This window comes from Patagioenas fasciata, chromosome 21 (assembly GCF_037038585.1).
Source record: "Patagioenas fasciata isolate bPatFas1 chromosome 21, bPatFas1.hap1, whole genome shotgun sequence".
In the NCBI taxonomy this organism is placed as follows: Eukaryota; Metazoa; Chordata; class Aves; order Columbiformes; family Columbidae; genus Patagioenas; species Patagioenas fasciata.
Window position 1 is genome coordinate 2,085,157 of NC_092540.1, and position 109,687 is coordinate 2,194,843.

The following is a 109,687-nucleotide window of genomic DNA, read 5'->3' on the forward strand; positions in this document are numbered from 1 at the left end:
CCCCAATTCAAACCGCTCCCCATGCTGAACCTCCCACCCGCGTCCCCCCGGCCGTGGGGCTGCTCCTTGTGTCCCCGCAGAGGATGAGGCCGGGTGTCGGAGCCGATGTGCTCGGGCACGTTCCTGTGATGCAACCGCGGCCGCGGGACGGGCTGAGTCACGCACAACGTGTTCGCATCCGCGTCTGCAGCGGCGTCCGCTCCCTCCACGTCTGCTTGCTTCGTATTTAGTGTTTTCCTTATTTAAGGAGATTTCTTTAATGTGTTCCTTTTTGCTTCCAGCCGTTAGGATGGGGGTTGCAAGCAAATTATAAGGACGGATTCTCCCAGGTGGGGGTTTGGACACCCCTTGGGTGCTGGGGACAAGGCGGCAGCTCCCGCAGCGGCTGTGAGTAGTGAGAAGGAAACATCCATCCGATCCTGGTCCCCGCGCCTCCGACCTCCTCCTACCACTGCGAGTTGTTGGGGCCGAACATGAGTCACCTTTGGGATTTTTTTTGGGTTCCTGCGCCGCCTTCTGTATTAATCACACTTTTTTTTCCCCTTTTTATTCCTGGTGATGCCGCTGCAGCCTTGACCACGGACTCTCTGACCCAGCCCCCGGCGCCGTTCCGCTCCCCACTTCCCATTTCCAGTAACCCCTGAGGTCTCCCCAGTGCAGCTGGGGCTCCCAGCTTGGGGCACGAGGACGAGGAGCCAGAGCAGAGTTTGCACCAGCCCAAACCTGCCTCCCATTCCCGGGGCGTGGGCACCAAACCCCCACCCCACCAAAAATCACAGAGGTATTTACAGACTTGATTTCCTAAAGGAAAAACAGCAAATATCTACGTGTGATTAATTTTGTGGCTGGTTTTGCCCCGGAACGTGTTCCCCATGAAACCGGGGATGTTCGCACCAGCCGGGCTGGTCGGTATCTCGCATCACTTTGCTTTTTTAATCCTCCTCTTGCATCAGCGGTTTCTGGAGTTCGCCGCGGGTTGCACAAGCGAGGCCACTCCTTCCCCGGCTCTTCGGATGCCCGTTTGAAAAGCTGCCGCTTGGACGTTCCCGTTCCCTTTTGCATATTCGGGGGCTTCTCTGGATTAAAAAATAAAGGCGTATTTGAGCAGCGAGCACGGTAAATGCTGCTCCATGTGAGGGTCCCGCTCGCAGCTGGAGGCTGCGCTGCCCAGGGGTGATGCCCAACCCTTCGGTGCCCACCGCGTCTTCCTCGCATCCCGAGGGAGCGCAGCACCGAACTGCGGCTGGTGCGGAGCCGGCGCTGGCGAGGAGCGGATCCGATGTGCCGCTGCATCCAGCCCTCCGCAGCGCGGCTCCGCGCGCCGCTCTTGGCCACCAGGAGCAAAACTCATTCCTGTTCCAGCCCCTCCGCTCCTCTCCCCGTGTGTTACTGATGGGTGAATTTGGGAGCGTTTGGGTGCAGCCCCCAGCTTTGCCAGGATGGTTTCTCCGCAGTGTTGATGTTAACTCAGGACGCTTTCACGTTTCCCATCCCCTTTCTCCTCTCCTCCCCATCCCACCGTGCCCGTCGAGGCAGCCAAGGGGCTGAGCAGCCACCGCCGACCCAAACACAGCCCCCGTGGCAGGGGGTGGGTGACGGGAACCCCCCCGCAGCGCCGGGCAGCCTCCAGCAAACATGCCCAAACATATTCTCCAGCTGTTCAGCCGCTGGGAAGCTGCTGGTCCAGCCGGGCAACACACGGGTGTTTCGCACACCAAGGGTCCTGCTCAGCACCCACCAGCTCCAGGGCCTTTGGGGGTGCCGGGGTCTCCCAAATGAGCGCTTTAATTTGGCCTTTGTCACTGCGAGCGTGTTGTCACCTTGCTGTGCCCCACAGGAGCACGTGTGTGCATCCTTGCTGCCCAAGTTGTGGTGCCCGCAGCGCCTGGGCAGCTCACGCTGTGCCTGGGGGGTGCTGCAGGATACGGCCCCCCCATGCCCTGGGACGACTCCAAGGGCATCAGCTCTTGTGCTGTGGGGCAGGGACAGACCCACGGACAGGGAACGGGGGGTAGGTGCCCTCTGTCCCATCAGTTTACCCCTGGCAGCAGCTGCCCTGGGTTCAGACCTTTCCCGCCTGTGGATTTGGACGCATTTTCCAGATAAGCCACAGATCCCTCCAAATCCTCCCTGCAGGTTCCTGCAGGACATGCACGGACTTGTTCCTCCTCCTCATCCCTGCCCGAGACCCGGACCAGCAGATCCTTCCCCAAACCATTTTTCCCTGGCCACAGCCGGGTGCTGCGGGTTCGGCTGGTGAAGCAGAGCCAGACCCCGGCGACAAAATCCGGCAGGAGAGGCCAGGGACAGCGTGTGCGGCCCAGGAGGGGCTGAGCAGTGCTCGGGGACCTGGGGAGGCTTCGAGGTTGGTACCCAGAGGGGCTGAGTCTCCCCTTCCTTAATCCATTGTCCCCCTCCCACAGTGACCCGGTGGGGAGGAAAGTTGGGGGGCAGTGAGGACACCCCCCCTCCAGCCAGCTAAGGTGCTGCTCTCCAAGACATCGCCCCATGAGGAGGGTGCACCCCTGTACCCCTGATGGGGGGGTCCCTGTATCCCTGATGGGGGCTCCCTGTACCCCTGATGGGGAGATCCCTCCATCCCCTGCCAGGCGGGTTCCTGATGGGTGGTCCCTGTATCCCATAAAGGGGAGGGGGTCCCTTTAGCCCCGATTGCGAGTGTCACTTTATCTCTGAACATTGGGATCCCTGAACGCCCTAGAACCGGATCCCTGAACCCCGTGATGGGGGGGTCCCCGAATCCCCTACTGGGGGGCGTCCCCGCCCTCGGTGACCGGGGTCCCAGCACGTCCCGGCCGCACACGCTCCGGGGAACGGGGACCGGGATGGGGACGTGCGCGGCGACAAGGACCGAGGCGGCTGCCCCGGGGGCCGGGCCGGGGCGGGAGGGAAATCCCGGGTGACGCGGTGAGCAGCGGAGGCCCCGCCCGCCCCGGTATAAAGCGCGGGGCCGCGCCGGGCACCGGCTGCCGGGAGACGCGACGGTGAGTGCGGCGGCACCGGGGCGGCTCCGCGGGAGCGGCGGTCGGTGGCTCCGGCCTTTCCCTTCCCGTTGACCAGGGGGGTGTCACCGGGAGGGTCGCCGGTGTCCGGCTCGGGGGTGGGGAGCGGGAAAAGCCCCGCAGCGGGAGCGGGCGGCGGATCCGCTCCGGTGGCCGCGGCACCAGCGCGGGGGAGGGAGCAGAGGCGCTCCCGGTGGCGGGGCCGGGGGTGGTTGTGCCCAGGAGGAGGCGATGGGGACCCCCCACCCCAAACCCCGGGCGGTCCGCAGCCGCGGTCCGGGCAGCGCTCGCCCCCCGGCGGTGGCGGGGCGCGGTGCGGGGCTCGGTGCGGGGCGCGGCCGCGCAGCCCCGGCGCGGAGCATCCCTGCGTGGGGGCGGCCGCTCCGCGGTTGGGATGCGGACACCCCCTCCCGAGGGCTCCGGAATAGCCCCCGCGGGCTCATCGCTGTGATGAGCGGGGCGGTCTCTGCCCCTTCCCCCGCGGAAGCCCCTAGCGTGGGGTCCCCTCGGCTGCGGCTCCATCCCCCCCGGTGTGGGTGCTCCCAGCCCCTCCTGCTTCACCAGCTTTGCCCCAACTGGTGTAACTGGTCCCGGGTGTTGCAGGTGCCTGTGGGGCTGGTGAGGGTGTGTGTGTGTCCCCGGGAGCGCCGTCACCTCCCAGCCCGGCTGGGTGAGGTTTTAGTTCAACCGTGCACCTGTGTCACCTCCTTAGGCGGCTCCTGGGGCTCCTCTCCAGCTGGGCTGCAGGAAACCTTGAAGCTCTGGCTTTGGAGAGGCTGCTGAAAGCAACGCCAGCCCCGTGGGAGGGGACGGTGACCTGGCCCTTGTCCTTCCCTCTTTGGTGGCTCTTGGCAATCTGCACCCATGAGTCAGGGCGACACTGTTATCTCCAGCGTGGGGCTCCGGGTGGCACCTGGGCCGTGGCGGTGGCCCGAGGACGGGGCGATGGGTGCCCGATGCTGGCGGGCGGCTGGTCAGGGTGTCACCGCTTGTCCCCCAGCTGCTACCTGCCTGGGCTTGCCTGGACATGCTGGGACTTGCCTGGCGGTGAGGTCACCCTGCTCCCGCGCTGCCAGGAGATAGGAAACTGCAGTTCTATTTTTACTCAGAGATGCTCAGTCTGGGTTGGGGTGGCCCCGGGGATGGGACGTGGCCCCACCAGCACCCCAGATGGAGGATCTCCAGCTGCCCACCCCTATCTTGTGGGGGGGTGTGCCTGGTAATGTGGTTCAGGTGATGCGGAGGGGCTGGGGGTGCTGAGTTTGGGCAGAAATATTTCCTACAAGAGGCTGAACACCCCATCTGTGGGGATGATTGAGGATGGGGGTGCAAGCCTGGGGGTCTGCTGTGATCCTGGCTTTGGGGGTCCCAGGTTGTGTGGGCAATGACAAAGCTGTTTTGCACACAGGGATTTTATTTCTGTGAATATTTTAATTTTAACTTTTAAAGCAGGTTTGGTGAGCACAGTTCTTGAAGCAGGGTCGAGCCTTAGCTCTGAAAACCATCAAATCCCAGAGTGTTGTTTGCTCTGATAAGGAGGTTCCTCGTAACCACGAGCTGTGCAAGGGACCCATCAGCCCCACATATGTGGGGGGGGACTGCTCGAAGGAAAGGCTTTGCCACTTACTGTGAAGGTCAAGGCTTTTGGCACCAATTTGAAACAAAACAAACAAACAGGGTCTTGTCTCCGGTTACCCAACAGCTCCTTGCAGCTGAAGAGCGTGGTTAACAAAGTGGTCAAGCCCGTGGCATGTTCTTGCAATTGCTTAAAAGGCTTCCTTGGGTTCTTGAGATGAAGAAACTGGCCAGAAAAACATCCTGTTGCTTCACTTGCCCGTGTGCCAACTTGCCCTGTGCCTGTGTGGAAGTGGGAGCTTGGCCTCTGCCCAAGGCACCACTAAAATCCCAAATCCGAGCCCAAGATGAGCACGGGCGGGCAGAGGTCCGCTCCAGGCTGCCTTGCGTTAGAGCCCAACCCACCTTGTCCCACCTTGGCCACCGCCTGCTCTGCCGTGGTGGCAAACGTGCCAGCCCTTGGGCTTGCCCGTGGTTTGCCCAACACCTCGTAACGCGCTGTGTTTTCCTCCCAGCCCCACGATGCCCCTGTCTCAGAGCAGGGCCAGGCAGCTGCCGTGCAGCAGCAAGGTGTGCAGGAACCTCTTTGGCCCCGTGGACCATGACCAGCTCCAGAATGACTTTGAGGACCTGTTGAGGCAAAACCTGGAAGAAGCTCAGCAGCGCTGGAACTTCGACTTTGAGACGGAGACTCCCTTGGAAGGACACTTCAAGTGGGAGAGGGTCTTCCTGGATGACCAGCCGCCCCAGGAGGTCCACAGCCTGGTCAAGATCACCGGCGGTGAGAGCAGGAGCTCCTTGGTCCACAAGGTCTCCCCCAAAGGCCGTCTTGGCAGGATTTGCCCCGAGGAGTCTCAGCAGAGCTCGGAGATTCACAGGGCTGGTTCCCCAAAGAGCTTGAAGCGTGGGCAGAGCACCATCAAAGGTGAGGGCTGCAGGCTTGGTGGCACGGCTGGTGTCATGGCTTCCCTGGTAGGGACAGGTGGAGGGGATGTGGGTGCAAGAGGCCCTGCCTGGCTCCTGGGCATGGGGAGGGACCACCCTCCGTGCATTGCTGTCCTGGAGAGCAGAGTCCATTCTCCCAGGGGAAGAGGCTGCAGACTTGGCTGCCTGTTGGTTGCTGGGGGTTAGGCAGGGGCCTCACATCAGGCTTTTGGGTCTTATAGCTGAAGATGCCCCAAAATAGTTCATGACCCTCAGCTCCTGTGGGCTGAGCCCATCTCTGAGGTCAAGGGCTGGGGTGGGAATGCAGGTGAGACCAAGTAGAAGAGAAAGCGGACACCTACAGGCTCTTCTCTCCAGGAACAGGTGGCGGTGGGTGGGTGGCTCTAAAACAGAGTCCACCTGGGCCGGGTTTTGGGTGCTTCTCTGGGGACACCTCCCTGTTCCCCCCACTGCTCCTGGTGGGCTGGGGGCACTTTCCAACCCTCTTTTTCTGCCTTCCAGACTTCTACAGCTCCAAGCGGAGGATCATCCCCGACAAGCCCAAGCCGTGAGCTGGTGGCACTCAGCTCTGCCATGGGGGACAGCTGCTGACACTGTGCCCTGGGGGTGTCCGTGGCTCTTTCCCCCCACCCTGGACTGTGTAATCTGTCTGTACAAATCAATGTAGAGTCTGTAATTCCCTATTTATGAGTAGCTCGGGGGTCCTGAGGGACCTTCACTGTGTGCAATGTAAAGGAGTAGCCCATGTTGAGGGTCGTAGCCCCGTAGAGGGGACAGAGAACTGAAACAGGGCCGGTGGGACTGAGGTGTTTCCCTTCCTGCAGGCAAGAAAGTGTCTTGTGCCCTGTGTTGGGACCAAACAGCATCCTTGTGCTGTCCTGCTGTGGTCCTTCCCCTGCCTGAGAGCTGGTGACAGAGGACACTCGTGTCCCAGCCACCTGGTGGCACCAGATATCTTTAAGAAAGGGTCACCCACATGGATCATAGAGCCCTGGGACAGCCTGGCCCTGAGGCCACCCTGGTTGGTGGCACATGGGGGTGTCCTCTCCCCAGCAGGATGGACCCGGGTTGCAGGTCCATGCGGGGAAGCAGAATAACAATGACATGGGGGCTGCTCCTCCCCACGGCTGCTTGGGGGCGGAAACGCTGTCCCTGGGCAGCCCCTCCCTTTGGGTGACTCACTGGTGCTGTCACCCGTCAGTTGGTGACAAACCCGCTGGAGGTCCCCAGCACTGGGCTCATTGTGGGACCAACACTGCCTGGGAGGCTTCGGGGTTCCCTGGACTCTGCTGACCCAAAATCCCACTTTCTTACCTTGTTCTTGGCTTGTCGAGTGGTGCTGCTTGTCCTGCTGTTCCTGCTCCCTCCGCACTGACTGGGCTGGGGACCTGGCCGGGTTGGACTGCTCGAGGGAGGAAGGAATCCCGCTCACCAGCAAGGATGACATTGAAAGATGAAATTGTAGCTTTTTTCCTGGACTCTTTCTCCTTTGGGGTTGGGGGGAGAGAGAGGACCCTCACCTGGCTCTGTCTTCGATGGCCTCTGGGACCAAGCGATGTCCCGGAGCGAAGGCCGCTCGGTCCCAGCGCTGAAGGATGGGTCCCCGCTCTCGAGGGATTCGACACTGTCAGGTCTCAGCACTTTTGTGGGGTTCATCTCCTGCTCTGGTGGATTTGGGCTCTGGAAACTGGTGCAAGATGGTCCCAGGCAGAAAAGGGACGGGGTCAGCCTCCCGCCTTGCACCGCCATGCACTTTGCTGTCGGAGAAGCTGGTGAGCTCCCAGCACTAAATGTTTATTTATATATATTAAAAAATAATTGCTATTAAGTGTATGTGGGGGGCGAAGGGGAAATCCCTGTTTGTCTGTAAGTTAACTCTGAATAAACACTTGTGTAAGGGAATTGGTGTCTGTGTTAATGGGAATAACTGTGCTGGGTCGGGCTGTGGGACGAGGATGCTCAGGGGGCCTGGGGGTCACTGAGGGGGTGCAGCCCTGAGCTGGGGGCTGTCCCTGGGCTGGGGGGAGCAGAGGTGGCTGCAGCACAAACCTGGCTGTGGGACGGGGCTGTCACAGCACTGGGTGGAACATCAGCACAGCTGGAACATCCGCACAGCTGGACGAGGGGCTGGGGTGGCTGACGGACCCGCTTTGCTCAGGGCAAAGAGGAAACAGCTGAGCCCTGAATTTGCCCACAAATGCCCAAGTGTTGCACCCGAGTTGGCTGCGGCTCCCTTGGGTGAAGCGGTAAGTGAGGGGGAGCTGGGGGTGTGATGGGGCACAGCTGGTTCCTGTGAGAGATTCCAGTGGCTTGATGGGGAGAGACGAGCAGAGCGCCAGCCTGTGAGCCAGTGCGTGGTAATCCTAATCGTAACCTAAAGATAGCACTTAGTGTTCCACCTTGTTGTTATTTTAAGGTTTTGCTTGGGATTTTTTTCCCATTTTGCAGTTGAAGTGGAGCAGAAATGTGTGTGAGCGGCCCGGTTCCTGCCCTTGCACAGCAGAGCGGTTGCAGACTGTGGGCAGCCCATGGGGTTGGTGCTGCCTCTAAAGCTCATTTCATAATTCAGCCAGGAGCCTTGGACAAAAACAACACGAGTGTGAGCAGCACAGCAGAGCAGATCTCCACATTCGGGGCCAAAGAGTGTTTTTTTCACATTTTCTGTCTTTGGTAGGATGTTCTAATCTGTGGCTTTATAGTCTTGTAGTGTGGGTTATTCGAACTCTTAAAAATAACATTTGCTGTTTCTCTGATGCTTTTCCCGTGCACGAAACGCCTTCCAGCCTTGGGCAGACCATTGCAAACAAGGAAACTTCTGGTGCGGTTCCCGGTGACACCAGCAGCACCCTTGCTTTGGGATCTGGGGGACTGGGGGCACGGTGACCCCAGCTGGGTCCTTCCCGCACCCCGCTCGCGAGGCAGCAAACAGGAAGCGTGAGCGCCGGCAGTTGAGCGTAACCCCAAAACGGAAAGTCGCCTTGAGCAAGACACAAGATGAGAGCTCGGGGCAGGTCGGGTGCCCTCGGTGCGGGATCCGCATCCCTCCCGGCCCGGGGAGCCCCGCTGCCCCCCGCACCCCAAAACTGAGGGTCCCTCTCGGCCCACGGGGAAGGTAAGACTGGCTGTTCTGGGGAGAGCTCGTGTATCGCTTTACAAAATAGAAAAGCAAGGGAAATAGGAGGTTTTGCTCACAGTTGGTGAGCCGGGGGGGTTTTCTTGGTGACTGTGGTTGGGGGCTGTTGGAGGGGGGCAGGTTGCTGGGAGCTGGTGATGCTGGGGGGGATGTGGTTCCCATCCCAGCCCCCCCGCCTTGTTCTGTGCCTCTGTTGTGTGGTGGGCAGGTAACTGGGGGGTCCCTGTTGCCTTCAACACCCCCACCTGCCCCCCGGAGCTATTGGGGGGGTTGGAGCTCCCATAGAGGCTGAGACCACTGTAAAGGCACCTGGGTTCTGTCCCTGGTTTGCTGGGTGTCCCGTGGGGCTCCAGGGACTCCTTGAGACCCCCTCATGTCCACATGTTGCTATTGGATAGGGCTTGTGGATGCTTTAAGGGGAAGGGGACGCTTTTGGGGGCAATTCCCACGTTTCCAGTGCACGCTGGGGTTTAGCAGAATTGCTGTTCACTCTGCAAAAGGGGCAGGGGGCTGGAGTGGCCGGGGGGCTGAAAGCTGTGACCATCAGACACGGCCCAGGTTGTTGTGGTTTCCTCTGCTCATTTTTTTGGCTTTGCCACGCAGAGAACAGCCCCTCGTGGGGGTGGCACAGCGGCTGCTGGTGACATTGCCACCCACCCAGGGCAGGGAGAGGGGAGCAGGGGGGTCCCAAGCTCAGAGCCCATAGGCTGGGGTGAGTGCGCAGGCGTTGGTGGAAAATCCTGCCCGTGGTCCCGCTCGGCTCTGCCCGGAGGTGACTCAGCTGTGAAAGCCGGGGGAGGAATTGTAAATGCTGCTGGTGAGCTCTGAGAAAGCAGGTGGAACCAGCACGTTTTGCCCAGAGCTCCAGCATCACCTCAGAATCATAGAATTGGTTTGGTTGGAAAAGACTTTTAAGACCATTAAGTCCACCCACTCCCCCACTTCTGTCCCTGCCCCATGTCCTGAGAACCTCATGTCCGTCTGTCCAGCCCTCCAGGCATGGTGACTCCAGCACTGCCCTGGGCAGCCTGTTCCAATGCCCCACAGCCCTTTGGGGAAGGAATTGTTCCCAGTATCCAGCCTTGGCTGGTCCTTTGCTGGTGTCACCTCCCGGGTGGCCCTCGAGCCCCACTGGTGCCCTGTGTGTTCTCCATTGCAGGGACAGAGCGTGGGGACATCTGGGATGGCCCCCGGTGGCAGGAGAAGCTGCTCACCAGTGGGCGCTGGGCTCGCGCTGTTGCTCGCTGTGGGTCAAGGCTCCGTTTGCCCGGTGCAATCGCAGATAAGCACCTCTCTTCCTATTGCCAAACCCCAGGGCCATTTACACCACCCAAAATTAATTTCCTACTCGGTCTTTCTCTACCATCTCCCATCACGCTGGAGCAAAAGTCTCCAGCAAGGAGAGAGCAGGTTGAGGCTCAGCACCCACCATTTTCACCATCAATAGGATTGAATCAGGAGCCATGGCCGAGCGCCGGGCAGCCGGCAAGAGCCGGCGCTTGGGCTCCAGCCGGCGCAAGCAGCTGTACAACAGCTCCAATGAGACCCCAGCACCAGCCCCCAGCCCCGGCGAGGAGCCACCATGGGCATCCGAAATAGCACAGAGGGTGCAGGAGCTCCTCAGGGAGCGGGACAAGGAGCAGGCGGGGTTCATCACCCGCTCGGACATGCAGGTAAGGGATGGGGATGTCTTCTTGGGTCAAATGCCACCGAGGTGGCTGGATGATGGGGAGGTTTTTCCCTCCTGATTTGTTTTGTTCTTAGAAATTGCAGGAGGAGGATTTCCCGTGCAGCACGGAGGAGCTGGAGCTCATCTTCGATGGGCTGGATGCTGCCGGCACCGGGCGGTTGAGCACCGAGGAGTTCACTGCTGGGCTCCGTAAGTGCTGGTGCAGCACCTCTGAGCAGCCCAGGCTGGTCCTGGCCATGGCCCCCGTGCTTTTCTGGGGAGACCTGAAACGTTGCCCTTCCTGAGTGGCACATGGTGGCCCAGAAGCTGTCCCCATGGCCGGGTCTCAGCCCTAGTGAGGGGTCCTATTGTGCCAAAGTGGCTTGTTGAAGCCCTGGGGTGGGAAGTGTCCGGGTTTGGGCTTCACCGTTGCCCTGGGCGGGCACTGAGGGTTTGGTGTATCTGTCGGCAGGGCAGTTCCTCAGCTCCCAAAAAGCTGCCAGGGACCATCGCCGGCGCAAAACAGCATCCCAGAGGGTCCGCTTGGCCATCCCCAGTGTGATGTTGGAGGGGGCGGACAGCGAGGAGCAGAGACACTTTGCTGCTTTTATGGACCAGCTGGGCACAGACAACGTCTCTGAAGAGTAAGATGCCCTGTTTGGCACCCGTGGGTGTCCTGCAGGACACGGCAGAGCTGCCCAAGGGGGACACACTTGGGGTAGGGAGCCCAGAAAGGGCTTGGAGGTGCCTTTGGCCAAGTGCAGGAGCAGGGGACGGGATCATGGTCACCTCAGTGCTCATCTGTCCCTGAGGACCGTACATCCTGAACGGTGTGAGCTAAATGACCTGGGACCCACAGCCAGCCTGGATTTGGGGGTCCTAGGGGGACAGTCCCCACAAAACACCCTCTACCTGCAGACAGGAGATCTGGCAGCTCTGGGTGAAGCTCCGGCAGGACGAACCCCAGCTCCTGGGAAACCTGGAGGAGTTTCTGGCCAAGATGAGGCACCGCATCCAAGAAGCCAGGAGCAAGAAGGAGGTTTTGGAGAAGACTCTGAACAAGTGAGTCACCCCACGGCTGTGGAGAGGGATGGGAAGGATGGGGACCGGGATGGGGTCCCTGCTCCCCCGGCCATGGCGACGCACACGAGGAGGGAGAAACCTGGGTGCTTTCAGCATCGCTGAGATTTTGCTGGGAGATGATGTTTGGGGTTGGGCTCCCTCTACAGTCACACACGGGATGACAAAAGTGCCTGACTGGGACTGCTGGACACGTCCTTGCTGGGTGAACCCCCCAGGCAAACCGGCTGCAGCCTGCGGGTCCCATGGGCAATGGGGCGTCCCAGGGACCTGCACCCACTGCAGCAGGGTCTGACCCCCAGCCTTGCTGTGCCCCCCAGGCGTGTGGCCGAGCACGAGCAGGAGGTGCAGCAGCTCTGCGAGACCCTGGAGCAGCAGATCCAGGAGAAGCGGCAGCGGCTGCAGCAGGAGGTGGGTCCGCGGCTGCTGCTCGCCCCGGGGGAACCCAGCACCCCAAGCCCCCATGGCAGCTCCCAGCGAGTGCCAATGTCCTTGTTGCCATCCAGAGCATGGCCCGGAGCCACCAGCACAGCGTGGAGCTGCAGCGGGCGCTGGATGCCAGTGAGAGGGAGGTGCAGCGCTTGGTCACGGCGCAGATGGAGGTGAGGTGGCCCCAACCCCTGGTCCTCCATCATGTGTAAGGGGTCTCTGGGCTGGGCATGCAGCAGCAACACTGTGACAGCCGATCCCGGTCTGTCCCCACCAGTCCTTCATGCAGTTTGTCACACGGGACCTTTCTTTAGCCAGGTGTGAATTTGGGGGTTGTCCTGTGCAAGGACATGAGTTGGACTCAATAATCCTTGTGAGTCCCTTCCAACTCGGGATGTTCTGTGATTCTGTGACCTCCATCCCCACGTTCCCCTCCATCCCCAGAGCATCCACGTTGACTTGCCCACCCACCACTCCAGAGGAGATGGTCATCCACCATTCCTTGGCCTGGCTCTCCCGGGGGTTCTGGTGGGGTGCGAGTGTCCTGGTTGCTGTCCTGCAGCTGGAGACGCGGTGTCGCAGCCTCCGCAGCACAGAGCAAGCTACCAGTGCCGAAAACCGGCAGCTGGAGGAGAGTAACCGGGTGCTGGAGGATCGTCTGCGGCTCCTCCACCGGCAGCTCCAGCAGACCCACGAGCGCCTGAGGACCACGAGGGCCACGGTGGCTTTGGAGGACGTGGAGGAGATGGGGTGAGCAGCTGAGTGACCAGCATCTCCCTCCTGAGGGCTGCGGTGGGTGGGGAATGAGTTTGATGGGTCTCAGCCACTGCGGTGGTCTCCACAGTGCAGATTAATCAAGGTTTGGTGTGAAAAGCATCAGAAAAAAAGCCGGGAGTGTGAGCACTGTGCACTGAACGTGTCCTTGCAGGGCAGTGCCAGCGGAGATGGGGACATCCTTCACCCAGAAGGACCCAACCAGGGCTGATCTGTGGGTTTTGCTGTCCTGCTCCAGCCCATCGTTGCCTCTGGGGCTGAGGGCAACCCTGGGGCAGGGATGAACACAGTGAAGAGGATGCAACCGCCTTTGACCCCCTGTGCTCTGTGTTTGCAGGGACAGAGCGGTGGCAGAGCTGCCTGGCGAGGTGCCCCTGTCCCCACAGGTACTTCAGCTGGGTTTGTGGGGATGGGATGGGATGGGATGGGATGGGATGGGATGGGATGGGATGGGATGGGATGGGATGGGGTGTCTGTGCTCCAGGGCCTTGTGCTGTTCCCCTTGGATCTGCCAGGGACTTCAAGAACGCAGTCCTGCAGCAGCAGTGGTGCCTCCCCTAGAATCTTTCTCAAACCGATGCTTGGGGTCGCAGCATGTTAGTTCTGACACCCCGAAGGTCTTGGGTGGGTGTTTCTGGATACCTGCTGGAGAGCTCAGCATCATTGCACGTGGATACATTGCCTTGCCAAGCGCTTTTCTCTCTTTTCTTCCCACTCTGTTCACTGCAGATGGGGCCGGAGAAGAGCGAGAAGCACCGCTCCGAGATGCGGATCAGGCTGGGGTCTCAGAGCATCAAACCCAAGAGCACCCACCAAGTGTAAGGGGTCCTGGGCAACAGCTGCTGCTCCAGCTCATGCCCTCAATATCTGTGAGCTGGTACCGAGCACCCAAACCCTCCACCCTCCCCAAGCAAAACAATATTTATTCCTTTCAAAACAAACTCAGGTTGCACCAGGAGAGGTTGAGGTCAGAAATTAAGGAACAATTCTTCCCCGGTACCTGCCCAGGTGGATGGGAAGGAGCTGCAGCCTGATCCAGGGGCTGGGCTGACCCCCCTGACCCCCATTTTCTGCCCTTTCCAGGGTTTGGGAAAAGCTGCCTGCAGAAATAAGTGTTTTGGGAGCCCCGCGGAGAGCAAGCTCCACGGAAGAGGAGCCCTTCCCAGAATTTCTGAAAGAGGAACGCTTGTCTGACCAAAGCTCTTTGCTAAGAGAGATGAATGAAGCAATAGCAGCTCTGAGCAAACAGCTGAAGCCACCAGCCCTGGGTGCACCCCCTGCACCCGCAGACGCTGCCCGTCACCCCCAGGATGATGCTGAGCCCCAAATGGAGCCGGAGGCAGACACAGCCCATGGCACAACCCCCGGGGGCCTGCGAGAGACCCTCCTGGGCCACATCGGTCATGAGGTGTTTGAAGGAGACTTGAAAAAGGGACCAACCGCAGCTGAGCTTCGCGCTCCAGATGTGATACAGGCTGGTGCGTCCGTGGGAGCCGGGAACCGCAGGGCTGAGGAGCCACGGGCAGAGCAGGGACAGAGCCCGGAGGAGGCACAGAGGATGTTGTTCCTGCAAGGAAAGGGCACCGGGGTGAAGGAGCTGATGCTAGAGGCAGCTGAGCACCTGCAGGGAGCACCGGGAGGGAGCATGGAGGCAGGAGAGCAGTTGGTGGAGGTGGAAGGAGAAGGATGGATGCAGGAAAAAAATGGTTGGGGAAAGGAACAGCTCCCGGGAGGAGCTGAGGAAGCGGCAGTAAATCAGGGAGAAAATCTGCAGGCAGGTGTGGGGGCACCTGAGGCTGGGCAGACGGGTCTAGCAGCGGGATGGCAGCTTGTCAGGGGTGAGCTTGGCCCGGCTGTGGAAGAGTGTGTGCAACCCTCGGGTGAAACTCCGGGAGAAGAGGCTGAACCCCCATCGGGGCTCTCCCAGAAGATTGAAATAGAGCCTGGAGAGCGCCTGGAGCCAAAGCCACCATCCTGGGATGAGATGCAAATGGGAGCAGCCCAGGGGGACAGTGTCCTCCCCAAGGTAACAGTGGCTCCTGACCCTGGGGTGCTGGAGGAAGAGTGTGTCAGTGTGGAGGTGCATCCCTGGGGAGAGACCTCGGATGCTGACGTGCTGGCAGCTCCAGCTCGGCATGGAGGGAGCAGCGGAGCTGGGATGGAGGACGGGGAGCTGGAGGTACCGCAGCCACAGGGTGAGTCTGTGACGGGCGCTGCAGCGCAGGGGGTGAGCGCGGGTGCAGAGGTGCCACCCGCCAATGTGCAGGAAGGCAGAACGGGAACAGATGTGCAACCGCTGGAGGCCCAGGGCAGCCATGCCAGCGTGCAGCTGTGTGCAGAGGTGGAGGCGGCTCCACAGCCCCCGGATGAGGCCGGGTCCTCAGGGACACAGCCTGGGGGCAGCGTGGCTCCAGATGTGCAACCGCTGGAGGAGGGTGATGAAGCAGAGTTAGGGCTGGGGGAGGAAATGGGCGCTGCTGCGGTGCATGGTGAGGGGCCTTCCCCAGCAGAAACACCTGTGCTGACCCCAGAGTTGGGTGGGCTCTTCCCAGTTAAGGCTCAGGCACTGGAACTGGTGGGGGCAGAGGAATCTCAGGCAGACACGCGTGGGGATCCCAGTCCAGAAGACCCCCAGGGTGGCGAGGATGGAGCAGCCATGCAGCTCGGGGATGAGGCTGAGTGTGGGGGACAAGGGCAGGGTGAGCGTGGGCTGCAACAGGAGCCTGTGCTCAACCTGCAGGGAGCAGGAGTTGGGCAGGGAGAGGGGGCTGGGGCAGGTGTGGAACCTCAGGAGCTGGAGAACCAGGGCACTGATGTCAATGGGCAGCTGATTGCAGAGGTGGACGAGCTCAAATCAACCCCAGGAGGGAGCACAGAGACAGATCTGCAGCAGTTGAGTGAGGCCGCCTCCCTGGATACAGAGCAGGGAGGGAACGTGGCGCCAGATGTCCAACCCCTGGATCAGGTTGATAAACCAGAGGCAGTGGAAATGGTGGAGTCAGAGGACTCCTGGGCAGACATGCAGCTGCGTGGGGGTGCCAGCCCAGAAACCCCCCAAGGAGGGGGGATCCATGCAGCTGTACATCTCGTGGAGGAGGCTGAGGATGAGGCACAAGAGCAGGGTGAGCATGGGCTGCAACAGGAGCCTGAGCTTCACCCCCATGGAGTGACCCCCGGGCATGGAGAGGGGGCTCCTGGAGGTGTGCAGCCCCCTGAGGAGGCTGAGAGCCTGGGCAGGCTGGAGGACCAGAGCACTGGGGCAAATGTGCAGCTGCTGACAGAGACAGATGGGCTCAAACCAACCGCAGGAGGGAACATGGAGGCAGATCTGTGGCTCTGGAGTGAGACCAGCTCCTTGGACACAGAGCAGGGAGGGAACGTGGCTCCAGATGTGCAACCCCTGGATCAGGTTGATAAGCCAGAGTTAGTGGAAATGGTGCAGTCAGAGGACTCCTGGGCAGGCACGCAGCTGCATGGGGGGCTCAGCCCAGAAGGCCCAAGGGAAGGGGAGGCTGGAGCAGCCGTGCAGCTGGGGGAGGAGGCTGGGGATGGGGCACTAGGGCAGGGTGAGCGTGAGCTGCCCCACGAGCCTGTGCTCGATCCACAGGCAGAGGGGGCTGGGGCAGGTGTGCAAGCGTGGGAAGAGGTTGTAATGCTGGACACGCTGGAGCACCAGAGCACCGGTGTCAATGTCCAGCTGCTTACGGAGGCAGAAGAGCTCAAATCCACCTCGGGAGGGAGCACAGGGGCAGATGTGGCACCCCTGGGTGCAGCTGAGACGCAGGAAGGGGCACAGAGCCAGAGCCCTGGCTTGGACGCAGGTCTGTGTGCAGCTCACACCGTGGACATGTGTGAGGGGAATGCTGGTGAACGTGTGTCCCCTACAGCTGAGGAGCTGCCACATCCTGAGCGTGCTGCTGCTGCTGAGGGTCCTGTGCTGGGAGCACTCACTGGTCCCAATGGGCAGATCCTGGAGGGTACCCAGACACTGGAAATGCTGCAGGGAGAGAGGGCTGAAGCAGAGGAGAGGCCTTTGGATGGAGCTCAAGGTCTGGAAGGGGTGCAGGGAGAGAGGCTGGAGGCAGGAGCGAGGATTTTGGTTGAAACTCAGAGTTTAGGGATAAAGCAGGGCCATGATGATGGTGAATCTGTGCTGGCAGCCCCAGTCTCCAAGGTGACGTTGCAAACCAGCATGCTAAAGCTGGAAACGATGATGCAGGAGGATGTTCTCATTCCAGATGTGTGGCAGCCAGGTGCTTCGGGACAGGTGGCCCAAAGCGAGCTGCAGGAGCAGGCAGATAACGTGAGTCTTCACACAGTTTCCCAGCAGCCAGTGAAGCTGCCACACATGGTGGAAATGGAGCAGGCAGATGGACCTTCTGAGCATCCAAAACAAGAGGTGCCACCAGCATCAACCCTTCGCATAAGGGGGCAGCAAGAGGGCAACGATCAGCTGGGGATGGTCCTTGGAGACAGCTCTCCGGGGGGTGCAGCCAACAGCAGCACGCAGCCTCACCAGCAGCTCTTGGGAGAACAGAGCGGAGACCTCAACTTTGCTCCGCGGCAGAAGCAGCAAGAGGTTGGGCAGAACACGAGCCAGGAAGGCAAGGCCAGCGCAGGAGAGCCAGGGGCCACGGCTGCAGGTGGGGCAGGAGCTGCTCCACGAGGTTCTCCTGAAGTTTCCCTGGACCCAGACCACCTCTTCAATGTGCTGTTTGTCGGGGACTCCCACGTGGGCAAAACATCCTTCCTGTACCGCTTGCACGCTGACACCTTCAACCCGCACCTCACCGCCACAGTAGGTGGGTCTCCTCCGGCTCCTCCCCAGCTTGGCTCTGCCCATGCTGGTGACCTTCACCATCCCCTTTCCTCCATCCTGTGAGCTGCTCCTGATCACTCCACCCATGCTACAGCTCATGCCAAGCGTCCTACACAACATGTCACTAAGGACCATATCAGGCCACCAGCTTCACACGCCTGGAAGCTCCTGAGCAGGCAATGCTGGTCCTTCTTGCCCTCTCCGGGACACCGATACTAACGGCTCTAGTGCTTTTCTCTCTGCTTTGCCTTTTCACTATATTCTCCTCCCTTAACCAACCTGGTTTTACTCATCATGAGATCAGAGGCCTCTCCAAAATCTGGCCATCAAAGATCTGAAAGCTGGAGGTTCACTCAGAACCAGCCCACTTGAGCTGCAGCCTCAGACCGCACCTGCACCATGTGCCTTCTCCATCCATCCCTCCATCCTCTGTCACAGGGATGACCTCTACAGTACCAAAATATCCCTTTTTGTGTCTCCTAGGACTGGATTATCAGGTCAAAAACCTCATTGTGGACAACAGGCGCTTTGCTCTGCGTCTGTGGGACTCAGCTGGCCAAGAAAGGTGAGGTGCTGGGCTGGCACTTTCGGAGAGTGACCTGTAGTTTCCTTGTTTTCCTGGTAGTTTAGGGGAAATCGATGTTCTTGGCTTTGTTAAGCAAAGGAGGGGTTGTTTAAGAAGGGACTCTGTACAGTGTATGATCTGATAAAGAATAATGAAGGAAGTAATTAAGATAAAAACGAAGCACTCAGGCTGTTTGTACAGCCTCTGTGATCACGACAGGAGCAAAATCTGGGGTTTGCCTTTTTTGCAGACACACATTTCCAGCTTTCCCATTGGGATTTCAGATCATTCCTGGGCGAAACCCCCTCAGACCTCACCCGTGACCATTTGCACTGTCCGCAGGTACCGCAGCATCACCAAGCAGTTCTTCCGCAAGGCGGACGGGGTCGTGCTGATGTACGACATCACCTCGGAATATTCCTTCTCGGACGTGCGGTACTGGCTGAGCTGCATCCAGGTGGGTAGAGCAGGACAAGTGATTTTGATAATGTTTTGAAATCAAGAACAGCCTGCTTTGATTCCTGGGAAATTGGGGGTAACTCGTGTCTTATTAAAAACTTCTTAGAGATTTCCGGTTAAATACAATATCAATCTTTCAAAACACTGGAACAAAATGGGATGTCGCTTTGCTCAGTGCCTGTAAATCCCAGCCAGGCCATCTTCGGAAGGGCTCCCCAAGTTGAACACAAAGTGAGTTCGTTACAAAGGGGGTTTAGAAGGTTTTTGAGCTAGTTTAAGAACCCAGGGCTTTGTTATCAGCCCAAATCCACGGGCACCCTTCACGGTGCTCCAGGATGTGTTGAGACAGCGTGGACGGCCGCGATTCACAGGAGGTTCAGATGCTGTCCTGATCCTCCCCTCTTTAATTGCTCAGGAAGGAGCAGAAGATGGAGTCGCTATTTTGCTTCTCGGGAACAAAACCGACTGTGCTGCAGAGAGACAGGTCCCTGTGGAAGAGGGGGAACGCTTGGCCAAGGTGGGTCCACCCAGGCTGGGCAAGGATGGATGGGTGGGATGGATGGGTGGGTGGATGGATGGGATGGGTGGGTGGATGGATGGATGGATGGATGCCACCAGACTGAGGACCCGCAGAAAGCCCTTAACTTACCTTTTGTGCCTGGCAAAACATCTCCAAACCCATTTTTCACCCTTCCCTGCCTTGCTTTTCCCGTGCCATTTTAGTTTTGACTCAGCACCACCCCAGTAAAACAGTTTATGGAACTGGATCTATAAGTTAAAGTATTTTCCTATTTGCTGTGAAGTGTCATGTACATTCCCAGCATCATATAACTAATAAAATCACCAATCCTGTTTTAAGATACTGAAATCCTTAAAGTACAATTAATCTCTTCAAATGTGAATAGTTAATAAAAATTAAGCGAAGTATCTCACCTTCACCAACTTAATTTTGAAGTTTATGGGCTTTGGACCAGTATCCACTGACCAGTTTTACAAATGGAGGAGGCAGAACAAGGAGTTAGGTGCTGTTTACTCCCATAATATACTATTCCGATGCAAGAATATGATGTTTCTATTCGGGCTCCGTGTCTTCCAGGAGCATCAGCTGATGTTTTACGAATGCAGCGCTGCCTCGGGCCACAACGTCTCCGAGTCCATGGTCAGCTTCATCAGGTGAGGCACGTGCTTGCATTTTGCCACCTGCCCTGGATTTAATAGACTCCCTCCTGCTTTTTGTGTTCTTTTAACTCCAAATTCTGCTGTGTTCCCGTCACCGGAGACTCCACGTGCCCAAATGTCGGGGAATACTCAGAGCAGCATGTGTATGGAGGGGATGAGCCGGAGATGGGTGCTGGGAAATGTCACCTGAAACAGTCAGCATTGCAAGGAGATGAATAAAACCCTTTTCATGGTGCTGATTCTTTGTTCCCCCTACGCTGACTGGAATAAATTCCAGCTGTGATTTTAGGTTGGCATTTTCAGCAAAGTCCTCGGTTCCCAACTCGCGCTGAGCTGGAAGCTCCTTTCAGCTGTGCTGAGCATCCTCTACCGACGCTCGTCAGGGCAAATAGCACCACAATGTAAATTATGGGGGAAATACCTCTCTGATTCGCTTCCTTTTCTCCCAGGTTGCTCAAAGACCATGAAGACAAATTGAAGAATAAGGCAGAAGAGGAACCAAAGCCACCTCAGAAGAAAAAGGGCTGCTGCTGGTGATGGACAGACCCCCCCGTTGTGATCCGAAACTGCAGTGACAGTCAGAAAATCATACATACAGACTAAATAAATAAGAATACAAGTGTTATATGTCAGTATTTTTATATATTTCGTGCGTTGCCTTGTCTCCCAGCAGTTCAACAGCTGTATTTAAAGATAAGAGCAGCACCGTTTCAGTCCGATCAACCCCAAGAGGTTATTTCACCGGGTCTGCAATGGTTCCCGTGCAGAGCTGCGCAGCTGCACGTACGCCAAAGCCGCCCATCAGATCAGCTTTTCGCCTAAATTTGCTGAGATTATGCGCAGAGGATGCTGCTTTGCCAAGTGGCAGCGGGATTGTGCAGGAAAACGTTTTGATTTGCTTGCAAAATCAGGAGTTGAGGTCGCCGAGGCTAAATTCTCCCATTAGATGGCAGCAAATGCAGCAACACCTTCAACTTGCGATGTTTCTGCTGCAAAGACCAGGAGCTTGAACAGGGCCCAGAAAGAGAGATCAAGAAGAGAGATCTGCAAAAGAAAAGGCTTTCCAGAACAGCAAAGAGCAAGAAATACCTGTATTGTTCCTCTAGAAATTGTGTCTAGAAAAAAGGATCAAGTTTGTGCCCAAAGATGTTGCACAAAACAAGCGTTAGTCCCCTCCAAACCTCCCCTCCAAACCTGGAAATGAATGTTTCATTGCTGGGTTGAGGGAAATGCCAGGAAGGCAATAAAGCACATTGGAAAACACAGTCAGGGCGCTGCATTTGAAAGCGCCTTTCACCTTTAATAATTCACAACCCCAGCAAATGTTCCCAGTCCAGAACCAAAGCGAGCGCTCATTTGCAAGCTGTTAAACGCACGCTCAAGTATTCGGAGGAGGATCAAGGCCTGAGATATTAATAGCAACGGGGAAATGCATATTTGTTTGGACCACAGGAATTCTTCTTTAAACCAGGTCGTTTCCCTTTGAGCCCTTTGTAATTCCTCAGGGCACTCCATGAGAATTAGAGGAGCTGCCCCAGCCAAGCCAAGATGACAAAAGATCTCAGACACCAGTCCAAAGTCCACGGGCGTTTGCCACCGTCTCGCTTTGATGTGTCCACCTTGGATGAAAAATAACCTGGATGAGCTCCTGACAAGCTGGAACAAACAGCAGTAAAGCTTTCAGTGCCCCAGCCAGCACATCTCAGGTCTTGCCCAGCACCATCTCCCGCAGTTTCACTGTATTCCCCTCAAAAGGCAGTAAAATCGGGATGCAGGGGCCGTCCCGCTTCCCACGCTGGGATTGACAGGGCAGGAAACTCAAACCTGAGAAGAGGAAGCACTTTTTTTCTTGCAATGTTTAATTAAAATGCAAAATTCGTCACTGCAGGAAGTCATTGAGGTTGAGAACATAAACAAGGCTGAGAAACAGACCGAAGAGATATCAAAAACCCCGCCACAGCCGTGACCAACAGCTGACTCTGAGAATGCATTTAATTACAATTAAGGACTGAACCCCACCTGCGAGAGCTGGGTGAGGCTGGGACCCCTCGCTCCTGCTTTCTTTTGAGCATTTTGTGCTGGGGGTGGCTCTGGGGGGCTCTCCTTGCTCCGTCTCCCAGCCCTTTACTCTTGGAAGCCTTTCCCATGTTTTTTGGGGCTTTCTCCCACTTTTTAGGGGCTTAATATCCCCTGTGTGGTCACTGCTTGTCACTCGAGCTGCAGGAACGGGGATCTGTGTCCCCATGGAGCTGGCAGTAAGTGGGGTTCAGGAGGCACTGGGTGGGTTCTGGGGGGTCTTATGGATAGTGGGGGGTGTCTGAGGGTCCAGGTGATTGTTGGGGGGGGGGTGTGGCTAATTGGGGGGCTCAGGCATGTGCTGGGGGGAGGGTCCTGAATGTGTTTATGGGTTTAGGTGCATGCTGGGATGCTTTAGGGCTAGCAGGGGGTGTCTGAATATGCTGGGGGTGGGGGCAAGAGGGGCAGTGTGAGCATTCCTGGGGGGTCCTGGGGGTTGTCATGGACTCAGGTGGGTGCTGGGGGGTCTCTTAGGGATTGGTAAGTACTGAGATAGTGTACCTATTTTGCAAAGTTATGCCTAAGGTTTTGTTCCATTTTACTTAAAGTGTGTATCACAGTAATGTGCTTAAGCCACCAGAGCCTGTTGTATATTTCCAAGCTGTAGGGAGGAGACTTTAGTAGTGCAGCACACGTTTTTAAAACCTCACTCATATTAGTCCCACACACAGCACACTTGAACTAATGCAGAAACTTGTGTGGGTGTGACCCAAATGATTGGTACTGCCTAAATTTTGACACCAGCGTTGCTCTATGTTGTAGGAATAACAGGCCAACCTCTTACCCACTAACCAGCGCATAGTCCACAATGGGAAAAGAAGATATGCTCGTCAACTCGCTACAGTGCAAAAGTTACGCAGAAAAGCAAAAATTGGAATGAGTTTTCCAGCCCTAGATTCTGCTCCAAGTTAGCAAGGGTGATGTGCATGTGTTTACTTGCCACTCTTCATCTTGTTACCGCTCCCCCTGCTGTGTGCTAATGACTTTCTCCTGTAGGAATTTCATTTATCACATAAGCCAAGAGGTAATAAGAAAGAAAAAACAAGAAAGGATGCCTACGTGGTCTATAGCCTCTTCAGCAAGAATTCAAGCGGGGTGTTGTGTTCTAGATTCGAATGAGCGCTGGGGTGTCTCAGGGCAACTCTGGGCTCCAGTGTAGAAGGCAAGTGTAGGGTCTTGTATCTGGGTAGGAACAACTGCAGGTTCCAGTATAAGTTGGGGAATGACCCAACAGTGCAGGGAAAAGGGACCTGGGGGTCCTGGGGACAGCAGGGTGACCATGAGCCAGCACTGGGCCCTTGTGGCCAGGAAGGCCAATGGTACCTGGGGTGGGTTAGAAGGGGGTGGTCAGTAGGTCAGAGAGGTTCTCCTGCCCCTCTGCTCTGCCTTGGGGAGACCACACCTGGAATATTGTGTCCAGTTGTGGCTCCTCAGTTCCAGAAGGACAGGGAACTGCTGGAGAGAGTCCAGCGCAGCCACCAAGATGCTGAAGGGAGTGGAGCATCTCCCGTGTGAGGAAAGGCTGAGGGAGCTGGGGCTCTGGAGCTGGAGAAGAGGAGACTGAGGGGGGACTCATTCCTGGGGATCAATATGGAAAGGGGCAGTGTCAGGAGGATGGAGCCAGGCTCTTCTGGGTGACAACCAGTGATAGGACAAGGGGTAATGGGTTCAAACTGGAACACAGGAGGTTCCACTTAAATTTGAGAAGAAACTTCTTCATGGCGAGAATGGCAGAGCCGGCCCAGGCTGCCCAGGGAGGCTGTGGAGTCTCCTTCTCTGCAGACATTCAAACCCGCCTGGACACCTTCCTGTGGAACCTCAGCTGGGTGTTCCTGCTCCATGGGGCGATTGCACTGGATGAGCTTTCCAGGTCCCTTCAACCCCTGACACTCTGTGACTCCGGTGGTTGTTGAGGGGGGGGTCTTAGCGCCACAGGGGCTGTGGGGAACGCGGATGTGGGGGTGCCTCAGGGCCCCCGGCGGTTCGTTGGGTGCCGGGGGTCGCAGGGCCGGGCCATGGCGGAAGCAGGAAGCGCCGGCCCGTCCCCGGTCCCGCCTCCATCGCGGGCGGGAGGAGCCCGGAGCCGGGCGGCGGAGCGGGGCAGCCGCCGGGCGGTGCCGGGGTGAGCCCGGGGGACACGGGGCAGGGGTGGCGAGGGGGTCTGGAGCACCGGGCTGGGCCTCGGCCCTTACGCTAGGGGGGCTCCCTGGGCCTCAGCGGGCCCTCACCAGGCCCTCACCGGGCGCCTAGCTGCGGGGGTGGGGGGCTGGTTTTTCTGCTTGAATTTATTGATTTTTATATTAAAAAAGAAAAAAAAATCCTAGTTGGAGATGAATCCGGGAGATGCCCTGAGGCTGTGGTGGGTTCAGGCCCCTCTCGGGGCGGGGGGTTTAACCCAAGTCGGACCCAACGCCCCGGGCAGGGCCGGGGGAGGCGGCGCAAACCGGGTTAAAGCAGATGAGGATGTATTTTTATTTATATCGCTGTTTTAGCTTCACTGGCACGGCGAGTAAGCTTCCCCTTTTAAAGGCTTCTCTGCCAGCACTTCTCTCTAAATAATTACAGTATCTTAATATTATAGCACCTCGGCTTTCTAGAGCCCGGGTCCAAACCGCGTCGGGTTCGGGGTCGGTCGGGGCGCTGGGCTGGGAGCCCTTCAGACCAAGAACCGTCGCTATTTCCATTTGCAGAGAGAGCCGCTTATTGCTGGAGTTCATAAAAAGCAGCAATACCGTTTGGTTTTCTCATTTTAAAAGGCCCGTCTCCGAGGGGCCGCCGGGCACAAGGGCCGAGGCTCATTCAGTACGTGCGCGGCGGCAAAGCGGGAACAGCAGCCTGTTGTTGCTAATTTGTCGGTTGTATTGTGGCGATAGGAAGGGAAATAATGGGTTGTTGTTTGTTTTTTAAGGCCTCATCTGTTCTCAGAACAAAGCGGGAGTGTGATGCCTGGTTTCCCAGCTGAGGACACGGGTGGTTGTTGAGTTTGTCAAGGAGCTGACTTGGGATTTTAGTGTGTGTGGCTTGCAGGGGTTGTCTACAAAGGTATTGAATCAAACGTAGATTGGGGGAGAACTGGGATGTGTCGCAGTGTTTTCTCATAGCAGGGTGCTTCTTCTGCTGTTTGGAAAGGGGGAAATCGCCGTGTTTGACAGCGTTTCTGTAGGGATAATTGTTTTACGTGGTTCCAGGCGCGTTCTGTGAGCAGAAGCTTGCTGACCCTGCTGGAGCTGGGCACGGGAGAGCGTCACAGGCGAGAGCTTTGGCACGCAGGAAGCCAGATAACCTTTCAGGGCACCAGTCGCAGTGTCAGGGCAACTAAAGTAATCAGAAAAATTGGGAGAAAAAAGCATTTAATATCCTGCAGATGTGCTGGCTCTTGCTCGTTATGTGAATCAGGGTATTACATAAATGAAAGAGTTAGTAAAGCGGTGTGTTGTTTTTATAGAGCCGAATGCGTGCCAGGTGCTTTACAGATGAGAAGAAAAGGTCCCTGCCTTGGAGAGCTGACGATCCGTAATGAGCTATTATTGATCAAACCTGCTTTGGGACAGCTCTGCGAGCCCATGGGGCTGCTCAGGTCATAAGATCTGGGACAAATATTTGCACGGAATGGTGGTAGAACAGGGCCAGGAGCTAATTAACCTGCCAATGTAGTGCAGCGTGCTCTCGTTGCGTGCTTGGGGTCAGGTTTTAATTCGGCATTTTACTCCTTTGGTTTTTCTAGGGCTGTGGCTAGATATTTCACGCTGATGTTAATATAACATCTGACATTAACTGCTTGGGTTGGATGCTTAGGCAGCTGCTGACCAAACAAATCAGGGTTATTTTTCAGCCAGATAGTTTTCCTGATCTGATTCACCGTGTGACCACGTAAATTAATGCGCAAGAGCAGAGCAGGGAGCTGGTCCTGGGGCAGAGAGGCGATGGCTGGAGCCGGTAGTGCTGTTGAAAAGTTTTGGCTTGGTTTTTTTTTCCTCTGAAATGACATGCAGGAAAAATAAAATATATTAAGAATGCCCTTTCTTGAGTTCTGGCTTCTTGTAGAAACTCGAGTGAGCACAACAGATCTGTGATTTAAAAGGGGGCTGTGTGCAGAGGAGATCTATGTAAATAGTTATCTGGTTCTTGTAGCAGAGCGAGGAGGTGACCGGGGTGAAGCAGCTGGATTCATGAGCTGGTTCCCTGTGTCAGGCACTTAAAGGAAAAAGGGACCAGGGGCCTGATTTCCATTTCCACTGATTATGCTTTGTGTGTTTTTTCCCTGATGCCCCTCAGTCTGTGTTTTCAGGGCAATGCGTTGCTGAACGCCAGCTCCCCAGAAAGTTTCGGACCAAGGTTGGAGTTCTCCCAGCTCAGAAACGAGGAGCAGCTCCAGGCCTCACAGATGCTCCCTCTCCCCCAGCAGCGTTTTTCCAAGGCCTAATGTCTCTCTAACAATGGGATTCTCACGTTGGCAGCTATTAGCTTATCCGGCAATTTCTTCGCATCTTTTCTTCAGCCCATCTGCTGCTCTGGGTATCATGAGGCTCTGCTTTTGTGGCAGACAGGGGGAGTGGTAGAGGAACACGTTTCATTCATGTTGGTTGCTCGTAGGTACGTTCTTACAAGTTTCCCCGTTGAAATTTCACGGTGGGAAATAATTTGCTGTCAAATGCCGTGTTTTTTCTGGCATTCACAGCACAACTCTTGCTGCGGTGTTTAGTTCTGTGGCATTTCTGCAGGTGAATGACCTGCAGGCAAACTTAGCAAGGAACGCGGGAGCTTTTGCTGCCTGCAGAGCTCGCTGCTATCGCCTCACTGTTACTCAATAATCGGTTGGCCTGGACTTTAGGTTGCGAAAATTTAAACAAATTGTAGACTGTTGAACTTTGCCCTGCACATACTGCTTATTTCTCTGTCCTGTTCTTATTGCTGACGGGGGATTTAATGAAAACAAATCTACGTTAAAATAAGCGACTGAAATTATAGCGCGGGAGAGCTTAGCTTGGCTACCGTGTGTGCTGATCAGCTTTGTATTGCTGGCTCTTGTACATGGTGAGCAGTCGCTTTATGGGACGGATTCGTTTGGAATAGATGAATAAACGGAGTTTCATTGATTTCTGGGAAGCTTTGTTCATTTACATAAGCTGTGAATCTCAGCCGGTTCTTCTCTTGTCAGGAGATTTCACGGCTTCTTTCAGTCCCCGTGGGATACTGAACCAGCAGAGACTATTAGGGCTGCAGCTAAACCTTGTCCTGCCAAGAGGTTTGTTCCAGATAATCCTTCCTTCTTGCCTGAACATCGCGGTGTTCCTGTGATCCCTCTGCACACGCTGATCTTGAGCTGGATGGCTGGAGTTTGTCTTGTGTTAACGTACAGAATCTCTCCATAGGTGTTTTTCATCGGAGGCCATGGAGCTTTCGGCTAATGAGCTCAGCATTTACGACAAACTGTCAGAGACGATTGATCTGGTGAGGCAAACTGGCCACCAGTGTGGGATGTCAGAAAAAGCCATCGAGAAATTCATCAAGCAGCTCTTGGAAAGGAACGAGCCCCAAAGGGGGCCGCCGCGGTACCCCATCTTAGTGCCTCTCTACAAGGTAAGACGTCTCGTGTTTGCGCAGCCCATTTGAGGGTCGAAAGTTCTCCTTTTGCACCTGAACCTTTTATTTTCCGTTGCATATGAAAGTTTAATGTGTCAACACCTTCCTTGCCTTAAATTGTTAAAGAATGATGCTTTCAGATTGATTCTTCAGGTAAAGATTCCCAGTGTCAGCGCCCTCGGTGGAAATGTGAGGGAAGGAGGAGATTCTTAAAAGTTCAGGGTTGAATAACAAAGAGATCCAGGTTCTGTTTCTGACCCTATCATGAGTATCTGCCTGGTTTTTTTCTCATTCTAGTCTATAAAATAAACCTGAAGCCTTCATGCTTGATTCTAGAAACATATTTTGAGACCCTAAACTAAAAGACGCTGTAAAAGGTTTTGCAAAGTGGGTGAAAGAATGCTGTTGTTAAATAGGTTCAAGATGTTTGCTACGAGGATGAAAAACTTCCCACCGCTATAATATGCAGTAATATTTTAGTGTCGTCTTTACAAAATCATCATGATGGTTTCTATTTAGGAAAAAATTCAAGCTGTCTTCCTCTATAAGAAACTGTAAAATGAGGCAGGAGAACAGAAAACTGGGAGTTTGAACTTTCAGCTTCTGTTCTTGTTTTTGCTGTTGATTCACGTTGGCTTTGGCCGGGGGGAGAAATGCATCATGTCATCTCTTCAAGGCTTATTTGGGATTCTGGTATGGAGGAGGGAGCTGGTGCCAGCTCTGCGTTTGGAGGCTTGACGAATGTTTGCAAAAAGCCTTGAAAACCCTTGTGTAAGAGGCATGGCAGGAGTGCAAGCTTTTGTTTGATTAGGTGGGAGGAATTGGGACTATCTGTAGATAATCCTCGCTGCATTTGCAGTGCTCAAATATGTGAACGGTTGTGTGGCTTGGGTTTGAAAGCTGCTTGATGTCATCCTTGGACAGCCCTAATGTGTACACGGAGTTGTCACTCGGTTTTATTGCATAGGATTGCAGTTGAAACGAGGAGTCACAGAAAACTGAGCGTTCACCCTTTGATACCAGCCACAAGGTGTGTCCTGTTCTGGAGACACATCAGCTCAGTGCGGTCTCATTAATTCCGAGCCTGTTTTCTCTCGCAGGGGCTGCTCACGCTGGGCTTGGTCTTGCTGACCGTGTACTTCGTGGTCCAGCCGTACAACCCGCTGCCACCCGAAGCTCCGCTCTCCAGAGCCCAGGCCTGGGGCTCCCTCGTCGGTCACATCCGCCTGCTCTCTCTGCCCATCGCCAAGAAGTACATGCTCGAGAGTAAGGAAATTATTTCTCTGCTGTAACACAAGCCTAGCAAGAAATACCAAGTTAAATACCAGCCGTGAGGATTGTTTGACTGTCTCCTTGGGCACCAAATAACAAACGTGTTTCTGGCATGGCACCATGGTTTTCTCTTTTCCTACCGCTCTACTTAAAAATAACATCCTGAATTCTAGCTAGGGTGCTTTCCCTTCATTCATTTGGGCTGCAAAATCTTTTATCTCTAACTTCATCATTTTCTTCTTGCACATTCTCTTTTCCTTGCTTTTAACACCTCAGGTTTTTTCGTCTACAAGAGTTCCCTTCCTCTAAAAAACCCTTTGCCGTTCTGAGAATCGTACTGAGATAGCTATGCTGGGTAAATGTCACTTTTTCTCAGTAAGCAGGAGAAACAGCTTGCCAACCAAATCTGGATATCGGCGAGCAAAGTGTAGAAACCTCAACACGTGACCCGAGTTGAAGGAAAAGTGGTTTTGCCAAGTGGTGCATTGGGAAAGAACTGTGGGCTTGAGAGCTATGGCGTTTATAGCCGTTAACGCACCATAAGGGGAACGTGTGTGTGGGGAAGCTGGATAAGTGGCTCCCTAATGAGGCAGCCCCAGCACGAGAGGGGAATAGAATAGATTTTTCCTAGACTGGCATAATAGAAGTGGAAAAGTTTTATTATTTCTCATTCTCAGAGAATAATTTCCACTGACTTAGGCTGGCAAATGAGTGTAAACATGGGCTTTGCCTCTTTGATAAAATACAAAGACTGTCAGTAATGATAAATCTGTGAGTTATTTTGAGCAGGGCTGTGGCACAATGTTGGTTGTCTGTCGGCACACTGTAAAAACAAACTTCTGTCTCCGTGCCCTCCGCGGGTTTATATTTAGCCTGGGCAGCTCATTGTGTTGGAGTTGTCTGTTCTGGCTCTGACCTTCCTGCCGCAACTAAAAAGGGCACCCTGAAATGCCAGCGCCGTTCTGCGTTTGCTCCGTGTGTCTCCCTCTCTTCCACTGACACGTGGGATTTCTGTTAACTCGAGTCTGTGCGGGTGGGACGGGGTATCCCACGTTGTTCGTCTCCTTCCTTACGCACTGGGATCTCTCCCAGGGAGGCAAAAACAAAGGCGAGGAGATGGCTGGAATAGCCCCTTGACTGCTTATCTACTGCATTTCAGCGTTGACGCGAGTGAACACCCTTCTGCTTCTGCGCGGGGAAGAAAGCCAAGAGTTTCTTCTTCCTCTCTCTGTGTCGATCTTGGTAGATGAAAATTTCGAGGGGGCTGAGGACAGAACTTGGAGTTTTCTGTGCTCGGGCACCAGTTCAAATCCAGCTGGGGCTGTTGTTGCTGGAAGCCACCTGTGAGCAGTTTGGAGGCTGCCTGGCCCTCCGGCAGCGCTGGCAGCGTTTCCGCGGCCCCAACGCGGTGCGGACAGAGCCCGGCCGTGGGCGTGCGGGTGGTCTGGGATCGCTTCCTCCAGGCCTAAAGCTGCCCAGGGAGGTCTGGGGCTCTGCTACCCCTCCTGAGCCTGCTCGGGGACTTGTGGGCTTGGGACAGCTTTCCTGTCTCCGGGCTTGCAGTTCGGAGCCCGGTCCCTGGTAGGTGTGGGCTGAGCAGCCAGGTTTGCATTGCAGAACAAGGGGAGCTCGATCCCTGGTTTCGCTCAAGAGCCGGAGCCCCACGTTAGGGTGGTGGTGAAGCTTTGGGGTGCAAGATGCTGCTCCCCGCTCCCTCCAGCTCAGGGTGACCTGCCTTGGCTCTCACCTTCATCCTCAGCCCTCCCACCCCACGAGCCGTGGCTGACAAGGGCTGTCTGTCCGCCCCTGGCTGTGGGTGGACCTTTGAGCGGCCGAGGTGAGGAGCAGTGTCCGCCAGGCTCTCTCTTGTGTGAAGTTTGTATGATTAGGTCCAAAGTAAATTTCCTTTTTGCCTGTCTCTCTGCTCTGTTGCTTACTTTCTCCCCCGGATCAATTCCCATATCAAAACTAATGTTCCCACCCTTTGTTTCTTCTAAGCTGACTCTTAGACCCTTGGATTTGGCATCCGTGCCTCTTCTTCAGCTGTTTTCCCAGGGCTAGGAACAGAAGTCCCTTCGGTTGGGGAAAAATTCTGCGGCAATGTGGTTTGCATTTGCTCTTCCTGAGCTGGTGTTTACGCAGAGCTCGTGAAAGCCCCAGTGCTGGGTCAGGCTGCCTGCTCGGGGCCGGGAAGACGCCTCTCGCCACCGCAGCCCGCGGCGCTGGGCCGGGTACATCGCTCCACGTCACCCCAGGGAGGCGATGGGTTTGCAAACCTCCGGGCTCTACCTGCTGGGAGGAACACAGCGGACTTTGAGTGGGCACATGAGGTAACTCAAGGCTTCCTAGTGCTGTTCCAAGAGTAAGTAGGGTCCGTGTTCCCTGGATTTGTTGCTCTTTTCTGACACAGGCTGAGATGGACAAGTTATTCCCTCTGTTTCAGTTCTGTGGTGCAAAGTTTGAGCACTTTCCTTTCCCCTGCAAGTGTTAGGAAGCTTGGAGAAGATTCCTTTTGTCAAATGCCACTTTTAGCCTAGACCAGCAGGGTTAAAATCATATTTGTGGGTTTTACACGCAATCTGTTTTAGAGCAAGGAATGCTGCTGGAGGAGCTGTGTTTAAGCAACACCTTGTGAGTGGCCTGTCCCTGTCATGTCCCAAGGCCTGCGGGGTGCCAGGGCTGTCTGTGGGGACAGGGGACAGCAGGCTGGGTGGCTGGGAGAGGACAACGGGCTCTGCCTCTTGGCTGGCCACCTTTCATTTAGCTGGAGCTTTGCCTTGGCCCCTGGCCAGGTCCCTTCTTCTTTCTGATCTTAACCCTTTGCAGGCAGCCTGGCCGTGGGCTGAGCACCCAGGTATTCAGCCTTTCCCCACGGATTCTGACCTGGTGGGTTCGGATCTGCACAATCCCGAGGAATAAGACCCTGCTCTGAATGCAAGGGTTGCACAAGAAAGCTGCTTGCGAGGTAGAGCCGTGTCCAATTTCTGACTTCTCGCTGCCCTCTCCTTGTGCTCACAAAGGATCTTTCTTATATTTTTCCCTAAGTGAAGTCAAGCTGGTTTGCTCTTGTGTTCGTGCACGTTCTTGTGAACGCTCTCTGGGGGCTGGAGGATTTTGAGGTGTATGTGAGCACGATGTGGGTTGCAGCGCTGCGCAGAGTTCCCTCCCGTCCCCATGCAGCTGCCAGTTTATCTCATCCTTTTGTGTGTGTAAACAGCCATTTTATAATATCACCTGAGGGTGACTAACAGACGTGAGCGTTGGCTCCTTCAAAGAGGACAGGAACGGCTGACTCTGCAGTGCCGGGCGGTGCCAACCTGGTTTCATACGCTGCTTTACTTTGGCCTCTCTTCAACTGGTGCACTGTTTATTTGGATTTGCTGACAGCAAACGAAGTCCAAATCATTGCGGCGATCCCGACCATGAAAAAAAACTCTTCCTTTTGCTTCTCTGTTTTGATGTGTCTGGAATTTCTTGTTTCCCCGTTTGCAGAGCGAGTCCTTGCTTTGGGGTCGCTTCCCTGGAAAGAGCGAGCGTGCCGTCCGTGCCTGTTGCAGGGGCGCTCAGCAGCCTGGCTGACCCCTGTTTGCTCCAGTGACACGGGGACATCAGACCTTGTACAGACTGAAGCCACCGTTGGGCAAGTGGCAGCGACTGAGAGGATCTGGTTGCAAACGTGCTGTTCTCCAGCCGCATTGCTCATGCAGACGCTGCCAGAGCAACGCGAGCTGCTTTCTAGGGCACACAACCAGAGGTACCAACCAGAGGAGTGGACTCTGGAGGTTTTCCTGGTGGTTTGGTCCCTGCCCTTTGTTTTCTGGATTGGTAGGTGCAGATTTCTCCTGGAAATAATGCTCTTTCACCCCGGTGAACTGTGAGGTCCTCTGGGGCTAGGCTGAGCAGACTTGATTTCACAATGTCTCGTTGGATCAAGATCATTTTTGTGCTTTGCTAGAGACTGACTAATCATCCTTGGGTTGTTTGACCAGCCGTTACCCATTAGTGAAATGAATGAGTAGTTCTTCGAGCTGTTGACTTTTTACCCAGAACAAAAATAAGGCTTTCTTGATGGGTTTATTTGTAGCTGTTATTTTGTTGCTAGCTTTTCCTAAAAATGCTATGAACCCAACTGAGAGGTACTTTCTTCTGACATAAATATATTCAGTGTACTCAGAACTACAACGAAGTTCAATTTGAGGAAGAGGTGAGGATCTGGTGCTGAACAAGGACCCTCTTTGTAGCATGTATTTAAAACCCCACTGTCATGCATTCCTTAATCAGGGCTTCCACACTGTAATTAATAAGGACTCCTTATGATTCCTGTCTGACTTGCTCAGGAACCCATCAGTTTAGCCTGACTTTGACATGACATAAATGATCAAGTTAATTTTTAGCCTTGTGAAAAATTGCAGCAAGGTGGAGCTTGGGAAATGTTGCTTTTGCAACAAAGTGCTCTGAATGTCTGCTCTGAGCTGCACCACACAGTAACTACAGAGCTCTTAATTCCTATATGTGTGAAGTAAGAAGGGTGAGATTTACCCATGTCATAGACTGTGATTGCGAATTGATGTCTGTAAATGGCTTTGAGTTTTGAAAATACTGTTTTATCTTTCTGTAGGGTCTGAGAAAGGCGATGTGGTGATATGCATGTAGTATATGCTGCAGCGATGGCATAGCACAAGCAAGGAGCTGTTGTACTCGAGTAGTACAGTATCTATAAGTCTGCAGAGGTCCCAATGTGGCAAGCGGCTTGTCCTGTCTTAGGAGCAAGAGCAACCTGGCCTGCGTTCCTTTGGCTGTCAAAGCAGTAACAGTAGGTTATGAGCTGCAGCTTCACTTTGAGGTTAAGGACTAGACCTCGCAAATCCCTGTCCTTAAAATAATGGAAAACAGCGCTGTCAGATCCAGCATCTGGAAGTTGGATGTTTCCAACTGGAGGGAGAGCTGCAGCCCTTCTGTGGTGATGGGACATCAGAGCACTGAGGATCTTACAGGTGGGATCAAGTGTATCGAAGAAAGGGCCAATAAGAAAGATGGGGACAGACTTTTCAGCAGGGCCTGTTGCGATAGGACAAGGGGTGATGGTTTAAACTAAAGAAGGAGATTGAGGCTGGACATGAGGAAGAAATTGTTGGCCCTGAGGGTGGTGAGAGCCTGGCCCAGGTTCCCAGAGAGGTGGTGGATGAACCATCCCTGGAGACATCCCAGGCCAGGCTGGACGGGGCTCTGAGCAACCTGAGCTGGTTGGCAGGGGTGGCTCTGGGTGAAGGTCCCCTCCACCCAAACCATTCTCTGAGCACCTGGGGGGACTGCAAAGTCCCTTCCCTGGACCAGACTTTTCCGTGCAGACCTCACTGTCACTCACCTGCTGGAGACTCTTTCAGCCTCGTGGTCCCGAGTGCCTGGGAGCAAACCAGCCTGGCTGGAGCCAGCGAGCTGCCTGAGGTGCTGCGTGCAGGAGGTTTTATGTTTTCAACACTTCATTAGGGTCAGGAGCAGCCCTTGGCTCCGGGTGTCTGGCTGGAGCAGCAGGTCCCCTTGCTGCAGAGCTTCTCTTTGAACCTGCTGCAGTGGCAAACTGATATTTGACCCTCCATATGGTCCCTAAAGAGAGCAGGGCTGTTGTTGGGATCCTGCTCTCAGATCTATACGGGCAAGTTTCCATAAGTTTTATTGTTTTGCTGCCAAGGGGCAGAACCAGGGCCAGGTCTCCTCAGTAACCTCTTCGCTTCCAATCTGGTTGTCCACACCCAGCATCTCTGGGGTTGTGCGCACACACCCCTCCGTGCTGCCAAAAAACTTGGGAGATCCTCTGAAAATGGCCAAGAAGGGTGGCGTACTCATTTCAAATTGGTTGTAAATTGAAAATTATTTTTCTGCATAGTGGAAAGTAGAGTCATAAACTCCTTCTAGCATTAATCATAGACGTGTTGTAAGGGAAGTTGTTATCTCTTCATCTGTGCTGGAAGTCCCCAGCCCTGGCTCTGCTAGGAGTTATCCTGACATGAGGGAGGAGACGGCTCTTGTTCTGGAGAGCTAATGTAGCATAAAAGCAAATATTAGGTGGGTATGACCGCTGGGGAACCGAGGTTCTGCTTAACAAACCAAAGGCTGCTCCTCAAAGAGGGGTGAGAAAGCCCAAGTGTGGAGGAGAGGTTAGTGGGGCCTGGTGCTGGCTTCTGGCGAGTAATGGATCGTGGTACGTGTCAATGCTACAGCTGCTTTCCTGCTCTCAAACCCCGCGGGGGTAATCGCACACGCCCAGCGCTTCAGCATCTGAAGGCGAGTGGACGGGACCATCGTGTGACGGCTGCACGTGACGGTCGCGCTGGGATGAAGAGCCCGTCTTGCTTTTCAATCCCCGAGCAGACACTGCGTGCGCGCAGACGCTGCACTCGACTTCGACCAGAAGAATCCCCCAGGGCGTCTGGGCAGGGCGATAATGTGAAAGGAATGCAGGGAGGGTAACCGAAAGAAAATAAGCATCCTCGGTAATGCACATGGTCTGCGCTCCCTCCTCCCTGGGAAGGGCAGGAGCTCCTCGCTGCCCGTACTTGTCATGCCGGTCACACGCGTGCTGGTGCGCAGGCTAACACCCTCCACAATAAATCTCAAAGATTAATTACACACCAAAAAAAAATCCCACAACCTCACTCGCAGCATTTGAAATGCGTCTCAACCATGCTCCGCTCGGGTTATTCATGGGGAAAAGAAATAACCTCCTGAACAGAGCAATTGAGAATGCAAATGTCCCAGCCTGGCTCAAAAGAGGAATGGAGCTCTGTGCTGCCAAGCTGATTAGCATCCCGGTACGGGGGTGCCGCCAGAGAGACAATTTGGGGACAACTGGGCTTAATGCTCCGGGATGAGGTTTTTAAGTTTTGCCCAGAAAGAAATTATAGTGTTGCTGCTCCTTATATGATGAGAGACCGTAAGATACGTTTCCTTGTTCTCCTCGTGGCGACTGCCCTTCCTCTGGTGAGATCCTTCAGCCCTTTGTTTCCTGTCACTGACCAGCTGGGTTTTGTGAGTTGAGGTTTTTTGTTGTTGTAAAATTGAAGCTTTCTCCAGGCAGCGGAACAAAGATTTTCTTTTTGCTCTTGTGAGCAGGGAGGGAAAGTCGGTTGGAGCAGTTTCTCATGGGAGTGGGACTTGTGCTTGCAATAAGGATTTTACACTCTGTTCTGCCTTCTCACCCCTTTCTGTGAGAGCAGCGTGGACACGTGAAGCTTGTTCTTTTTGTGTAACTACAGCCGTCGGAAGCTATAAGGAATCTCAGTGTTCCATGTTAGAGATAATGAGTTTATCCTCGAGTCTGTCTCCTTCCCGTTTAATTTTTGGTTTAATGAAACACGTTTCTCTTGTCTCTTCCCAAGGATGCCAGGACTGGTGGGCAGCAGGTTGCAGACAGAACGTTTCTGCGCTTCCTGCAAACTGCACGTTCTGTTCTGCTGTGAAAAGCCTCCAAGTAGCGACAGACTTTGCAGAACTGCCAGAGAAGCTCCAGAGGTCTCAGCCTTTTCTCATCAAGGTAACGCATGGATTTGTAAGGCTGGATTAGTCCAAACTCTTGAATAGCACCAGCTATGGTATTTTCAACCACAAACTCAAACTGCTGATTGAGGTAGAACACATATCTGAGAAGACATTTAGCCCTGGTTTAAAGATGTTGGGGGTGAGGAGCTCCTTAACAAGTTGTTCCTCTGACTCATTATCATTATGGTTGGAACCTTAGCAATCTAGATGGCAGTTACTTTTGAATATTTTTTGGCGGGATGGAAATAGGAGAGGGGCAGAACCCCAGGCGCACGGCTTTTATCCTTGTTGTGTGTCGTTTAAGACAGGGCAGCATCTCTCCTACGAAGAACTGAAGCATTTTCAGTCCCGGGATCCAGGCCTGGCGGAGGTTATAATAGAAGAAAATTCAGCTGAATTGTGGAGCTGCCCGTTTTTCGTTCCCTGGTGAGTCAAAGCTCAAACCCATGAGGGGTGCGTACGTCCCTTCTGCAGGGCGGCCCAGGCTTTCTGCCGATGTGAATTACCGAGAGCTTGCAAAGTGTGCTGAACTGCAGGGAAGGGGAACAGGAGTGGCTCTGTGTGCCTCCTGGCACTGATCTGATCCAAGCAGAAGACTTGTGCACTAAAAGTGGGATGTTGCGGCTCACCTTACAAGACAAAAATATCCCAGTGATTGCTCAGTCCTGTTCTTCAGGCCCTACGTTAATCATCTGGGCTGTGGTCTCATCACCCAGAGCAACTGGTTTACATTTCTAACCCTGTTTGTCTGTCTACTCACTGGAAACCCTCCACTATTAGTGCCGTGACTGTTGCAAAACACAGAGAATTAACAGAAAGCTGAAGGGATCCCGCACTTTGTGTCTGGTCCCATGCAGGAAAATGACCCACCCCTAATCCTGGCCCTCTGGGAACTGTGCTAAAGCCTTTAGCTTAACTACATTGGAACAATTCAGAGCTCCCTAAGGCTGCAGAGCAACCCAGTGTATTAGCCAGGTCTTTTTGTGCGGAGAAGAGCGACAAGTAATGTGGGAAGGTGCCTCCTGCTGTGGAGCAGCTCCCTGGCACAGCCATATGAGCAAAGGACTTGGAGAAGGCCCCGTTGGAGTCTGTGCTTTGGCTGATGCTTGAATGGGATCTTCTTGCTGCTCTTCTCGACCGTAGCGCTGCTAGATGGATGATCAGGGCACAGAAGTATTAATCATGTCAAAATGTAAAAGATGTAAAAATAAGAAGCCCCACCCTGCCTTTTCCAGTTACATTCCCTGGCCTGGAGAACAGACTTGGATTCCCCGCGCCTTGCCATGTGGTTTTGGTTATGGTTGCTTACAATGCCACCTCTCTGCATCTTTTGTAATTAATGGATCTGATTAATGACTCAGATTATTTTAAGAGAAGAGGGGAGGAAAATTAAGTGTAGGCATCCGTGATGAGCTGGTTGTTTCCTGTTCACCTGGTCCGTCTGCAGGTACTAACAGGAAGATATGAAGGAGGTTTAGAAGGAGAGAGGTCGAATTCTGCTCCTAGAGGCTAGTCTGTCAGCAGGCTCTTTATCAAGCATGAATATCTGTGAAGAATTTTGATCTTGGAAGTAGCCTTTTAAATACAAGCATTATCATTGTGTGATATTTCTTTAATATGGGTTGTTTCATTTTGTTTAGGAACAAATCTGTGAATAAAACTCGGATTCTGCAGGAATTTTTCCCCACTGCCTCTCTGCCGTCCTTCCCCAGGACAGCGTCCCTGGAGAGCTGCTTCCTCATCCGCCATCCGCATCTGGGCAATAAGGTGAGAAATTCAAGCCGGAGACATTATTTGATCAGACAGACCCAAGAAAAGCTCGCGAGGCTTTTGAACTGTTGTCCTCTCCTCCCAGAGCTACAGCCTGCACAGCCTGTTTGCTGTCGGGAGCGGACAGGTCACCCTGACTGTCGTACCCCTGGACAAGTGCAGAGGACACTGTGAGATGTTCAAGGTGGAGCTGGAAGCTGGAGATTTGGGTGAGTACTGGTGCTGTAGGGTCTGGGGGATCCCTGGGACTCGGGGGGCTGCTTCCAGTTGGTATCTTCTGTCTGACACCTGAGAAAGGTTCTGTCAGACACCATTACCACCTCCAAACTGGTGAGTGTCTGCTTGGAGCAGCACAGATCATTCTGGACTGGGAGTTTGTGGCCTGGAACACAAACCACAGGATACCATGAGATGCTCGGTGTGAGCAGTGTGAGCTACACAAGACAATGCTCTGTGGGTGTTACTGAGGGCAGCATCTTTCCCTAGAGCTTCTGCACACAGCCCTCACGTTACGGGAGATGTGCAGTTTTTAGGCATGGATTCATCTAACACGGCCTCCTCGTTGCATCTTCCAAAGGTTACGCCAGCGCAGATCACTGGACGATGAGCTTCACGGCCAAAGGAACGGAGCCCGTGGTGCTTTGTGACGGAGCCGCCAGCTAAGGACGGTGCGGTGGGAACGGAGCTGTGTCCAGGACAAAACGACTTTCAGCTTGGAGGCTGAGGCAACGTCTTGAGAGCGATAGAGCTGGGGCAACCGGGGCAGGCAGCTTTGCCGCCCTGCGTGTTTACAGGGTTTTAAAATGACTGTTTTCCCGACCCTTGAGGTAACTCTTTGCCTTTCCTCAAATGTATTTTGGGAGAAGTGCAAGCTATTTCTGACCTTCCCTGTCCCCTCAGGTAAGCCCTGGGTTTGCAGCAAAGGGTTTTTTTTTTTGCCAGGAGCAACAGAGGGATTTCTCAGGATGAGATTCACCTTGTGTCCTTTGTGGATCATGGCACTTCTGACACTTCCCTGGGGATTTTGGGAGTGGAGGGGTTGTGTGTGACATTTCTGGGTACGTTCCTCCTGAGGAGGAGGCGGCTTTGCGCCTGTCTTGTCAGGCCAGCTCTGTGAAGGGAATGAATTGGTGGTGTGTCCCAGCTCCACCCCGTCTCTCCACCACGTTCGCGGCTCCGTGCCTCTGTCGTGTGCCTCGCAAAGCCAAGCTCAGCTCCGTGCTCCAGCGCTGAGATCAGCCCTGCACGCCCTCGCCCGCTGCATCCCTTTTGTACCCAAAGAACCTGTTCAGGACTCTTCTTTGTGTCTTGCGGTCACTATTCTGTGGTTCTCTATCAGCAGGTTGTGAGTCAAATGGTAACTGTGGGGCTTTTTCTCTCCCACTCCTTTCCTGCAAAAATATTGGTGGAAGTTTTAGCGGTGCTGAGAGAGCCGTGGTTCTGGATGGAGACGGGGCTGGGTGCAGAGCAGCTCTCTACGAGTCAGATGTTCTCATTTTGGACCTAAATCACTAGGGCTGCGCGACCGTTCTCATTCACTCCTTGCTTTTTGAGGTGCTGCCTGCGTTCCCAGCCCAGGGCACCCACGGAAGCACCTGAAAGCTTCCTCAGCCCTGGCATTTTTTGCGTCGACTCCTTCCAGACCTGGAACTCTGTCCTCAAAATGAACGTTGGTTTTTCCCGAGTCCTTTCCAAGCTGCCTTCGCATGCTTCCTTTTGCTTCATCCCTGAGAGAGGCTCGGTTTCAGTGTTTGCAGGCTGCGGACGCTGCCGTCCCGTCCAAGTCTGATCCTCTGGGCCTGATCTTGCTGTTGAAGATCATTTACAGATGTGTTAGGCTGAACTCATAGGCCAGGGCTGTGGTTCAGGACATACTCTCACACTTGTTAATATGGAATTGGGAGGGGTTTTGTTTGAAAGCGAGTTAACTCTGTTCTCAGGAGCGAGAACCTTTCCCTCCGTACGTATTTTAGGTACATGTAAAATGACAGATTGGAAGAATGTCTGGCCAGCTTTTGTTTTCGAGCAAGACCAGGAGGATGGGAGCAAACATCGTGCTCATCTTATTAGGGTCTGACAGAAGCTGCCAAGTGGGGTGACCATGTCTGGCTCCTGCACAAGGATGAGGCAGAGGACAGTGCCTGCTCCAAAGAATTTGGTCCGAGGCCTTGACACTACGAATATTTCTATGCATAACCCGTATTTTCCCCTGTAAAGCGGTAAGAACAACCCCAGCACCCGGGCAGTCTGTGCGCCTGGCCCTCGACACGACCAACACACCAGGTCGGGCAGAACCAAAGCGGGAGAACCTCTCTCAGGACAGAAAAGGACTAATTTAATTCTAGCAAAATATTAAAGGGAATTGGATTAATAAGACCTCCGTTAGTATTTTTAATGCTTGGGGTATGTTTTACACTTGTGACGCTACGTGCGATCCCGTACATGCCAAGACACACACAGCACCCCTCTCCCTCCGCTTAGTTCATGGAAATCGGGGAGTTTGGTGATGGCAGAATTAGGGCCTCATTAGTGACTGTTGCTATTTACACTTTGGCAGCTTCTCGAGCCAAATTCAAGGGCTGAGAAGGTGATTTCACCTCTTAGTTTTGTACCTGACCCGTTTCTGTACAGCGTCTGGTCGGAGATGCAGGGGAGAACCTGCCGGGCCCGTTATCGCTGAGGTTGTGGGTGGTTTGGTGATGCTGTTATTTCTAAGTGTCCTTGAATGTAACTTGTAAAAGAGCTGCAGAGACAACTCTCGAGTGTCTGTGAAATGCCTGAATTTTGTGAGCTGTTGTGGCTGTCTCGCTCCTTTGGGGAGAAACAGAGAAACTGGATCTGTTCACGGTTGCTGTTTAGATTGGGGGGACGGGGTGGCTCTGGGGCAGGTTTGTGCTTATTTAGCAGAAGAGCTCTGGTTTGTTGCCTCTCCCCTCCTCAAAGAGTTGCAGCTGGTTGGATGGAAGATGCTGAATCTGGACCGTTAGCCGATCAGCTTTCCAAGTGCACTTTATGGTCTTTGCATAAGTTTCCAGGTCTGTGTCTAGGCGATACATTGCATATGTCCCAACCTCGCTCCCTTTGGAGTTTACGTCATTTGTTTTTAAACTTCCAGTATATTTTCTCTTCCTCTTCCAAAAGCTGTAAGGAATTAGCTGCTAAACCGAAACAGGAGGGCAGTTCTCCTGCTGATAAAGAGCTGATTTTGGCCTCGCCGCTGCTGAGCGCGGAGCTGTAGGACGGCTTCTAGAGCAGCTCCTGCTCCAGCTGCCAGACAAGTAGTGCGAACGCCTTCTGCGCTGAGCAGCCGCGGTGGAAACCTTGAGGTGAGCCCAGAGTGGCAAAACGAGGATGACCAAAAGGAGGTTTTGGCACCTTGGCCGAAGGCTGCAGGTGAGCCCTTCATCATCTGCGGCTTCAGCTTCGCCAAGGCTGTGAGTTCCCTGGAGGGCCGGGCAGCTCCTGGTGATCTGCCCATGCTGAACTGGGGGGACTGTGGCCGTTTCCTCAGCAACATTGAGGCATCGTGGCCACAGCCGTGATGGGACGAGTCGCAGAGGGTGGTGTGTGTCCCATCCTGGTCTCCATCACCTCCAGCGTCACTTGGCACATGTGCTGGTTTGGCCAATCCCGCTGCCCACCCCCAGCTCAGCGCGTGGGTCTCAGCTTTTGGAAATCGCTGCTGTGCTCCAGAGCGCTTTGCCTGTGAGCTGGAGATGGAATCCTGCTCACCCGCCGTCCCACGGCCCCGGCAAGGCGCAGAGATCTGGGCCACGCAGGAGCATCACGGGTTAACGCTGGTTTCCAAGAGCAGAGGCCGTTGACTGTTGCTCTCAGGGTGACTGAAAGGAGAAGAAAGGAGTATATTATTTACTTCAGTACCGGGAAATCAGCATCCCCTGCGGGAGCCAAGCTGCCAGTTTCTATTGATTCTCCTTATTTCTTCTTCTCTTTCCCCTCCCCTCCCGCTGGCGTTGCACACCGAGTCTCCCCAGGGCAGCTCTGCACATCCCAGCCTCAAACCCCCTTTGCAACACCCCGGAGATCCCTCTAGGGTCAGGTTTCCTGGGATTCTTGGGCCCTTTAGCGTCTCCCGCTGATCCTCTCGCTGGAACGCTCTGGTGGAGGAGCTGGTTTTACTGGGCTGGATCACAGCTTTCCTGGCTTTAGCAGCAAACCTTGCACGGCCTGTGCAGCGGGTCCCGCTCGGAATCGAGGAGCCGGACAGGATCCTGTTTCTAGAGGTGCCAGCTTTGCAAACTCCAGCTTATCGGAGAATCGTTCCTCCTGCGTTTGAACATCCAAACTCGCATCAGGGCGAGGAAGCTTGATCTGCTCCATCCTGGCCTCAGTGCTTCGTGTTCAGTCCCATAGTCAAGATAACCAAACACTTTCCAGGGTGAGGCCGTTTCTTTGGGTGCACAGAGATCTTTTGCTTCCTGCAAACCAAACTTTCTCCTCTTGGTAGATTTGATACGTAGGACTATACATTCTCCTCTTCAGGAAACTCCTCGTAAGGGACAGATTCACTGTCCTGCTGCGGTGACCAGGGGCGATGCTGGGCTTCCCCTTTGCTTCGGAGACTCAAACAGATGACAGGTGATTTATTTGTAGCATTATCTCTTTGTCTATGGGGAGGGGAGGCACCTTACAAAGGCTCAGGGGTGCTGGGTAGTAAAGCTATAGATACATAGAGACTGTTTCAATGCTGAACACTATCAATTCAGTGGTGGATTAAAACAAAAAAGAATGTAAATATGCACTTAATGCAGAATTTTATGGATGGTCGTAATTTAATATATTGCAAACTTTGTAAATACTTGGAAAAAGCCTGTAAAGTGTGTAAATAAATGAGATTTGTATGTAAGGAGAATTAAAAAGAAAAAAAGTTTTTACTTTTTGCAATTAAATCCAAGCGTTAATGAACCTTTTCCCCTTTCCTGATTCGCTTTCTTGTCACGCCGCGTGTCAGCTGTTGAGGGGTTACTCAGCCCTTTTCTGGGCACTTTTTCTAAGTGGAAATGTCACTTTGGGACGCTTTTGTTGGAAAAACTGTCCAAAGAAGCGCTGTGGGTGATGTTTGGTCTGGTTTAGCCTGGTTCCCGGTCTCTCTTCCCGGTAACAATCGCTGTCCCTCCTTCCCAACTCAGCTTATTTCAGCCAGGCTTCGAGGGCAGGAGGTGGGAAGCTCCTCTGGAGTTCAGAAGTAAGGCAAGGAGAGAAAGATCCTGCAGCCACTAAGCCAACGCATCAGCCTTGTTAAACCCCGGTAAAGCCAGGCTCAAGACCCTCAGATGTGAGTCAATAAAAACCAGCTACAGACTCTCAACTCCTCTTTTTGGGGGAATTTCAGCTCTATCTCCTGTTCTTCCTCTCCTGATGGCCCTTGGGGCACCACCCTTTGCTTACCCCATTTCCAGCAGCTGGGGGGACCCCGGGGGGGCCTTTTCTGCGCTGTTGCCCCCCGGCACAGCCAGTGCACACACATGGGGTGGGCTCTGTCACTGCAAACTGCTCTCAGCCGTTGCATCGTGTTGTCTCTGTTTCCAGATGCAGCTGCGTTCCAGGAACAAGGGAGGACCCTCATATAAACCAGGGCTTGTTGCTTAGGGATTATTATTATAGCTTAGGAGAAAAGAGACAGAGGTAGAAAAGAGGACCCATAAGGGGATGTCTGAGGTTTGGAGTAGCGGAGGTTTGGGTGAAAAAGGCCAAACCGGGGGTTACGGCTCAAGCGCAGGGTCTGTTTTGGGCTGTCGACCCCGTGCTTGTTGGCACTGACTGCGCTGCTGCGTCTCCATCAAGGCCGATATGTGAGCTGGGTGTGTACCCCGTGGCTCCGAAACGCTGCTCTAATAAAGAAATACATTTCCTCCCCAATCTGGGAGCTGTTGGGTGTTCCTTGCTTTTGGGAGGTGCTTTAAATGTGAGTGCCAGAGCCGTGGGCTGCGAGAGCAGCAGCTGCGGCGTGATGCTGAGCTCGGGGCTCCCTCCCGTCCTCCTGTTCCTCACAGGGCTGGAGCTGAGCTGCTCTCTGAGCGATGAAGAGAAGAAGATCATCCTGGATGGGCACAATAAATACCGCTCCCAGGTCTCTCCTCCTGCCATGGATATGCTCAAGATGGTGAGTGGCTTTTATTGCAGGGGAATATTACATGTTAGAGGGTGTTTGTGGTCGAAGCCTCAGTTTCAAGATGGACCGGGGTTTTCTTTAGGGGAGGCAGAGCAATGCTTGTGTAGGGCTGCAACGAGGTATCAACAGGGGAGTTCCTTCAATTGCCTCTAAAGAGATGAGTTTCCTTTCGCCTATGGAGTTGGTTTGGGTTGTTTCTGGAACCTCTGAACTGTGCTGTGATGCTCGGTGCTCCCGTGTGTGCCCGCTGGAGCTCCCGGGGATGGGGAGGAGAGCCAGGTGAGATGTGGCCATGGGCAGGTGAGATGTGGCCATGGGCAGGTGCCCTGGGCTGGAGCAGGAATCCTGCTCTGCAGGGTCACCTGGGCCACTTTATTTGCCTTTGCAGCTGAATGGGTGAATATCTAAGAAGGGAACATCAACCTCAAACATTCAGTCATTCAGTTATTTGTGCTTCCCATCCTGCTCCTGATCCCCACCACAGCCTGGGGGTGAGGGATCCCCCATTTCTCTTGGGGAAACTGAGTCGGGTCCCCACTGCTTTGCAGGGTTGCAGCAGCAGCCAGAACAAGCTCTTGAGCTGGTGCTGCTTTTTGTCTCATTTGGACCCTTGATTTGATTAAAATTTGGTTATTGTGGTTTATCTTGCACCACATGTGATTTTTCTCACTGTTTGCACTGCGCACAGAGATCTGTTTATCACAGGGAGCTGGAGATCTCCGCTCTTTCATTCTCAGAGTGCTGGGAGATCTCTCTGTCTGGCCCCACAAGTTGCCCAGGCTGCATTAAACCTTTGTGGGCTGATAAATGGGAAGAAAAAGCCACATTCAGGCATCGGAGGTCTGGCTGGTGACTCCAGACTCAAAGGGGACAGAAGCAGAACCCTGAGCACCGTGATCCCACGGACACCCCCAGAGCAAAGCACGGAAAACGGGGAGAAGAAGGGATTCGGAGCCAAAGTCTCGGGGAAACAGTCTCTCAAGGCCCTTAAGGCAGCGGCAATTCTGCTGAAGCTTTGGTTGCCATTCGTGGGCTTTGAGACGCTCCCCTCCTTTTATTTCTGCTTAAACACGAATGTTCAGCTTACAGCAGCCCTGTGGTTTCCCATGGAAGCGCCGGCCTCGCCTCCTCCGGCCGCTTTCGGGTTGTCCTGTGCTCCTGGCTCACCTGCTGCGGTGGCGCTGAGCCCGGCCCAGCTCCCCGCGGCTGTTTGGGACGCGGGGCTGGTTGCTGTGGAAATAGGTGGGCGGCGGGGGGGGGACACAGAGCCTAAAGTCATTTTGTAATGAGGCAAATCCTGCAGGTGCGGGTCTCTGTTTACGGAGCCAGAGGGAGAGGGACGAGCGCCCCCCGAATGGGGTTTGCAGCCGTCGCTCTCAGCCGGGCTCGTAGCCACGGGGGGAGGTCAAACAATGTCCTGTGCCCCCAGCCAGGGCCTGTCCCAACCCCTCAACACCCTGATGGTGACATGTCCTGCATCACGGCCGCGTTCTGTCCCCCCCCGCAACTCAGCCCCGGCTCCATCTGGGAAGGTCCCCCCGCTTGGGACCCATTGGTCGCTGGGCTGCCATCCAGCCCACTGCAAAGGATGGTCCAGACAGCTGCGGCGTGGGGTTCCCTGTGTCCCCCCCTGCAAGAAATCCTCCTCTCCTCCTCCTGCATTTCGGTGTGGCCGGTGGGCTCAGCTGGCGGTGGGGCCGCGCTGGAGGGGGCTCTTGGCAGCCGGTCGCGTCTCAGATCCACCAAACAGATGATGTTTCCCCGGAGCGTGTGCACACAGGGGCTGCGCAGCTCGGGGACGTGCGTCCCACTCTGCTCCCTTCCCCACCCTGGTCACAGAGGGATGTCCCCAGGTCCCTCCTGCATGACCCAGGGTGAGTTCCCTTACTTTCTCCATCTGACTTCATGGTTTATCCACACTGAGTTTGATAGGATGAGAGGAAATGGCCCCAAGTTGCACCAGGGGAGGTTGAGGTTGGATTTAGGAACAATTTCTTCCCCAAAGGGCTGTGGGGCATTGGAACAGGCTGCCCAGGGCAGCGCTGGAGTCACCATCCCTGGAGGGTTGGACACACGGACAGGAGGTTCTCAGGACATGGGGCAGTGCCGGGGTGGGGGAACGGGTGGACTCGATGGTCTTGAGGGTCTCTTCCATAATGATGGAGGGGTCTGCTCCATGATGATGATAGAGATGCTTCAGGCAAGGCTGAGGGTCGTGCTGATGCGCTGACCTTCTCCTGTTTAACTCATAAGCTCAGGTTTGGTTTGTGCTGGGACTGACCATGGCGCTCCCCTCTCCTGAGGTCTGCGTTGGGTAGGGACTTGAATTTTACTCCTGAATGGGGAAAGTGTGTCCATAGACCCCAGGAGTCCTTGGTACGTGTCCTTGCATACATAGAGAGCCCCGTGTCCCTCTCTGGGTGCTGACACCGAGCTCCTTTCAGAGCTGGGATGCGGAGCTGGAGGCCTTTGCTCAAGCCTACGCAGAGAAGTGCATCTGGGACCACAACAAGGAGAGGGGGCGGCGGGGGGAAAACCTCTTCGCCATGGCCCCAGTCCTGGACCTAGAGTTCGCCGTGGAAGACTGGAACGCGGAGAAGCAGTACTACAACTTGACAACTTCCACGTGTGTCCCCGGGCAGATGTGCGGCCACTACACGCAGGTACGGGATGGAGGGACAGAGCTGTTGGGAAAGGAGGCTTTGTGCTTTGTCCAGAGTCTTTGCAAAGGGATGAGGAACCAGGTGGGAATCAGTGATCCAGGGGGACCTGGGTACGGTGCCAGCCATGACCAGCCTTTTGGAGAAGACCTTTTTTAACCAACTCTGCAGCCCTTTGTTGGCTGCTCAGCAGACCTGGGTGCTGGATTGTTTTAGGCAGAGATTCAAGGCCTGAGTGGTTCTTCACAGCTTGGGTGGAGGAGCAGAGATGATGGTAAATATGAGGATGGAGGTGTGGATGGTTCCAGGACCAGAAATGGTGATGCTCGACCTGGATGGTCCATGCGGGAGGAAAGCTGTGGCTCTCAGATATATGGGAAGGTGGCCCAGATGGGCCCAGGGGTGGGATCCTGAGTGCCAAATGTGGGGTGTGTGACCTGGGCACTCACTACAAGATGAAGGGGACATCGGTGTGTCAAGGCCAGGGGACAGGTTGCCAACGGGCCATCTGCCTTCCCCCCGTCACCTCCACCCCTGCTCTTTGCCATAGGTGGTCTGGGCAAGCACGCACCAGATCGGCTGTGGGGCAAAGTTTTGCGAGAAGATCGAAGGAATCGACACGGAGGACATGTACCTGCTTGTCTGCAACTATTACCCGCCGTAAGTCTCGTCTCTGGTGCGTCTTGATGGGGTTTCTGTGCTGGAAATGCCCTTCCCTTGGTGCCTACAGCAGGGCAGGATCTGGCCTTGGTCAGAAATAACAGCAAAGTGATCCTGAGAAAGGGCCTCGTTATCTTGGGCTGGTCTCAGAGGAAGGAAGGGGTGTCTGGTGGTCCCTGCCTGTGATTGCAATGCTGAGGTCTGGTTCAGCTCCTGGCACAGACCCGGGGAGGGACCTTCCCCCCGAGACCTGCCCAAGGCTGACAGCCGAGGGTACAAACAGCAGCTCCCTGCTCTGTGCCTCATCCTTCCCCACCAGCCACAATGGTCGCCTGGGGTGGAGACGACCATTCGGACCAGCAGGAAGGGTTGGACATGGGAGGAGAGGTGGGCGTCCGCTTGCAAAGCCCCAGGACTGGCCTTGGGGACCCTTTGATCGGAGCTGGTGGGACCAACAAGAGTGTCCGATCACTGCAGAACTTTCTGGGGGTCTGGAGCAGAAGGGAGACCAAGTCACACATCCAAACCCCATCGACTGCTCCGTTCTGCGGGGCGGTGAAGGATCTGGTCCATGGAGCTGTGTCCCCGGGTCAGGCTGTTGAGTAAACGGCCCTGACAGTCTGTGGCAGGAGACCAAGACCTGTTTTTCACATTAATCCCGAGTTTTGCCTTGGCCGGGATACTCCCGTTGAATCAGAGCCCCTCTCTGGGACGGGTGTTCCCCCTCTCCTCACGCCGCCTCTTTCTTGGCCTCTTCTTCCAGGGGCAACATGAAAGGCCGAAAGCCCTACAGGGAAGGACCCTCGTGCTCGCAGTGTCCCGAGGGCAGAGCCTGTGTCGACTCCTTGTGCGGTAAGCGGTGCAAAACAACGCGTGTCCCTGGACAGGCTGGTGGGACCCAGACCCAGACCCAGACCCCTGGGGTGAGCTCCAAGCTCTGAACCCTCCTGGAGATATCAGGAAGCCCTTGGGCCAGCAGTTCCAGGGCTGGACCATGAGACATCAGGTGCCCCTAAGACAGGTCAGCTGCCTCAAGATGAGGATGGACAAGGTCCTCATGCCCCCTCAGCCAGTGATTTTTGGCCCTTGAGGGGCAAGAGGTTGTGTGAGGGAGATGAGGTGTCCCCAGATGGGGGATGCCCCACAGTGACCCGAGAGGACTCGGCTGCTGTTTCACCCCCCGCTGATTTCTGGTGGCCCCGCTCGGCACGGGGGACCCGCTGAGGACAGCGAGCCCAACCCTAACCCGCGGCACTTTTCATCTCTTACCAGAACCAATTGTAGAAGAGACCACTCCAGCCCCTGTGACAACAAAGGCAAGGCCATCCACCCCACCCACAGCCCAGCCAGAACCCACAGCCCAGCCAGAACCCACAGCCCAGCCAGAACCCACAGCCACAGCCCAGCCAGAACCCACAGTCACAGACAAACCAGAACCCACAGCCACAGCCCAGCCAGAACCCACAGTCACAGACAAACCAGAACCCACCACACCAGTGCCCACCACAGCCAAACCAGTGCCCACCACAGCCAAACCAGTGCCCACCACAACCAAACCAGTGCCCACCACAGCCAAACCAGTGCTCACCACAGCCAAACCAGTGCCCACCACAGCCAAACCAGTGCCCACCACAGCCAAACCAGTGCTCACCACACCAGTGCCCACCACAGCCAAACCAGTGCCCACCACAGCCAAACCAGTGCCCACCACAACCACACCAGTGCCCACCACAACCAAACCAGTGCCCTCCACAGCCAAACCAGAACCCACCACAGCCAAACCAGTGCCCACCACAACCACACCAGTGCCCACCACAACCAAACCAGTGCCCTCCACAGCCAAACCAGAACCCACCACAGCCAAACCAGAACCCACCACAGCCAAACCAGAACCCACCACACCAGTGCCCACCACAGCCAAACCAGAACCCACCACACCAGTACCCACCACAACCCAGCCACGGCCCGCAAGCACAGCCAAGCCACCACCCAAAACCACACTTCCAAGCACAACCACAGCCAAGCCATCAACCACAACCACGCTCCCCACCACAGCCAAGCCAAAACCCACCACACTAGCACCCATCACAACCACAGCCACGCCAAAACCTGCCACCGCGCTCCCGACAACAATCCCAGCCAAGCTAAAACCCACACCAGCGGCCACCACAGCCGTGGTCAAACCAAAACCCACCACGCCAGCACCCACTACCACTACTGCCAAGCCAAAGCCCACTGTGCTAACAACCACCACGCCAAAACCCACCACAACCACCACTACCACTAAGCCAACACCCACCACACCAAAAACCACCACAACTACTGCCAAGCCAACACCCACCACAACCACCACAACTACAGCCAAGCCAACACCAACCACACCAAAACCCACCTCAACAGCCAAGCCAGCACCAACCACACCAAACCCCACCACAACAGCCAAGCCAGCACCTACCACACCAAACCCCACCACAACAGCCAAGCCAGCACCTACCACACCAAAACCCACCACAACAGCCAAGCCAGCACCTACCACACCAAAACCCATCACAACATCAGCAAAACCAACACCCACCACACCAAAACCCACCACAACAGCCAAGCCAGCACCTACCACACCAAAACCCACCACAACATCAGCAAAACCAACACCCACCACACCAAAACCCACCTCAACAGCCAAGCCAGCACCCACCACACCAAAACCCACCACAACTACAGCCAAACCAACACCCACCACACCAAAACCCATCACAACAGCCAAGCCAGCACCCACCACACCAAAACCCACCACAACTACAGCCAAACCAACACCCACCACACCACCTACCACCAGTACAGCCAAGCCAACACCTGCTGCTACAACATCAGCAAAGCCAAAACCCACCACTACAACCCCAGCCCCTACCACAGCAGCAAAGACGCCACCAAAACTGACCACAACCACAAAGCCAGAACCCACCGAACCAGAAACACCAAATCCTACCGAGGCAACTGGGCTAACTCTTTCCTTTGAGCCTGCACTAGATCTGGATTATAAAGTATCTCCAGAGGCAGACACTGGAGAGCCTGTTAGCCCCTTAACCACAGAGGTTCCGGCATTATTAGACAGCACGGGCACAGCCTTCAGCCCCAAATCAGTCCCAGAAACAAACAGAGGTGTCAAAGAGGACTGGAAAGAGGGATCAGCCTTCTCCAGTCCACCTCCACCCCTCAGCCAAAGCGTTCCAGACATCAAGTTAGCTTTCAATAAAGCTGAGCTCATAACCCCCTCAAAGTCAGTGGTCTTCAGCCCTGAGGAGCCCACCTTCTTGCGCTTAACGTCATCTTCCAAAGAGAAAAAGGGGCAGAGCCCTTTCCAGACCTCCCTCTCAGGTAAGGTGACTGTGGAGCCTGTCCTGGCATGGACGCTCGATGTTCTGTGATCCCCAAGCAGCATGGAGAACGCTTGGGAGGAACCAGCGTCAGCCTGGTCCTCTGGATCCTCCTCTCGTTATGTGGCACCAGCCCTTGTCCTCCCTCTTTCCCTAACCCCGCAGGGCTGGTTGGTGTCTTGTCCGTGACGCGTGGGTTTGTTCCCAGCCTGCTCCCCCTAACCCACCAGTTGCATCCCACCTTGGCTGCCTCGCCATGTCCTGCTGCACGTCACTGACGGACCTGCATGAGTGGGAGTTTCTCTTCTGTCCAGATTTTCCCCTCTCATTCCATGTTCTCTTCTGCCAGCAGGTGCCTTGGATGCTGAAGAACCAGAGACAAACTCAGACCAGACAAGCGCGGACCAGCCCACAGCTGGAGCCCCTGGTACCTGCTTGGGGCTTTCACTCTTCCTCCTACCCAGCATCATCCTGGTGGGCCTTCTGCTTTGAACAGTCTTTCTCAGCTGTCCCTGCACCAGTCAGCAAGGCTTTCTTCAGCACTGGTTGTTCCACAACCCTGGTAGGCTTGGGAGACACCACAGACAATCCAGGTTGACGCGTTCTCTTCTTAATCTGCTCCAGCCCCAACGAGCCAAGGGCAGCTGGTGGTCCCATGAGAACCTGGTCCCCTTCCTGAGGAGACCCAAGGGCAGGAGGGTGTTTGCCGTGATGCTGGTGACCTTGGACGCTTCTCCTTTCTTCCCAGCCAGCCTGGGCTTCTGGTCCGTTTCCCATCTGGAAGCGATGAGCTGTCCCACCGGCCCGTGTGGCTGGCAGGCCCCGCCACACCGCGTCCCCGGGGGAAGCGCAATGACTTGGAAACCACGAGACGTGGTCACGGGTTTTGGTGTTTGTCGGTGGATGAGACGTGGTGGTTGGGTTTGGTGGTTGGGTTTGGCGTTTGTCAGGAGGAGTTTCCAACAAAAATGCTTTTTTCCTCTCCTGATGTGTCTGTTTGTCTCAATTTTGGAGGAATTTCACCTCTTTCTTTTTGATGGGCTCCCTTCTCCTCCTCACATCTCTGCAACTCTTCCCCCTCTCCTGCTCCCTGCCCCACGTCCCTGCTCCCCAGTTAAGCCATTGCCACAACTTCATTTTACGCGTGTGCCTGCAGCCGTGTGCAAGCACAGAAGAAAAACCTTCGGCTTTCTTCTGCATGGCTTCCTTCTTTGCGTAACTTAAGTGTATTTGAGTTAGATACAGATCCCAGTTGCCATATATTTTGCGTGTGGTGGAGCCTGGGCCAGGAGAAACAAGTCGTGGTGTGTGCTGGTACAATTTGAGCTCAACAGAGCCAAGTGGATGATGCTAGAGGGTACCGGTGGTTCCAGGGCTTGTTGCAGGACCACTTGTTGCCTGGGACACTGTGTGTTTTATTCCCCCGGGTCTTTTCTCCCTTCACCTGAGGATTCCCAGCCAGGTGTGTTAAATACGTGATGAGCTTTGCAGACCGGTGGAAAGAAGGCACAGTCCCTTCCCTGGTTGTTGCATCCTTTGGTTTCTTAAATAGAAGAGGTGGAGAATGACCAGAAGGCCAATTTCTGTGTCATCCCCCGTGATGCTGTGTCCTGTGCATCCCCAGAGCATGCACTGAATAAACCCTGTTGTAAAAGGCTGTTTGTGGGGCGTGCAGTGTCTCCCTGGGGGGGTCTGGCACCTGGGGGCTCCTTGTTATAGCTGTAAAATGCTCTTGATTATGTGTTTAGGTGGAATTGCTAAAAGCCAGTGTGGCTCCTGGGTCCTTTTTCTTTCCAAAAGCATCCAGGTGCCGGTTTCTGCAAGGTTGAAACTTCATGTTTTTAAGGTTGTGTAAAAGCAGCAGCAGGAGGAGATTGAGGATGACATGGGGAACATAAGCGCCCAGCTGGGTACAAAGCAAAAATGTGTCCCCACCAGGAATTTTTGGGCAAGGGAAGCAAGAGGACGTGAGCTCAGAGCAGCAAAAGAGATCAAAAATGGGGCTGGAGTGCTGCGGGTTCCCTGTTTGGAGCGGCCCAGCAGCTGCACACACACATCTTCTCATCTTTGCAGCAAAGGAAGGAGTTCAATGAAAGGGGATGGGGGTGCGTGTCCCCAGGCGCCGTGTCCCTGCAATCTTCTTGTCACCCAGCTCGGAGCAGCACATGGGGAAAGGGCTTTGCGATGCATACACTCGCAGCCCGGGCGCGACGCTGCGACCAGCCCTTTGCTTTTTGCTTTTCCCCATCGTTCTCGCCCCGCTTTGCTCTGCCTTTCCCTGAAATCCCGCGGCAGGAGCGGCAGCCCCAGCTCTTCTGCAGGAAAGCAGCTGCCCGCGGGGTCTTTTGAGGTCACGGTCATTGCCAGCCCTGCGGGACGGTGACCGGCAGATGGCGGCGGGAGGGACGGCGCAGAGAACCACGCGGCTCCCAGCTCGCCGCACGGAGCCCGGCGGGGAGCTCAGTGCTTTATTTAATCACAGATGTAGTTCAGAACCGGATTAAACGTAACCTGCTGCCCAGGTGCCGTGGTTTGCTGCACGCTCTCATTGCAGGTGGAGCTCCTGCTGCCGAGCTGCTTTTGGGGGGAAAACGTTCAGCTTTGGTTCAGAGACAGATGGCAGACGTACAGGCAGAGCGGCTGCTGTTCGCCGGTTTTAAGGGGCGAGGGTCCAGGCAGGGATGGAGCTGGGAGAGCATTGCAAGACCGTGACTGTTTTCCTATTTGGGTGAAGGAGACTGTAGCATTAATTCCCTAGAAAGGGTAAGAAGAGCAGAAAAGCATTTCCTCTCCCAGCAGAATCAGGGCATTTAGTCAGCACCAGATTCTTTGCAGTGCTGGATCCCCCACCTGCTGAGAGCAACAGTGCTGCTGATTAACAGCATTAGCAGAACCCATCAAAACCATTCTGGGATTTAAACGTTTTGTCATGATTTGGGGCTAGCTGTTCTTGTAAAAACTGTTGGGGTTTGTCTTCCTTAGGGTTTTGACTTCTGGGGTCACACAGTTGTGCGAGGACGTATTTACAGGGTTCCTTGCAACATAAAATTCAAAATGAGAAGGCAAATCCCCTTCTCTCTCCCCATTGCACCCCAGGACTGTGGGGCTGGGCCCTGCCAGAATGGGGGTTTGGGGGTTTGGTTTAATCCCAAATGAAGGAGTTTTAGGGAAGGGCAGGGGATGGTGTGGTGCACAGGGGAGGACACAAAACGTTCCAAGGAGACTCTCACAGCATTTTCACTCCACTTCGGGGGTTCACACAAAGGATGCTCTGGCATCAGGGTGACCCGGTGGGCAAGTCCACAGAGCAGAAAGGAGTCAAGAGCCTATTAAAGATGCTGCCAGGTCCTGGCAGCCCTGTAGCCACGTGTGGAAGGAGGAGGCATTTAATTGTGGTCAGCTGGGTTAAAAGAAGAGGATTTGTGGTGTTTATAAGGCCTGGCTGCTACATCAACCCCACCTGCGTGGTTCCTCCCCAGCCCTGGGGTTGTTTCCCCACAGGGACAGGGACGTGCCCGCTGCAAGAGGAGGTCACTTGGCTTTGGTTCCTGAGCTCCCCTGGATCCGGTGAGTTGGAAGGGTTGGGACAAGCACACGCACCTTCCCGGGGACCTGCGGTGGGGATGTGATGCTGGTAGGGCCTGCCAGCTGCAAAACATTCCCTCTGAGCATTTGGGTTGCAGGTACTCTCATCCTGCAGTGTCCCCGGGGTGCTGGTGGGGACCCACCTTTCTCCCTCTTGTTTTCTGGTTACTTTTTGCTGAAAGAAGGCACCTGCTTCTCCCTGAGGTTGAAGGCAGGGGTGGTATTGCTGCCAGAGCCTGGCTACCCTGCAGAGATGTGCTGTGGGGTCCTGGCCAGCGAGTTAGCTGAGTGTCCCCAAAATCCGTAGTTATAAGTTCAGACATCCTGCTAACCCTCCTCCTAGGCAGACACTGCCCTTCCTATATATATTAGAAGCATTCAAGACAGTAAATATTGCTTTGGCAGGTTTCTGAGCCCTGGTTGTGATTTATCAGAGACAAGACGATGGGTCGGCGGAGCGTGGTAGTGCCTGTAATCTCCTGTTGCTGGTATAAAGATGTTAATAGCGAGGACTGTGCGAGGCAGAGAGCAGCCCAGGCGCAGCCCTCGCGCTGACCGAGGGCGAGGGGGCAGGTTAGGGCTTCGGGGTGGGGTTTGGGCTGACCCAGGAAAGCAAAAGCAGGTGGTCTGAGCTGCTTGGCCAACCAGTGTGCCCCGCATCCTCATCGTGTGCCGGCTGTGGCTTCCCCTCAACGCTCAGGATTTGGGTCACAGGGAGAATTCGGTCAGTGACGCCCAGGAACACCCCTCTAAAGGCCCCAATTCACCAGCCAAGCTTGCTTCAAGGCAGTAAAAAGACACTGTTTAAAACAAAAAAAAAAGTTAAAACAAATTTATTTGCACAAGAGAATATCTCCAGTAATATTTTATTCATGGATTCCAGCTCACGCAGTTTCACTGCTCGAGATTCTCCGTGTTAACATCAGTGCAATGGAGGGGGACAGCGCTGATTCCACTCGGGGCACGCAGGATTAGTTCTTTTCTAGGGGATACCTCTTAAACACCAAGTGGATCCACCGCTCTGTTCCCATGCTTGTGGCGCTATTTTGGTACCTTCCAAGCAATTTGCGGGTAGGAGCCCTGCCCCTTCGCGAGCAGCTCGAGGATAATAATGCATCTCGGAGCACCAAGCTGTAGTTTTGCACAGCAAGTCGCCAGGGCTGCTGAAGAGCCAGATTTACGGGGAGAGGACTGCATTCCTTCACCACTAGACACGGCCGCATCCCCACCCACCAGCGGTCGCCCGGCCTGGGGAAGTCATGGCCCAGCTGCTCCCCATCCTAAAAAGAAGAGAAGCCTTGAATTGTTTCATTCTGGGGAGTCTCGCGGTCCACACAGTCAGGTCTGGGCCTCCCTGTGCATTGCTCCGGGTGAAATTTGGGGTCTCCAATTCCTTTCTGCAGCTCTGAGAAGGTGTCCCCTGCATGCCCCCCGATGTCTCAGATCTCATGCGTTTCCCTGGCAGTGACAATGGCCTGAGATGGCTTTGAAGAATCGACGCGGCCCTGATCATGCTACAGGTCCACTCGGTCTTGACCCTACTTTGGAATACAGCAGAGGGAAAGTCCCATCTGCTCCTACAAAAGAGAAGAAATAACGATTCCCTGTCCCTTGTCACTTCCCAGAGCTCTGAAGCGCTGCCTGCTCCTGTGGCTGTTGTCAGATCGTGGTGCCACCTGCCTGGGGAACCCAGAAGGATTAGGACTTGCCTTTGGCTCACGTCTCCTCCTTACCTGTCTCTGCTCTAGGACAGGGTGTTAGTCTGAATTGCTGGCTTATTCTGTGTGAATGCACAGGAGCCCTAATCTCCTCACCAGGGTTTGCCCAGAAGTGAGTTAGGTTGGTACTGATTATCAAATCACAAAGAACCACCCTCTAACTCTAAGCATGGGAGAGCTGGGAGCTTGTCCAAACCAGAATGTACTTCCTGATCAGGGGCCAAACAGCCACGTCTGACCAGCAACCAGGGCTTGGAGGGCACAGTCTGAGCTTCCTCTTGGATCTGGTTCTTAACCCAGGCTTCAGAACTGGGTGCCACAAACTTCAATCACAAGCTCAGATCTGTCCTCTTTGTACCAAAGTATCCTCTCCCTTCTAGAATGGAGGATAGAACAGAAAAGAACCACTTGCTTAAACCCTTTACAACTTGAAGGAAAAAACACACAAAAAAATAGAACTGAATACCAGGAGCTGATGCACCGGCTCATTTCATTGTTTCTCTTGCACCCATGAAACAGAGAGAGAGATTTTCCGTGAGTAGGTGGCTCATATGACTGAGTCACGGAGCAATCCTGGAGGCTACAACACAAGACTCACTGAGCTGTTCAACAACGCCGTGCTGTGTCTTGGGCTCCTTAGTCCTCTGGTGGGTTTGCTGCTCTTTAAGGAAGGCAATAGACTGTATAGTTATCACCTGAAATGGGATCAAATCCCTCCCACCAAACTATACAACCTACTACCTCACCTCCACAGAGCAGTACAGGGGTCTCGCCCGATTCCCCGCCACGGCACTGGCTTGGCATTGCTGGCTTGGCATTGCTGGCTTGGCATTGCTGGCTTGGCATTGCTGGCACCGCCTGCCTCTGTGCCCGGTGCAGGAGGAGACGATGCGAACTGAAGACCTGACTGTCTCCTTAGGAAAGACAGTAGATTGTATAGTTTGCTCAAAGGGAGGATCGGACTCCACAACTATTCAATCTACTACCTCAGCCTCAAGGACAGCTTGAGATCGCGGCAGCCCGAGGCGATGAGACGATCCTCTTCCAGGCATCGGCCGTTCCGCGGCTGCTGTGAAGAGAAATGCACGGAAATCCATCAGATTTGCGATGTTAGGGAAACGGAGCCTCATCCCCAACCTTGTCCTGGAGATCCCTTTCCTCGTTTAAACCTCCTCCAGCCCACCTGAGCTGCACTTTATCCTTGCCAGTCACGCTGGCTGCAAACTTTCTGCACCCAAAAGCTTACGGAAGCAGCAGCCGTTCCCTTTGAGCCCAGGGCCGTATGCGCAGACACCGCGGTTCTCCTGAAACCGCAATAACGCCAAGGCACACACAGCCAGGCTGACCTCACCTCTCCAACACACAGCCTATCTAGAACAAACCCGCCAGTCCAGATAAGAGAATCCATCCATTTAGCTGCGGGGCACTCCGGGGAATTGAGCAGATTAGAAATAACCGAGTACAAGGAAGCTTTTAGGCTGCAAATGTAATGGTATCGAGTACATCAAGGCAGATCTCGTTTCCTAAACAAATGAGTGCAACACGCAGGCTCGGTGCCCCTTTAATGCTGCGGCACAGCCAGGCACTATTAGAGTAGATCTGAGACGGCCTGGCTGCCCCCCCAGCCCTTGGCTCACCTCCTGAGGCTTTTTTGTTCTCTCTACACCCAAATACAGACGCAAGGTATTGAGGTGGCAGCTTAAAAGAAAGGTGTGAGGGGTTTTTTTTGCAGTGAGAAAGAATTCCCCTTGAAGATTAAATAAAGACGTAAGGAAAAGGGAGCCGCCGGTAGCACGTGAAGCTCACGTGCAGCTCAGCAGAGACTGAGGACTCCCCGTGGGACGTGTCCCCAGCCACCAAAACATCTGCTGAGCGCTGTGGTGGGCTAAGAAACGAGTCCCCAAGGGGATAAAGGCCGCCTAACGCCTTGTGCTTCCACAGCTAATGGGCAACACTCTAAGAAAGTGAGATTCCCAAAGGTTTGGTGAATATTGTAGCAGGGATCCTCGAGAAGGGAGGTTAGGATGGGCTGGGGTGCATGGGTCTCTTAGCAGCGAGGTTTGGAAAGTGTCCCTGTTCCTACGCAGAGCTGTCCAGAATACATTTAATATCAAAAAATCAGTGTTGCAGGACTGATCCCTACAGCACTTAAGCACCCAGCCCATCCACAGAGCCTGGTACCTTGCATCCCAAACAGCCTTCTGATGGGGAAATATTATTTGTCCTGTTTTAAATGGCACGGAAAGTGATGCACAGAGGTTGTGCGTCCCTCCTCAGCACGTGCAACATCAGCCAGAGCTTCTCCGATGTTCCAACTGGGCTCAAAGGACCGTTAGGGGCCACTCGGCCTCCTCAAGGACAGAAATGTTAGCTTGGACTTCAGTGTTTCAGCTTCTCAAACATGAAGATGCTGCCATGGATGTCGACCAGGAGGGATCGTGGTGGCAAGAAAGCCAGCGGTTGCTGCAATGGTAGAGGACTTGATGTAGCAGAGGATGCTCATCTTCTCTGAAGAGGCTCTTGTTCCCAATCTGTGGCTTGTATTATTTAAGTGCATAAGCAAGATGTGTAAGCCAGGCGCCTAAAAGGTCACTCGTGATGCTATTGCAGAGAACAGGTGTTTGGGCTACTCTCAAATTGTGGGTGGGAAATTATGTTTAATAACTCCTAGTTCACGTAGATCTAATTATACACAGAGAGAAAAAAAAAATCCCTTCTGACTTCTATAAGTAATCTTGAAAACAGGAGACTTAATTACAATAATTGCCTTAATGAGTGTAGGTTTCAGGAATACCCAGCTGCTGACTCTGCAGTCCTGATCTGGGAAGAAAGGAGACAAATGGGAGGGTTTAGAAATACAGTTCCTAGTAAGGATCACCACGGCCATCCCACCCATTTGTTGGCGTTGGTGCTATAGGAATTGCAATGACAAATCGCCCCTCTCCTGGATGGTTTGTGGTCTAAACCATGGCGACGAAAAATGAGGAAAGAAGCAGCACAGAGGTTGACCCAATTTGTAAAAGATCAGATGGCAAGTCCATGGTAAAGCTGAGGCTGGAACCAGCCTTGGGAAGTCTTGCTCCACTCTCTGGTTGCAAGGGTTTTTCTAGGCCAGCCTAACGAGGTTAGGACAGGACGATATCCACCTCTTCCGGCCGTGTTTGCCAGAGAAAAGTGACGTTCTGGTTTAATATCTGCAGGAGAATCGTAGATCTGGGAGAGGGAAGATCACAGGCACGCTGGTAACAGCTCAGTGGTGAAACCTTGCTGGGGTCGCAGAAAGGGCCGTTATGAGTTACTCAGGATTTGTGCAAACTCCCCATTTACCAACATTCTCAGCAAAAACCCCACAGCAAGTGGGCTGCATCCCAGCTCTGCCCTTCCAGACACAAAACGACCCCTTCCAGCACATCAATGCTGAAGCATTAGGTTTAAAAGTGCCTGAATATGATGTAGCTATGCGAAATAATGGATAAAATAGCCAACAGGGTCTGTAGGAGTCAGAAGCTTGCACCCCAAAGCCTTTCCCAGGTTATTTAAGCCCAGCTTTTGAAGATTTTTGGATACTTGACTGCTAAGAACTGGACCTCTTTGAAAACCACCATTTGCTATGCGGGGAGAAATTGGTAGGTAAAGAATTCATGTGTTTCTTCACAGCAAGATCCTCCAAGCTGGCAAAACCAGAAATATAGCATTTGCAGTGCAGCTTTCAGACTCATTTTGGGGAGGGAGAGGTGACCTACAGCTGGTTTGCAGTTAGCAGGGCTCAGGGGGGCTCATGACGAGCAGAACCCGAGCCGATGCGCCCCCAAATTTCAAAGCATTTGCAGACTAAAGACGCCCAAGCACGGCCAAGTTTCTGCCTTTAAAACAGGGAGGCATGGAGCCCACTGGAAAGGCTCCGAAGCTTTGAGGAGCTGCTCTGGTTTATTAAGGAGCACTGAATGAAATGGAGGAGGAGGCGGGGGGAGGAGGAAACAGTCAAACAACAAAGTCGCTCCTTTAAAAGCAGACACTGCTTTCAGCCTTTGTATAACCGCAGTCCCGCGTGTCGGTGCCAAAACGTGCTGGGGACAGGCAGGGTTTCTCAGTGGGAAATGAGGGCCCGGCGTCTCCGAGAGGCTTTTCAGGCTCCCAGAGCCCGGTTTGGGCTGGGGCAGAGCCCTGTGTGCTGGGGCTCAAAATGGCTGACTGGCGGCCATTTTGTTTCCTCAGCTTTGCCCATAGGGAAGGCAGCAGTGCCTTCACGTCCTCGCCTTGCCGCATTGCCGAGCGGCAAAATAACAAGCAAACAGACCAAAAAAACCCCCAAAAAAGCTGAAAATAAGTAAAAACAAAGGGAGGTGGGAAGATTTTTGATAGCTCCCCGATGTTGTCAGGGCGTACATCCGCACACAGCGCCGCTCAGAGCCGCGCGGCTCCGCCGGGGAACCCGCTGACAGGAAAAGCAGCAAACAGCCCAAAAAAAGCACATCTTGGACGCAACCCGTGCGACTGGAAAGCGAAAAATGACATTTGCCAAACTAGCCACAAGGACAACTTGCTTTTAACTCTCTCACAGGCCAGGCGAACCGCTCGGAAAAGCGAAGCCGAACGTCTTCCTGGTCCTGGAGTCGATATTAAAATATCACGCTTCAAAAGAGTTAATCAAAGGTGCTACGAATAGGGGAAGGGAAGCAAATACATGTGAAGTTCATTCCTGTGTGTCTCAGCAATGCTTTTCCTCCATGCTCTTTTAATGACGTAGGTAGTATTTCATATCAACGTTATCAGAGCGTTTGTTTGTTATTAGACAATTAGCAGGTATCTTAATAAATAGCTACTCATCTGTGATGTGTTGGAGTCCTGTTTATAAACATCTGGGTCGTTGTTAATGAATCTGGTATTGTTATCTGTAATACAAGCACCTGTAACCTGCTTGTTACGTGATTTATCTTTTATTAACCCTTCATCAATCCATTATTGAAGGTGGCCACAAAGGTAATGGTTTTTCTAAATGTTCACCTATTTTACTTGTGAATTAGCATAAAATTTACGCTCTCCTGAAGGCAAAAAAATATCCAGGAATTTTTGTCATAAAGCTAAAAAGAGACGCTATTGATATTTCATAGAGTAAGTTCTCTAAAATACTAAAAATCAAGATATGTAAGAGGAAAAAATACCTTTTTTGTTTATTTTTACCTGCTCCGTGATCAATTCTATACGTTAACTCAAAAATCTAAAGGAGGACGATCCTCCCCTGTTATATTCTGCAAAACTCTTCCCTTAATACAGTTTCCTTCTCAACGTTCGGTTCAAAAGCTGCTCACGAAAGGTCCGCGGGTAACGTCCACCCCTAATGTAGATTTAAACCTAAATATTCAATTTGCCGTGCGAACCGCCCGCCCAGCGCCCACACGTGCAGCCCCAGCACCACCATTGCCCATGCAACCATCTATATTGTCCGTTTGTACCGAGCCGAGCAGATATGGAGGCAAATACCTTTCTGTGCAAGAAAAGTGATGTTCCCCTCTTTCTTTTCTCCTTCCCAGCTCCTCTCTGGATGTGGCTGCTTCTCTCCAGATGTCCGGGCAGCCCCTCAAGGAAAGGTAGGACGATCACCCCAAAAGCGATGCCTTATCAAAGCCCGATCCCCCCACGCCACGGCACAAAGATCTGTTCCTCCGAGCGCCCGTGCACGAAGAGACGTGGCTCCGGACTCCAAGACATCCAGGCTACCGAAGGAAATGCAGAATCACTTTAAAGAAAAAAAAAAAGGCTTTTATTTCGGCGCATGTTCTGGTGTTTTGGCCACGCTCCTGCGCAAAATTGTGCGGTAACGCCACCAAGTTCCCTTAAACTTTCAAGGCGTGTTGGTGTCGATGGCGTCTCCGCCGTGTATCGCACCTATACGTGTGCGGGATACACACGCCGGTGCGGTAAACAGCTCGTTGGCACGGCACGGCTCCAGCCCCGCGAGAAAGGCAAGGGCTTAAAAAAGCCAACGACGGCTATTTCTTTTAATATTTAAATTAAGATTTTTGTATTCCCGACGTGGAAACTTTCAAGGCAAGGCGGCGATAGACAAAAATCTCTCTAGAAAAAATAATTAAAAATCAAAAAATACAGTCCTTCAGGTCACATCGGCTCAATGCAGGCGCTGCCGGATCGGTGGGAAGGTCGGATCTTGTATGCACCAAAAACAAGAGGACACACAACAGGTTAAAATGCTACCGTCCGGCAATGGCCGGCTCTAATCATACCAAGGCGATGTGTAAAACCATCCGCCTGTCCAAAAACAAATTAGACAACAGTGCTCTCTGGTACTTTATAAATACAGAAGAAAGGAGGGCTGTTTTATTGAATATAGCGAACAAACCTTTCCGTCCGGCTACGTCGTGCAGCCCCGCGACTCTGTGTGCACCGAGTAGCCTTACGCTGCTAATACAAAAGCTCAGTTTGGCAATTCCAGGCATTTTCAGTGCTCAACATACGCCAAAACTACCCACTCTCTGTCTCTGACTTTGGGCTCGTTCCAGAAGGTCCTTTTTTTTTTCCTCTCTCGCTACAGCCGGTGCCACGTAGAGACGGGAGACTTGGGCTCGAACATGGCCGCAGCCTCCAAAAAAGAGCCAAGTCCCAGCGTCCTGGCTTCCCCCTTCCAGGCAGAAAACAAAATGGCCATGCAGCAGCCATTTTGTTTGCTGCGGGATGGGAGGGAGAAGGGAAGGGAGGGGAGACGCAGGCCAGAGGGAGCGTGTGGGAAGGATGAGGAGGGGAGGGAGGGAGAGGGGAGGGCGTCGATTCGGCAGGAACCCAAAAAGCTCCGCAGCGATGCCCGGGCACGTCCTCCCTTCCTCCCGCCGGGGCTGAGCGACCCCGTCCAGCCCCACGGCAGGACCGATGTGGAGGGGTGGACACGGGGGTCGGATTTTCCAGCCATCCTGGGCTGGTTGAGCTCGAGTTGTGCGTCCGGACGGGGGTTACGTTCCCTTCCCCGGGCCTGGCTGGCACCTCTGTCCTGCCCCCGGCCGCCATCACTGCGGGTCTGGGCTCCCCAGGAGCTCCCAATGGGAGCCGGGCAGGAGAGCGGAAACCAACCCGGTAACGTCAAACTCTTCAACTTCCCTGGGCAGGAAACGGTGTAAATAACACGGTGGGGAGGGGGAGAGGAACCCAGCGCGGGCGAGGAGGCCTTGGGGACGGCAACATGGCCTCTGCGACCTGGTTCCTATTGGCACCCGTGGTGAGGAGGGACAGCGCGGGCAGCTGCCCACGACCTGCGGCGCGGGGCTGTCCCCGTCCCTCTGAGCACACCGGGACGGACAAAAAGCGCCAGGGGAGGTTGAGGTTGGATTTAGGAACAATTTCTTCCCCAAAGGGCTGTGGGGCATTGGAACAGGCTGCCCAGGGCAGTGCTGGAGTCACCATCCCTGGAGGGTTGGACAGACGGACATGAGGTTCTCAGGACATGGGGTGGGGAATGGGTGGACTCAATGGTCTCACAGGTCTCTTCTAACCAAAATGATTCTTCGATTTTGTGATATTCATAAGTCCCTTCAAGTGCTGACCAAAACCAAACAAGATTTTTAGAGCAACACAAGCACCGTGCGACCTCATATGACGGCACCCAACACGGGAAGACCCTTAGGAGCACCCAAATCAAACCACCCCTGGGCTTTCTGCTTCCGTAGGAGAGACACGCAGTGATAATTAGGACTATTCCCGCGATTTAGGATGGTTTAGTTCCCAGTTATAAGCCCTAAGGGTGCAGGGAACTGGAAATGCCAAACTTAGCACAGTTTTGAAGCTGTTACAGATCTTGTAGGAAAATCCTATAAGGAAGGTTGTTAATTGGACAGGTGCTTTGTGGGATAAATTTAAGCACTGGAGGCTGGACCTGCTAAGCTTTATCTCGCCAGTGGGGAGGCTATTTCTCTGCAGAGTAATTCAGAGCAGAAATACAATGCCAACATCTTGAATTATCCTGTAAAGAAACCTAAAATCTTAAGCTATTTTAATAACCACTCTTCCTCACCATCTGATCCTCACCAACTTCTCTGTAAGTAACCTGAGACAGCCAGGTGAAAACTGTTATGGATTTATTGCTTCGCAATGTGCTGTGATTGATTACTCTAATTAAAACAGCCCTGAAAATAAGCATCACCTGTAATAAACTATTAAGTGCTTTCCCCTCCTAACTTCTCATGCAGGCTTGGTGGGGAGCCACGTGAACCTCGGACGTGGGTTTGTACCCTTGAATTAACCTGTAGTTTGGGAATTTTGAAGGTGTTTGAGGGGTCCAAGTCGGGTTTATTTTTAATAAGATTGGGGAAGACAAGGCTCACTTGAAACCCCCAGCCATCGCACTGAAAAAATATTGTACTTCTTGTGCAATTCTCTTCCAAGAAAAACATCAAGGCAGCTTGTAGAATGAAGACCAAAGGGCTCTTGGTGCCCACAGCAATAGATCAAGAAATGGCCACGTGTGGCACATCAGCTTGAAGCTGGGAATGAGAAACAATTTCAACTGCTCTGGCACCAATACTGTCTTCCAGAAAAACCCTGACAAAGTGAGGAACTCTATTTTAATCCTTATTCTAAGCGAAAACTTGTTGTGAACAAGGCAGGACAAGATACATTTGCCAGACAGGGTGTTTTGCCTTTCCCAGTATCCTGAGATGGAGCAATAGGGGGTGAGGGACACATGTGGGGCTGGGATTGCTGAAGGTATTAATAGCCCCCCAAAACTGCATCTAGCCCCTCAGCACTAGTTGCTTGTTCAATATATCTCTGTCAAATGGGAGGGCTGCATGGGATGAAAGGTGGCAATAAGGATTTAAGAATAACCAAGAGGATTCTTGTGCTTGGGAGGCTCGTTAGCATGGAGGGGAAGGTATCTGAGCAAGGAAAGGAGATCATTAATGCCCAGGTTTTGTGGACCTGGGTCACTGAGAGAGCTGTTTATGTGAGGAGAGAGAAGTGTGAGTGCTATTAAAACACTGGAGCGTCACGAAGAACAAGGGAGGAGCTGCTGAGCAGGGGGATGTTTCTGTAGCCTCCAGTCTGGGCTGCTGTGGGTTTAGTGGACTGGTCAGGTCAGGTCGTGGTCACGTATCGTCCTTTCTGCTCTGTCCTCATGATTTAGCCCTGTTTTTTTCCCACCACGTTGTAAAGCTGTCGGAATCAGCTGCTCATCGTCGTGTGTTTGAGCCTGTGGACCTTCCTCAGCATCAAAGCGGCTGTTTGCTGGAGTCTCTTTGGGTCTTCTCCTTCTGCTCTGTTCACACCCCGGTTCAAACGCAGCCCCAGCGTCATCGTGTTCTCCCTGCACCGGCCATTTTGCTTCTGGCTCATAAATGCAGAGTGGGTGAAAAGGCAAGCGAGAAGCAAAGGGATTTTATTAATTTACTGATGAGAGGAGCTTTCTTTGTGAATGGGGAGAAGTGGCATTAGCTCTTTGTCCTTGGCTGGTGTGAGCACGTGTCTGAGGTGCGTGTCGTGTTGGACTTCAGAGGGCTGAGTTTTGAGAGCTGCGTGTTCAGAATGAACTGCTGCTGAAAGCAGGCCCCTAAAATAAGCAAGATTAGCAAATGTTCCACCTGCAGCACTTCTGACGATGACACCAACAGACAGATTTTCATCACCCTTTTGGCTGAGCCCTTCTGGACATATTTTCCACAGGCAGAGCTCCTTACAAAACTCCCCTTTTCCAACACAGCAACTGCACACATTCCTATTTGCAGCCAAGTTTGACCACAGATACCATAACACAGATCCATCTCTCTTCCCTCTTTGTTGATGCAAAAATGCCTTGGAGAAATAATATCAATATATCTTTGCTAATTGATGGTGCTGTGCTGGCTTTAACCCATCAGTTTAACCCATCCTCAACTGCCATCTGCTAAACCCACTATTTTCCTGCTTGTCTGTTTTCCCTGGCCTGGTTTGCACACAGCCACCACCCAAACCCCTCTTTCTGTTGAGGGAGTGGGATTTATCGCCTCTGTTTCAGCAGCAGCAGCAGCACACAGAACAATGTAGGGCCTATGCAAACAAGTTCTGCTGTTTTCTTTTGCTTTTCATCTATTCCTTAGTGGTAAATCAGTGCATTCCAAAACAAACAAGAATCAGAAGGTTTAGGACCCAAAGAACAGTCCAGAGCAATAGAACAGGGGCTGAGGACAGGTTGCATATAGAAGTTAAGCAACAAATAGCCCTTGAAAGCAAATGAAATGTCTAATCTGTGATGCATCCCTCAAAGTGTTTCTGGCCAGGAGTGACATTTTGGCGCTGGGCTGCAAATGGCAGAAGCTCGGGTGCCTGGATCACTTAACAGTACACACAGGAGAGATCTTCCCAGAGCAGGGCTCATCTTCATCTTCCGCATGTGGACAGCACAAAGTACAACAGATCCCTCAAGACACTCCAACAACCAAATGCGACACAAGAGCAAATATAACTGTAAGTTCACACAGTTTCAGTTGATAACAGGACTGGGAATTGTACCACTTAGCTATTGTCCTGCCTCTGGCACCACGCTTGACCTTTCAGAAGACGCTAAAGGACCATTGTAAGCTTGAGCCACTGCGTTATGGAAAAGCATCGATCCGCACATCAGCTCCTCCTCTGACTGCATTTCAGCCCGAGCCGACACGTTGGCCTGGCATTTGCAAACCAATGCAGGGCTGCCAAGCGCTTTTTGCACAGTTGGCCAAGATTGCCAAGGAAAAGAAGGTGGAACAAACCCTCAGGATCCTGTACCAGCACCGTCAGCTTTACCCAGTGTTCCGACAGAGCAGGACCAAAAGCCCGGTCCCTTCCGCAGCACGTGGGGGCTGTGCAACCCACACTCAGGATCCCTTGTGATGAACGAGACTGTACAAGCCTGGCAGCCAAACGTAATCCACCTTTACCTGCTTGCGGTAAAGCTGAGCTCAGATGACCAGGCAGCATCTGGTAAGCTGAGCTTATCAGTGTGTTACAAAGATCGCTTGGAACTTTTGTTCAAAGCTCTTTGGAGGAGATTCCTGCCTTCCCATCAGTGAAGAGGCTTTCATAGAATTACAGAACAGTTTGGGTTGGAGGGACCTTCCTGGCTCCCCCATCCCACCCCTGCCATGACAGGGACATCTTCACCAGCTCAGGTTGCTCAGAGCCCCGTCCAGCCTGGCCTGGGATGTCTCCAGGGATGGTTCATCCACCACCTCTCTGCCCAACCTGGGCCAGGCTCTCACCACCCTCAGGGCCAACAATTCCTTCCTCATGCCCAGCCTGAATCTCTGCTCTTCTAGTTTAAAACCATCACCTCTTGTCCTGTCACAACAGCCCCTGCTAAGTCTGTCCCCATCTTTCTTATCGGCCCCTTAAAGCCACAATAATTTCCCTGGGCTTGCTCCTGCTGTTTGCAGCAATCGCAGTGCGTTGCCACAGGGCTCCCTCTGGCCTGACCTGAGCCGGGAGAGGGAGCGGCCACCGTCACAGCATCCAGGGCTCAGAGCTTTAGTTCTGATCCTGCCTGGAGTGGCCATGGCAGACAGGGATCAACACAGCGCCTGGGAGGCATCTGCCTGCGACGGGGCGTGCGCCGTTGGTGCGCAAGGATGAACAGATGGGTTGATTACACAGGGAGAAACGGACACTAATCGTATCCAGATTCACCAGCTGCAGGATTTCCTCCTGAGCCCTAAAGGACAGGAAGCCCTTACCTGCTTCATTATCCTGTCTCTGTTCATTAGCCCCTTCCCGGGAACCGCAGCTCAGCTAATCCCCTGAGCCGGGGAGGGCCCAGACTAGCAAAGCTGGGATGCAGGTGAGACCTCCCAGGCGTGGCTGGATGCAGCCCCAGGTCACCCTTGGCCTGGCCAGCAGCTCCAGCACCACCAGCTCCACCACCTCAGGTTTCCCAACTTTGGGAGCTCGTTCCCAGACTCTTTTGCTGCTGCATCTCCAAAAAGCCGGGAAGATTTCAGGACTAATGAGAGCAAGTCATGTACCAAGGACTGTGTTGGGGATGGGCACTTCGGGTGTCTCTGCTGAGATGCAGTTGGTTCTGGGGTGTAATCCAGTGTGTGTTGAGCAGTGTGTGGTTGATGGAGCCAGGGAGTGAAGGAGCTTTTGCAGATTTAAAACCACAGAGGCATCCCAGCAGGGTGTAGAGGCCGCACCAAACTGGGAGGTGATGCCGGACACTTGATCTGTGCTCTTATTCCTGGGAGACTGAGACACCCTGAGCGGTCAGGTTTCATCACCTGCTCAGGTTCTCCGCAGTGCCAGCTTGGAGGAAGGAGCAAAACCCTCCTAGATACCTTCATCTCTACCCCTCTGTGTCCATCCCAGCTCTCATCAGCCGCAATGACACGCTTGCAAAACTGTCCCTCCCAGCCTATGGACCTCCCAAAACCACAGGGTGATTTTTGGTTGTTGTTGCCACAATAACACAATACCTACCTTTGAGCCCCCACAGGCTTTGCTTTATACAACGTTTGTCGTGCCCTTTGCCGGGCTACTTCTCCTCTTACATTTTCTGTGTTCAGGACTATCTGATGAGCAACCTCAACGCAGCAAACCCAGCGTGCACCAGCCCTGCATCTCACCGGCTTTCCAAATGCAAATCCAGACAGCACAGCTCAGTGCCCATGAGCAACCCTACAATAACAGCCCGGCCGCCTCGCTTTGTCCTCCCAGACCTCACCTTTTGCAGCAGCCAAGTAACAGGAAAATCAACAGTAGCCATGAGTGACTCCGCAATAACAAACCAGCGCGACAGGAGAAAGAGGAGGGGAATTAGGGAATAAAGAGGTGCAGAGAGAAAAAAACTGCAGGAAGGAAAATAAATGATATTGATTCTTCTGTGGGGCGGTACAGAGGGTGAATTGGACCTGGGTACTGTACGTTCCCCGTGGTGCATGAAGCTGGTAGCATCAGCTCGCCCTTGGATGTGTTTCTATGAGGACGCCGTTAAACTTGTACCCCCAAATTCGCTGGAAATTAGTGGGAAGGCTGAGGATGGAGCCCATAAAGGCCTTTTTACCTCCTCTTTCCCTACAAGAGGTGGTCACTAGCGGGGTGAAGCTCATCCCCATGGGCCTGGCCTGTGGAGACACTGAGCACAGCGCCGGCTGCAACTGCAAACCAGGCGATTTTCCCCGATGCAAGCTTTGCTCGAGGTTTTCTTTTTAAAAAAAAAATATAAAAAAGAAAAAAGGAAATCACAATCCCAACTCTGCCTTGGCCAAACCTGGCCCTTTTAAGCAAAGGAAATTTCCCAGAGCCACCCTCGACAAACCTGGAGGCCCGATCCTGCTCGCAGGAGCGTCGGTGCACATCCCCGGTGGCTGTGCTGGCTGCGGGGGGGTTAACGCAGCGAGGCCCAAACCTCGGAGGAACCTCCTGCTCTCCCGTCTGGAAATGGAGCAGAGCTTGCACCACAGCAAACTTGTGATTCAACGGCAATAAACGGCAGAAAGATCCAACTCGTTTCAAGAATTCATCCTTTTTGCTGAGCCACGTTCTGGAAGCATGAGCCCTATTTTGCTGCGAGCTGCGTGGAATAAAACAGCTGCGTCCCTTGGCTGGACGGCTCTCCCAGGGCTGCCAGATGTTTTGCTTAGGACACGTCAGAAGTGTCTTGCTCGAGTTCAGACTTCCTCTCCTCTCGGGCTGCCCGTTGCAGAACCCACCGGAGCCATCGGTTTGGGTGGGTTTTTTATGTTTGCCCTCCACCAGTTTTTCTGAGGGAAGAAATAGGGACTGGGGACAAACTGGGGAAGGTCTGGTTCCACCTGTTGGTGTAAATAATCCGCAAGGGGAAAGCTGGGCTGGCGAGCAAAACACGAGCGCTGCTTTCTCACCCGCATTAAGGGTCCGGGTGTAAACCGCCGTGTAAACGTGCTCCGCTGAACAGAGCATCCCGATATATTTTGGGGACCACGAACAACCAACAGCCCCCAGCTCCTGCAACAGGGGAGTTCCAGCTTCCAAATCAACTTTGGGATATCAAAAACCTGTTTGCGGCTGTGCTGAGCATCGAGGTTCAGAGCCGGACCCCAGCGTCCCGGCTGCCAAATCTGGGTGCACAAGGCACAACAGCATCTCCGGGAGACAGGGGACAGCAAGGACAGTTTTGGAGATGTCCCCATAGCACTGCACAGGTCACAGACGCAAAGTGGGGCCGGGCCGTTCGGGTGCTTTGTGGCCAGTTTGAAGGCTTTACTGTAGGGTTACGCATCAGTCGCTGAAATAGGGATGTTTTTGGAGAAGGGAGGAGGAGGGGGAAGCCAGGCGGGGGAAAAGGAGGGTGAAAAATTTGGTGAAGGAGGAGGGGAGGCATCCATGGCTCCCCAGTGCCTGCAAAGTGCACGGCGGCCGGGAAGGAGGACCCTGCCCTGCGAACAAGCTGCTTTTGTTGCATCCCAAAGGGGCCTAAATTAAGTTTGACAGAAAGAGAGCAGATTCACACAGGCTGGGGCCAAGCCCTGGGGCTCGGTTACAGCCGGGCAGACCTGGAGAGCTTTGGCACGCCGGTGCCAAATCTCGCCCGGGTGCGAGGGGAGAGGCGCGAACCTCCACGAGGTGGGAGGCACCGGGCGGCCCCGGCCATCGTCCCGATGCCTTCACAAAGCTGCTTCCTCGCTGCTCGGTCCGTCTCCAAAGCCTAAAGGCCTCCATCGCTCTGAGAAAACCGCCCCTCGGCCGCTTCGCCTCCCGCCACGCTCGCGGGCATCCCCGGCCCCGCGGCACGCCGTGCCAGCGCACACAACCAACCAGCTTCTAAACAGTTAATGCTGACAAACCCACACCGCCTGAGTTCCCTCCTTCCCGAACTGCTCCTGGTGTAACTCACCCCCCCAAAAGATGAAATGAAATTACCCTCATTCTCTGCCCCGGGCTCCGCGCCGTCCCGCCGCCCTCCCTGTCCCCCGTGCGCCCTGCGGGTGCCGTGGGCCGCGCGTGCCCGCCGTCCTGCCCGGTGCCGGCAGCTCCCGCCGCCTCAGCTGCGGCTGCCATGTTGAATTGCAAATCCAACATGATTCGACAGATTTTCATGTTCACCCCCTCGGTGTCACCCGGTGGGGAACCCGAGGAGCACCCGCGCAACACACGACAACCCGGGTGGCTCTCAGGGACGTCCCGGGCGAGGGAAGGGAGAGAAATCCCCGTCCGGTCCCGCTCCTAACACTGCATGTCGGGACCAGCCTACCTCCTATACATCCCTTTCTATAGGAGACTGATTCTACAGCCGGGTGTTTTAGCACCGAGGGTCAGAGGGCTCAATGGGAAGGGGTTTTGGGGAGAAGGCAGGTTACAGCAACAACAAAGCGACAGAGCAAGTGGAGGAACACAACGTTATTTCAGAGCAAAGGCAAAAAAAACCACCCAACCGCGTGAACGGAAAGGAAAAACAAAAAAGAGCCCAAAATTAAGAGCGAGGTTCGATTTCGTACCAAGGCAGCAAGAGAGACGCACCGTGGAAGAGAGCGGCGGTGGCGTGGAGTGGTGGCTGGATTTAGCTCCGCTTATCCGGACGGTCACCGGGGACGGATCCTTTGCCGAGAAAGGCCAGTTGGAGTGAGACGGCTTATTTATTTCTTTTTTCCCTTCTCTCGCTCGCTCTCTCCCCTTTTCCTTCTCCTCGCAGCTCAGCGCCAAGAAATGGGCGGTGCCTGGATGCCAGGCTCCATCCCAACCAGACACCCAAGGCCAACGCAGGCTGGCACAAAGGCGAGCTGGCACCCGCTGCTGCGCTGGGGGCCGCGGGACGTGCCCCCCGCCGCCTCCCGAAACATCGACTGCCCGCTCCGCAAAGTTGCCCCGTTGGGCTCCGAAATCGTCCCACCAGGGTGGGAAAAATCAAAAAGGACGAGGGGAGGGGAAAAAAAATAAAGCCAAGACCTTCCTTTGCATCGACGCAGGTTAAACAAAAGGCCTAGGGAGGTGGGTTGTGTGTTTTCCCGCCCCCCCCGGGCTCTTTTCCCGCCTGCCCGTCCTCTTCCTCCCTCCTCGCGCCCTCCATCGCCCGCTGTCCCGGCAGAAACCGGCCCTGGGCTCCCTCCTTCCTGGTTTTAGCACGACGGGAGGTGGCGGGTCCTTGAATAGGAACACACACGCTCAACGCGAGGGATCCGATGGGGGGGAAGAGAAAAAAAGGACCGAAAAAGATATATACAAACAACGATCCGCTCGCCATGGCGGAAGGTTGGGAGCGGTCACCGCCATGGGGGGCGGATTGAGGGTGGTTTGGGTGCCAGAGGGTATTTTCGGCCTTTTTTTATTTGGCTGCCCGAGCACCTGGGTTGTGGCGATTGTAAAGGGAGTCGCGGCGCGTTGGGGAAGGGACCGGGGAGAGGAAGGGGGGGGAAGGCAGGCAGGGTTGGTAGCGCTGCTGGGGAGATGCCAAAAAAACAAAACAAAACACGTTTTCATTTTGTCTGCACCAGCCTGGGCGCAGGAGAGAGGGAGGGAGAGGGGGGCGCGCACGCCGCCAGCAAAGCCGCCCAGCTCAGCCGCGGGCCTGCGGCCACGTCCCCGCGCGGCCGCCCCGGCAGCCGCTCTCCCTGCCCGCCCCGGCTTCGCCTGCCAAGCCCGAGTTGGCACGGCTCCCCCGGCTGCGCCGAACAAAGCCGTCACCCATCCCCGAGCCGGCGCTGACAGTAAGCAAAGTGACAGGCGCATCTTCCGCATGTTAATCCAAATGGCGAGAAGGCGAACGAGCCACAAAGACACCCCCCCCTTTCCTTTCGCCATGCGCCCACCCCCCGACCCGCGCACCCCACCCTTGGCACCCGCCGGCCTCGTGCGGGGATGGCGAAGCCCCCGCCGGCGGGAGAGCCGAAGCTTCTCCACGCCAAACCCAGCCGAAGCCGCGCTCGGCGGGCAAACGAGGCCGCTCGGCATCTGCTGTACCTGTTCCCGCTGCCTTCATCTCGCCTTGGAACCGTGACAAGAGCGCGCTCGCCTCGGGTGGGCTCGGAGCCGCGGGGCTGTAACCCTTTGCAGGAAGTTGGCACCGATCCCAGGTAGGACTTTACTCCCCGGCTCTCGCTCTCTCCCCCCACCGCCGCCTCCCGCTCCCTCCCCTCCGCTCCCCCACCCATCCTGTCCCTTGGGCCCCTCTCGCGTCCCCCCCAAAAAAAAACCCACCACCCGGCCCCCCGCTCCTCCTCCGGCGCCGTCAAGCGGGGGGCGGCCGAGCGGTGCCGGGGCACACGTACCCGTCATGGATGACCTGGGCAAGACCAAGAACAACAACTTCCTGCTCCGGCTCCCTAAAACGCCTGTTTCCACGCAGGGGTTAGGCAGCGCGGCGAGACGGGGGGAGCGGGGAGGAGGTTTGGGGGTTTGTCGTCATTGAACCACGCTTTTTTTTTTCCTTCTTTTCTTTTGCATTTTTTCTTTTTTTTTTGCCTTTCCCCCTTTATTCCACCCTTTTCCCCTCTTTATTTTATTTTTTCCTCTTTTTTTCCCCCCCTTTTCCCTTCTTTTTTTATCTCATAACGCCCTTTTTTATCATTTTTTTTACAACATACATGTTCGCCCGGCAGCCCAAACCCAACGCGAAGGGAGAGGAAGGGAAGAGGAATCAAATGGGCAGAGAGAACAGCTCCGAGTTGGCAGCACAATGCACGGGAAGCGGGGAGATTAACGTAGCTCTCCAAACCCATCGCGCCCACCCCGTTTCCGAACCGCTCGCCCCCGCGTCCTCGTCTCTTTTAATACTCCCGGCTCCTGATTTATTCCAGTCGACGAGCGGGAGGGGAACGCGAGGTCCGGAGTCCACGAGCAGAGAGGGAGAGCCCGGCAGAGCCCTCACAATCGAGCAGTGAGAAGAGCAAGGAAAAATTAACATCCAATTAGCGCCGTGTTTAACGAGGGAGACAGAGGCGGCTGTTGTTTTATTGCCCTGTTCTTTTCAGGCGCATCTGACAGGCAGCGGGGAAGGCACCCCGGCTCCAACTGACGTCATATTTTATTTCTTTAATTATTTCCCCCCCTCTCTTTTCCCCCCTACCCGGTTCCTCCTCCAAGTTTCACGGAGACGATCTCGGCAACTCGGCCAGGGAAATTCAGGACCTTCTTGCGTTCGAGCCGCCGGCTCCCCCCTCCCCATCCACCAACACCAACCCCAGACAAACGAACGCGCCAACCCACCCCAAAGTCTTTGTTCTTCCGAAAAATAATAATAAACGTTGGGATCGGAGCGGGAGGGACGCGGAGGAGGTTTCTCCGTGTCCGAGTGCATGCGTCCGTCTGTCCCCTCTCCCGTCCCTCTCCCCAGACGCTCGCTCGTCTCGTAAAACTTTGCGGCATGTGACGCTGCTCCGGCCTCCTCTGGCAGCCTGACAAGAGCCGCGCCGCCGCTTTTAAGGGAGAAACTCCGTTGCTAAAGATGAGAGAATTAACACGTTCTCAGCGAGGGCCGGCACCTCGCACAACGGCCGCCATGGCGGCGGAGCGGACCCTCACCGCGCCGGGGGGAGAGGAGCCGAACCGAAAGCTGGGGATGCTTTTCCCCCTCCCCGCTCGCTGGGCCTCCTGCTTCTCCCCCGGGACGGGGGCCCAGCGCCGTGCAGGCGTCAAGGGAGACGTGTGGGAGCCATGGAAGGGGACGTCCCGGCCGGCCTGTGCCGGCACCGCTGTCCCCCAAGGCCCAGGGTCTCCTCAGGGTGGGATAAAACACCGCTGGCTCCCCCGGAGAGCGCTGCCATCCCAGGAGGGGATGGGACAGCTTGGTTTGGGGGGATTTGAGGGAGTTCTCCACCAAAAAAGGGCCCGCAGCAGGCGAGGGGGAGCGTGGAAAGTGGTGTCCCCAGGCTCTGCCCCTGCTCTGCCAAACCACCAGCGATGGCTGGAGCCGGTGCGGCAGGTCAGGCCGCGGCGCCGAGCTCTCCTGCTGTGCCCCCGAGGGCCTTTTCTCCATGAGGATTTTCTCCCCAAGGATTTCCCTTGTCCATGGGGAGGAATCCAGCAGGACGTGGCTGCTCCATCGCCTCCCGCTTCAGGTGAAGCCCATCCCGGGGGACGGGGCTGAGCGATGACAAGGGGACCCATCTGGGGCCAGCACCAAGTCCCTACCCTGAGCATTTCCCAGCACGACCCCAGACTCCCTACCAGACTTACTAGTTTATCTTTTTATTTGAATTACGTGCCTACGTGGAGCTCGGCGCTGCGGGGGAACAGGGCAAACAGCCTTATCGAGGGCAGCTGTGCCGCGGGGGCACGTCCTGGAGCACGGCAGTGACACGGGGCCCGTCCATCGCTGGGGGGGCCCTCCAGGCAGGCCCTGGCCCTCCCGCTGACCAGACACCAGGGTGACGGGCACCGTGCAGGGGTTTGCTGGGCTGCCCTCCTCCCAAAAGCCAGGGTGGGGGGTGTTTTAACATCAGGATTTTCAGCAGGACGGTTCTGCAGGGGGAAAGCGAAGGACGATGCGCTCGGTCCCAGCTCAGCTGCACTTCCCCCGGGATAAAAGGGCTTTCACCAGCACCTCATTGCTCCCCAAGTCCTGCCGGAGCCTGCGGAGTCGCCGGGCAGCCTTGACCCGAGTTTCCCTCTCCCGGCGGCGGTCGCTGCCGCTTCTCCCCCCGGCAGCTGAGAGCACACGAGGCCAAAGTCCCGGCAATCTCTGTTTGCCACCGAAGGCTGATAAACCACGCGGAACAGCCGCCATCTCCACCCAGCCCGGGCTTGTGCAGGAGAGAGTCAATATTTAAACCCAGGTTTGTTTCCTGGGCAGATAGGGCAGCGCTGGGGGTGTATTTGGAGAAATCCCTGGGTGTGCTCCAGGCGCCAGGCCCAAACTTCCCCCTACACCCCTTCATTTGTTATCCTGAGGGTGGATTTCACCCCGAATGTCCCCTCCTGTGGGAGGGAGGCCCTGTCCCCACCAGCTGTGGGGCTGAGCACCTGCTAACGAGGCAGCAATTTAAGGGCAGGGGGCACTCAGCCAGGGTTTGGGTTCTCTCCTTGTCTGCTCGTGGTGCAGACGCTGTCCCCATGGCGGGGATATCTCCAGGAAAGCACAGGACAAGAAGAACCACGGTTAGAAACAGGGGAGATGGCAGCTCCTGCTTCAAGCTGAGGCTGCGAGCTGGAAGCTTTGAAACCTGGGTTTCATTTAAGTTGACCAAAAGCTATATTCAAGTGTTGTGTTCCCAGCGAAGTTTGTGTCCCCTAGTGATACTGGGCAGAAATAGGAGGCAGAATGCTGGCTCTGGTGCAGGTAAATTCCTCAGGTAAATTCCTCAAAGGAAACAGCACGTTTCACTGCAGAGGCTGCAGCGGGGCTGTGCACGGGGTCTAGGAGGTTTTACGGGCATGGGGTGGCCTTAATTTTGAGTGTAAAAACATGTTTCTGAGCATGAAAACTTTAAAAACAGTCAAGAGTTGTTGTTTTACACCTGTATTTTGGAGCATAGTTAAATCCTCTTTGAAATAATCTCTGGTGTTAGGGAGCAGGGTCATGCGTTATTTAACTTCTGTTAATTTAACACGAACCGGAAGGGGAGGACAGACGGGACCGACTCCACGACACCGACGGGACTGGGTGGGAACCAGTGCTGCCCCGCAGACCCCGCTGGGAGGTGCGGATCAAACCCATCTGATGGTGAAAACCCCTGTGCGATGGCAGGTCGGGGTCCCTAGGGGACCAGGACGGGATGCGACCGCAGTTCCTGCTGCAGCAGCTGGGGGAACCTGCTCCAGGACCCCAAAACCTCTTCCTGGGGAGTGCAGCAACACCTCTCTGTGCAAAACACTGCTTGTTGGGGGAACCAAAGTGTCGGAAAACATCCGCCTGGCTGCTGCCACAGTACAGACTGGTGTGAAAATCTTCATCTGGGGAGCTGAGGATAAATCTTGCGCTGCTGAGCTCTGCTACACAAGGGCTGGCCAAGCTCCCCTGTGCATGAGGAGCCCTCAACCCCTCACAAGCCTTTGGCCAGCTTGAGGTTTATCCCTTTTTTCCAGGCAATCAGCCCCGTGAGGGTAACCCTCCTGTCCATAGCTATCAGCAGGATGCTGCCGGGCCCCGGGAGCCGAGCCGTGCCCGTCTCCTTGGGACTGCGCTGCTCTTTGTGGTGGGACTCAGCTTCCCTTTGCTGTTTGATCCTGTGATTTCCCTTTCAGGCCTGTGGGACATGGGGTGCTCCCCAGTGTTCAGGAACCCTCAACACCTTCAATACGGGTCGCAGGGTTGAGGTTGGTCAGCTGGCGGTGCCACCCCAGCGAGGTCACCTCAGATCTGCTGCTTCTGAGCTCTGGCAGAACAAAACCACCTTCTGTCCCCATATCTCGTGGCTGGACATCATCTTCTGGTTTTCTGGACCTCCCCAGTGATTCCAGAGCTACAACCTGGATCAAAGAGACAAGACAACATCCTTCTGCTCTGATACACATCCCAGTCGAGACAGTCATGAAGATGGAGCTTTGGTCCAGCTGGAGCCTGAAGCCAGATCTCCAGAAGGCAATCTGTCACTGGCCTTGCTGGAGAGGGGGTGTCTTGCTCTGGCACCATGGATTTTCGTATCGAAAAAGAAAAAAATTATATATCAAAACAAGCTTGGGGTTTCTAGAGGAGCCCAAGTCCACCAGCTGTCCCTGCCGAGGAGTCAGTCGATGGGGAAGCAGGCGGCGGGCACGGGCGCTCTGCGGAAGAGGAGGCTGGAGCCACGGAACAGCTGCCCCTGAGGAGGAGAGAAGGGAGCGCAGCGTCAGCGCAGCCGTCCCGCGTCACCGTGACACCAAAACCCAGCCGGGGACCTGCAGCTGGCTTAGCAGAGACCAACCTGTGCCCACTGCAAGGCCCCAGCGCCCCGGAGGAGAAAGGAGGGGTTCAGCCCTGCGAGTGCTGGGGTTGGGCACTTCCCCAGGGTGACTGATGGAGAGGGCAGAGCCACCTCGCTTTGCTCTGGGAAATACACTGGCCAAAAGTTCACAGACTTGGGGTATGTAATGGGGTGACCAGTGCCTGGCACTGGTGCCAGAACCAGAGGGATGGAGCAGAGGGAGCCCGGAGCTCCGTGCGTGCCCCGTGCTCACCTGAGCACTGAGAAACCTCCAGCAGTGGATCCAGGATGCGAACGCGGGAGCGTAGGGGGGGAGGCCGGCGCGTAACCTGCACGGCAACAAGAGCGAGCTGAGCTGAGCGGCCTGTCCGATGTCACGTTATCCAGACAGGTAACACAAGAGCAGCGCTAAGTGTAAACCAGGACACAAAAGCCGTGTCCGCACTGGGCTGAAGGCCAAATGACCAGCTCGTTATTTACAATGCAACAGATCATGTAATTTAATTACCCCTGGAGTGTACAAACTAGGAGCGTTACCTGGATATGTTACGAGCCCAGGACTCTATGCTGTAACTACACCTTTGAGAGCCAGCAAATATCGAGACATTACACCATCCCACAAGCACAAATGCAGGCTGCTGGCAGCAGTGGGACTGGGAAAGCCAGCTCAGTCCTGCCCCACAGCCACCACGGTCCCCGTCATCCCTTCTGCCGCCCATCTAGTTCGGATCCAACCGCACCACCACAACTCTCCCGATTTCTCTCCACTTGAGCTTTTACGCCGCTCCTGTCTGTGCCCCCTGATCTAGAATTATGAGCAACCTGGGACAGGAAATGAGCCAACTCTGCGAGGTGCCACCTAGTTTATGGTTCTGTATGAAAGCTTTACGATCCTTAGCAGAGGACTCAGACAAGGGGCTGGAAGAAAGGAAGGGAAAGCCTTAGATCTCCGTGTGACAGACATACCCACAGTTGTTCACTGCCATGAGATCTCCCACGAGAAGGAATGGGTACGTCAGCATGCTCACAGCGATCTGGAAGCACAGAAAAACGGTGTTCATTGCATCAAAAAGCTAGTTCCAGCCTTTGTATGTTAGCAAAGTTGTATTTGATTATAAAGTACAGACCAGCTTTTGTCTCCAGACCACGAGCTCTCACCCCACAGCAGCAGGAAGAGGAGAAATCACGTTTTTCTACGTACCCCCATGACAAATTTAGTGTAGCTCCGGATCACCGATGCCTGGCTGAACTGGAAAGAGAAACCAAAGCCATTGTGGAGCAGGTGGGTGACACCAGCCTGTCACTGTCACTACACGACATCCCTCTGAGCCCGAGACGATGGGTGTGGGGCAGGAAGCAATGGTAACCATGCTGCATCCCAGCTGAGAATCGAGGAGAACATTTGCCACCAAACCTGATCCCCTACACCGCAGCTGAAACGCAGCCCTGAGCAGACGCGGCATCTTTAGCGCTTTTACAACGTTTTATCCCAGTGTCCCTTTGTATTAAATCAGTCACCAGCTTCCCATTAACTCCTTCTAGCTGCAGGTGATCAGTACAAGCCCCCCAAACCCCGCACTGGGTGCTTCCACTCACGTTGTCGTCCACCGCATAGGTGTTGATGAAGTGAGCCAGGAGATTGCAGCACCAGAGGAAGAGGACGTCCCCCAGGACATGAGGGACCAAACCGCTGCAATGGCAAAGATTGGGGTGAGGTGTAAAAGGGTCACTGTGCTGCGTTCCGAGGTGTCCGGCCCACCCTCACCCCCCAAAAATGCATCTTTACTTTGTGAAGAACTGAAGGGAAAAGGGGAGATTTTGGGGAAGAGCTCTCCTGGCCTTCAAACATGGTCCTGCATGTGCTGCCAGCAACTCTGGATCAGGGATGCTCTGGAGTAGGAAGTTTGGGACTTGTTGTTTGGGCACAACTCAGCCACATCCCCTTGTTCTACCCCAAATCTTGGCCCTGCTTGACTGCTGCAGATACGAGGGGCAGCGAGATAAGTGCAGCCCCTGAGAATCTTTATCTCCAGGCAGACGTGCACGCAGAGCGAGCGTGTGCCACCGTTATTGCCGCGTAGAGCAAAACAAGCGCAGTGCAATGATTTTTAGGGAGTGGATGTGTTTGGGTGCATTAGAACTGCTGCGGTTTGGTCCTACAGACGCAGTTTACGTTCCCCTCACAGACGTGTGATTTCCTAGTGGGGTTGTAGAGCACGTATAACTTCAGAGCCCTCCTGAGATGCTTTGGGTTGTGTTAAAGCCTTTCCTGTGAACTATTAAGTTTAATTAGGCCACTAAGGGTGTTTATTTTACATGGAGGAAGGGAATGCAGTGGCTCCTTTCACATTATTTCCTTGGGAGGTGGAGAAAAGGGAGGGATGCCGGGTGCCGCACACAGGGAACATCCCGGAGGAACCTGTATTTAATGGAGGAGATTTGGGGCTGCAGAGAAGCTGTGGGTTGCAAAAGGAAGATGTGGTGACACTCAACTGATGGGGTCTCTGCAGACCCCTGGCCCTTTCCCCTCGGGGAAGGACAGGGTGACACCTCCTGTGACTCTTGGTCACCTCTTGATGAGCTCACGTTTCACCTGGAGGTCCAAATCTTGTGACTGCAGAGCTGAAAGCATCCGGCCTCATAATCCCTCCTGAAATTTTGGAGCTGCCTTTACTATTATTTACTATTCGGAAGGGTAAGCTCAAAGCGACTCTGAGGCCGGCAGAGCGATCAGCGCCTTCGGATGACCGGAGAAAGTATCGAAACAACAACTCACGTACACAAAGAACCCCAGGATCCCTTCTTCCTTAAATATCCTGCCGATGGCACTGAACACGCCGCTGCAAGAAAGCACAGGAGCTGTATGCGTGCAGGGGTCGCTCCATCTCCATCCCACCACGACACGTAAAAAGGTTTGATTAGGCTGATTCTCAGCCCAAGGACCCTGTCCCGGCTCTGAGAACTCGCCAAACTCTTCCAAGCTGCAGCCACTCACCTGTATTTGACTTCCCGGCCCACAAACTGGACCATACAGCGCATGGAGATCACTAGGAGGAAAGAAACACAGGGCTGGCAAAGAAACAAATCCAGTTTGGGTTGTAATGGAGGTGAAGGAAAACGCAACCTGTCCATTCTGCCCTCCCTCCCCTCGACTGGCTTCATCTCCAGCTCCTCTCCATGGTCCTTATACTGCAAGACTTGTTAGGAAACGGTGCCCTCCCCTAGTTTGTATGGGATGGGAAGGACTTCTGGCCCTAATCCCAGTGGGATCTCTAGGACAAGCTCGGCTGGGTTGGTCCCCAAGGCCACCCCAAACATCAGTCCCTCCAAGCAACCCCGCAGCCCCGTGTCTGCTCTGCAGCTTTGTGCAAAGCTGTTTCTGACAAGAGAAGCGCATCGAGTAAATTGGGGGTTTTGGGGTGATCCTCAGTCCGGAGGGAGCTGCGGGACAGGACTCACCGTGCAGCGGGTGCGAGACAAGCCGGGACACGCACTGCATCATCATCTCGTGAGAGGTCTGGGGAGAGGAAAACCGCAGCTGGATGAAAACCTGCGTTTCTCGACCCACGCAGGTCAGGCCCCTTCCCTCCGCGCAGCGACACCCATCACAGGTCCCTCTTTTGAAATCTGTTGCTCATGGTAAACCTCTATTCCTACAAAATATTTCATAGCTGGGCACAGAGTGGCTACTAAATACGCGGCCTTTTCACCCAGAGCTTCTCTACGAGTAATTTCACCTACAGTTTAAGCTTCCTTTGCTCCGCAGGCACATCCCCAATGTGATCTCCCTGATTTGCAATATCCACTTCTCACCTCTTTCACCACTTTCCTAAGGGAGGTCTTCACATCATCCTTGTTAGAAACGTGCTCCATGTCTTCCAGTGGAAAGGCCTGAGTGGAGAGAGAAGAAACACGGTCAAAAGCGATGGAGACGCCGACCCACAAACCCCCAGTGTCTGAGGACAGGAGGAAACCACGAGCAGTTGCATTTGAGATAGGAGAAGAAAAACAGGCAAGAAGGAACACAGGAGAAGGAAGGATGGTGAGTAAAACGGGGGAAGAGATGGGTTATGAAACCGCTTACAGAAGATAAAAGTGACTGTTCAAATTAAATTAAAATTGTTTAAAAAATAAGTTCTAGGGATATGGGCACTGTTCTCCTCCTGTCCTGGAGGAGAATTCAAAGCCCTCAGGAGACGGAGAGAGATGACGGGCAAATTATTCCTCCACGTGCAGCCACAGCTCCTGGGCTCTGCTGCGGTAGCACTGGCTGACCCAGCAAACTGATTTATGGAGAGAGAAGTCGACCTTTACCTTCTTCACGCTCCCCCTGGTGATGGTTGATAAAGTGCTTGAGATGAGGCGAGGAGTAAGGCCGCGGAAGAGGCCTCTTTTCCCATCCACCTCCACGATGTGTCTGGCTGGGGAAGAAAAAACCAGGCTGCTGTCAGTGGGGAACCGGCCGAGCACCCCAAATGCCTCCGGTGTTCAGCCAAAACCGTGCCGGAGCTCAGCGCTCTGCAGTCCCACCGTAAGTGATTTATTAGAACAATCCTAAACAAATTTCATATAGGATGCAAAGAATCCTTAAGTATTCCCTGTCATATCTAATCTGGAAGGATAGATGAGAGTAAATGGTCTCTCCAACACACGCAAAACCCCCCACCAACAAACCCACAGCACCCAAACCCACCCCGGCCCCTCTGCTGTGGGGCAAACGCAGAGCAACCAGTGCCGGGGCCACCACCTCGTTGTCCCCAACAACAGGTAGGTAAATCTGATAGTTTCACAACTGGTTGTAGTGGTTTATGTCTCGTGGGATGAGCGCAGGAGCGCTGCTGGAGGTTGGCTTGGCTGGGCTGGAGGCTCCCGGCCCCGTTTTTGGGCTGGGATGGTCGCTCACCGTAGGTGAAGAAGCCGGGCAGGTACAGGACTTTCCTTCCCAGCACGTTTCTGCCGACGGTTGGAGGCAGCGGCTCATGTCCGACCTGCAAGAGAAACCTGGTAAGCAAGGCCCTGCCCACATCCCCATGTCCCTGTCACAGAGGGGTTCTCAGGATGCTCGTTCTATAGGGGTTTCTCATCCCTCATCATATAGAGTCCCTATGGCACAGGGTATCCCCACCTCCCCCATTCTGTGGGGGACCCCACTCTATAGGGTGTCCCTGTCCACTGTCACATGCCCCTGTAGCAAAGGAGTCCCCGTTGTACAAGGGTGCTCATCCCTCCATTACATAGGGTTTCCTATTCTATAGGGGGTCTGTGTTGTAGGGGGTAACCTCATCCTCTTATAGATTTCCCCATTTACAGCTGCCCTCGCCCTCCCAGTTATACCATTATACAGAGTGACCTCATCCCCTGTTATACATGGGGGTTCTTGCAGGGGGTCTCCATTGTCTCATTATATAGGGGTGTCCCCTCATCATATAGGGGTGTCCCCCCATTATATAAGTGACCCCATTGCATCCCATTATAAACAGGTGGGGCTGTACATACAGCAGTCCCCGTCTCAGAAAGGCCTTCATGGGGGCACTATATAGCTGTCCCCCTCCCTTCATGGTATCGAGGCCCCGATCCCCCGTTATACACGGGGTTCCCGTTCCTCCCGGTGACCCCCTCTCCGCCTCCCCGACCCCTCGGACCTGGATGAGCAGCTTGACGTAGAGCAGCGGGTGGCTGGCGGCGGTGAGCCCGGCTCCCAGCACCACGAACAGCCCCTCGGTGCCCTCGGCCCGGGCCGCCCCCCCGCCCGGGGCCGCCGTCGCCTCCCGCCCCGCGGCACCGCCAGGGGGCGCCCGCGCCGCCGGGGGCAGCGGCGCCTCCGCCGCCATGGCCCCGCCGCCACTGCGCATGCGCTGCCCGCAGGCGCCTTGCGCCACCGCGCTGGGCGGAACCATTGCGTGAAGGGCGGGGAGGGGGGAATGCGGGCGGAACCATTGCGGGAGGGGGCTGGAGGCACGGTGTGAGGGAGGGGACGCGGCGGCCATGGCCGAGGACGGGGCGGGGAGGACGGCGAGCAGCGGTGTGGGGCCGGGCGCTGCGCTCTGCTTGCCCGAGGGCTCTCCTCGGAGGGTGGGCTGGGGCAGCATGAACCCGAGGGCCGGGCTGTGGAGCCTGCAGGGCCGGTGAGCCCCTGGCCCGGCCCTCCTGCCATCACTGCAGGGCCCTCCTGGCCCAGTCATGGCCCTCAGGGACCCCGGGCCAGCGCAGCCCGTGTCCGGGCTCCCTCACACCCCTGCTGCCCCACGCACCCTTGGTTGTGCTGCTGCTTGGAGCACATGGCGAATTCCCCATGTGTAGGGACGGGTCTTCACTGGAGTGGCTGCTTGAGCATCTGGGAGGATCCAAGCTCCAGGCACCAGCCACGGGCTATCAAGTTGTTTGCAGCGATGTGGCTCCTAGGAAAGGGAAGAGAAAGAATGGCATTCCTTGGACTGCGTCGCACCTCCGTAAAGCAGCACCTTCACTTGGAGCTGGGACCCGCAGACAACACGATCGCTCTGATCTGCCTTGGCCCTGGTGTAGAAGTAATTCTGAGCTTTGGGGTGAGTCCTGGCGGTTGGGCAGATGAGTTTTGCAGCGCTTCCTAAAGAGGCACAAGGTTTCCCTCTGCCCTGGGAGCTTCTCCTGCACCTCCACTGCACACTTTGCCCCAGGGCGTTGTGCTCTGGGTGACTCCAGAGCAGATTAATTGCCCCCATGGTCCCACAGTTGAAATTTGGCCTGTGATGTTGTTGCCTTGGAACCATTTACAGCATTTGATCTGCTTCCATTTCCCCACCGTGATGTGTCTGTTGTTTATTGTGAAGTGAGAGTTTGATTTAGAGGAAATAAAAGTGACTTAATGACTTTTGGAGGAAGCTGAGGAACCTGGAAATGAGTTTTCTGGAAAAGAAAACAGTTTAGCTCAGGTCAGCACGTATAGAAAGAGAGAAGCTCCCTGTCAGATCTCAGCAGTGGGTTTAAGCTGGTGGTGAATGTCTTCCCAGTTTCTACCCAGAGCCATTTACCCCAGGGACCAGCTCTTGGGTGACAACTCGCTGTCACCTTCCTGGCCTGCGCCCTGTGGGCTTCTCTCCTGTGCCTGCTCTGGACCCATTTTCCTTGTCTTTGCCAGAAAAGGGAAGAGAGAAAACCACCAAAAAGTCCTATTCCTCTGCAAAACCACCTACATAAACCCTCTCCTTGGCTGACACTTCTGGGCTGTTTGGCTTTTAAAGCCTCGTGCCCGAGGCCGCTGGCTCCCTGCTTTGGCTCCGTGGTGACCACAGGCGGAAAGCCAGAGCTGTGCCACCGCCACAGAGGGAAATAAACACCTGTGGGTGGGATAAGCGGCAGAGCCATTCTTTTCTAGAGCGGGACAGGGAGGCACTGCATCAACAGGAGGCACTAGGGGAGAGGGGCTGGATCCTGCCCCCCTGGGAGGACGTGCAGGCTCTCAGCGCCCAGGCTGGAGCGGAGCAGAGCAGTATCAGTGCTGGTGAACGGATGAGTGATCGCGCTGATTGCCCCATGGCAGGGCTGGGAAATTTCCTGGGAGGCACAAGCAGGATCTGCATGGCCAGACTGCTCCTGCAACCAGGCAGCCCCAGCAGCCTCCAGTATCCCCCAGCAGCCTCTCCCAGATGGCTGCCAGGCACCAAGCGGAGCACGAGAAGGAGGAACAGCAGGCTCAGTGGGGGCTCAGCTTCAAATGCTTCCATTCTTTCAAATGCCTCCCTTCCAGGAGCTCATTGCTGACACCCAGATCAGGGTGGGGGACCGGAGCAGCACTCCCCAAAATCTCCCTGCGAGGGGGAAGCAGTGAGAGCTGCCATGGTCACTGTTTCTCCCTCTGTCTCTTTCCCCAGAAGAGGAAGGTCTGTGCTAACCTGACACTGCAGCACCACGTGCTGGAACCTGTGCAGAGGATCCTGCTCTACGAACTCCTCCTGAAAGATTATGTCTGTAAACTGCCTCCTGAGTCCCCGGACCAGGACGATGCACAGAGTAAGAGCTCTGACTGGTTGTGGAGACTGGGGGATGGGTTTGAGGGGGAAATTTCAGCCCCTGATATTGTACACATGCATCAGGATACCTGGGTTCTCTCACCAGCTGCCCTGTGCCCTTGGATAAATCTCTTGGGTTGACCCTTTTCCAGCAAGGAGAGGGATTAATCTGCCCTTGCAGGGTCTCTGGAGGTCAGTGGGGAGGGGGGAGGTGGTTCAGGATAAGGGTGGTCCCTCCAGAGCATCCCCAGGGAGACCTGCAGTGACCAGGGGAGCTGTCAGATCCCCACGGGTCCCAGCAGCTCCCAATCCCGTTGTCGTGGAGCAATAAAGGAGTCGGCTGGCTGTCCCTTTGTCCCCCCAAGGGCCCGGCCATGTCACAGGCACTTGTGCAGCATTCGGGGCCATTCGGGTTGTGTCCAGGGGAGGGCAGCAGCCACGGCACAAGTGGCTTCCCCGTGGGTGACAGACCCAGGGGTTTTCTCTCACAGCTCCCCAGCAAGTCTTTAACTCTCCACCATTTCTCTTCTCGTTTTAGAGGCTCTGGAGGTGATTTTTCTGGTGTCAAACCTCCCCTGGCCCATCCTGCTCACAGCAGATCCCAACTTCTCTACATTTTGGTTTTTCATCACAAAAAGGGTGAGGAAGGGGCACATTTGCCACCACACGGACAAGCCTGGCCCCACCTTCCCCTCCCTCCCTGCTCTCTGCACTGGATGGAGATGATGGGGGTACCCGAGCGGGAGGGCCGGGAGGTTTTGGGGAGCCCGCACCCCGCCGTGCCCTGCCGCCGGCTGCCACCCGAGGGCAGCAACACCTCAGCCTTCCCGAGCCTGGCTGGGCGGTGGATGGTGCAGAGGGGTGCTCAGTGTTGTGAAAACATTTGAGGAATTGGATTTGCAGTGATAAATCCTCCTTGAAACCCCCGTGTGCTGTCCAAGGAGCATTTTTGGGGGGTGTATTTTCCGGAGCGTGCTGCGGGATTGTCACCGGGACCCCACATCCCCTAATCTGACACCCCACAGGGATCCAGCTTCTCAGTCACGCAGCTCAAGAACACTAGTCCTGGGTATAGGGTGTCCCTGTCCCAACCTGTCGCTGGTCCTGGCCTCACGCTGCTGCAGTCCCATGGTGTGGGGGTACCGTGACCCACAAACACCCCCAGCCTGCACTCTCGCCCACCCTGACCTTCCCTGCACCCTATCCTGTCCACAAGCACCTTCCACCCTTGTACCTCTCTCAGTCACACATTTCCTGGGGAGGGGACACTTGGGGACAAGGCTGGGTCCCCACCTGGTGTTAGTGCAGGGCAGTGATGCTGGGAGATGCTGCAGCCCCACATTTTTCTCTCCACATCCTGTAACTCCTCAAAAATGTTGCCCAGGCAGAAGATGCCACTTCAGAGCCTGCCAGGGGCTAAATGGGCTGGGGGAGCCATGTGTGGGGGGCCCGGAAGGCACGGAGGGCTCCAGCCCAGCAGCCTCAGGCTGAGCCTGGGGGTGTCATGGGGCTAAATGAGCAGGAAGGGAAGTGAGTTGGGGCCAAATACTGCAAATGGGGAAGGGATGGGGAGTAAAGATGAGCCACAGCCTTTGTCACTTCGTGACGCCAGGAGAAACCCGTGAGCATCATCCTTCTGACCTACCCAGCTCAGCCCAGGGAAGGAGAAACCCTGGTGGCTTTACCTCCTGCAACATAAGAAAATCATCAAGGAGCGGGGAGAGGAGCTGAGTGTGGGGGGCAGAGCTTTGCCAAAGCAACGGCCCCTCGGGGCATCACCAGCGTGGGGCTGAGCCCGCAGGCAAACAGCATCACCCCAAAACTGCCCTCACCTCCCACCACCCCCTTCTGCGCAGGGGAAACCCCAGCGCTCCTGGGAAGAGGTGCTGGAGGGAAGGAGTGAGCCGGGGAAGCCCGTGGGGCTGGCAGGTTGTGCGCAGTGGCCTCCTCGGCGTCACCCTGTGTCACCGAGGAACAAAACACGCCCGGAGCGGGAGCTGCCGTCAGCTCATGAATGGGCCTAAGAATAGATTTCCTGTTTACTGAACGAAAAATCGCTCCTGGGGCAGAGGGCACCTGGGTGCTATTTTTACCAGCTCCTGCCCACCCCCCTCAGGGACCACCATCCTGCTACAGCACCCGTGTGTGTGATGGGGATGGAGGGGACATGGGACACCAGGGCTGCACTGAGCATCCCCAAAACAAGTTGGTGTGAGACCCAACTCATGGGGTTTTGAGATTTCCCCCTAGGAAAAAAAAAAAAGAAAAAAGGGATTTTTGCACCCAAAACTTGCAGCAAACGAATGCACTGATGGATTTTTCCCTTCCTGTGCTTTTTCAGTCCCCTGACCGCGCCGCAGCGATGGTCAAGCTGAGCAGTTTGGCCGCTCGCCCCCCCACGCAGAAAGCGAAACCCTGTGGAGAAGTCGCGCAGTTTCCTATTCTCAAGAATGAGGAAGGCTCGGAGGCCACTTACCGGAATCCCCCCCGGCCACAGACCCCCCCGCTGCCTCTTCTTGTAAGCACTGACCAAAAAACCTCGCGCAAGGCGCTCGCCGCAGCTCCACCAGCTGGGCCACCTCTCGGTGACAAAAGCCAGCGGGGAGGGGGAGCGGACACCGGTGCAGCCGCCGCTTTGCCGAGGCTTCAATGTCCCCTGGTCACCCCCTGCTCCCCGGGAACGTCCCTCACGTGCCCCACAAGCATGGGGCCCATGTGGGCCCTATAGAACCCCCTGACATGCAGGGCTGCTCTGGGAGCTGCTCTGTGCACTGGGGGCTCTTGGTCTCTAGAGACAGGCTCTATAGGGGTTTCTCTATAGGGCAGGCATTCCTTCTCTATAGGGATGGTTCTACTGGGTATATTCTCTCGCTTGCTGATTGCAGGTGCCTATGGGGGCTGCGCTCTGCTGTGGGATGGGATTTCCTGCTCTATAGGGGCTGGTTTCCAGGGACTGCATCACTGGGGCAAGGGCTCATGCTCTGTAATGCCCATGATGGGGTTCTATAGGAGCTGGGCTGCATAGGGGGGGTCTATAGGAGCTGGGCTGGCAGAACCATCGCCGGAGCATCCTCCCTCTGCCATGCCCAGGGCTGTGGGGGGCACCAGGGACCCCCATCTCCCCCAAGGCTGGGGCCAAACCCTGGGTGGGGGATTTAAGGATGGGATATTAAATGATGCAAAATAGCTGTAATGATCCCCCCTCAAAACAAACAAAGAAAAACAAAAAACAGCACAGTGAGGATTGTGGAAGCTCAGGGCTGGGGTACCCCCATCCTGCTCTGCATCCCCCTCAAACCCCCCAGGAGCAATAAAAGCAGGAGGGGGACCCCAGGCTCCAGACAGCTGCACCCCCTTTGCACCACACTGGCAAAACATCATGGCCAGGGTGTCCCCAGGCTGGGGGGAGCTTTTGGGGGTGCAGCTCCCCCTCCTTTTCAGGGTCTCCGCAGGCTGCTGGCAAAGGGCGTTTCGTGCAGTTGAGAACCAGGTCGTGCATCTCGGTGTCTGCCGAGGCGGGAGGTGTTTCCCGGTGGCGCAGGAATTCGCTGTTTGTGCCTGTGTTGCAGGAGGCTGGAGGAAGGAAAAGCTGGGGGGAGAGCTGGGGAGGGCTGAGCTGGCGGTTGTTATTATTTAATTTCATTTTCCTGCCTCCATCCAGGAATCTCTGCAATGTGCCGGCTGCACCCGGGAGGCTGGGGCGGCCGTGAGTCACCGCTGCCGCTGGAACGTGACTCAGTCCTGCTGCTCTCGCCGGCAGGACATGACCAGACTGCCAAACCTCGCGGCAGCCCCAGCGCCACGGCTGCCCACGCGAAATCCCCCCCGAGCGCAGCCCCCCGCTTCCCACAGGGGCATCGAGCCATTGCCGTGGGGTGGAGCTCAGGCTGGGGGGGCAGAATGGGCTCTTTTAGTTATTTTTTTGTTCCTTTTATTTTTGTTTTATTTTTATTTATTTATTCATTTATTTTAATCTTCTTTTCTTTTTCCCCAGGAAAACCCTCTCCACCCACTCTCCCTGCATCACCATCACGCTGTAGGCGCCTCCTCAGTGGTTTTTGCTGCCCAAGCCCTACGGGGCAGCAGGAAAAGCTCCTGGTGCCGCTCCTGCCCCAGTTCCCGTGCCTCAGTTTCCCCGTCCAGTGGGGAGCGGAGATTTCCCCATCGGGACATGGGTTACTTCAGGTTGTGCTTTGAGGTCAGTGAGTAGCAGCTACGGGGGCTAATTATTAATATTAATAGGCAGGCTGAGGCGGGGCTCAGGCGGTGGGGAGGGACGGGGGGATGTGGAGCAGCCCTGAGTCACAGGGCAGGAGTGCTCACTGCACCCCATGTCTGTGACAGCCTAGTGCTGAGCCCACCAGGGTGGGATGGTGCTGAGCACGACCGTCCTCATCCTCAGGCCTCTGCTGTGCAGAGAAACAGGCTGCTGGGGGGGCAGAGCTGAGCACGGGGACACTCGTGACACCGCGGGGCTCGGTGGCCGCAGCTGCCTCTGTCAGCCGTGATTGAGAGCCAAGCCGGGCTGGCAGCCCTTCTCTGTGATCTTGTTAATTAAGAAATACATTTAATTAGCAGCACCCCAGCTGTGACTCAGCTCATCAGCATGATCGAAACAAGAGCCGGACTTCAGCACCGGGGCCACGGCAGCGCCAAACCGACCCCCCGAACACCAGCTGCGACCCCCCCGGCTCTGCCATAGGACCCCATTGCCCACCAGGCACAGCCCGATGCCCCCTGGGGTTTTGGGGTGAGTTTTCCCCCTGATTGGCGACAGGTTGGGGCTCAGACCATCCCCTTCTCACACACAGCGTGTCACCCCCACCCAGGGCAATTACCCATTGCCACGCTGCAAATAATTATATTAATAACCCATTTACCGTGCTATAAATAGCCCCGATAATGACAGCCTGGGCTTTCCAGGAATAGATCGCCAAAAAATGCGGGGAAAGCCATTCCCACCCTGGCCTGGGTTGCAGACGGGGAAACTGAGGCACGGCTGGTTTCGGGCACGACTCCCGCCCGCTGCACCGCGCCGTCTGCCAGGCAGCTGTGGAATTTGCTCCCGAATAAACTGGCATGTAAATGAGCCCTTATGTATATTTATAGGCACCTCCTGCCAGCTGGAATCTAATCGGGGAGAAAATAAACCGGGAAACTGGTTGGAACAGGAGGGCGGCGCTTCACACCTCGGCCCCACGCGCCGCTGCTGGGGATGGGTGTCTGTCCCTGGGGTGTCTGTCCCTGGTCTGGGGCGCACAGCTCTGCTCCTGGGTGCCCATCTCCGGGTGCCTGAGGCCTGGGGTGACACCGAATGCTCTGCAGTGGCCTTTGGGGGCTGCAAAATTTGGGGTTTTGCCAGTGCTGGCTGTAGGGGGGGTCGCAGTGGCGTGTTTGGTATCCCTGTGCATGGGGGGGGTGGCACAAAGGGTCCCTCGGCAGGACCTGGGTGGCACCTCTGTCCCCTGAGCTGGTGAGGGGTGCCCTGTCCTTGCTGCGCCGGTGATGCACGTGTGTGTGTGCACATGTGTGTGTGCACATGTGTGTGTGTGCACGTGTGCATGTGGCTGCACAGGTGCTGCAAAGCACCCTTTTGGGGCGGGGGGCAGGGGTGGCGCTGGGGTGAGCAGCAGCACCCGTGTCGGGGAGCAGAGCTGCACCCCGGGGTGCTCTCGCCCGGGTCCCCGCAGCGGCGCTGGGGGTTGACGTGGCGGCGGCAGCGAGGCCATTATGGATGCAGACAGCGCCGCTCGCCTCGTGTCTTCCCGTCTGGCACCGCCAGCGCAGCCCCCGCGGCCCCCCCGCCGCCAGCCCACCCTCCGCACCCCCGGGGTGCCCATGCCGGGGCGCAGCCCCCCTGCCTCTGATGGCTTTTGCAGCGGGTGCTGCGGGGACACGCGGTCCCTCGGGGGCCAGGAGCCGTTAAGGGATGCGGCGGTGCCAAGGCCAAGCGTGACCCTGCAGCCATCCCGGGGGGGGTTTCCTCCCCGAAAAGGGAGGGTGCTGCAGGCAGGGGCTTTCAGAGCAGGGATGCTGGCAGGGCTCCGTGCTGCGGCACCTCTCCATCGCTCCCTCCCGCTGCTCCACCGCCGTGATTCCCTGCAGCGAGCTAAAAATATCCCCGGGAGCTGCCGCCGCACACCGGCACTTGGAGGTGGTTATAAATAACCCAGGGGGGCGGCTCACGCTGGCCCCACATCACTCCGGCTGCTGTGGGAGGAGGTCAGAGCCCCCGTCCTCGCCGAGATGCCGGAGGGTGGATGGACAGATGGAATCGTACAGGGAAATGGGGATGGAGCAGCCTCTGCCCCCGGGCTGCACAGGGAAACTGAGGCACAGGTGGGGCTCTGCTGGGGGGGCGATGGGCCCATTTGCCTGCGATGCTGGGGGAGAGGGGATCAGGCCCGTGCTGATGGTAGGGCTGGGGGAGGACAAGCCCCTGTGCTCGTGTCATTGTGAGTCACATCCATCTGTCTCAGATCCATCCCTTTGCAGCAGCTCCATCCCCTGCGGCAGAACCAGCCTCCCGCAGCCGACCCGGCCCTCTGCGCTGGATCCGGCCCTTCGCACCAGCTCCGTCCTTCTTTGGCTCCTTCCCTTGGCACCAGATCCATCCCACTGCCTCGAATCCGTTCTGCTGCCTGGATCCATCCTGCCTTGGATCCATCCTGCCCTGGATCCGTCCCTGTTCCTCGATCCAGCCCCAGCCCAGTGCTGTGCCTCTTCCCACACCCCCCTCCCTGGTGGGGACAAGGATTTGTCACCTTCCCTCCCACCTCCACACCCCACGGTCCCCACTCCCGCCTCTCATCCACGCACCGAGCTGGGGCAGTTCTCATGCACCTCGGGCAGCTCCACATTGTGGCCGGATTCCCCAAGGCCATGGGGAGTGGGACGCTGCAGGGGGGTCCCTTGCTGGAGGGGGGTCCCAGTTCAGTCCCATCGCCCCATTGATGCTGAGCACCCCGGGGGAGCCCCCTCCTTCCCCGCTCCCTCCCCATTCTCGCCGCATCGCAGCCCGTGCTGGCGGAGCTGCCAAAGCTCAGGGCAAACGGGGACAAGCCAGGAGAGAGCGAGTGAATTTTTTGCAAGCGTTTATTTTCCTCCATCAAAATCCACCAGCCGGAGAAAGCGGCGGGGGGAGGCGGCTGGGGAAACCCATCGGGTTTCACGGGGGATGCTGCCGTCCCCCGCGCCGCCGCTGGATTTATTTCCCCTCCTCCCTGCACCACATTTCATGTCGGCCCCGTAGCGAAGCTGGGTCATAAATATCAAACGTGCTGGTAAGCGGTGAATCACCGCCCGCTCCCGGCGCTGACACGCCACCGCCACCGCGGCACACGGCGGCCGTGTCCCCGGCCCGGCTCCCCGGCCCCACGCCGCAGCCAGGACACCGGCCAGTTTCGGCCATGGCACAAACGTGTTTGGCCACATTCCCCTGGCTCCCACCCCGGGCGGGTGCTGGGAATCAGCTCCAAAAACCATGTTTTGTGGGAAGGCACCCGCTAGGTTGTAACATTTCACAGATGCTCCTCCTGCCCCCCAAACGCCAGGGTGGCCCCGCACTGGGTGCCATGGTCACCCCATCCCTGCGTTGTCCCGGTGTGCACCGGTCCCAGTGTGCTGATGCAGCGCTGGGGCAGATGTCCCATTTTCCAGCACCACGTCCCCCCCAGACACCCCTGGCACCCCCAGTCTTGGATCCTGCCCCCTCCCTGCACCCACACTGCACCCCCAGCCTCAGTCCCTGGGGACAGAGGGTGACTCTGTGGGACAGGGGTGACCCTGACCCGGCTGCGCTTTCCGTCCCCGCCAGGTCAGCGTGTCCCCAGTTGAAAAGCCGAAGGGACACATGTGAAGTGCAACCGCTGTCGGGATGCCCTGGGCACCAAACATCCCCAGGGACCCCAAACCCAGCCCAGGTCCCACTGCTGCAATGGGGCTGGGACATCTGGGGCCGTGCATCACCCCAGCTCTGTGTCGCCCTCAGTGGCGAGTGACACAGCCCATCCCAAGCGCCACCAAAGTCTCGTAGCCCCTGGAGCTGGAGTTCAAATTCCCCCCAAGTGGCTGAGCCCCTCCACAAGTTACAGAAGGTCCTTGGGCCTCGTGAGCAGCTGGTGTGAAGCTGTAATTACCTTAATTAGCTCTGGGATTGCATTCCCTCCCTGTACTAATTTCGTTTCTACAGTAACCAGCCCGAGAGGTGTGTGTGCGCGCTCGGAGCGAGACGAGGCAGGAGCCCCAGCAGCCAAACCAGGCACCCCAAAACCGCCCCGAAACTGGGGCCACCCCTGAATCCCCACATCTTGGGGGCTCAGGCAGCCGCTCACTCCCATGCAAGGGTCCAGGAGGGTCCTGGGTGTTTCGCACCATCCCAAGCGGGTCATTTGCTGCTGGCAGCGTCTGTTTGGCTCTGGGGAAGGGACCGGTCGGGGGAGAGCGGGACCAGAGGTGCCCAAATGCACCGGTGGGATCAGCAGCGGGTGGAGCTCGGGCTGGTTCCTCGCTGCGGGTATTTGCTGTAACCCAATATCCCCCTGATGGAAGAGCCATTTGGGAGGAAACCATAAAAGCATCAGGAAATGGGTATTAATTCACATCATGGCAATAAAAGGGATGGAGGACGCTGGGGCAGTGAGGGTGAGTGGGGCTGGGGAGCACAACCTTTAGGAATGGACACCCCCCAGTAGTAACTGGGAATTAAACCCCCTTTGGGTCTTTTTGGGCTGAAAGGGGGAGGCTGCAAGGTGGGAGCGCCAAGGTCCTACCCGATGGGGGGTGAAGGGAGCAGGCGATGCTTTGGGGAGCTCGGGGGGGATGCATGGGGGACCCCCATCTCCACCACAGCGGGAGCCCTGGGCTCACCGCACACACGGCGCTGGAAACAGCGCTGGGGAGCAGGTTGTGGCCCATCCCAAAACACCAGCAGAGCCCGGGGAGGGCGCCGGGAGGGTGCGGGGCAGGGACCGCGCTCCTGCCCCTCATTTCGGGCATCCAGGAGGCGCGTTTGCAGGGCTGGGTTTCTCCCGGCGGGCAGCGGCACCAGGACAGGCGGCGGAGGCGAATTTTGCTGAGTGGCTGCTTTTTAAAAATAACTCTGCCTTTGTCAGCAGGTCAGGGTTGCTCCAGATTGAATAATCGCAGCCGCCCGGCCCTCCCCTGCTCCCGGGCGCTCGCCGGCAGCCCCAGCCCGGGATGCTGGACCACAGCCCCTTCACCAGCATCACTGTCCCCAGGGGTTGGACACGATGCTCTGCATCCCCCAAACCACACATCCCTAGGATTTGGGGGGTACAGGAGGAATTGGGGTGCACAGGGATGGAGCCATTGGGTGTTTGCTCAAGGGGCTGACTCACGCGGTAATTACGCTTTAAATGTGAGCACGTTTGTGCTGGGATGAAAGACGCTCACGGAGGGCAGGGAGCTCGCCTGCTCTCCCCCACCAAAGGCTCCAGCGCAGCCACCGCCGCAGGAACCGGCTGCTCAGGGCAGTGCTGGAGTCACCATCCCTGGAGGGTTGGACAGACGGACATGAGGTTCTCAGGACATGGGGCAGTGCCAGGGGTGGGTTATGGTTGGACTCCACGATCTTGAGGGTCTTTTCCAACCAAAATGATTCTACAATTCTGGGATCAGTTGGTCCTTCCCTTGTTGCAAAATGCCTCCCTGAGCCCTTCCCGTTCAAATCAACCCCTTCCGCACGTTTGGCTTTGGGGTGAAACACCAGGGAAGGGTCAAGGGGGGAGGATTTGTCCTCCCATCCCTCCTCCTCACGCTCCACGCTATTTCAGAGGTGAGAAAGGTAAACGTAGCCTTGGTTTTCCTCTTTTTTTTTGTTAAATAATAAAAGCAGGGAGCAATTTGGGATGGTGCTGCTCGTGGTTTGCTGGCGCTCTCCGGGCTGGCGGGGAAAAACGGGGAAGGGGGGTATAAAAGGTTTCATGCGGTGAGCCGGGCACTCGGGGAAGAGGCTGAAAGGGGCGGTGAGTGCTTTGTATTTCATGCTTGAAGGCACTGAGGCTTTTACCAGCCTTCCCGCGATGATTTAAGACCGGCTTTGCAGTTCATGAGGGGATCAGAGTCACGGCTGGCGGCTCGGCGGGACCCCCCGGGTTTGCCCAGGGTGCAGCCTGGTCTTGGCTTGGAAATGCCTCACGTGGGCAAGTACCAGCCATGGGGTGGCTACGGGAAGGAATTGTTGGCCCTGAGGGTGGTGAGAGCCTGGCCCAGGTTGGCCAGAGAGGTGGTGGATGAACTGGAGACATCCCAGGCCAGGCTGGATGGGGCTCTGATCTGGGTGACGATGGCTCCACCAAGGTGGTCCATGCACCTCGAACCCCCAAATACCCCACAGAGCGAGGACATCTCCCCTGGGCCCCCCATCTCCACACCCCCATCCCAGCTGTGGGTCTCAGCCCTACCCCATCCCAGCTGTTCTGGATCCACCCCATTCCCCCCACCCCGGGGCTATTTAACCCTGAGCATTCCCAGCTGATTGTCCTTCTCTGGGCTTTGTTTTTTCCATTGTAATTCTACCTCAAACCAGGCCTGTAGCTGCTCATCTCCTGTGCCACCGGCTCCTCTGCTTCATCCTGGGTGAGATGCAGATGGAAAAAGGGGCCGGAAGGACCAGGGATGCTGCGGGGGTTCAGATCGCTGTGAGTGACCGGTGTGAGCAGTGGTGGGGGCTCTTGCTGTGCGTTGTGAGGTTTGTCTGCAGCTTGTGGGGGGGAAATGCAAAGGAGAAGTGAGGGTGTGAGCAATGGTCGTGCAGGACCTGAGGCTCCTGGGGAAAGGAGGTGGGGGCTGTGAGCCCTGAGTCCAGGTTTGGGGGTGAGAGCGGCCAAGAATGGGGATGTTTTGGGGTTGGTGAGGCTGAGCTTGTGGGGGGAGCATTGAGGGAACCGGTGGGTTTGGGATGCACTAGGATGGGGAGTGGGAACAGCTCAACATCATGGGGAAAGCAGCCCCTCCGGGACCCCCCGGCAGTCAGGAAAAGGGCACAGGAGCTGTGGTCCCCCTGGGGGTGACACCAGCCAAGGAAGGAGCCCCCACATTTGCCCCAGCCGTGCCGAGGGCTTTGCTGCAGAAGTCCCAGAGGAATTCAATGTCAGGTTGCTCCGGGCCAGCAGCGCAGCGGGTGGGGAGCCAGGGGTGCTCCCCCAGCCCAGACCCCCGTGTGGCTCCGCAGGGTGGGGACACAGGGACCCCCCACCGGGTGGATGGGCAGAGCCGATAACCCCCCTGGCTGCCCTTCCTGAGCAGAGGGAGCCGCAGATAAAAGCGCTGTGGGCAGAGCGGGGCTCAGCTCCAGGCCTGGCTTAGCCTGATACCAGCCCCAAAGAGTGACCTCTCCCTTAGGCTTGGCTCAGCCCAAATTTCTCCCCCACCCTGGATAAGGAGCTTCCATCGCTCTGATTGACCCGGGTGATACCCCAGCTACGTCCTTCCCCTGCTCTCAGTCAGGTTTAACCACGCTTTGGGAGGAAAAAAATCTTGTTTATTATAAAGCAGAGACCTGCAGCGATGCCCAGATCTGCCTGCAAACCCCCGTAAAAGCCTCCGGCATCGCAGGTTGAGCTGGCGAGGGGGGGAAGCAGCTGCTTTGGGGATTATTAATGAGCAACGAGTGATGGGAAAGGCGAGGATCAATTGAAACAAAGGAGTTCAATGGTAAAAAGAAACATTTGCGGAGTAATGGGAGTCCATTTCTCCAGCCGACTGTCGGAAACGCATCCTGTTAAACATCCATCAATTATCCCAGCTTGCAAATGCATTAAGGTAATGAGGAATTATCCATCACATACACTTAAAGCCGGTGCCCCCCCTCTGCCAGCCGCCCTGCAAAGAGCCACTTCAGGAAGGGAAAATGACCTGAAGGTGGATGGAAATGGAAGGGGAAGTGAAGAGGCCCCGGGGCTGCGTCCCCCGAGCCCGGTCCAGCCCAGAGGATGCTTTCCCAGCTCCTGGGCTTGCCTGGCTCCTCCAGCGCCCGTGGTTCCTTCCGAGAGCTGTGGTGACGCTGGCCGGCGTCCCCCCGGGCAGCTCACGTACCTGCTCCGTGCCTCAGTTTCCCCATCCCTCCTGCAGCCACCCATGGGCGCTGCTCACATCTGCGCCGTGTCACCCGCCGCCTTTTTTCCCAGGAACAGAAGTAGTGGTGAGCGTGGTTTGTTGTCTGGCCAAAACCTGCCCTGTGCTGCCATCTCCCCCTTCCCCTGCCCGTGGCAGGGATGGAAGCGCGAAGTTGGGGTTTCTCCTGTCGCTGAACCCGCCTGGTTCTGCTCAGAACCACCTCACGTGGGTTAGCGGTTGGATTCGATGATCTTGAGGGTCTGTTCCAACCCAAACGATTCCCAGCTCTCCGCACCCCTCGCTTTGTGACCGGCAGGTTCCGCAGTCCCGGGGAGGAGGTGAGTGAACAACCAGCACAGTCGCAGCCGCGTTTCTGTAAGTAATGGGGTACAGATAAACAGCTCTTGGGCTCGTCTGTCCCAGGGCTGGTACCTCCATCTCCCAAACGCCTCTGGCAGCCCCATCCGGGCTCAGCGGGGCCACCCGGGCTGGGTCCCAGAGTGTCCCTCCAGCTGTGGCTCCAGGGAAAGCTGAGCCTCCCTGGGACAGCGCTGGCTCTGATAACAGCAACTGCCATTAGGTGTCACAAGAGCATCAGGTCTCTGCTCTTCCCGGGAATGGTGCCCTGGGATAGGAGAGACGGGATGATGAAGAGGCCCTGGGAGCTGAAGATGCCCCAGCAGCAAAGATGAGCTGCGTAGACTTCGTGATGCCATGGAGGTCACCATCCTTTGGCGACCCAGCTGTCCCCTTCCCCGTCACCTCCAGTGTCTCCTGCCCTGGCACTGGGGACATGTGGGAGGTGGCCACACATTCCTGCTGTCCCCCGCTTGTCCCTTGGCTAACCTGCTGTGTTTATTGCACAAAAGCAGTGGCTGCTCTTGAGGAAGGGGCTGGTGCTGGTGCCTCGCTCAGCACCGCGGCTCCTCCCAGTGTCCTCCAGAAGCCCAAGGGTGACATATCTGTTCCTCCCCATGCAGGACGTGTCTGGCTGTGAGGATGGAGCTGGGGGGCTCTGGGTGGTCACCCATGGGGGATGCTCCCGTTTGTCCCCTCCTGGGATTCCTCGGTCCTGGCCACGCGTCCCCTCCCACCGCCCTGTGCTGGGGGCAGCTGTTCTGCTCAGATAATCTTCCAGGAATTTGCAATTCTTCCCCCAAAAGCCATTTCCCTCTTTGAATTTTGCAACACGACCTGAAACAAAGCAGCATCCAGGGCTCAGCGCCTCGATAAGGCACCGCTGGGAAAAGCCTGGCTCTCCTCTCCAGCACCGAGCACGAAGCTGTAGTGAGCTGATAAAGCCAAAAACAGCAATTTCCCTGGAGCGGGAGCATCTCGGGGAGCATCTGCGCCCCTTCCCTCCCACTGGCTGCAGGGGATGGAGCTGTCCGAGCGGGAGAGCCCTGGACACTGGGCTGGGGCGGCTTCCCGGCCCCGGGTGACCTCCCGGCATCACGTCATCTCTCTCCGCTCGGAGAGGCTGAGTTCATGTCTGGCCTCCCCAGGGCTGGGGATGGAGCCTGGTCTGCCCGCCCAGCCCGTGCCCAGGAGCGGGGGTGATGGCCACCTCTGCAGCACCAGCACCTCGGCTGGATGTGGGCTCAGCATCTGCTCTGGGGGATGGAACCGGGATGTCCCGAGGCACCGCGCACCACTGGCTCACCCCAAAACCCCGGGTGCGGGGCTCACAGCCTCGAGTCGCCGTCCCGCAGCTGCCGGTCGGGAGGCACGGTGAGGGGCTGGCGGCCCGGGGATGCTTTCCCCGTGACTCACAGCATTCCTCGCAGGGCAGCGGCGGCCGCGGGACACCCTGACAGCCCTCGCGCCCCTGCCCTCCGCTTGAACTCCCCTGGCAAAGCGAAGTTCCCCCCACACCAGCTGTGCTGGGCAGGGGGAGGCAGTGGGGTCCCCCCGATGGGGACGGGTGATGGAGCCCGTGGGGCTATTTGTGCCTCTTTGTGATTTGCAGGTTTCCTCCTCTTCTGCTGCTGGTTCTGCAGAATCCTGAAGAGGAAAGGGGTCCCCAATGCAGCCGCGCATGCTCCCTGAGCCCAGCTTGGCTCTGTGCCTCAGTTTCCCTGTGCGATGGAGAGGAGAATGTCACCACCCCTCTGATGCCACGGATGGAGGTGAGAGGGTTCCTGCTCCTTCTTCCACCTCAATTTGTGCACATCCCACCCCACCTGATTTCCCCCCACCTGAGCTATTTCCCTCTGTCTTTTCAACTTGAGCCCTTTGCACTCCTGGGGACCCTCGGGCTGCTCCCCCTGGCACAATCCTGCACCAGCCCAGCTCGTTGTTGCCATCCAGCTGACACGTCACGAGTGGGTCAGTTCATTGCTGTGATATCCCTTCCCAGCCAGGACCGGGGCAGGAGGAGCAGAGCTGGTGACAGCAAAGTGTCCCCGCAGCCCATGAGCAGCCATCGCGGCCGTGTCCCGCCAGCTGCCCCCGCGCTCAGCTCGCAGGAATGCCGTGAGTTTGCAAAGTGGTTTCAGCGAGACGTTATCTAATGGAGGAGGAGGAGGAGGAAGGTGGATTAAGCCAAACCCACAGCACCGGCTTTCAATTAAACCAAGCGAATTTATGGCTTCTCCATGTGACACAGTAAACACACGCTCCGAGCGGCCGATAGGGTCCCGACCCAGCGTTTCCCCCCCGTGCCCTGGCAGGCGACAGGAGCAGCATCCCATGGGTGGGAGCAACAAACCCTCTGGGCTTTGCATTATTTAGCACCGTGTGAAGTGCAGGGAAATGCAGGTGATGCCGCAGCGGGCAGCGTGCTGGAGCCATCCCCAGGGACCCAGGCTGTGGATACAGGGAAGGGATGGAGCAGAGGTGGGGAGCTGGAAGAAGAAACACCCCAGCAGCATCTGGGGTGCAGAGAGCCCCGGGCTTTGAGAAACGCAGGAGCGCCCTGGATGGAGGGTGCTGCGGTCTGATGGGTGGTGATGCTTGGTGCAGGCAGCCCCGGTGCCAGGCCCAGCCCTCCCTGGCTGTCCCTCCATGTCCCTGCTCTGGTCCTGCACAGCCCGGTGCCTCAGTCTCCCCCTCAGAGCAGGGAAGGGCGCAGGCTTTCCGGGGGTGGCAGGAGCAGGGCGAGCCGGGCGAGTCGGATGAGCCAAGAGATGATCTCGCAACCAAAGCCAGGAGCATCCTGCTGGCACCGTGGCCAGGGCTGGGGGTGAGGTGCAGCCGCACGTGTGCTGGGGCACGTCTGGCACCCGCTGCCAGCAGCCCGGTCCTGCCCAGCTGCCTCCTCTACCTGCGACGGGGGGATGGCAGCAGCCCCCTCCCCTCATTCTGCACCAATGGGTCCGGTGGGATGAGAGCGGTGCATCCTGACACACCAACCCCAGCTCTGCCAGGCACCCAAGGCTCCCCAAGCTCTTGAGGCCACAGTGGAGGTGCCCTGGGCATCGTGTTGGTCCCTGGCTATGGGAGATGGGGCTGTGGTAGCCAGGTTGGTGGCACAGATGGCTCCCCAGCCGTGCCGTGCCGCAGCAGCACCCGCACCCCGGATGCAGGCACCTGGCCAGGAGGGTGACGGAGGAGCCCAGCGAGGCTGCTGGGGTGACGTCCCGGCACTGCTGCTGACGTCCATGAAGGGGAAATCCCTCCCTAGAGCAAATAAGTGGCTGTGCTGTGCAAACCTGGCTCAGCTAGTGTCTCCTGGCAGGTATCTGGTCCCATCTGGCCGCTGTTTACCTGCCCGCTGGAATCCACCCCGCAAACTTCCTCCTGGAACAGCCCTGATAAGATGAAGGAGCCGCGCAGGGAGGACCCCGGTATCACCGCTGACCCCGAGACAGTGAGTCAGGGGGTGGTGGTTCCTGGGGGACACCTCAGTCACTGCGCAGGGTAACTGAGTGGATCCCAACAGCGTTTTGGGGGACGTGAGCACCCAGTTCCCACCAGGTCCCCAAGGCCGGGGCTGAACCCTGTTAACACCATCCCAGCACTGAGCACCCCAGAAGCTGCAAATGGGTGTTTAGGGCATGCAGAGCTGCTGAGCCCCTTCCAGGAGGGTGTGGGCAGGTCACAGCATCCCCAGTGCTGCCTCAGTTTCTCTTTGGGCCGGGTTCACCTGCCCCGCACGTCCCTCCCTGGCCCACGGCACTGGCTGCTGCGGCGTGCAGGGACCTGCGCCACACAGGGAGGGGACCGAGCAGGGATGTGCCCGGCCATGGCGCTGCCTGGCGCAGGCAGGACCCTGCCTGCCAGTGCCACTGCTGGTGGCTTCAAAGGCAGCCAGGACTGCTCCGTCCCCTGGAGAGACCTGACGCACCTCACCGCACCTTGCAGTGAAACGCATCCGCACTCCTGCAAACACCTGGGGTTTGCAGCACTCGGAGATGTGTTCGCATCGCTACCGAGAGGGGAGACTGAGGCAGGGCAATGCAAGCCAGGTGGGAAGGATGGTGGCACAGCAGAGAGCAGCCCTGGCCTCGCGCTCGTTGTGAAAGCAGCCGGTTATCGGAGCGCCAGCGTCACACTCAGAGCGAGCGGCTTCCAGGAAAGGAAGGAAGCGTGGGGTCACCCAGCCCCGCTGCCGCCCTGTTCCAGCAAACAGCCCGGGCCTGCTGATAACAGGGCCATGTCACCGGCCGCCCAGCAATCCAGAGCCGCCGGCCGCACACGCTGCCCGAAACGTGAGATTTCCCCGTTTCCTCACCCATCGACGCCGGCCGCGGTGCTGGGGTAGCGGCAGTGAGTGCTGATGCCGTGCGGCTCTTGCGCAGGGTGAGGAGCAGCATCACGCATCGGCAATGCCCCAGTTCCACCCCAGTGCTTCTTGCTGGTGGGAACTGGGAGGCACTGGGCTGGGTTTGCTGCACTGGGGGGTGGGAGGGTGCTCGGGACACGTTTCCCGCTGGGCTGTCCCCAAGGTGGGTAACCCCGGGTGCGAGGTTGAACTGGGATGCATGAGGGTAAAAGGGGGTACGATTGCAGGTGCTGCTCCCGCACGCCTGGGTCCTCTCCCACCACCTCCTGCCAGACACGGTCCCAGAGGCCAGCAAACCAGCATGCACTGGGCATCCCACCAAAATAACGGGGGTGACCCCCCTGTGCCACCCTACCACGCAAAGTGCCCCAGGAGGGAGCAGGGACTGGAGCCTGGAGCCTGCTCCACCCCGATACTGAGAATAATTACATGATTATGCGATTTGGAAGCAAAGTGCAGATTAATCTCTGATCTCGTTAGTCCGTGTTTTACCATCTGCTTCGCACAGGCAGGAGAAGCCCTCGCCCCACGGCGCAGCCCGGGAGAGGTGATGGGGAGAGCTGGAGTCCCACGGCGCAGCGGGACCTGGGTGCTTTAGGAAAGGTGAGCACGGGGACCTGAGCAGCTCATTAGAAGCGGATGCCACCCGAGGCACCAGCTGTCACCCACGGCCGCTTGTCCCAGCCCCGATTCCTGGAAGCCAGGCTGGATCCGGCTCGGCCGGGGCAGGGCAGCGCTGCGGCTCCTCCTTTGACCAACACAGGCAGGCGGCGGCAGCGGCGCCCCGGTGGTCCTGGAGCTGCTGGGAGGGAGATGCTGGGTTCAAACCGTGGGGAGGGATTTATCACAGTCCAGGTGGGATAAAGAGATGCAGGGATGGGACCAAGGGCACGCAGGAGGTCTGTGGCAGAGAAAGGGGTGGCCCTACATCTCCTGTGCTTCTCAGGGGCTTCCCTCCACCTCCTCCATTTGGGATTTTTTCCCCAAAGAGGCATGGGGGGTGAGGTCTGCCTTTTATTATGCTCTTCCCAAGAAACTGGGTCGGAAACAGCATCTGGCCTCCCCAGAGCCTCCCCGGATCCTTCCCTTGTCCAGCCCCAGACAAAACCCCTCTCCCGCTCCCGGGCCGCGTGTCAGAGAAAGGCCCAGGACAAGATGAAAGGGATTTCCCGGCTGACCTCCTCACCCCGCACTATTTGCACCTCCTTTCCCGCACACAGACAGACATTTTTCCCATGCTCAGAGGGTCAGAGCCCTCCCTGCGCTCCAGGAGCAATGCCAGGAATGCACCTGGGGACAGGCAAGGGCTTTGCAGGCGGGGGGGGAACAGGAGACCTGGGCACCCCCTGGTCTGCCATCAGCCGCCAAAATATGATTTATAACCCAAAGGTTCTTTTCACGCGCAAAGACTCTGCAGAAAGACACCTGCTCTGCCGGGGCAGGCTGGGGCTGTGCAGCCACCCCGAGCCTTGGCTGTCACTGTATTTTGTGTCGCTCCCTCCCTGCCCCTTTCCCAGGCACCGGGTGGGTGGCACAAACCCTCTTGCAATAGCGAATTTGTTCCTGCCTGTGCACAGGGATGATCCGGGTGCTTGTAATTCAGCGGGATGGGAAAGCTCCGGGGGCCATGGGAGGACACGGCCCGGGAGCCACCCCAGGACACGCCACGTGTGCAGGGGACCAGCCATGGGGACGTCGCTGCGGAGGGGCCATCGGGGAGGGATCCGCACAGGGGCCGGGGCCGCCGCTCCGCTGTGCTCGCCGGGGATGGGCTGTGGGCAGCGTGGGCTGGGGTCCCCGTCATCGCCCCAGTGCACCCCTCTTTCCCCTCTTGCTCTGCAAAAGGGTTTGCTTGTAAACAGCAGCCCCCAGGTAGCACTTTTAATCCCTCGCCTCTTGGCTATTATTCATCCCCAGCTAACCTGAAAGCCTCCCCCTTTTTCTGTGCGAGGCACCCCCAGAGCAGAGGAAATTCCTCAGCCCTGACGTGATGTGAAACACGAGCGGCTCGGCCCCAGCCGCCCCCTTCTCTGCCCCAACCTCGCCGGGGCCATTTCCCAACCCAGGTTTCCCTGTAGCATCCACTCCCCCCTCCTCTTTTTCCCCAACCACCCTTTTCTGCTTTAGACATTGTAACCCGAGAGGCTGGAAATGCAGCTCCTTTCATCTTCCATTTCCCACATCCTGAGAGTCTGGGGAGAAGGAGCCCACCCAGATGATGGAATCCCAAATATGTGGCTCCCTCCACCTCCCCGATCCCCTCGGCTGCCCCCCGTGCGGCTCCATTCACAAAGCAGATTAGCCATGCTGCCGCCTCCGTGCACACCTCGCCCAAAAAGCCCGCGCTAAAAGCCAGCACACATGCAGAAAAAGAAAGAAAACTAAAATGAAGAAGCAATGCCCATGTCTGCTCCTCCTGGGGTGCGGGATGCATCCGTGCATCTCCTGTCCCACTCACAGTTCCCATCACCTTGATAAGCTGGAGGGTTTTGGCACCCAAAAGAAAACAACAAAAAGAAAACAAGGTGCTGGTTTAGAGGGATTTTGGGGTGCTCCAGCCCAGCAGCGAGCACTTTCCCCCTCCCTGTCCTGCGGTCACTCCAGCCCCAGGGTGGGACATGCGGTTCCCAAGCTGTCACTGCTGCGTTGGGGTCTCTGTTGGCTCTGGGGGTTCCAGGGGACATGGAGGGGACGGGAAGCAGCACGCTGGGGCTGCGCTGGCTCCTGGCATCCATGGTCCCAACGCACACCTGGGGGAGCCCAGCACCTCCACAGCCCCCGGAGCCTCCACGCACGCCGGGATCGGCCGCGTCCTGCTGGGCGATGCCCATCGCTTGCACCACGATGGTGCTGTGCAACGCACACACGTTTTACTGCTTTTCCAAAGTCACCGGTGAAACACTTTTCACTGCTGTAGAGGCGACGTGAAGCAGGTGAGGGCACATCGGGGGTGTCCCCACCGCGGCACCCACTGCCTGGCCCAGGGCAGCGCCGCTTCCTCGCCGACGCGGCCGGGGATTGCAGGGATTGCTCACCGCGCATGGGTGGGAGCATCTTCGCTGGCCCGGCTGGGGAAGGTTTCGCACTTTCCCCGAGCACCGGCAGGTCCGTGCTGCCGCTTCGCCCCACGCCCTGGGCCAGCCGGTTCTGCGGCGACCGAGCCCGAGCGGAGGGAGCCGCGGGGAGCCGCTGCCAAGGTCACGCAATGACTCAAAGCTCACGTTAGGAAAACCACAGCTTTTCTGTGTCACGGCCTTAATGGCCCCGCAAAGCTCCCCTCCTTCTTCCAGGGATGCTGCCCATCCAGAGAGGGATGCTGATACGGGGCTGTGCTCCTGGCTTGGCATTGACCTTGCTGTTTTGTCTGCAGGACACTGGTGGAAACCTCAGTTTTAACACTCTGTGGGCAGCAAATCTGCGCCCCCTCCACCCCAGGAAATCCTGGGCAACAAATTGCCCCTCTCCTCTCCTTGGGTCCCATCTTGGCCCTCCCCCTTTTCACCTATTTACTAATTGTGCTGGCAGGAAAGGCGACAGGGAAGAAATACAAAGTAAACTGCGAAAGCAACGCTGCAGCTCCAAGGGCCCAGCACAGCAATCAAGCGATAAAGCAGTAATTAAGCCTGATTATCATGCAAGGCAGCCCCGGTTAGACTGGAATGCTGCTGAAGAGCCCCAAAGCTGCCGGGATTGTTTGCAGGGCTGAGAACTGATTTTTTGATGTCTGCTGGGAGCTCGTCTCCCACAGATCTGCCATCAGCACCGTGTGCCACCCTGGGGTCCTGCGAGAAGCAGGGAAGGTCCCGCTTGGGTTTTTCCTCCATGCAACCTCTTCTGAGTTGCAAAATGCTCCTTGGGGGCTCACGCCAAGCGTTGAGGTGGAAAGAGACAGGCTTGGCTCAGGGATGCTGCTGCCTGGCTAGGGCAGGGCCTGCAGTTCTGCTTGGACATCCGTGTGTCCATGCAAGTGCAGATGCGCTAAAGGATGCTAAAGGGATGCTCTCCTGCACCCGCTGTCCTCAGCAGCTTTCATTAGGAGGAAGAGGATTGGGGAAAGAGGTGATTCCTCCGGATGAGGGCAATGTTTGTTTCATGTTAGCTTGAATGTCTGACACATCCCAATGGCCTCACCCCGGCTGCCAAGGGGAAAGGTGAGTATGTGGGATGGGCTTGGGGGGAAAAGGCGGCTCCCAGCCCTGGTTTGGGTCATTTAGGGAACAGGGATGTGCCTGGGTGGGTTATTCTGGAAAGAGATGGATACAGCTGGGAAACAGGGCTGCATCCCCGCTCTGCACATGGAGAAACGTCTCCCCGTCACCTCCAAGACCGGGGTTTCCCCAACCCAGAGGGGATGCAACCCCTTCACACTGTGCCGGCAGGAAGAGGCGGCCACTGACTCAGTCCCCTGGGGAAATTAGCAGTTGTGCAGGTTTACGCACAAGGATGATTTGGCCCCACATCATCCAGGTTGCAAGACACACGCTGCTCCCTTCGACCTTAATTAGCAGGTGTGGGCAGAGCGAGGAAGGAGGCTGCACCTCCCCAGGAGGTGGGGAAGGCAGCCCCCAGGAAAGCCCTGCTGCTCCGGGATGAGCTTTGTTTGTCAATACAGAGTCTGGGTTTCCAGGGCAGCCCCTTCGGTACCTTTCATCATCTCGGCAAAGAATTTGATAATGAGTTTGGGGCCAGATGCTGAGTCACTTCATCCCATGGCTGAGCAGCGACTGGCAGAACCAGTTGTCCCAAATATGCCCAGGCGTCGGGTGGGAATAATGCAGGAGAAAGGTGCTGCCCGCCCCCCTCCGCTTGCGTCACCCCAAATAATAACAATAATATATTAAAAAAAAAAAAAAGGAAGGTAGGAAGGCTGCTGCGTCAGATTCTCCACATTTTTCCCCAAATAAAAATGTCACCTTCTGGGTAAAAACCAATGTAGGTTTTTGGTTGCCTCAGCTTCTGAAAGAGGATGTGCAGAGTTCTCGGTAAGTCTAAAAGAGGCAACGGCAGCAGCGAGCCCTTCCCGGCCGGCGCGAGGGCTGCGCCACAGCCCCGTCAATGGCTTGGGGCTTTGCGTTTTGGTTGTGTTTTATTATTTTTTAAAAGAGAAGTACGAAAGGAGTCGGGAGCTCACCAGCATTTCCAGTAAAACCCATTCGATTTCAAGCAATTCATCCCACAAGTATGTGTGGGATGCTGGGAACTCCTCGGTCTCGCTCGGGCGCGGGAGCCCAGATGGGCTTCGTCTGGAATAATTCAGCTCCTGGTGGCTGGAGCTCTTTGCTCTAAATGCTAATAGAGTGAGTAATCAGAGACCAACATCCAGTAAATAATTTATCTTATCTCTGGAACTCGGGAAAGCATCTCAGCCAGTGACTTTTGAGGAAAAGAAAAAAAAAGGGAAAGAAATTTTAAAGAGTCACCAACTGGGATCGCCACTTTTACTAGAAAAGGGAAAAGGTCAGACACCGGTTTGCCCGCGATGAAGTAACAGCGGCGTGGGATGAGCCGCTGGGATGGGGTCCAGGGGACACTGAGCACCACTGGGAAGTTGTGAGGTTGCAGGAAAAAGTAATAAAGTGAAGAAGCCAAAAACTTTGGGGATTTTGATGTGGACATGGGGAGGAAGAGGAGCTCCGTGACTCCCACCCGCTGGGCTCTGTCAAGGATGCCGTAGCCAGCCGGGGAGAGCCCGATCCCGGGCCGGGCCGATCCCCCCGTGTCCTCGCCGCTCGGGTGGGTGTCCCCTTCATCCCCCCCACCCACCCCACCTGCTTGCGCGCGTTTAGCGAACAATGCGCAAGGTTCAGCCTTGGCAACCGCGGAACGCGGGGGCACTCCCGTTGCGAACGGGGCTGCGGACGGACGGACGGAGAGCAGCAGCGGTTCTCCTTGCTCCGATCTCACTTTCTCTCCCACCCCACACCCCCCAAAAACCCCCCGCCATGGAGCCCCGCACCCCCCACCCGCCTTTGGCGCCTTTTCCTTCCCGCCACGTCGTGGCCCGTCGCGGTCGCTCCTGTGCCCGAGTCTCTCCCTATTGGCTGTGGCGGCGCCGCATGAGTCACCGTGGTTGGTCCTGGCGCGGCAGCCCCGCCCTCCGGCGGTCCCCGGCCCGCCCCCGGCCCCCGCTACTCCCGGAGCCGGCTGGCGGCCGCCGCGCCACACCGGAGCGCGGCAGTGCGGGGAGCAGCCCCGCCGCGCCCGCTGCTTCCCCGCCCCGCTGCCGCCAGGCTACAGCCTCCACCTGCCCGGGCTCCCCCGCCCGACCTCAGCCGCTCGGCAGCCCGACCGCCGGAACCGAGGCACCGCTGCCCGGTCCGGTTCGGGAGGTGCCGGGACCGGCTACGAAATTGGGCGAGGGGAGCGGGATGCTGCTCTCGAAAATTAACTCGTTGGCCCACCTACGTTCCGGGACCGGTGGGGAGTTACACAGCGCTAAACTACAGCCAGGTACGAGAAATACGGCCCGGTTTTGCTCGGTCCGGTTCGGTTGGGGCCCCCGGCGGAGCGTTAACGGCCGCGTCTCGCCTGCAGGGAAAGAGAAGGAGCCGCTGGAGAAGCTCTACCAGGTGGGCCCGCTGCTGGGGAGCGGCGGCTTCGGCACGGTTTATTCGGGTATTCGCCTCTCCGACAGCACGCCGGTAAGCGGGGCCGGCGGCGGGGCGGAGGAGGAGCGGGGGGCGGCGGGGCGGGCGGCGTGTGCTCAGCCCGCCGCTCCCCTCGGTTGCAGGTGGCCATCAAACACGTAGCGCGGGACCGCATCTCCGAGTGGGGCGAGCTGGTGAGTGACCGCGGCCACCGGGACAAACCGGGGCGTCACGGGGGGGGCGATAAGAGAAGGTGCCGGGAGGGTGGAAACAGGGACACGGCGCGGGGAGCGGGCGTGAGGTCACCGGGGGACGCGGAGCATCCCGGGTTGGGGGGATGCCCAGGCACCGGTGAGACCAGGCAGGGGGGCACCGGAGCATCCCGAGTTGGGGGGATGCCCAGGCACCAGTGAAACCAGGCAGGGGGGCACTGAAGCATCCCCTGGGTGGGGGGATGCCCAGGCACCAGTGAAACCAGGCAGGGGGGCACTGAAGTATCCCCTGGGTGGGGGGATGCCCAGGCACCAGTG

At 56.1% G+C, this 109,687-nt stretch overlaps 7 protein-coding genes and 3 long non-coding RNA genes across 20 annotated transcripts in view; 8 read left to right on the forward strand and 2 right to left on the reverse strand.

Annotated features, from left to right (window-relative positions):
• Positions 1-2,257: 2,257 nt before the first annotated feature.
• CDKN1A (cyclin dependent kinase inhibitor 1A) lies at positions 2,258-7,442 on the forward strand. Of its 2 annotated transcripts, none has more exons than XM_071817821.1 (3): positions 2,258-2,365; positions 5,111-5,520; positions 6,042-7,442. In XM_071817821.1, the coding sequence occupies exons 2-3, from the start codon at positions 5,118-5,120 to the stop codon at positions 6,089-6,091; spliced, it is 453 nt and encodes a 150-aa protein (XP_071673922.1). In that variant the 5' UTR covers positions 2,258-2,365; positions 5,111-5,117; the 3' UTR covers positions 6,092-7,442. The 2 variants fall into 2 exon arrangements, with proteins under 2 accessions (XP_071673922.1, XP_065710674.1); XM_065854602.2 differs by lacking the exon at positions 2,258-2,365 and adding an exon at positions 2,758-3,002.
• Positions 7,443-8,523: 1,081 nt separating this feature from the next.
• Positions 8,524-20,261, forward strand: RAB44 (RAB44, member RAS oncogene family). Its single transcript, XM_065854493.2, has 16 exons — positions 8,524-8,652; positions 10,121-10,346; positions 10,438-10,552; positions 10,815-10,986; positions 11,261-11,404; positions 11,743-11,833; positions 11,929-12,024; positions 12,414-12,601; positions 12,963-13,011; positions 13,355-13,443; positions 13,709-17,427; positions 17,928-18,009; positions 18,352-18,466; positions 18,884-18,985; positions 19,565-19,641; positions 20,097-20,261. Exons 2-16 carry the CDS (start codon positions 10,137-10,139, stop codon positions 20,182-20,184), a joined length of 5,337 nt encoding a protein of 1,778 aa, XP_065710565.1. The 5' UTR covers positions 8,524-8,652; positions 10,121-10,136; the 3' UTR covers positions 20,185-20,261.
• Positions 20,262-23,722: 3,461 nt separating this feature from the next.
• On the forward strand, positions 23,723-42,815 carry C21H6orf89 (chromosome 21 C6orf89 homolog). 4 transcript variants are annotated; one of them, XM_065854734.2, is made up of 9 exons: positions 23,727-23,845; positions 26,882-26,968; positions 27,096-27,303; positions 28,407-28,572; positions 35,955-36,109; positions 36,419-36,540; positions 37,755-37,881; positions 37,970-38,093; positions 38,462-42,815. In XM_065854734.2, exons 1-9 carry the CDS (start codon positions 23,739-23,741, stop codon positions 38,545-38,547), a joined length of 1,182 nt encoding a protein of 393 aa, XP_065710806.2. In that variant the 5' UTR covers positions 23,727-23,738; the 3' UTR covers positions 38,548-42,815. The 4 variants fall into 4 exon arrangements, with proteins under 4 accessions (XP_065710804.1, XP_065710806.2, XP_065710805.1 ...); XM_065854733.2 differs by lacking the exon at positions 23,727-23,845 and adding an exon at positions 23,955-26,316; XM_065854735.2 differs by lacking the exon at positions 23,727-23,845 and adding an exon at positions 26,324-26,757.
• Positions 42,816-43,068: 253 nt separating this feature from the next.
• On the forward strand, positions 43,069-52,368 carry PI16 (peptidase inhibitor 16). Of its 4 annotated transcripts, none has more exons than XM_071817897.1 (7): positions 43,069-43,180; positions 43,899-44,008; positions 46,462-46,680; positions 47,228-47,337; positions 48,101-48,189; positions 48,610-50,712; positions 51,061-52,368. In XM_071817897.1, exons 2-7 carry the CDS (start codon positions 43,991-43,993, stop codon positions 51,201-51,203), a joined length of 2,682 nt encoding a protein of 893 aa, XP_071673998.1. In that variant the 5' UTR covers positions 43,069-43,180; positions 43,899-43,990; the 3' UTR covers positions 51,204-52,368. The 4 variants fall into 4 exon arrangements, with proteins under 4 accessions (XP_071673998.1, XP_065710801.1, XP_071673996.1 ...); XM_065854729.2 differs by lacking the exon at positions 43,069-43,180 and having other exon boundaries at positions 43,704-44,008; positions 48,610-48,670; positions 48,707-50,712; XM_071817895.1 differs by lacking the exon at positions 43,069-43,180 and having other exon boundaries at positions 43,757-44,008.
• A 4,643-nt stretch (positions 52,369-57,011) lies between these two features.
• Positions 57,012-73,064, reverse strand: LOC139829606 (uncharacterized). The gene is made up of 3 exons (XR_011742179.1): positions 72,899-73,064; positions 61,496-61,751; positions 57,012-57,083 (listed from the first exon to the last, which is right to left on the reverse strand). It is a non-coding gene; the product is annotated as an uncharacterized lncRNA (long non-coding RNA).
• LOC139829605 (uncharacterized) lies at positions 72,355-74,271 on the forward strand. Its single transcript, XR_011742178.1, has 2 exons — positions 72,355-73,011; positions 73,537-74,271. It is a non-coding gene; the product is annotated as an uncharacterized lncRNA (long non-coding RNA).
• A 2,107-nt stretch (positions 74,272-76,378) lies between these two features.
• On the reverse strand, positions 76,379-83,675 carry MTCH1 (mitochondrial carrier 1). Its single transcript, XM_065854670.2, has 12 exons — positions 83,421-83,675; positions 82,682-82,766; positions 82,093-82,199; positions 81,592-81,669; positions 81,238-81,295; positions 80,774-80,825; positions 80,559-80,618; positions 79,375-79,468; positions 78,980-79,027; positions 78,745-78,812; positions 78,032-78,107; positions 76,379-77,676 (listed from the first exon to the last, which is right to left on the reverse strand). Exons 1-12 carry the CDS (start codon positions 83,673-83,675, stop codon positions 77,602-77,604), a joined length of 1,056 nt encoding a protein of 351 aa, XP_065710742.1. The 3' UTR covers positions 76,379-77,601.
• A 75-nt stretch (positions 83,676-83,750) lies between these two features.
• On the forward strand, positions 83,751-90,855 carry FGD2 (FYVE, RhoGEF and PH domain containing 2). 2 transcript variants are annotated; one of them, XM_071817817.1, is made up of 6 exons: positions 83,751-84,323; positions 85,629-85,767; positions 86,305-86,405; positions 88,108-88,284; positions 89,761-89,964; positions 90,342-90,855. In XM_071817817.1, the coding sequence occupies exons 1-6, from the start codon at positions 84,057-84,059 to the stop codon at positions 90,531-90,533; spliced, it is 1,080 nt and encodes a 359-aa protein (XP_071673918.1). In that variant the 5' UTR covers positions 83,751-84,056; the 3' UTR covers positions 90,534-90,855. The 2 variants fall into 2 exon arrangements, with proteins under 2 accessions (XP_071673918.1, XP_065710741.2); XM_065854669.2 differs by having other exon boundaries at positions 90,345-90,855.
• A 7,150-nt stretch (positions 90,856-98,005) lies between these two features.
• LOC139829583 (uncharacterized) lies at positions 98,006-100,381 on the forward strand. Of its 2 annotated transcripts, none has more exons than XR_011742113.1 (3): positions 98,006-98,182; positions 99,814-99,973; positions 100,204-100,381. It is a non-coding gene; the product is annotated as an uncharacterized lncRNA (long non-coding RNA). The 2 variants fall into 2 exon arrangements; XR_011742114.1 differs by lacking the exon at positions 98,006-98,182 and adding an exon at positions 99,010-99,575.
• An 8,245-nt stretch (positions 100,382-108,626) lies between these two features.
• PIM1 (Pim-1 proto-oncogene, serine/threonine kinase) overlaps positions 108,627-109,687 on the forward strand; it is a 4,328-nt gene continuing 3,267 nt past the window's right edge. Inside the window, exons 1-3 of one of the 2 annotated variants that reach the window (XM_065854450.2) lie at positions 108,794-109,020; positions 109,105-109,211; positions 109,301-109,351. In XM_065854450.2, coding sequence (XP_065710522.1) covers positions 108,939-109,020; positions 109,105-109,211; positions 109,301-109,351 — 240 coding nt within the window. In that variant the 5' untranslated portion in view covers positions 108,794-108,938. Of the gene's footprint in view, positions 109,212-109,300; positions 109,352-109,687 lie in introns of both variants that reach the window. The other variant, XM_065854449.2, reaches the window with a different exon arrangement.

Bases quoted from the DNA above. Each gene is read 5' to 3' on its own strand.
- CDKN1A (XM_071817821.1), top strand. From the start codon at position 5,118: ATGCCCCTGTCTCAGAGCAGGGCCAGGCAGCTGCCGTGCAGCAGCAAG. The intron at 5,521-6,041 runs GTGAGGGCTGCA...TCTGCCTTCCAG, and splicing joins TGGGCAGAGCACCATCAAAG to ACTTCTACAGCTCCAAGCGG.
- C21H6orf89 (XM_065854734.2), top strand. From the start codon at position 23,739: ATGGCGGAAGCAGGAAGCGCCGGCCCGTCCCCGGTCCCGCCTCCATCG. The intron at 23,846-26,881 runs GTGAGCCCGGGG...TTCTCTTGTCAG, and splicing joins AGCCGCCGGGCGGTGCCGGG to GAGATTTCACGGCTTCTTTC. The intron at 26,969-27,095 runs GTTTGTTCCAGA...ATCTCTCCATAG, and splicing joins AAACCTTGTCCTGCCAAGAG to GTGTTTTTCATCGGAGGCCA.
- MTCH1 (XM_065854670.2), bottom strand. From the start codon at position 83,675: ATGGTTCCGCCCAGCGCGGTGGCGCAAGGCGCCTGCGGGCAGCGCATG. The intron at 79,469-80,558 runs GTACGTGAGTTG...TTGCCATTGCAG, and splicing joins GGGATCCTGGGGTTCTTTGT to CGGTTTGGTCCCTCATGTCC. The intron at 79,028-79,374 runs GTGAGTGGAAGC...TTCTCTTTCCAG, and splicing joins CCTATGCGGTGGACGACAAC to TTCAGCCAGGCATCGGTGAT.
- PI16 (XM_071817895.1), top strand. From the start codon at position 43,856: ATGCTGAGCTCGGGGCTCCCTCCCGTCCTCCTGTTCCTCACAGGGCTG. The intron at 48,190-48,609 runs GTAAGCGGTGCA...ATCTCTTACCAG, and splicing joins CTGTGTCGACTCCTTGTGCG to AACCAATTGTAGAAGAGACC. The intron at 50,713-51,060 runs GTAAGGTGACTG...CTCTTCTGCCAG, and splicing joins TTTCCAGACCTCCCTCTCAG to CAGGTGCCTTGGATGCTGAA.
- FGD2 (XM_071817817.1), top strand. From the start codon at position 84,057: ATGGCGAATTCCCCATGTGTAGGGACGGGTCTTCACTGGAGTGGCTGC. The intron at 88,285-89,760 runs GTAAGCACTGAC...CTTTTTCCCCAG, and splicing joins CCCCCCCGCTGCCTCTTCTT to GAAAACCCTCTCCACCCACT. The intron at 89,965-90,341 runs GTCAGTGAGTAG...ACATTTAATTAG, and splicing joins ACTTCAGGTTGTGCTTTGAG to CAGCACCCCAGCTGTGACTC.
- RAB44 (XM_065854493.2), top strand. From the start codon at position 10,137: ATGGCCGAGCGCCGGGCAGCCGGCAAGAGCCGGCGCTTGGGCTCCAGC. The intron at 11,834-11,928 runs GTGGGTCCGCGG...GTTGCCATCCAG, and splicing joins GGCAGCGGCTGCAGCAGGAG to AGCATGGCCCGGAGCCACCA. The intron at 17,428-17,927 runs GTGGGTCTCCTC...TGTGTCTCCTAG, and splicing joins GCACCTCACCGCCACAGTAG to GACTGGATTATCAGGTCAAA.